At 35.4% G+C, this 144,179-nt stretch overlaps 2 protein-coding genes across 5 annotated transcripts; both read left to right on the forward strand.

The window, feature by feature from the left end:
- The first annotated feature begins 51,199 nt into the window (after positions 1–51,199).
- Positions 51,200–104,395, forward strand: TMEM196 (transmembrane protein 196). Of its 4 annotated transcripts, none has more exons than XM_055272490.2 (5): positions 51,200–51,392; positions 94,366–94,422; positions 98,041–98,295; positions 99,457–99,530; positions 101,671–101,763. In XM_055272490.2, exons 1-5 carry the CDS (start codon positions 51,228–51,230, stop codon positions 101,675–101,677), a joined length of 558 nt encoding a protein of 185 aa, XP_055128465.1. In that variant the 5' UTR covers positions 51,200–51,227; the 3' UTR covers positions 101,678–101,763. The 4 variants fall into 4 exon arrangements, with proteins under 4 accessions (XP_055128465.1, XP_055128466.1, XP_055128467.1 ...); XM_055272491.2 differs by having other exon boundaries at positions 51,200–51,374; XM_055272492.2 differs by lacking the exon at positions 99,457–99,530 and having other exon boundaries at positions 101,671–104,395.
- A 10,418-nt stretch (positions 104,396–114,813) lies between these two features.
- On the forward strand, positions 114,814–128,437 carry POLR1F (RNA polymerase I subunit F). Its single transcript, XM_055272496.2, has 4 exons — positions 114,814–115,135; positions 118,946–119,087; positions 123,639–123,847; positions 125,185–128,437. Exons 1-4 carry the CDS (start codon positions 114,882–114,884, stop codon positions 125,594–125,596), a joined length of 1,017 nt encoding a protein of 338 aa, XP_055128471.1. The 5' UTR covers positions 114,814–114,881; the 3' UTR covers positions 125,597–128,437.
- Positions 128,438–144,179: the final 15,742 nt, after the last annotated feature.

The following is a 144,179-nucleotide window of genomic DNA, read 5'->3' on the forward strand; positions in this document are numbered from 1 at the left end:
TTTATGGACAAAAACTTAGGTTACTTCCGTATCTTGGCTACTGTGGATGATGCTGAAATAAACATGAGAGTTCAGATATTTCTTCAACATACCAATTTGAATTTCTTTGGATATATACCTAGAAATAAAATTTCAAGATTATGTGGTAATTCCATCTTTTTAGTCTTTTGAGGTACCTCTATAGTGTTTTCCATAATGGCTGTATTAACTTCCCGTAAACAGTTTACCAGGGTTCCTTTTTCTTGACATCCTAGCCAATACTTGTCATCTTTCATTTTTTTAATTATAGCCATTCTAACAGACATGAGGGGATATCTCACTTGGATTTTAGTTTGAATTTCCATGATGATTAAAGATTTTGATCATTTTTTCATATATCTGCTGGTCATTCCTATGTCTTCTTTTGAAAAATGTCTGTTCAGGTCTTTTCCCCATTTTTAAATTATATTCAAGAAATCATAATCCTATGACCTATTCAAGAAATCATAATGCAGACCAATGTCACATAGCTTTCTTCTTATATTTTTCCTAATAGTTTTATAGCTTCAGGCCATATGTTTACGTTATTAATTCATTTTGAGTTAATTTTTGCATGTGGTGTGTGAGTTCCAATTTCATTCTTCTGCATGTGAATATCCAGTTTTCCCAACCACATTTATTGAAGAAATTCTCCTTTCATTGTGTTTTCTTGGCTCCTTTTGCTCTTTTTTTTTTTTTTTTTTTGAGACAGAGTTTCCCTCTTGTCATCCAGGCTAGAGTGCAATGGTGCAATCTCGGCTCACCACAACCTCCGCTTCCCGGGTTCAAGCAATTCTCCTCCCTCAGCCTCCCAAGTAGCTGGGATTACAGGCATGTGCTGCCACACCCGGCTGATTTTTTGTATTTTTAGTAGAGACGGGGTTTCTCCATGTTGGTCAGGCTGGTCTCAAACTACCCTTTGCTCTTCTAATAATCTCTGAAAATTATCACATGATCTCACTGAATGCCCACTGTACAGTATTTTTTCAAAGAATATTTTTAGGTATGCATTATAATAATATGAGAACTGCACAATTACATAATCACCAAAAGATCTGACAGAGAAAGAAAACTGAATTTATCACCTCATGTCTACGATTTCATTTTTAAAGTCTTAAAATGTGTATTCCATACGCATGAAAAATAACCTGACACATTTTTATTTATTCAATACAGAATGTTCTATTTTTAAGTCTGTACATTCTGATAAAATTTTTTTTTCCTTTGTGATGATCTTATAATAAGGAGGCTACATAATTGTAGGAATAATAGATTGAAAATAACTGGGAGTCTCTGAAAAGATGTTAAATATCCTGGAACCCTAAATGACTCCAAAAATGATACTTCATATTCCAAATGAAATAAAAACAAGATATGGTGCTCATTTTTTACTCAAAATATTTGAAGCAGTGTCTTTGATAGAAAGAAGAATTGTTGGAAAGCCATTTTTCACACTGTAGAAACAGGAGCAAAAGTCTGTAGTTCAGGTAGAATGAAAATGGATGTCAAAAAGTCATCCATCAGGAGGAAAATTCTGAATACTGATAGTTCTTATTTCCAATTATAGTAACAGATACAGTATTTTAAAAAACGCTGCAGTAAAATCCAAGCTCTGTCCTCATCTGGCAGTTTTTCATCTGCTGCTTTCTTTTTTTATTTAGCAAATTAGTCTTTATAGTATATATATCCACATATATATATGTACATATATACGTATATATGTATATATCCACATATATGTACATATATACGTATATATGTATATATGTGGATATATACATATATATGATATATGTGTATGTGATATATATGTGTATATACACATATATATGGTATAATACATATATGATGTAAAATTCTTGCATTTATGTCAAAGGAGTTTTTCATCTGTGGTATAACATATTTTTATATGTGATCAGCTACTTTCTGCTTGAATCTTTTTCATGTGACAAAGCAGTACATTTAAAATCAAACTTCTCACTGTTACTTTTCAAATGTCAACTTCATAACAAGCCTGAAATATTACTACTATTGGTAAAACTACCTAAAGGGTGATGAATCTTTATTAGATATAAAAATAATGCAGAAATAGGTCAACCAGTCTCATGAATATTGCAAACTAAAGGAACATTCATTAGGATAAAACTCAGCAGAAGATAGGGAGACATTCTGCCTTTAAGCTAAGTATGTGATTATTGTGGCACTATAGATTTATAAAGCATATGCCATCATTTCATTTGCAGGTGTATATGTCAATGTATTCAAACTCAATGACCAAGACATTTTATTGAAATGTTTTCTACCTTTGATTTTAGATCAGATGCACAAATGTAAAAGAAAAAAATTACACAAGAATTTATTTTTTAAAAAACAAGCTTATACAAGTGAAAAGAAAGTTTAATTATGCTTTCCTTGTATCTTTCCTCACCCACAGATATGCAGTGTTGATACAATGAGAGTTACTACATAAAACTATAGCACATTGACACCAGGAAATCATTAATTAGTTAAGTCTTCTAATTAACTAAACATATTATGTTTAATATTTCATTTTTCTCACTATGACAACAAAGCAATAAAATATGTGATATATACAATTTTAATCTCAAGGTTTGAAACCAAAGTATTAGCATGGAATTAACCAACAAAATTAAACTAAGCACTTCACTCAATTGAAGTTTAAAATGGTGTTGGACTTTGAGTTTAATTTATTGTCATTTAGGCTTATTTTGTTAAATTATATGAAGATAACCACGTTAATGCGAATAAATTTCCAACCAAAATTTTGTTTAAAAAAAACATATTGGCTCATAGCTGATGAGCACAATAAAATATTTTTTCTCTTAACCATTTCTATTTTATCTAGCCTGATTATCTATTTGAAGTGCAGCTCTTGAAAAGCTATTCAATAATAAGTAGAATGTCCCTTTTGAAAAGGCACAGTCTTTAGGATTTAGGAATGTGGTCTTGAGGATTAGAGAGAATTTACTTAGAGAGGAAATTACATAGTGATTAAAGCACAGTGCTTTAACAAATTATATCAGGGATTTTACAGAAGGATTCTATTTCATTCCTTAAATACTACATAGTTAAAGCTTAGAGTATGATGTTACCAAAGAGATTATACTATTAAAAATAATGGTGAAACCCAGTTAATAGTATGAGAGGATTACATTGATATTGTCAAGGGTGGCCAGATTGTTCAATATTATTAAAGCCAATGGTAAATGAAATAGAAAAAAAAGCAAAAGGAATAATCTTATCCAGCATAACTGGAAAATGTTGTATTTTCAATACCCAAGTTATGGAATTTAGACACATGCGCATGTGTGCAGACACATGCATAAATATATACTGGTTGAGTATCCGTATCCAAAAGGCTTGGGACCAGAAATGTTTCAGATTTCAGATTTTTTTTTTGTATTTTGGACTATTTACATATAGGTAATGAGACATCTTCAGGATGGGGCCCAAGTCTAAACATAAAATTCAAGTTTCAGATACACATTATACACGTAGCTTCAGGGTAATTCTATAGAATGTTGTTAATAATATTGTGCACCCATCACATGAGGTCAAGTGCAGAACTTTCCACTTGTAATGTCAGCTTGGTGCTCAAAAAGTTTCAGACTTTGGAGCATTTCATATTTTGAGTTTACAAGTTAGGGCTGTGCAACTTTTATGTTATTTTAATAACTCATTCACAGAGACTAGTTATTAATAAATGATGCCTACAAATCGGCACTAGTTCTAGCATTAGTAATCATGGACTTGCGAATTTTTATTTTGATGCAGAGAGGAATATTTCCCAGGAGAAAAACTGTGTAAATTAAAGTTCCTTCCAGTTCAAAAATTTTATAAACCAATAAACTGGAATTTGGATGCATTAGTAATCCACACTGAATATAAACCCAAACCTTCTTAACAAGTAAGTATTTTAATCTAGGAACCAACCTAAACAAATTTTTACTTTTATATCCAAGACCTGACCACAGACTATTTATAGAAAATAAACAATGTACAATGAATGCACTTAAAAATTAGCTTACAAGGACCACAAAATTGTGTTTTGCTTATTGGAGTAGCTTTTTAAAAATTATCGTGTAACACATGAAAGCATTTTTTTTTTTTTTTTTTTTTTTTGAGACAGAGTCTCGCTCTGTCGCCCACGCTAGAGTGCAGTGGCGCGATCTCCGCTCATTGCAAACTCTGCCTCCCGGGTTCACCCCATTCTCCTGCCTCAGCCTCCCAAGCAGCTGGGACTACAGGCGCCCACCAACACGCCGGCTAATTTTTTGTATTTTTAGTAGAGACGGGGTTTCACCGCGTTAGCCAGGATGGTCTCGATCTCCTGACCTCGTGATCCACCCACCTTGGCCTCCCAAAGTGCTGGGATTACAGGCATGAGCCACTGCACCTGGCCGTAAATTTTTTAAATAATAAAAAAGTTTGATATTCTATAGGGAACACGCTCAACTGAACCTGTTCATATCCTCCTCTCTTATTGTCTCCATTGAAAAATCATCTCTATAATTGCAAGGCTACTCATTCATAAGATATAAATATGTGATATATATTTTTGTTTATTACCCATCTGTAACTTAGAAGAGAGATTTTTGACTCTTTGAAGTAGTAGAATATTTTTTAAAATAATGGGAATTTCCATACATGCCAGCAACTTAACTCAGCTTTGTTGTACTTGCCTATAACTGGGAGAGTTTAGGACAAGAATGTGGGTGAGCAGGCCACTTATTTTCATTTCCATGAAGATTGATTAAAGAGCGTGAGTTGAGCCATATTTATAAGTAACTTTTTTTAAATTTTCCATTTCTTCTATTTTCCTTGGTAGTAGGTGCTTAACGATATTTATTTACATTAAAAAATGTAGCTACGATTCTTGTTTCTCATTAACCAAGAGAACCAACACAACTGTTCAAAAATAAGCCGGCCGTTCAAATACAAGGAAGCTTAAACAACATACTTCCGAATGACCAACAGGTCAACTAAGAAATTAAGAAGAAAATTTTAACATTTCTTGAAACAAATGAAAATGGCAACCCAACATAGAGAATATGTGGGATCCAGCAAAAGCTGTACTAAAAGGGAAGTTTTATAGCAATAACTGTCTACATCCAAAAACAGAAAAACTTAAATAACCTAATGATGAACCTCAAGGAACTAGAAAAACAAGAAAAACCCAATTAACTAGAAAGAAATGATAAATATCAAAACAGAAATAACTGGAAATGAGAGGAAAAACTACAAAAGATCAACAAAACAAAACGTTGATTTTTTTGAAAAGGTAAATAGAAATGACAAATCTTTAGCTACACTAAGAAAAAAAACACAAATAAACAAAATCAGAGGTGAAAAAAGAATCATTACAACTGATACCACAGAAATACAAAGAATCATTAGTGACTGCTATGAAAAATTATATGCCAACAAATTGGAAAACACGTAAGAAATGGATAATGATTGGATATATAAAACCTGCCAAAACTGAACCATGAAGAAATTAAAAAACCTGAAGTGACCAATAATAAGTAAAGAAATCAAAGCAGTAAAAATAATAGTAATAATAATATCCTATCAAAGAAAAGCCCAGGACCTGACTGATTGACTGCTGAATTCTACTAAACATTTAAAGAACTAATACCAATTTTACTCAAACTATTTGAAAAAATTGAAGAGAAGGGAATATTTCCAAACAAATTATTTGAAGCCAGCATTACTCCAATACCAAAACCAAATAAGGACGCAACAACGAAAGAAAAATAGCTATAGGCCAATATCTGTGATAAATACAGATGTAAAAATCCTCAACAAAATTCTTGCAAACGGAATTCAGCAACACAATAAACAGATCATTCACCATGATCAAGTGGAATTAATCCCAGAGATGCAAGGATGTTTCCACATATGCAAATCAATAAATATGACATATCACATCAACAGAATCAAGGACAAAAATGTGATCATTTTAATCAATGATGAAACAGTGTGCAATTAAATTCAACATCCCTTCGTAATAAAAACTCTTAACAAATTGGGTACAGAAGGAATATATCTCAACATGATAAAGGCCATATATGACAAACTCACAGCTGTTATACTGAATGATAAAATAATGAAAACTTTTCCACTAAGATCTTGAACAAGACAAGTATGCACACTTTCGGCTGGGTGCGGTGGCTCATGCCTGTAATCCTAGCACTTTGGGAGACCAAGGCAGGTGGATTACTTGAGGTTGGGAGTTCAAGACCACCCTGACCAACATGGAGAAACCCATCTCTACTAAAAATACAAAATTAGCCCAGTGTGGTGGCACATACGCCTGTAATCCTAGCTACTCGGGAGGCTGAGGCAGGAGAATTGCTTGAACCTGGGAAGTGGAGATTGCGGTGAGCCAAGGTGGCACCATTGCACTCCAGCCTGAGCAACAAGAGTGAAACTCCATCTCGGGAAAAAAAAAAAAAAAAAAAGACCAGTATGCACACTTTCACCACTTCTATTCAACATACCACTGGAAGCTCTTTCCATAGCAATCACAAAAGAGAAATAAATGAAGGAGATCAAAATTGGAAAGCATGAGAATAAATGAAACTTGTTTGTAGACAACATGATCTTACATTTAGGAAAACCTAAAGACTGAAGCAAAAAACTCTTAAAACTGATAAAAGAATTCAGTAAAGTTGCAGGATGCAAAATCAACATACAAGAAAAATCAGTAGGATTTTTATATGCTAACAGTGATCAATCTAAAAAAGAAATCAAGAAAGTAATACTGTTTATAATAGCTACAAAAAAACTCCCAGGAATAAATTTAACAAAAGAAGTGAAAGATCTCTACAAGGAGAATTATAAAACACTAACAAAACAAATTGATGAGAACCTCGCCCAAATGGAAAGATATCTCATGCTTATGAATTGAAAAAATTAATATTGTTAAAATGTCTATATTAGGTAAAGAAGCTTCAATGCAATACCCATCAAATACCAGCGTCATTCTTGAAAGAAATAGAAAAAAAAATCCTAAAATTCATATATAAGCAGGAAAGACCCCAAATAGCTAAAACAACCCAAAGCAAAAAGAGCAAAGCTGGAGGCATCACATTACCCGATTTGAAATACTACAAAGCTATAGTAACCAAAACAACATGATACTAGCATAAAAACAGACACACAGAGGAATGGAATGGAGCCCATAACCTAGAAATAAATCCATACACTTACAGCCACCTCATTTTTGACAACGCACCAAGAACTAGAAAGTCTCTTTTTTTTTCTTTGAGACAGTTTCACTCTTGTCACCCAGGCTGGAGTGCAATGGCACGATCTCTGCTAACTGCAACCTCTGCCTCCCAGGTTCAAGTGATTCTCCTGCCTCAGCCTCCTGAGTAGCTGGGATTACTGTCACCATGCCTGACAAATTTTTGTGTTTTTAGTAGAGACGAGATTTCACCATGTTGTCCAGGATGGTCTCGAACTCCTGACCTCAGGTGATCTGCCCGCCTTGGCTTTCCAAAGTGCTGGGATTACAGGCATGAGCCACCATGCCCAGCCAGGAAGTCTCTTTAATAAATACTGCTTGGAAAACTGTATCTCCCTATGCCGAAGAATAAAATTGTATCTCCATCTTTCAACATATATAAAAATCAACACAAAATGGATTAAAGACTTAAATGTAAGACTGGAAACTATAAAACTAGTCAATAAAAACATTGAAGAAATGCTACAGAACATTGATCTGGCCAAAGATTTTTTTGGGTAAGACTTCAAAAGCACAGGCACCCAAAGCAAAAATTTAAAAATGGTATTACCTCAAGCTAAAAAGCTTCTGCTCACAAAGGAAACAATCAACAAAGTGAAGAGAGAACCCACAGAATGGGAAAAAACATTTGCAAAGTATTCATCTAACAAGGTATTAATACCCAGAGAATAAATAAGGAATTCAAACAACCCAATAGCAAAATATTAATAATAATATGATCAAAAAGTGGGGAAAAGATCAGAATTGACATTTCTCAAAAGAAGACATACAAATGTCCAACAAATACAGAAAAAAAAAGACTCAACATCACGAATCATCAGGGAAATGCAAATAAAAACCACAGTGGGATATCATTGTACTTCAGTTAGAATGGCATTATAAAAAGATTCAAAAATAATCAGATGTCTCCTAGTTTCCTTAGTGCCAAGGTCTGGATTTCTGCTGCTTGTTCTCCTTACTGCTTTGGGGTAGATTTGGAGAGAAGCAGCATTATTCTGACATTTTTAAAGGTTCAAGTGATTCTCCTGCCTCAGCCTCCCAAGTAGCTGGGATTACAGGCATGCACCACCACGCCAGGCTAATTTTTGTATTTTTAGTAGAGATGGGGTTTCACCATGTTGGCCAGGCTGGCCTCAAACTCCTAACCTCAGGTGATCCACTTGCCTCTGCCTCCCAAAGTGCTGGAATTACAGGCGTGAGCCCCAATGCCCAGCTTAAAAAGCAGATCTTATAAAGGTAGAGAATAGAACAGGGGTGATATGGTTTGAATTTGTGTCCCCACCCAAATCTCATGTCGAATTGTAATCCCCAATATTGGAGGAGGGGCCTGGTGGGAGGTGATTGGATCATGGGGCTGGATTTCCCCCTTGCTGTTCTTGTGATACTGAGTTCTCAGGATATCTGGTTGTTTTCAAAGTGTGTAGCACTTCCCTCTTTACTCTCTCTTCCTCCTTCTCCAGCCATGTAGGATGTGCCTGCTTCCCCTCTGCCATGATTTTAAGTTTCCTGAGGCCCCCCCAGTCATCTTTCCTGTACAGCCTATGGAACCATGAGCCAGTTAAACCTCTTTTCTTTATAAAATACCGAGTCTCAGGTATTTCTTTATAGCAGTATGAGAACAGACTAACACAGAGGGTAACGAGAGGCTAGGAAGTGGGGACAAAGAGGGGTTTGTTAAGGGGCACAAAAATACAGTTAGATACAAGAAATAAGTTCTAGTAATCAATAGTAAAATATGGATATTGTAGTTATCAGTAACTTATCAAATATCTTAAAATAGCTAGAAGATTTGTAATGTTCCCAACACAAAGGATAAATGAGGTGATGGATATCCCAATTACACTGATTGGATTATTACACATTGTATACATGTGTCAAAATATCACATGTATCTCCAAAATGTGTACAGATTTTATATGTATTATATATAATATATAGTATTTATACATACACATACATATATATGTACATATATATATGCATGTGTAAATATTCTACTCTTCCTGAAAAGAAAGAGCTGGAGGAATCCTGTTTCACCCAAGATCATAGTGATGACAGCTTCCTAAGAGCAGAGGACATTACTGATGTCAGCTTGGTTTGTATTTGAGAATATTCTATGTATTGCTTATAACACTTCAAATCCAATAAAAACAACTCTTCTCGGAGGTGTAAAAATTTAGTTAAACATGGTGAACTACATCTGACTCCGTTATTACAATTCATGCCTGTCTTCAGCTTTAATGCTATCATCAATGAGAACAGGAATATTTGGCTTATCTTCAACATCTTCATACCATCAGTTAACTCCAAAGTTAACACAGGTAACTCTACTTTTCCTCTTAAACCTAACTGAATCATCCATTGGACATTTGTACATTTAACCAATATCAACTGTATATTCCATAAGACCAACACTCTACCAAACTGAAAGACCCAAAAGTAAACACATTAATTGCTACGTACCCCTTTTCTATCTCACACCTAATATTCCGTTAATATACTTTTTCTTATTGTTCATAAAATATCTGTTAAAGTGTTAATTGTCTAATAATCATTTATCCTTCTTGTTTAGTAACCCAATTCCAAATAGTCCATTTAGAGTGGCAAAATATTCAGAAAAAATTAAATATTTCCCAGCCAACATTGCTGCTAGGTGTGACCACATTGCTAAGTTCTGGCAAATAGGTTAGGTGGGAATTCAGTGAACCTTATGAAAAAGAGAGAAAAGACTGGGCCCTTTTACTTCTGGTTCCCTGCCTTGTATATGGAAATAAAAGTTGAGCTGCAGCAACTATCTTGGACAATAAAAATTGTCCAAGAAAAAAAACATATGGTGGAGCAAAGTGATAGAAGGAGCTTTTGTCTCTGTTGACACTGTGTTGCTATTATCTAGGCCTAGAATACTCACCTTCATACGTGGATCATCAGAGAGAGAAATCAACTACTACTTATTTTCGCCACTGTTATTTCTGGTGTCTGTTACTAGCAATAGAAGAGAATTCCTCACATAAACCAAGTCCTTGAGAGTCTAGACCCTCTCTCTCCTATATAACCAACCCCCATAGCCAATTAATCTCTAAGTCTTGTCAGTTTAATTTCTTAAATTGATTTCAAGTTTTATCCTTTCTCTCCACCCCCGCTTTCATTGCTTTAGTTCAAACACTCATCACCTGTCACCATACCATTACAGTGGATCTAATTCTGCTCCCATCTTGCTTCCCTAGGATATGTCATCCACATTGCTGCCAGAGCATTCTCTCTGAAATGATTATCTGATCATCATTCTCTCTTCTTCTCCACAAGCTCAAACACTTTCAGTGACTGATTTCAAACCAGGTATATTTTTTAGCATGGCAAAAATGTGAATCTTGGGTATTAGCCTTCTATCTGGCCTTATGATATAGAAATAACAAAACACTGGTAAGTATCTAAATATACCTTCTATGCCTTGTCAATGCCTCTTATTTTCTGGAATGCCTCATTTCAGATTGTTGGCTGTAAAACTCTTAATCACCATAAAACTCTTAAGTTTCTCTTTGAAGATTTTATGACTGACTTTTGAAACAATCTTCACTCTATAACATTCATTATATGCAATTCTTTGTTGTATATTATACTGTAATATTATTTATATGCATCTCTATTTCCTTTACAAGACTATAGGCAATCTGAAGTTAGACAGAATATATTATTCATTTTTATACCTCAAATTCCTGTCTCAGTGCCTGAGGAATATACAGGGCCCTTGGGAAGTATTTGAGGAATTTGGATTGTAGTGTGGCTTCTTTCTGGGATACTGTTAGTCAACCAACCCTTAAGGGATGGTGATGTCATGGATCATTCTAATTAAAGCCAAAATCATTCAGGATTATAATCATCTATGTTAAATGACCTTTTGAAATTATCTTGTGCTAAGCTACTGCCATGGTTGGGCTGATCAGAGAGGGCAAGGGTCTTGGAAGACTCAAAGATAAGCAAAACAAATTGTGGCAGAATAATGTAAAGACCGCTTTGGTAATATGAGTTATAGCCAGCAACATCAACTCACCTTTGCAAGAAAATAAAACAACACGATAATAAATTAATATTTTGCTAAAATTCTTCTCTTTTTATCAAGTTTTATTACACAGAATTTATATTCAGTCCTGTATTTATAAACTTCATTTCCATGTGCTTCAGTTGTGGTTATCATTTAATTCAGACCCAGGCAATAGATTTTTAGTTCTATTTTTTAAAGTTCAGCAAATATAGCTTCTCAGTACTTAATATGACTAGATGTCTTAGATGTTTAGAAAATATTTCAAATAGGTTTTTCTACTGTTTTGAAATATTTGCAGTCTCCTTTCCAGATACATTTATGATTTTAAGAGAAACAGTTGGTTTAACTACATTAGATAAAATTTTTTGGCATTCATCTTCAGTATGTAGTGGCTAGTAGAGAATCAATCATTTTCTCCTAATACTTTACCCATTAGAATTGAGTATTTTATTTCCCTCATCCTAATCTATGATAATCACTACCAGATGAGCCCAATTTTAAGAACAGCCCATTATTTCCATAGTACTATTTGTATCCTCTATGTATGCTAAATAAGGAGGCCAAAAATCTCAATTTGGAAGCTTATTCAACAAATCAACTTGATGGCTGGTCTATTTATTACTCTGCTTTTGCAGATATACTGCTATGACTAAACTCAGATGCAGGTAAAGTAATCTACAACACTATGTTTTTCAGCTGCAGGGACTCCGGCCTATTCAAATACTTTTTTTATAAATAAAATCGATTTTTAAAAAGTCTTTAGAGATACATCTTTTAAAATTTATGATAGAATTTCTTTCCTATCTGACTTACTGTTGGCCTCATTAAAATTACTGGTACAGAAAAGCAATTCCAGTCTTAGTTCCAAAAGAAAATAACATGTAAAGACAAAGGAGCGAGTGAGAGGATTAAAAGATATTTTGAAACTACTTTTTAAACCATATGCCATTGCATTTTCCCTTGCTGAATTTTAGGTAACTTTCCAAAGATTACAGAACAAGCATGTATTGGAGATAGGTCTCATTCCTGGGTTGGCTGGCTCTGAAGCTGTACATTAAACATATTTTCCTGCAATGTCTACCATGGATATTAGATTAATATTTGACAAAGCATGTTCAACTAGATTCAAAATGATTCAACAAAATTTGAGAACCTACCATGATCCAGTTCCAAGATGCCTGACACTGTAGAGCTCACATTCTGGTAGGGGGAAACAATGAACAATAAACATAATAAATAAGTTATCCATTGTATTGGAAGATTATATATGCTATGGGAGAAAAATTGCAGGTATAGAGGATATTGGAATATTTGTGAATTGTTTTTGAACTGTTTTAGATTTGTTAGCTTGTACCCCCCATGGGAAACAACTTTATAACCTAGAATATGGTGATTTTATCTGGCTTATATTGATAATACAGAGTGAAAACGTACAGTTTTCACTCATTTCCAAAGATACTTAGGTCATTTTGTGTATTTTTCCAAATAGTAATTTTATCAGATTGAACATTAAATTTATCCTGATTGCAATCCAAAATAGTTACCTAAATTTTGCTGTTTTGTGTGTATGTGTGTGTTTACTTTTATTGTATATGTTTTTCCAAACTCTTTGGCACAATTTTCTGGGGGCATTCAGACGGCCTCCATAAGTCGGGAGAGGGTATTTTCTTTGTACTGCCAATTCTGATCATTTAAATTTTGGTTTGTTTGGGTTGTGACTTTTTTGTTTTTGAAGTCTGAGTTCTTTATTTGTAACAATTATACTTTTATTTTTCTATATCCTCTAATGCCAGTTTTCTTTTTCTCCCCCCTCCCCCACCACCACTTCTACATTCACAGTTGAACCATATTATTAGGAAAGGCGCCTTGATGAAAAGATCAGGATAGGAGCTCTGACCATTCGTCAGTGTTTTCCCTAAAGTAATAAAAATAAAATACAATAAAAAACTTAAAAAGCATCTTTCCTCTTTTTTTTTTCTTTTTTTTTACATCTCTTGTGCCGCATCAGTAGACAGAACTTTGGTTAGTTTCATGAAATGCAATATCTAACCCCTTGTTTTCTGGGAAAGGAAAAAGGAACTGCAGTGACATGAAGTTGAGAATGTGGATAACACCTCATTCACCCACACTCATTCTCAGACTGTAAAAAAATTCCTTACCCTCCTTCTAGCTGGCAGGCATACAGTACCATGTGGCAAAGATACAGACAAGGTGGGCTTGAGACTCGGCTCCATCTTTCTCCTCAGTAGCAAAGGTCAGGTTGCCTTTTACAACAAAGCACCACAGCTGACACAACCCCTCCTCCTCTCCCAAACCAGTCATTCCAATTGGCTCCGGCCAGAAGGCAGAAAAGCTACTTCTAGCCTCTCCTGGGAAGAAATAGTTGTGGGGTTTTTTTGTTTTTGTTTGTTTTCTGTTTTTCTTAAATAAGTAACTCCATTGTTTTTCTCTTTTCCAAGATGGCTGATGTTGTGGTTTTCTACGAAGTCGGTGCTTACTTAGGTCACTAACACCGCTGCTGTTGGTAGCTGCAGCTGCTGCCGTGGCAGGATTTTCAATGTGGTGTGTTTTCAAGCATCACTCATTTATCCTCTCATTCCCAAACATTCAGCATCCGTGCACACTTCTCACTTATATTTTAGCTCACCTCTTCAGGGAGATTGTGTTCTTTATTGTGATGTGATTAGATTTTTTATTACAGTCTGCATTCCATCCTGGATCCCATGAATTCCTAAATAATTTTAATTAGAAACAACAAAAATAGATGTATCAGCCTGGCAACATAGAGAGACCTATCTCTACAAAAGAATTTAAAAATTAGCCAGGTGTGGTGGCACATGCCTTAGCTACTCAAGAGGCTGAGGTGAGCAGATTGCTTAAGCCCAGGTGATCAAGGTTACAGTGAACTATGATCGTGCCACTGCACTTTAGCCTAGGTGATAGAGTGAGTGCCCATCTCTAAAATAAATAATTTTAAAGTAATAAAGTAAAATAGAATTATGTACATTAAGGTATGATCTTGGTGCTGTAAAGTTGTATGAGTTTTGAAAAATGCACAGTTTCATATATCAACTGCTATAGTATAATTCCAAATACTTTTACTACCCCCAAATCGCCCATGTTTCACATATTAAACCCCAAACCCCTCCTGCAGAACTCTGACAATCACTGTCCTTTCTACTGTCTGTCTGTATAGTTTTGCTTTTTCCAAAATGTCACAAACTCAGAATCATATAGTATATATTCTTTTCTAACTGGGTTCTTTAAGTTCGAATATACATTTAAGGTTCATCTATATCATTTGTGACTTGATGGGTGTGATGATTAATTTTATGTGTTTACTTGACTGGGCCAGGGGGTATCTAGATATTTGGTCAAACATTATTTTAGATTTTAAGATGATATTAACATTTAAATAGGTAGACTGTAAATCAGGTTTCCCTACCTAATGTGAGTGGCCCTTATGCAATCAGCTGAAGGCCTAAATAGAACTACAAGTCTGACTCTTCTATCAGTAAGAGGGAACTCCTCCTGCCTATAGTTAAAAACAGTCAATGCAAACAGCTGGAATGACAAAAACTGAATTGATAACAAAAACTCTTCATTAATGAAATGAAATTGTGTAAGCCAAATTGTGATGAGGCATATGATACCATGGTCCCCACATTCATGATGTAAGAGTTTGCTGAAGCCTCAAGCCCAAGCATCCAAGTCCAAAACTTGGAGTCTTCAGGAAACCTTCCCTCTGAGGTCTGGCTGCTATCTCATTAAGAAGATTTTAATTTATCTTGCTCATGTGAGTACCATTCACCAGGTCTTCCTAAATTAGATAGTAGCAGTTTCCTTAGCGCAGCAGAACTATTGTGCTGAGCAGAAAGAAGGAAATGCAAATATGTGAAGTTCAGAAACTACTTTTCAGTCTTGCCAATCAGGTCTCCAACTCCCAAGAGAGTAGTAACCATTTCTACACCTGGATGTCATTAAAATCATGTTGTTCTTTATGCCAAAATGAAATCAGAGCTTAACGTGGACGGTCAAGATTTAGCAGCCACCTGGGACAAAATTGCTGAAATTTTTTCACGTAAGAAAAAACAAAAACAATCAAATAAAAACTGCCTATGGCCTTTGCTCTACTGTCAATACTTTTAATTCAGTAGGAAGAGGTAGGTTCTACCACTAAGATACTCTTCATTAAAATGAAAAGAAAATTAAATAACTACCATATGAATTTGATCAATGTAGGCATAGAATATTCTAGCTGAGTAATACCTTCAATGGCAGGGCAGAAACACTGTCCTTAATGTGTGTTTATTACCCACATTTACCTGGAAAAAATAGAATGTATATAAATGAGTATATTTTCCAGTTTTTCTCTCTCATTCTCTAAATGGTGGTGCTCCTAATCAGGGGAAAAACTATGTCTGGGGAAATACAATAATCTTAAAAGTAAGTATAGCCTGTTCTTTATGTTCAATAAAGTACATTCAAATTAAACAATTATAATTTTGAAAAAAAAACAACTATTGCTTTTTTAAATGCAGTAATGCTCAATAAAACATACCCTATCCCCTTTACAGGAGGATACATCAAAATCTCCTGGGGGAAAAGCATAATATTTTTAGATTATAATAATATGCAGACAAGGGTTTAAAAAGATCTAAAATGTTTTACTGTAAAATATGGCTATTTCTAAATGCCACTTCTTTTTGTAATTAGACATTTTACATTTTGTATGTTTTACAAGGACCTTCAAACTTTTCAAAGAACTATGGCCTAAATATTACCATAAACATTGCTCAAACCATTTGAAAATTTTCATCTTCAAAAAGCTAATGTAACTGACAAGCAGGATAAGAAAATACACCACTTTCCTTTACATTCGTATACCTATAGCCTATATTTGTGTAACTGTGCAAAGCCATTGGATCTGGCCCCACAGCATACTATATATTAACCCACTCGTGTTTTAAAGTAGTGGTTTATTAAGAAACTAAAAACCCTATAAAAATGCAAACTCCTGGGCCTTAACCTGAGAAATTCAGATTCATCTAGTTATTTTAGAAAATTCTGAGGTAATTTATGGGAAACCATGCATTTTGATAAATATTACATTAATGAATGGAAATCTGCTTCCATGAAGGAAAGCTAGAAGAGCATGCCAGAGGCTCTGAGGACATTTTGAAACATCTAAAGTAGCTTTGGGCTATGACACCAACAGTTTAATAAGTGCATAGTCTTCCCAGTTAATAAACTTCAAGGCAAAGTTTTCTTGAATGCTTGAATTGTAAGTTCATCTTTCTATGAAACCCACTGTGCCATCACTTATGGTATAGTCTAGGGCATGCTATTTCTGGCCTCGTTCTTCACTGACAGAAACCTTCTGGACCGCGATATATTATCCCATGCATAGACTACTGTCTTCTGTGCATGGGATGATATGCCTGGTCTCCGGTGATTTTTGCTACCTGCCCTCTTCCTGCATTCTTGCATTCTTCCCCAGCTCCACATTATTTGGAGTTTCCCAGCTAGTAGCACATTTTGACTGTTAGGAAGAAAAGCTACCATCCACTGAAAAACAAGCTGGGGAGCTGCTCAATAGCAGTCCCTAAGTGCCTGCCATCTTCCTGAGTAGAACACATTGCCTGGAGGAAAAAGAAAAAAAAGGAAATCGTTCCAATAATTTTGTCGGTTAATCATTTGCATTAGGTGTAGACAAACTTTTGACACTTAAGATTGTAAAATATTAAACATGTTATAGCTTTCTCTGGAAGCCTCTAGGATGATTAACATGAAATTCTACTGGAAGTCCAAGGGAGAAATTTTGAGTTTCTGAGAGTCATGTTGTTTTCTCCTTTGTTTCCTTTTGCCAACTGAGAATGATTATCCCCATCTGGATTATTCTTGTTTCTCCCCAAAGGCCAAATGTCTTTGGGTTCCGTAGTTTGAGAGTAAAGGATGGGGGAGAAGGCAGGGGACAAAGGAATGCAGATTCTTCACTCCATACTGTTATCAGACTTTCTTGTTGATCCTTAAGTCTAAAAACTGTGTAGTGCTCACTCTAAAATATAAACAATCCTGCATTCAAATTGGAAAAAAGTTTATACTTTTTAATATACATTTTTGACAAGTGCAACTTATCACTTAAATTACATTATTACTGAATTCAACAAAGTTGTAATCTGAAATAGATTTTTAATACTTCTCCCAAGAATATTAAGTCAATGGCCTCTAATAATATGCGTGTATTTTGTTTACAAAGAAATGAGCATGGATATTTATTTCCAGATGTGTTTAGAATATCAACTTTTGTATATTAACAAAAGGTTATATCAGCTTATCCCTTTCCTTAGTTTAAAAATAAAGTTTTTATTTTTAAAACATTTTATTTCACAGAGTTCTTCAGTTATCTACACATTTGAATTATTTCTAGCATTCTTTCTTCTAATTAACAAACTCCTGGTAAAAAAAATTTTGATAATATTTATAGTGTTTATGCACTACCTGCAGAGCATTGATTCCTAACTAGGGTAATTCATATGCCAAAAACCACTTGGGTTTAGATTAAAGTAAATCAGATACATACAGCACACTGTTTGTACTGAAACATTTTAAAATAAATCACTACGTGAACAATTTAACACATTCTAAGAATATCAGCTAAATTTAAATTCTAGAACAAGAGCTATTTGAAATTTAAAAAGTTATGTGTCACCACAGGCATCCCACAGCAACTCAAATGCAACATGTCCCAAACCAGCCATTTCTGTGCCCCCATTTTCAGTGAAAAAAACCATGGGCTATAACTGTGCATTATATTTCATTCTTTTTGCTCCTTCACCCATCACAATATCAATTTCCAAAATCCATGAATTCTAACTACTGAACATCATAAGCTTCCATTTCCCTTTTTCATTCTCAAAGACCCACTCCTATTCCAGGCAGTCATTTTTTTCTCCACAGGGTTTCCGTAATATTTTCTTAAATGAGCTCCCTGCATTCAGTTTTCTCTCTCAAAATTATCCTACAATTCCACTAATCTGTCTGAAGCAGTAGTACTATTCTGTCGTTTCTGCTCCTGCGCCACTTTCACCACCTTAGCATAGGGTCTTCAGGAGTAAGGCCCTTCAGAATCTCATCTTGGCTTATTTCTGTACCCTTGAGAGTCATCACTTCCTGTTTCCTTCTCTAGTACCCATCTACACAGCACTTGTCTTACATCTTCAAAATGTCCTATTCTACCTTGCGTCAGGTCTGTGCACATACTATTTTTGCTCCTGAAACAACTCCACCTACCCCCAAGCAACTTCATTCCTTTATTTGACTAGCTTTTCATTTAGGGGTTAGACATTATTTGTTCTAGAAGTTTCCTTTCTCTACATTTTAACAGCATCTGTGTATCTACTGCTGTGACTCTTCTCATACTCTATTTGCCATAGACTATAACCTCCAGGAGGGCAAGAAGCAATATTAATGTTGTTCATTATAATATACCCAGGCACCGTGCCTCACATATAATATATATATTTAAAATATACTTTTTGAGTAGACTAGTTCAAGTATCCATTTTCAGTGTATAAAAGCTGCATCTTCTCGACTGATAAGGTTTATACACAATATATAAAGAGCAATATCAAGATAAATAGCTCCAGACTCAGTACCTTATGTGACGGTCATGATTCCCAGAAGAAATAGTCAAAATACTCAACAACTGGTATGACATGGCAGCAACCAATCAGGACAGACCACCAAGCAATCAGGCTCAGCCATAAACAGATAGAACTGCTGCACTGATGCATACCCGCTAAAATACACCTTTTGTCAATACCTCACTGAAATTGATAAATGACATTGTCATCTAAACAAATTCTCGATTGACTGCATCTCTCATCTTTAATGTACTGAATTGTCATAACAAATCCTGACTCTTGAAGGAGTCATTCAGTGAGTGGTAGAAAGAACTGGGACTTTGGAGAGATCTAGGCTTGACGCTTCTTCCTTAGGGCTGTGGGTCCTCAGGCATCACCTACCTCTCAGAGTCTGGAAACAGGGATCATAACACCTACTTTTCAGGGGCTTATGAGGAGTATATCAGTGTGTGTCTAGGTCCTCACTATGGTTGACACAAAGTAGGAGTGATCTTGGATACTATTCTTCACTCCTCATGGCCCCTGCATGGATTACTTTCTTTGTTTGTCTAACCTTTACTTCTCCAATAGACTGTTCCAAAAAGGAAATAAAGAGATAAGCAATATATTTTTCTTAGTAATTTTTTTATTAACCCTATTCTAATTCTGGTTTTCTTCTCTTCTATAAACTTTGCATTTGTTGCTGATTTTCATCATGCTACTATCTGAAGCCTCAAGAAACAGTCTGGCCAAAAAGTCTTTAGACAGTGGCTCAGGGCCTTTTGTCTTATAAAATTCAACCTGCAGTGGAATTCCATTGAAAGATATTTTCTTTTTGTAGTGCCCAACCCTTAAATGAATATTCCCAAAGGATCTATCTTTGTTTGTTTCATACTCTTACACTCATGACTTCAAGTGATATATCCCAGTCTACATCTATATCATGTGCTCTTCATCTGACATACACACTTGTTTTTCACTTGATTGATTATCTCAGCTCTAATGTTTCAAAATAATTATTTCTCCTCCCATTCTACATTTCCAAAGCTCTACATCATCTCCCTCCACTAAATCCTGCCCTTAACACCTACCTAAGTCAACGAAATCAGAAATCTGGGACCCACCTGAGGTTGCTCTATCTCTCATCACCTCTACCTCAGACAATACCTGTCCTTTTTGCCTTTAATTAATTTATTTACACACTCATCCATTCATTTATTAAATGAGAATTCACTGAATGGCTATTATATTTCAGGTACACTGAGGAAAACAGGAGACAAAGACAGACTTGTCTCCTGCCCTTAACAAGGAAAAGGGAGGAATCAAAACGTGACTGGATTTTTGGATTTTCTTCTTACTTCAAATGATTCAAATGATTTTTGTGAAGCTCAAACTGAACAAATAGGTAAAAATACATTGTAAATTTGCAATACTCTATTCTGTCTTGTACTATAGTTAATTTTATGTATGTCTTTTTTCCCCAGATAAGTGAGGGGGCCACATGCCATTCATCTTGGCAAAGTGTCTTGCACCTAGACTATAATTAATGAATGTTCATTGAGTTAAAAGAGTGAGATGAAGTGAATGCTGAGATGACAAAAGACTGTATATGATAAATAATCTCCATTGAGAAATACAGTCACAACTTTCCATTTCAGGCTTTTAAAAGTAAGTTGTAAGTTATTAATCATTCTTCCAGCTACATTTTTAAGCATCCATGAGTGGAGTGAACCAAGCACTTAATGACACAGTACTTCCCTGAGGAATAGTCAAGGTCACTGAATTGAGATAAGCGTTGAATCACTACCTGGTTTGAGAGATATTTGGGAAAAAAATTAAATGCTTCCTCTCAAAACCTAAGTTCCCTAAGTGCTTCCCCTTTGATTAGATCCTCTCCCCTATGAATTGTCCTAAATTTATTCGTAAAAGACACCTAATTATTAGGTGGCTGCAAGCAAGGCCATGGCTTCTGCAGATACCACAATTTTGACCTCCTAGAAACATGGCTTCCCAGACAGTGGGAAGAAGCTACTCTGTTAATGGTCTCAACACAGCAGGATAGTGATTTGCCCAAGGATAAGTCTTAAATACGCAAGGAAGAATATTTAATGGAATAAAAAATCCCCTTCCCCATATTTGCACCTGACACAATATGTTATTATCTTTATAAATATTAAATATGAGAGTAGACAAAGAGTTAAAAGAAAGCCAAGGGAAAATATAATGTGTGTGCTCCATTTTGAATTCCTATGATTTATAAGCTGTTTTTTAACTTGCTTATTTCTTTCTGGACTGGTATAAAAATAACATGTTCAGTGTGTTCTCCCTCTTAAGAATACTAGAGGAGTTCAATGGGAGGCAAGGGAATAGAATAAGTAATGAAAAGTTTACCATGCAAATTTCAGCTCAACAAATAATGCAATACTTCTTCTTTAGACTAATGTACATTTTATGAGAGCTATTTTAAATGTATGCCTTCTCTGTTGACTTTGTGCTTAAGGGAGTCTACAGAAAACATTTGAATTGATATTTCTAAAATGAACTTACTTATTTGGTAGAGTATTTCTGATTCATCCATCCTACTCTCTTAATATGAAGTAGCACTACTTTGATTAGATATTAGTTGACTACTCTTTCTTCTACTATACTTAGATGACTACTCATTCTTCTACTAAGGATACTCTATTTATAACTGCCAATTAAGGAGAGGTTAAGGCTCATCCACAATTCCTCCAAAGGAAGAACAGCTTATGTAGGACTTGTTTAAAACAGTATGCGTATTTACACTGTGACTAGAAATCAAACTTCTCCACTGAAGCAGACTCTTGCCTGGCCAGCATCAGTAATCTCCTATCCCATTTCTAGTAAGAGAACTTCAGTTTTCAGGCCAGGCGTGGTGGCTCACACCTGTAATCCCGGCACTTTGAGAGGCTGAGATGGGCAGATCACCTGAGGTCAGGAGTTCGAGACAAGCCTGGTCAACATGGCAAAACCCCATCTCTACTAAAAAAAAAAAAAAATACAAAAATGAGCCGGGCATGGTGGCGCACCTTGGGAGGCTGAGGCAGGAGGTTTGCTTGAACCCAGGAGGCAGAAGCTGCAGTGAGCTGAGATCACGCCCCCGCACTCCAGCCTGGGTGACAGAGTGAGACTCTGTCAAAAAAAAAAAAAAAAATAGAACTTCAGTTTTCCTTTAGAGAACTTTCTACTCTCATTCAATCAGAGCAACTGTGATTGGTTCAGAATGGGCACAGGATACAACTTGAGCTCAAGAGTACCACTCTAGAATTTCACTGCTTGAAAAAAGCCTTTCTTTCTTCTGATGTTGCTAAACTTTTAGAAAATAATTCTCAGTTTTTCAGGACCCTTGCATAGAATGAGCCAATCTGAGAAAAGAGCCAATGCAGAAGAATACAGAATCCAAATATAGAGAAACATTTTCCTGAAGTCATTGCTGAGTTCTTAGATCTACCTTTGATTAGAGCTCGCAGCATACCTGCTTCCTTAGTTAAATAAGCCAACATAGATGCTCTGTTTAAGCTAGTTTGACTTTTGAGTTGGGTTTTCGTCACTTACAACTCAAAACAAAAATTCTCACACATTTTCTTTCTGCAGAACTAGCAGGTTTTAAAGGGTTTTCTGTTCAACCATCCTAAAAGATAATAAGAACTTTTTCCATAACTGAGCTGTAGTTGGTTGAGTCCTGACTCATCACTTCATATGCAAGTGAAAATTGAACCACAGTATTAGATGGTTGATACAGCCTTAAATGTCTAGTACAGTTTTCATTAGAGTTTTCTGAGTAGCAGATGTACAAATGCTTACCTTTCCCTTATAGCACACTTTTATAGGTTTTCTAGAAGTCTTGCTGGATATTCTCAACTATAATTCCCATACTGGGACACTGTTCTGGCTCTCCTCTGTCTGCTGGTAGTACACTCCTCTACTGAACATCTCTCTGTGGTCACTTCAATATTCTAGAAACTGTCTTGGGAAGAATCTTTTTTAACAATGCACCTTGAATTGACTTTTGTATATGGTTCAAGATGCATTTAGTTCTCTATGGATATCCAATAGACTAAACACCATTTAGGTAAAATAACTTCCTTTACTCATTGTACTTTGTCATAAATCAAATGATATGTGTTTTCTCTCTTCATGATGTTTTTCCCTCTTTTCTGTAAGGAGACAGAGGGACAAATCATTTCAGTCCTTAGGGATGAGCTGACTCAAAACTGATTTACAATCACTGTAAGTCTTAGTCACCCCTGATTTACTCCACTATTAGAGAGTAATTCCTCAGGATTCCCAGCTGAGAGATTCGGGCATATCCTCAGCACCCTAAAATAAACAAAACTAGCTCTTCTTTCTAGTTTCCCTCTGGTAGGATTCGTAGCTGCTTACCCTGTAGAACTTAGTCAACAGAAGCACCCAGGGTAAAACTGATGTGGCATATTACTGTCATTTGTCTGTGGCTCTCTTTTCTCAGAAATCTTGCAACTTCAAGTTGTGAGTGCTTTTGCAACCTTAAATCCAACTTTTTGGCTCCTCGGTCATGTAAGATTTCTTAAAATGTGTTGGCTTCTCATAACAAGCTTTTCAGCCTCTTTATAAGCCTTGAATTGCAAAATGCCCCAAGAAGAAAAGCAACATACAGAAAAAACTATTAGATCACATGTCAGTGCAATTAAAAATAGGAAAACAATAGAGCCATGAATAAAATAAAAAACTGTTTCTTTGGGGAGATCAGTAAAATTGACAAATCTCTAGGTAAGCTAAATAGGAAATAAGAAGGGAGAAGGTACAATTTACCAATATCAGAAATAAAGTAAGGTCATCACTGTTGATCCCATAATACAAACAACTCTATGCTCACAGATTTTATAACTTAGATAAAAACTAACAAATTTCTTGAAAGACACAAACCACCAAAACTTCAAACAGGGAGTAATAAATCATCTGGATAGGCCTACATCTATTAAATGGATTTAATCAACAATTAATAATGCTCCAAAAAAGAAATAATTAGGCCCAGATGGCTTCTCTGAATTTTATCAAGCATTTACAGAAAAATATGATACTTGTCCTCCACAATTTATGCCAGAAAATAGAAACAGAAGAATGCTTGCTAACTTAATGAGGTCAGCATTACCCTAATACCAAAACTGAAGAAAGAAAGACCAGTATCTCTCATGAACATAGATAACAAAAACCCTCCACAAAATATCAGCAAATTAAATCTAAAAACGTTTTATACCATGACCAAGTAGGATTTATTCTAAGCATACAAAGCTGATTCAACGTTGGAAAATCAGTGATGCATACAAAGCATTTGACAATATCTGATGTCTATTTCATTCAAGAAAAAACTCTGAGCAAACCAACAATATGGTGATGTTTCAACTTGATAAAGAACATATACAAAAAGCTGACAGCTAATATAATATTTAATAGTGAGTAACTGGATACTTTCACCCTAAGATTAGAAACAAGGCGAGTTTGTCTTTACTCACCACTCCTATTCAACATCATATCAGAAGTCCTAGCTAGTGCAATGAGACAAAAATAAATAAATAAAAGGTAAACAGATTGAGATGGAATAAATAAAACTCTTTTTGTTCACAGATCATTTGGTTTTATAGGTAGAAAAATCTCAAGAATCAGTAAAAATCTCCTGGATTAATAAACTATAATAGCAACATTGCAAGATACAAGGTAAAGCTTCAAAAGTATTTTGCTTTACTATAAGCCAACAATGAACAATTAGTATTGGAAATTTTCAAAATATACATCAGTTAAAACAGCACCCTCAGAAATGCAATACCAAAGTATAAATCTAATAACATATATATGATGTATAAAAGTAAAGAGATATTCCATGATCATGGAATGAAAGATCCAACTGATTTGAAATATTATATCCATACAAAAATCTGAACACAAATGTTTATAATAACTATGTTTATAATTAGCAAAAGATAGAAACAACCTTCCAGAGATGAATGAATAAACAAACTGTAGTACACTCATACAATAGAGTATTATTTAGGGATTATCTTAGTTTATTTGGGTGCTATAACAAAATACCTTAAACAGGGTAATTTACAAATAGTAGAAATTTATTCTTCACAGTTTTGGAGGCTGGGAAATCTAAGACCAAGGCACTAGCTGATTCAGTGTCTGGTAAAATCTCACTCTCTACTCCATAGAAAGCACTTCGCTGCCATGTCCTCACATGGCAGAAAGGGCAAGGCATCTCCCTTCGACCTCTTTTATATGGGCACTTATCCCATTTATGAGGGTCACCTCCTTAAGACCCCACCTTTAATATTATTACATTGGGTGTTAGGTTTTATTTGAATTTAGGGAGGACATGAACATTCAGACTAAATAGCAGCTATAAAAACAAGAGAGCTATCAACCTACAAAAAGATATGGATAATTTTTACATGCATATTGCTGAGTGAAAGGACCAAGTCTGAAAGCCTATGTAGTATTTGACTACAATTACACGGCATTCTGGATAAAGTAAAACTATAGATATAGTAAATAGTTCAGTAGAAGATATGGGTTCCACGGAAAGGTTGGATAGGTGAATCATGAGGCTTTTTTGGAAGCAGTGAACCTCTTCTTTATGCTATCTGGTGGTACGTACATGGCCTTATAAACATGTCAAAACCCATAGAATTTTCTAGCATAGAGAGTTAACTTAATGTTTGCAAATGTTATAAAAATAATTTAGGAGGCTGAGAATCCCAGGAAGTAATGTAGATTGTCACAAGATAATTGAACTGTATTACAAGTGTTGGAAACAATCTCACAGAACTGAGTGGAGTAAAAGGTGCTAACCCAAATAACTTTAGAAGTGAGTGGAGTCTGTAAGACTAAAGGCAAAAGGAACTGCACTTAAGCCCTATACCTTAGGTGATAAAGTTCATTCCTACAGGGGTACTGGTTAGCAGTTCCGATACTGCTATGCCTGTATACTGAAACTGAACAATTAAGTAAGTGCATGGTGGATGGTGGGAGTCATGTCCTTTATTGTTATATGGGAATGTACAAAAAGTATAGGGAGGAGGCTAAGATGATCCATGTGGAAATGGATTAGAGTTACATACCAGTATGACTTTAGGTTTAGCTTAACACAGATACTGAAGGTTACATATAGATATATTTATAGATATATGTTTATACACAGGTTGGTATACATGCATATATTATCCTTTCTGTCAGCTGAGAGGGTCCACAAGTAATGATAACCCATAGCAACTAGCATACAGTGCACACAAAATTTGCTTTCTAATACCCTACTCCAAAAAGAAAAAGACAAAAAAACCCAAAGCTTCTTGGATAAATCACGGATTCTAAGACTAAAGACAGAGCTTAATGGCCAAAGCTAGAAGAGGCAAGAAACAAAATATTTTAAGTAGTATTATACCATAACCCAAACTAAAAATAAATATCTATACATTTATGCTGATATAAATGAATGATTAAATAAATAAATATAAATAAGAACAAGTAAATCTCTGTGCAGAAGAATTTTCAAAAATTTGTGTAGACACTCCACTCACAAAGAGGGAGAGTGTAACTATATTATAACTGACATATCTGTGTATCTCTGGCGTATATATAGATCCCCAGAGACACACAGTCCTTGGCTCAGTGCCTGGATCATAATAATTACCAATAAAAAGGAATACTTGTGATGATAGGTGACATAATTGAAATATAATCATTAATATTAATTATATAATAATAATAGATATAGAGGCACTGGTAGAACCACTTGGAAATCTGTTTGATTGTACCTACCAAAGCTAAATATTTGTATAATCTGTACCTCAGCAATCTTATTCCCAGGTAAATTGAAATATAGATGTAAAACCTTCCAAATATGCATATTTTATCAAATAGCATGTATTAGAATGTTTATAATAATATTATTTATGATAGGCCAAAAGTATAACTATCCAAATGCCCATCAACAATAGAATGTATGAGTAAATTGTGGTATATTCACAATCTATGGAATAGCATAAAATGATGAGCCTGACAATCTACAACTACATGGGACAATACAAACAAATTTCACTAACGTAAGTTAAAGAGGCCAAATATAGGGGAAAATATACTATATAATGCCAATGATATAAAATGCAAAAACAGGAAGGAATGCATGTTGTTAGAACTCAGTATTCTAGTTATTATTGAAGGCTGATGGGATTGATAGTGACTAGAAGTAGACATAGGGGAGTTCTGGGTCTCTTGGTCTGGATGCCGATCACATGGATGTGTTCAATTTGTAAAACCCTATCAATCTGCAAACTTAATAGCATTTTTATATACAGCTTTTTTAAAAGATAAAAACATAGAGAGGCACTATGTTGTAATATAAAGGACATTGCATGTATGGAAGATATCAGTAAGTAGCTGCAAGAGCCTAAGCAACTTTAATTCTGAAACTGAGTTTCTATATTTATAATATGTCACAGGGTTATTGTAAGGATTAAATAAAATCAAAGAACAAAAATTAAATCAGTATTAACCATGACTGACTATGTAATGGCTTTCAGACTGCTGAACTGTATCACTGATGTGGAGAAATGAGTGGTATATTATTCATTTTCAACTACATTCCAATTTTTTTATCCAGAGAATGATTATGTCAAGCTAAGTCATCCATGCAGTCCTGTACTTATGAACTCATGCCACATGGTATGACTGCCAAGTGAATGTAAGGTGAAATAAGATAAAAATTGCTTCCTTACAGTGTCAAAGGATTCTGATGCTATTTGGGGCACTGTGTCATAGTGAGAGGATTATTATGACTTTCAAGATGACTGTGTTAAGATTGCACCTGGAGAACTTAAAAAAAAAAAAAAAAAAATTGGCAGCTCAGAAGCCTCCAGCAGTACATCAAGTGGTAGGAGGCTTAGGGTGCAGTACAAAGAAAGATAAGCTATGAAGTTCCATACCTGTAAGAAATAAAGAAGAATGATGGGTTAAAAACGCATATAGTTTTGCTTTGTCAATGAGAATGAGTATAATAGCCCATAAATATCAGAAAAGCGTAAATTTTAAAATAAGAGAAGAATAAATAATTACAATCAATTGAATAAGGTATATCTGAGTAGTAGAATAGCATCTTTAAAAAGATCAATTTAGGTTAAACACCAGAAAGAAAAGCCTGAGACTAACAACTGTTCAACTATGGAATATTCATTTAAGGAAGACAGTGTGAGTTCTATTTCTCAAGATAATGCAGACAAAAGCAGGCTAAGCAGCCGGGGGTGACTTACAGGTAGTAATACTTTGTAAATGAGATGTGGGTTTGGTTTATCATCTAAAATTCTGAAATTTGTCTCGTTTAAACTTATACTAAAAGATACTTAATTTCAGATAAAGATAATTTAAGGGTTGGTTTTGATTTGTGTGTTTGGTTTTAGCCTGTCTTGTTAACAAATGTTGGTATCTGAGTAGGTGGATAAGAAAGATAAAAGATCTGTTTTATGGAAGATGTGAATGTATCCCTGTAGTGTCATTAAAACTAATGCTACTTTAAAGTGTTTTTTTTGTAAAAAGCAGGGTTTTTTTTTTTCTATTTCCAACTTTTAAAACAGTACAGGACACCTCGTATATAGACAATAAATATTTTTGGATAAATGATGAAAAGATTGAACTTAGAGAAAAACACACTCTTAAATTAGGCTCATTATTCAATATAAAATGAACAAATTATTATGCCATGCCAAATCCAATTTTCAGCACCATATTGAATCTTAGCTTTTGTTAGGATATTTAAATGCTGTGGAATAAATCCAATTTTTATATATTTTGAAATCAGTTATTTTGGGTTTTTTTGTTCCTTAAAACTCTTTGAAGTTTTTTTAAATATTAGTACAGTATTAAATATTCTATGTGGAAATTAAATTACAATAATAATTTCAAAGTCTACCAACCTCTACCTACTTAATATTTTGTAAATGTAATTGACAATAAAGAATAATAAATAAAACTATATTAGATAAAATAGACAGGTTGCCATTTTGTTGGAATACCACTTTCCACACAGAGGAAATCTGTTCTGCCAGATTCTTCTTCAACCTCCCTCTATAAGTGAATGTTATACATATAATGCAAAGTATGATGGTAAGGATGAAGCAGATTTCATCAAAGACATATTAAACCTTAGGGGATAATTACATTCTCATAAAAGCAGCATTTGTTTACTCTTTTGCTGTCTTCTGGATTATAAATTATCTATTATATATTATTGATATAAACATTCTCCTTAAAATTTATATATTAAGAAACAACACATTGTTTTTCAATTCAAATGCTTCAACCTAAATCGTTATTTCCAGGATTTCTAAGCAAAGTCATTATAGTGGGAGGCAGAGGGAGACATTTTTTTCTTCCAAAAATTGTTATGGCTAAGACTCCACAAACACAAACACAGGCAACAAAAATTAAAATAGGCAAATGCAACTACATTAAACTAAAAGATCTCTGCATAGCAAAAAAAGAAAAAAGAAAATCAACAGAGTGAAGAGACAACCTGTAGAATGGGAGTAGATATTTGGAAATTATTCAATCCAACAAGGGACTAATATCCAGAATATACAAAGAATTCAAATAACTCAACAACAACAACAAAACCCTCAGTAATCCAATTTAAAACTGGGCAAAAGAATTTCAAAGAAAAAATACAAATGGCCAACAAATATATGAAAAATATACTCAGTATTACTAGTCATCAGGAGATGACAATCAAAGCCCATTAAAAAGAGACATCATTTCACCCCAGCTAGAATGGCTATTAGCAAAAGGGGAAAAAAATAAGAAATGCTGGTGGGCATGTAGAGAAAAGGGAACTCTTATACACTGTTGGTGGGAATGTAAATTATTACAGCCACTATGGACAATAGTATGGAGGTTTCTTGAAAAATTGAACATAGAAGTGCTATATGATCCAGCAATCCCATACTGTATATTTATCCAAAGGAAAGGAAATCAGTGTATCAAAGGGATGCCTGCACCCTCATGCTTATTGCACCACTATTCACAATAGCTGATACGTGGAATCAACATAAATGTTCATCAATAGACAAATGGATAAGGAAATTGTGGCAGCTATACACAATGGAATACTATTCAACCACAAAAGAATAAAATCATGTGGAAGATCACACACCTGGGCCTGTTGTGGGGTGAGGGTAGGGGGGAGGGATAGCATTAGGAGATATACCTAATGTTAAATGATGAGTTAATGGGTGCAGCACACCAACATGGCACATGTATACATATGTAACAGACCTGCACGTTGTGCACATGTACCCTAAAACTTCAAGTCTAATTAAAAAAAAGAATAAAATCATGTCACTTACAGCAACATGGATGAAACTGGAGGAATAAGTCAGGCACAGAAAGACAAATACTACATGCTTTTACTCATACTTGGGAGCTAAAAACAATTTTGAGCACAAGAAAGTAGACAGTAGAATTGTGGGTACTGGTCACTGGAAAAGATGTGGAAATAGGAGAATGGGGAGAGAATGGTTAGTCAATACGAAATTACAGCTAGAGATGAGGAACCCACTTCTGGTGTTCTGCAACACTCTAGGGTGAATCTAGTTAACTATAATTTATCATATATTTTCCAAAAGCTGGAAGAGAGGATTCCGAATAGTCACAATACAAAGAAATTATAAATGTATGAGGTGATGGATATGCTAATTTCTCTGATTTGATCATTGCACATTGTATACACATATTGAAATATTACTATGTATCTCATAAATTTGTACAATTATTATGTGTCAGCTAAAAATAAAATAATTGTATAAGAGTTTAGGAGAGCATTCACAATGCAAAAAGTTGGAAAACGAGGTTTTTCTTGGCTCATCCTGCTCTCATTTGAGAAGGTCATTGTCTTAATAAGCCCTCCTCAACCAAGAGTTCCTTAAAAGTTAAGGAACTAAAGCCCTAAGGAATTCATTGTATATAATGAGTTAACTTTTCTCCTATGTTTCTAAATGGTGTTTTCTATAAACCATCCCTGGGAGAATTGACAAAATACTCATTTCCTATGGGGCTTAATTCTGATGCCAAACAATGGTAGAGAAAGGGTCCTCTAAATCCATGTGGTTCATTTTAAGCCTATTCCCTGATGGCTCACAGCATCAATTCATCTCTCAGCCATTGAAACATTTTGATACTTCCAAGGACCTGTACCAGCAATCACACATAACAGTTCCATCAGGTGTCCTTCCACCTCCCTGGGCCCTGCCTAGTTTGTTCAGAGTTTTAATTATGAATGAATATTGAACTTTGTCAAAGGATTTTTTCTGTAAAGATAAAGATGATTGTGGTTTTTTTCCCCCTTTCATTTTGTTAATGTGGTGTGTAAAGCAAATTAAAATGGAAACCAGACCTTGAAAAATCGCTGATAAGACAAAGCCAGTTAGGCACTGAAATTAACCTTAACCTTGTTTAAATTGCTAACAAAAGTAGAACAATTTGGACCACTGTATTAGTCAGGGTTCCCCAGAAGGACAGAACTAAAAGGGTAAATGTATCTATGAAGGAGAGTTTATTAAGGAGTACTGACTTACAGGATCACAAAGTGAAGTCCCACAAAAGGCCATCTGCAAGCTGAGGAGCAAGGAAGCCAGTTCAAGTCCCAAAATCTCAAAAGCAGGGAAGTGGACGATGAAGCCTTCAGTTTGTGGCTGAAGGCCCGAGAGCCTCTGGAAAACCACTGATGTAAGTCCAAGAGTTCAAAAGCTGAAGAACTTGGAGTTCGAAGTTTGAGGGCAGGAAGCATCTAGCACGAGAGAAAGATGGCGGCCAGAAGACTCAGCAAGTCTCCTCTTTCCGCCTTCTTATGCCTGGTTTATTCTAGCTACCCTGGCAGCTGATTAGGTGATGCCCACTCACATTGAGGGTGGGTCTGCCTCTCCCAGTCCACTAATTCAAATGTTAATCTCCTTTGGCAACACCCTCACAGATACATCCAGGAACAATACTTTGCATCCTTCAGTCCAATAAAATTGACAATATTAACCATAACAACCACTTTTCATAAATGTTTGTATTGGAGAAAAAGAAAACTTTTCTAGCTCAGCCAATCAGAAGCAGCCAACTAAATTTACAGTTATATAACTAGGCACTTTCTAATGGGAAAGACAAAATAGGAAAACTTTATAACTGTAACCAATCAAATATTATCTTTGTTTTACTTCTGCATTCATCCCATAAAAGCCTGACTTCCTTCAGTTTTTTTTCTGATTCAGAAATCATCGTTTGCTCAAATAAACTCTTTAAAATGTTTATTGTGCCTCAATTTTCTTTTAACAAATGTTTTCACATTGATTGATTTGTGTATATTGAACCATTCTTGCATCCCAGAGATAAATCCAACTGGTCATGGTTTATAAATCTTTAAATGTGCTGTAAAATTTGGTTTACTAGTACTTGATTTAGCATTTTTGCATCTATGTTCACCAAGGATATTGGCTTGCAGTTTTCTCTTGTGGTATATTTATCTGGTTTTGATATCAGGGTAATAGTATCAAAGCCAAGGAAATTAGTTTGGAAGTGTTCTCTTCTACTTTTTCAAGAGTTTAGGAAGTACTGGTATAAATTCTTTGACTGTTTGGTAGAATTCACCCGTGTAGCTATCTGGTCCCAGGCTTTTCTTTGTTGGGAGGTTCTTGATTACTGATTCAATCTCCTTTTTACTTGTTGTGCAATTCAGGTTTTCTATTTATCCTTGATTCCCCTTTTATAGGTAATACGTTTATAAGTATTTATCTACTCCTTCTTGATTTCCAATTTGTTGGCATATAATTGAATATAATAGTCCCTTGTGGTCCTTTTTAGTTCTGAGACAGCCATTGTAATATCGCCTCTCATTTCTGATTTTATTTTGAGTTTTCTTTGCCTTTTCCTTTGTCAAGATAACTAGTCTAGTTGATTTTGTTTATTTGTTTCCAAAACTAACTCTTAGTTTTATTGATGTTTTCTAATGTTTTTCTAGTCTCTATAATTTATTACTGCTGAAGTCCATGATTTATTACTGCTAAAGAATAAAGTCTGTATTATTTCCTCTCTTCTGCTACTTTTGGATTAGTTTGTTCTTTTTTTTCTAGTTCTTTGAGGGGTAAAGTTAGGTCATTTTAGATCTTTCTTCTTTTTTAATGTGGATATTTATTGCTCTAAGCTTCCATTTTAGTAGTACTTTTACTGCATCTCATAGGTTTTGGTATGGTGTGTTTTCATTTTTGTTGGTCTCAAGGTATTTTTTAATTTCTCTTTTGATTTTCCGTTTGACCCAATGGTTCTTCAAGAGTGCGTTGTTTCGAGTCCATGTATTTGTGATTTTTCCCACTTTCTTACTGTTACTCATTTCTAATCTCATTCCATTTTGGTCAGAAAAAAATATTTGAATATATAGTGTCATTGTGATACAGAAGTTAAGAAGAAATTACTTAGGCAGATAGTGAGGGTAAGAAGTCCTTGGTAAGGTTTTCCTTTTAGTAAAAAGCAGTCCCAAATTATTTTCCTTTCTAACAAAGAGCAGCCTGTAAAATCGTGCTGCAGACATAGATGCTGGCAGTTGTGCCAATCACGTTCAAGATGGCGACTCTATCTTCCCTTCTCTTTATCAGTCACATGTGCAGTAAGGAGTAGACAAGATGGTGCCAGCCAAGGGGAAAGTTCATTTGCATAATAAGATTAGGGTGATGTGGCCAGCCTTTCCCATGTGCTATGTAAAGAACCAATCTGTGAGCCTTATGTAAATCAGACATCACCTCCTCAAGTCTGACTCTAAAATCTGGCACATTCATCTCTGGCCGGTCTTTTCCTCTCGTAAGTCTCCTCTCTCTCACTAGAGAAAGAGCTGTTTTTCTTTCTTTTTCTTTCTTTTGCCTATTAAACTTCCACTCCTAAACTCCTTGTGTGTCTGTGTCCTAAATTTTCCTGGTGCGAGATGACAAAACCCGGGTATTTATCCCAGACAATGTAGAGGCTTCAGTTGGTTAAGACTTTTTGGAATTAACATGTGACCTATCCTGGATAATGTCCCATGTGCATTTGAGAAAAACGTGTATTATTTGTTATTGGGTGGAAAGTTCTGTATATGTCTGTTAGGTCCATTTGGTGTATAGTGTTGTTCAGGCCTGCTATTTACTTGCTGATTTTGTGTCTGGATTATCTGTTAATTACAGAAAGTTAAGTTACTAAAGTCCCCTATCATTGTTGTATTACTATCTATTTCTCTCTTCAGTTCTGTCAATGTTTTCTTTAGATGTTTAGGTGTTTATATATTGGGTGCAAATATATTTACAATCTTATACCTTCCTATTGAATTGACTTTTGTATCATTATAGAATAAACTACTTTGTTTCTTGTGACCAAAAAGAAAAAAAAAAAAAAAAGAAGCTTTCCTCAGGTTTTGCCTTCACAACCTCCTAGGTTTTGCAGCCTGATACCTGGATCCCAAATCTTCCACAAAGGCACTTTTACCTTTGGATGGCTATCAGATCATACTTTAAAAGGACACATGTGAGATGGGGACCTCTTATTCCACCATCTTGCTGACATCGCTATTCCTACAAATGTAATCTTTAAATTTCTTATGATAATGTGAATGCTCTTCAAATTCAAGCTGATTTTTTGGTATCAAATGTTTCCCAATAATGATCTCTAGTTGAAAAACTGCTTGCAACTGGCTTGCATAACACTAAAAGGGCACAAAGGTCACAGAAATAATTTTCCAGTAAATGGGAAGACAGAGGTTCAGCACTACCCCTAAGATACAACCTCCAGATAATTTTACCTGGCCACCTCCTCCTTTTGTACATTTGACTCTATCACCTTATGGTGCTTCAGCAATTCTTAGTCCCCTTAGCATTCTTCCACAGGCCACTTTTCTCCGTGAAGTACGTTTGTAGCCGGTTACTTAAATAGATTCCCAAAAGACAGAGCACCTTCTTGGCAATGCTCAGTACCACAGAGGATAGCAGTAAATACTGGGTAATACCGAATACTCTGCTGCCTGTGGTGACTGTAGGTTGCAAACCACAGTGGGAAGTATCCATCAGTAGGTATGGGAAAGGTGATAAGGTGATGAAGGAGGGTCTTCATTCACACTACTCTCCACCCCACAAACCACTGTAAAGACTGAGAAGGCAAATTTTGCTGGCACATGTGTAACACATTTACTATGCTGCAAAGGAATCACACATTAGTACAAACATTTGCCTTAGGCTATTACAAGAGCCACTCTTCCTAATTATCTCCTGTTCAGTTCTTTGACATGGTTTCAGTTTTTTCAATCCAACACTCTATAATAAGATTGCAGTTGAATACTATATATTTTTTAAAAATTCAGATTCTTCATTGTATGATATTGTCAAAATGCACTTCTCACCACTTCCAATACTACATTTGTAGTCCAAGACTTGCTTTATAATTGTAGTAGACTCCTATTGCATCTAAACCCCCTCCATCTCGCTACAGTTATATCTACAGCCAGCAGATTAGCAGACTGATCTAATTAAAATGTAAATCAGACAGTACTACTCCTCTTCTCAAAACCCTCTAATCTACCTACTTAGAATTAACTGAAACATTATCATGGTCAAATGGCCTTAAATAATCTAATCTCTGGCTATTTATTCAATCTCATTTTCAACTACTTTCCCCCAAACTCATAAAGTTTTACCCATTTTAGAAATACTCAATACTCCTTTCTGTCCTTTGCCTGCCATCTTTTTTCCTCAATTCTTCCTGTGGTTCACACACTCACTTCACTGAATTATCTCTGATCATGTGTCACCTGCTTGATGTTCTATCTAAAATAATCATCCATCACTTCTTCATTCTCATACTTTGATTTAATTTACTTTGCCATCTGAAATTATATCATAAATTATTTCTTTACTTGTTTGTTTCATGAATCACCCACAGAATGAAAACTACCTAGGAAAGATATTCTATCTTATGTGTTATCCTCCATTGCTAGAATAGTATCTGCTACATAGTAAGCACTCCATAAATACTACATCTTGCTTATATTCAATATTATTTCATGAATCGGTCTTATCCTGTACTTCTCAGAATATGTTTTTAGGGTCTGAGCCCACTATATCACCCCATTAAGATCTGATGTGTAGGTGTACATTTACTAATTAGAATAACTCAAAAGAAAAAAATATTTTAATCAAACTTGTTTTTGCATTATATAGTATCTATCTCCTAACCTAGGCTTCTCCAAACAAATCTGATCTGCTTATTTAAATTTTCTACCATTATAGACAATAAAACTGTCAAGTCCATCAATAAAACTACAGCTTTTAAGCACCATTGGCTATGTACAAAGATCTAGACTAAGAACCATTCCTAAGTTATCAAGGAAATGCAAAAGTTTTATTTTTTGAGATTTTGCTAATTGAATATGTAGAAAAGTTAAATAAAATAATTTTTTTTTTTTTTTTTTTTTTTTGAGACGGAGTCTCACTCTGTCACCCAGGCTGGAGTGCAGTGGCACGATGTCAGCTTACTGCAAGCTCTGCCTCCCGGGTTCACGCCATTCTCCTGCCTCAGCCTCTCCGAGTAGCTGGGACTACAGGCGCCTGCCACCATGCCCAGCTAATTTTTTGTATTTTTAGTAGAGACGGGGTTTCACCGTGGTCTCGATCTCCTGACCTCGTGATCCGCCCACCTTGGCCTCCCAAAGTGCTGGGATTACAAGTGTGAGCCACCGTGCCCGGCCAAAATAATTATTTTTTATCATATATCAATTACCTGAAAAAAACGTCAATAGTACTTCTGTGTTTCTTATTTACTCCCAGTAGTTGGCATATGTGCTACGAGAACATAGTATTGGCTGAGCATAGAAAGCTTTCATTGAAATCTGCAGAAACTTTATGAATATTTAACCCTATGGCATATGATCTATTACAGTTACAGCCTGTCAGTGGAGGAATGAGCTTTAAACATTATTGGATTTTCCATATTCTTTATCCTTCCTTAATGGCAAAAGAATACATAATTTTTAAAGCTTAAAGATTTCTAATAAAGAAACATTTTAAAACTTTTCATTTATTTCCCTGGCTTCTTAAACTAGACAAATTAAATACTATATAACCTTAATTTCCATTCAGCTCTGATTTTTATTTCATGTCTTCTGGTAGCTTTGGGGTTGGTTTGCTCTTTTTTCTCTAGTTCCTTTAGTTGCAACATTAGGTTGTTAATTTGAGATCTTTCTAACTTTTTGATGTGGGCATTTAGCACTGAAAAGTTTCCTGTTAACACTGCTTTAGCTGTGTCCCAAAGATTCTAGTATGTTGTATCCTGTTCTCATTAGTTTCAAACAATTTCTTAATTTCTGTTTCAGTTTCATTGCTTACTCAAAAATCATTCAGGAGCAGGTTGTTTAATTTTGATGTAATTATACAGTTTTGAGCAATTTTCTTAGTATTGATTTCTATTTCTATTGGACTGTGGTCTGCGAGTGTGGTTGGTATGATTTTAGGGTTGTTTAATTTGCCGAGGGTGGTTTTATATTTTATGTGGTAGATCTTAGAGTATGTGTCATGTGCAGTTGAGAGGAATATGTATTCAAAATTTTGGGTAGAGTGTTCTGTAGATGTCTATTAGGTCCATTTAATCAAGTGTCAAGTTCAGGTCCTGAATATCTTTGTCAGTTTTCTGCCTCAATGAAATATGTAATATAGTCATTAGGATGTTGAGGTCTCCCACTACAATTTCATGGTTATCTAAGTCTCTTCATAGGTTTCTAAGAACTTGCTTTATGAATCTGGGTTCTCCTATATTGGGTGTATTATATTTAGGATAGTTAGGTTTTCTTGTTGAATTGAACCATTTGCCATTATGTAATGCCTTTCTTTTGTCTTTTTTGACCATTGCTGGTTTAAAGTCTATTTTGTTTAAAATTAGAGTAGCAACCCCTGAATTTTCTTTTCTTTCTTTTTTTTTTTTTTCTGTTTTTTTTTTTTTGTTGTTGTTTTTTTTTTTTTTTTTTTTTTTTGAGACGGAGTCTCGCTCTGTCGCCCAGGCTGGAGTGCAGTGGCGCAATCTCGGCTCACTGCAAGCTCCGCCTCTGGGGTTCACGCCATTCTCCTGCCTCAGCCTCTCCGAGCAGCTGGGACTACAGGCGCCCGCCACCACGCCCGGCTAATTTTTTGTATTTTTTAGTAGAGACGGGGTTTCACTGTGGTCTCGATCTCCTGACCTCGTGATCCGCCCACCTCGGCCTCCCAAAGTGCTGGGATTACAAGCGTGAGCCACCGCGCCCGGCCTGTTTTTTGTTTTTGAGACGGAGTTTCACTCTTGTTGCCCAGGCTGGAGTGCAATGGCACAAGCTCAGCTCACTGCAACCTCCACCTCCCAGGTTCAAGCAATTCTCCTGCCTCAGCCTCCCGAGTAGCTGGGATTACAGGCATGCACCACCACACCCAGCTAATTTTGTATTTTTAGTAGAGATGGGGTCTGTCCATGTTGAGGCTGGTCTCGAACTCCTAACCTCAGGTGATCCACCTGCCTCGGCCTCCCGAAGTGCTGGGATTACAGGCGAGAGCCACTGCACCTGGCCCGAATTTTCTATTTTTTTATTTGTGTGGTAGATTTTTCTCTATCCTTTCACTTTGAGCTTATGAGTGTAATTGCATGTGAGATGAGTCTCCTGAAGACAGCAAACAGTTGGGTCTTTCTTCTTTTTTCAACTTGCCACTCTGTGCCTTTTAATTGGGGCATTTCATTTAAGGTTAATATTGATGTATGCAGATGTGACCTTGTCATCATGTTGTTAGCCGGTTATTATGCAGACTTGTTTGTGTGATTGCTGCATAGTGTCAAGGGTCTATGTACTTAAGTGTGTTTTTGCTTTTTTTGTAGTGGCCGGTAACAATCTTTCCTTTCCTGGTGGTAAAGAATTCCCTTAGCACTTGCTTTTCTGAAAAGAACCTTATTTCTCCTTCAATTATGAAGCTTAGTTTGGATATGAAATTCTTGGTTGGGATTTATCTTTTTTAAGAATACCCAGCATAGGCCTACAATCTCTTCTGGTTTGTAGGGTTTCTGCTGAAAGATCTACTGTCAGCCTGTTGGGGTTCCCTTTGTAGGTAACCTGTCCCTCCTCTCTAGCTGCCTTTAACATTTTTCTTTCATTTTAAACTTGGAGAATCTGATGGCTATGTGTCTTGGGGATGATTGTCTTGTATAGTATCTCAGAGAGGTTCTCTGCATTCCCTGAATTTGAATGTTGGCCTCTCTGTTGAGGCTAGGGAAATTTTCATGTACGATATCCTGAGATATGTTTTCCAAGTGGCTTGCTTTCTCTCTTTCTCTTTCAGGGATGCCATTGTGTTGTAGATTTGGTCTCTGTACATAATCCCATGTTTTTCAGAGGTTTTGTTCAGTCTTATTTAGTCTTTTTTGTTTTCTGACTGAGTTATTTCAGAGAACTGGTCTTTGAGCTCTGGGATTCTTTCCTCAACTTGGTTAGTTCTCCTGTTAATACTTACAGTTGTATCTGAAACTCGTAAAGTGAGTTTTCCAGCTTTATCAGATCGGTTTGGCTCTTTCTTAAAATGGCCATTTCATCTTTCACCTCCTGTATTATTTTATTTCTTAGAATGTTTGGATTGGGTTTATACTTTCTCCTGAATCTTGAAGATCTCCCTTCCTATCCATATTATTAATCCTATATCATTTTAGCCATTGTAGCCTAGTTAGGAACCACTGCTGGGTAACTAGGGTAGTTGTTTGGAGGTAAGAAGGCACTCTGGCTCTTTGAGTTGCCAGGGTTCTTTTGCTGGTTCTTTCTCATCTGTGTGGGATGATATTCCTTCAATCTTTGAACTGAAGAAAATTCAGAGTCAAAAGATCAATGAAGCTAGGAGTTTGTTCTTTGAAAGAAAAAGTGAGATAGATAGACTGTGAGTTAGACTAATGAAAAAAGAGGGAAGATCCAAATAAACACAATTAGAAATAACAAAGGGATATTACCACTGATGCTACAGAAATATTTAAAAAAAATCAGGGACTACTGTGAACATGTATATGCACACAAGCTATTATAAAACCTAGAAGAAATTGATAAATTCCTAGAAACATGCAACCTCCCAAGATTGAGTCATGAAGAATTTGAATCCCTGAGCAGACCAATAATGAGTTTTGAAACTGAATCAGCAATAAAAAGCCTACCAGCCAGAAAAAGCACTGAACCAGATGGAATGACAGCTGAATTTTACAAAATGCATAAAGAACTGGAAACTACTAAAACTATAACAAAAATCAAGGAGAAGGGACTCCTCCTTAACTCATTCTATGAGGCCTAAATCATTCTGATATCAAAATCTGGCAGAAACACAACAAAAAAAGAAAATTTCAGGGCCAATATCCTTGATGAACATCAATACAAGGATCCTCAACAATATACTAGCAAACCAAATCCAGCAGCACATTAAAAAATAAGTTCACCTTGATCAAGCAGACTTTATCCCTTGGATGTAAAGTTGGGTCAACATATGTAAATCAATAAACATGATTCATCAAATAGAACTAAAAACAAAGAGCACATGATCATCTCAATAGAAGAAGAAAAGGCTTTTATTAGGTCCCTTCGTGTTAAAAATTCATAACAAACTAGGCATTCATGGAATGTACCACAAAATAATAAGAGCCATCTATGAAATACCCATGGCCAACATCATCCTGAGTGGGCAAAAGCTGGAAGCATTCCCCTTGAAAACCAGAGCAAGACAAAAATTTCCTCTTTCACCACTCCCATTCAACATACTGGATGTCCTAGCCAGAGCGATCAGGCCAGAGGAAGAAATAAAGGGCATTTAACAAGGAAGAGAGGATATCAAGCTATCTTTATGCAGATGATATGATTCTACACCTAGAAATCTCCATAGTCTCTGCCCAAAAGTTTCTTGATCGGATAAACAACTTCAGCAAAGCCTCAGGATACAAAATCAATGCACAAAAATCAGTAGCATTCCTAAACAACAAGAATTTCCAAGCTGAGAGTCAAATCAAGAATGCAGTCCCATTCACAATAGCCACAAAAAGAATAAAATACCTAGGAATACAACTAATCAGAGAGGTGAAACATCTTTAAAACAAGAACTACAAAATTCTGCTCAAAGAAATTAGAGATGACACAAACAAATAAAGAAAAACGTTCCATGTTCATAGATAGAAAGAATCAATATTGTTAAAATGGCCATATTGCCCAAAGCAATTTACAGATTCAATGCTATTTCTATTAAACTACCAATGACATCCTTTATAGAATTAGAAAAAAAAATTAGTTCATATGGAACCAAAAAAGAGCCCAAATAGCTAAGGCAATCCTAAGCAAAAATAACAAAGCTAAATGCATCATGTTACCCAACTTCAAACTATAAGTTTTCAGTAACCAAAACAGCATGATACTGGTACTGAAACAGAACACGAACGAATGGAACAGAATAGAGAGTCCAGAAATAATGCCACATACCTACAACCATCTAATGTTTGACAAAGTTAACAAAATCAATCAATGGGGAAAGAACTCTCTATTTAATAAATGATGCTGTGATAACTGGCTAGACATATACAGATTGAAACCAGACCCCCTCCTTACACCATAAAATTAACACAAGATGGTTAGAAACTTAAATATAAAACCTCAAACTATTAAAACCCTGGAAATACTATTCTGGACATAGAACCTAGCAAAAATTTCATGATGAAGACGTCAAAAGCAATTTCAACAAACACAAAAATTGACAAATGAGACCTAATTAACAAAAGAGCTTCTGCACAACAAAAGAAACTATAAACAGAGTAAACAGACAACCTGTAGAATGAGAGAAAACATTTGCAAAGTATGCATCTGACAAAGGTCTTATATCCAGAATCTATAAGGAACATACACAAATGAAGAAGCAAAAAAACAAACAATCACATTAAAAATTGGGCCGAGTATATGAACAGATACTTTTCAAAAGAAGAGACATAAGCAGCCAACAAGCATATGAAAAAAATACACAACATAAAAATCATTAGAGAAATGCATATCAAAACTACAATAAGATACTATCTCACACCAGTCAGAATGGCTATTACTAAAAAGTCAAAAAATAACTGAAGCTGGTAAGGTTGTGGAGAAAAGAGAATGTTTATACACTTCTGGTAGAAATGTAAATAGTTCAGCCATTGCGTAATTCAGTTTGGAGATTTTTCAAAGAACTTAAAACAGACATACTGTTTGATCCAGTAATCCCATTATTGGGTATATGCCCAAAGGAATATAAATTGTTCTACCATGAATACACCTGCATGCATATCTTTATCACAACACTATTAATAATATTAAAAACATGGAATCTACCTATATATGCCTATCAGTGGTGGATTGGATAAAGCAAATGTGGTACATACACACCATGGAACACTACACAGCCATGAAAAACAATGAGATCATATCCTTTGCATCAACATAGATGGAGCTAGGAGCCATTATCCTGAGTGAACTAACACAGGAACACAAAACCAAATATTGTATGTTCTCGCTTATAAATGGAAGACAAAAATTGAGTACACATGGAAACGAAGGGAACAACAGACAACAGCACCTACTTGAGGGTGGATGGTGGAAGGAGGGAAAGGATCAAAAAACTAGCTATTGGGCACTATGCTTATTACCTGGGTGATGAAATGATCTATACACCAAATTCCCATGACATGCAATTTGCCTGTATAACAAACTTGCACATGTACCCCTGAACCTATAATAGAAGTTAATAAATAAATATATAAATAAAAATAAAATTAAAAATTAATAAAAATTTTAAAAATAAAAATAAAAAACTTTAATTTTCAAGCATTATCATTAACTTAAATTTTGAATTACATTTTAATATAATGAAGTTCTCATGAGATATTGAGATTCATAGACATTTTTCCACCAACATTAAACAACTCCAGATTGCTGTGCTTTTTATTTTTTTCAGTTATATGACATTTTTTAATTAAAAATTACAAGTTTTTTGTTCACAAGTTGAAAAGTACAGAATGTATAAAAGAGAAAAGGAAATTATAATCACCATCTAATGCACTAATGAGTGTGTAACTTCTTACAGTGTTCTTTATATTCATACTGTTAAAGAATATGAAGATTATTTTGTTTATATGCATAAATAAAACATGTATGGCTTTAAAAATATTTTTGAATTGTTATAGCTAGATAACATATGATTTTAAAATGTAAATTTTAATGACTAAATTATTATATTTTATAGTTTTACCATTCTTTATCTCAACATTAGGCTTTAATTGGAAAATTAGGCTGATTTTTATTTTTTTAAATAACACTGTTATACACATTTCTATATGTAAACTCTGAATCATAAATGAAAAAGTGTATTAGAATAAAAATGAGAAAAAATTACTGAGTCAAAGTGTATACACATTTTTAATACTCTTGATGAAGATTGCTAAATATATATTTTAAATATTGTTATCATTTACATTTCCAATAGTATTTATGGGAACAACCATTTTACTTTGTCACAACACTAATTATTCTTTTAAAATTCATATTTTTGGTCCAATAAGAGAAGTTGTGACTGATTACACTTTTTGTTTACTACAGAGTCTTATCATTTTCTAACATGTTCATTGGCCATTTTTAATACTCTCTTTGAGTATGAAAATTTCCTGTTCATTACATTTTCCATCAGGTTGTTTTCTTTTGGGTTTGAAATTACTACTTGTGTGTGAAGAATAAGATTTTGTCATAAGTGTTTCAAATTTTTTCAGGTTATAATTTGCCTTTACATTTTGTCTTTAAATGAATAAGTGAAAAAGACAAGGAGGGGAATCATGCTGATTTGAAGTGTTGTAGTTAAATATAAGTAGTTTATAAAATTGAAGTGGATAAAGTATTTTAAAAATAACGTATCTCTTGCTTATTTTTTCATCAATTTCCTTTTTCCTTTTATTTTTCCATATATTTGTACAATAAATGTTTATTATTTGTTCAGTGAGTTCTCAGTGTCATCTTAAAATTCTAAACAACATGGGAAAGGAGTTTTGACGTGATATAGCAAGATATGTATCATCTAAATCTCTGCAATAGCTGAGATGTGTCCCTGGCCAGATACTTTAGTTGTAAGAAAACTGATTGAACAGGAGGAGGACCCTTGAAACCAAAATTCTGATAACTACAAATTCTCTGTGTACCAATGAAATGAATAAAATCTATTAAATCTTCTGCCTGCCCTAAGATAAACATACAGTTTGAAGGAGATATGAAAAGATGAAAGGTCAGGAATACGACCTTTACTCAATGGTAAACCCTAGAGTGGCAGGAATTAGAAGGCAGTGATAGTAAAGGGGGAGCTATACAAGTAACTCCCCAATTCTATTCATTTTTAAAATGTCTTGTTTATTACAGTTGTTAATTTTTACTGATGTATTTTCAGATTAACTTACTCTTTCCTTTCTTTTAAACTTACTTTTTCTTTGCCATGTCCACTTAAGTGTGAAACCCTTCCAGTGTATTTTGTTCTTTGATTTTTTTTAATATCCAAACATATTTTTAACTTCTAGAATCTCCATTTGGCTATTTTTATTGCTTTTATTACCTGCTAACATTTCCCAGTTCTCTGCTGAAATATTAATTGGTTGAAAAAATATTCTGTTTTAATTCATTAAGATAGTTATAATTACTCTCTTAAAATCCTTATTTGTTAGTTCCAACATGTGGTTTATTTTGTGGTCAGAATCAATATTTTCTCTTGAAAATATTTTCTATTTTCTTGGTTCATCATTGAACAATGTTTTATTATGCTAGGATATCATAAACATTAAGTTGTGAAGATTCTTGATTCTGTCATTTTTCTCTAGTAAACATAATTTATTTTGTTTTAGCTACTAACTTTCTTGGTTGTGCTGGAACTGCAAATTCTGTTTCTTACATAGAAATTCTGGTCTCAGTTTACAACTTTGAGCCAGTTACATACATGTGCAGTGCAGGGGTCTACCAAAGATTGGAGATCTATTCTGTGGTTTCTTCCTTTACAAGTGTTCCCTATTCTCAGAGGCATTGATAGTTGTCCAGATTCAATTTCCTGGTTATCCCAGCCAGAAAGACTACAGCCTGCATCTAGGCCTAGACTGAAAACCACAGAGTTGGGGAGTTACTTGTATAGCTCCCCCTTTACTATCACTGCCTTCTAATTAGAATGGTAAAACTGCTTGTTTCATTGTAACTATTGATATGGTCGGGGTTGATCGTATCATCTTGATATTTGTTTTTTATTTGTCTCAACTATTCTTTGTTATTTTTTTCATTCCTTCTTTAAATCAATATAGTAATGTCTAGTATTCATCTCCATTTTTAGCTAATTTTCTGTGTTTCTTTTTATCACCATTGCTTAGTAGTTGCTCCAGCTTAGGGCTGATAATTGCATCTTTAACTTATCACAACTAATTTGAAATAATATTATAATATAATGTAAGAACCTTACAACAGTCTATCTTGTTCTTTCTATTGACTGTGCTATTGCTGTCATAAATTAATTATAAATGTGTTATAAACTCCAAAATATGTCATTATATTCTCTTTTTGCAACCAATTATTTATTAAATAACTAAGGTGAAAATATTGTTCACAATTACCCATATATATACCTTTATGATATTCAGTATTCTTTTGTGTAAGTCTAAGTTTTCTTCTGGTATATTTTAATTCTGTTTGGAAATATTTATTTGAACAACTCTTTTTTTTTTTTTAGAGGGCATCTCGCTCTGTCACCCAGGCTGGAGTACAGTGACATGATCTCAGCTAACTGCAACCTCCGCCTCCCTGCCTCAGCCTGCCGAGTAGCTGGGATTACAGGCGCCCACCAATACGCCCAGCTAACTGTTGTATTTTTAGTAGAGAAGGGGTTTCACCATGTTGGCCAGGCTGGTTTCGAACTCCTGACCTCAAATGATCCACTCGCCTCGGCCTCTCAAAGTGCTGGGATTATAGGAATGAGGCACCACGCCCAGCCTATTTCAACAACTTTTATAGTGAATATCTTATGTTAGAAAATTCTCTCAGCTTTTTTTAGTCTGAAGAAGTCTGTTTCCCTTTTGTTTTTAAGTTATTTTTGCTAGGCATATAATTCTAGATTAATAGGTTTTTGGGTTTCTTTGGTTTTAAAAAAATATTTCATTGCTTTAAAATGTTATTCACTTGTTCTCTGGCTTGAATAATTTCAGATTAGAAGTCTAGAATTGTTGCCTTTGTTCCTATCCACCTAATGTGTCCTTTTTCTTTTGGCTGCTTTTAAGTTTTAATCCTTATCATTGGTTTCCAGCACTTTAATTGTGATATGCTTTGGTGAGTTTATCCTATCTGAAATAATTTGTTTGTATCCTATGGGTTTGTAGTTTTCACCAAATCTGGAAAATAATTGACCATTATTATCACTTCAAATACTTTTATACAGCCCTGTGGAATTGCACCCTACAATTGTGTGGCTTGGAATTTTGCAACAGGCTCTAGGAATCCTTATGGAGATTTACGGATCTCTCTTTCTGTGAAATACCCTCATCTCCCTGAAAATTTTGGCTACCTCAATGTCTTAGTCAGTTGGAGCTGCTATAACAACATACCATGAACTGGATGACTTAACAACAAAAACCTACTTTTCACAGTCCTGGAAGCTGAGAAATTCAAGATCAGGGTGCCAGCAGATTTGGTATCTGGTGAGGGCCCACTTGCTGGTCTGCCATCTTCTCATTGTATCCTCACATGGTAGAGAGTGAACACTAAACTCTTTCTCCTCTTCTAAGAAAACTAATTCCGTCATGGAAACTCCACCCTCATGACCTTATCAAACCTAATTACCTCCCAAAGACCCCACCTCCTAATACCATCACATTGCGGTTTAGGGTTTCAACATCTGAGTGTGGGGAAGGGGGAAACAAACATGCAATCCACAACACTCAGCCCCCAAGAACGCTGCCATTTGTCTCTGACATTTTGTAAGCCCACCATTCTCTGCCTGGCACCCTTCTTCCTGGATCATTATATGTTAAGGGCCTGTAGTAAGAAAACAAGCACAGCAAACCTTGTTACTCTCTTACCAAGGATCACGGTTCTGTGCTGCCTACTGTGCAGTATCTGAACACTATTATATTTTGTATGCAGCAAAATGTTAATCTTCAATTAAGTCCAGTCCAACTTTCTTTATAATGGCCAGGAGTGGAAATACCCATACATTTTATTAAATATTAGAATTTACTATAAACTATCTGTTTACATATTTACAGGTTATAATAATCAGAAACTATTTGGAACATAAATGAGAAAATGTGCTAAATATAGTGTTAAATATGATACTTTATTTGATTAATTTCCACAGCCACTGAAGTTACTATTGGATACTGACTTCTGAGCTACATTATTACTAAAAGCCAAGAAAAGGCAGAAGATAAATTCAGGTTTTATTATCTGTTTCTTGACCGTTAAATAAAAAATAAAAACTCCAAATATGGGCTATTTTTCTTTTTTAGCAAAACTAACTACTCCATCAAATCCTAGGCAGATCCAATATTTTTTACCTACACTGACAAGGGTATTAAATATTAGATGAACTTCTAGCTAAATGATTGAAATCATTTTATGATTTTTCTTTTTCTAATTTTTTGTACTGCACTGGCAATTCAGCCCAGGGCCCACAACCACCATATAAATTTTGCTTATAATAGCTTAGATACATTAAATCAGATCTTAAAATTAATCATTTCACAGTTTAGCTTTTCAATAACTCTATATTAATGTGGCAGCATTGATGATTTTGTCAACTTACTTTATTATATTAAGACAGGAGACATTAGTGTACTGTCTACCCATTCCTGGATTTTCCTTCATCCAGATATTAAAATTTCCATAATCTAATTTGGGTAAATGAGTGAATGAGAGAACCTCAGAATCCTTGAATATTTACTGGAAGTGCTTAGGTCCTTAAAGTTAGCCATGATAAAGATGTTTTCTTTTATTAAGGCATTTAATAAGAATTATTTTGAGGCTACTCACATTCACTTGTATCATGCATAAGCCAGCAGATGGCAAACTTGAGATTTTTTGTGCTATTGCTCTCGTCAAAGTTGTGGAAATATTTAATTATCTATCAATGGATCTCATGAATAGCCCTTTTGGTGTACTCTGGCGTTAGAAAAATTAAATTCAGAAATTGTGGAGCTACTGGTATTTGGATAGTGATGTGCTTCATATGATTTTTTCTTGATTTATATTTTTTATCCTATAATTATTTGTCTAGCAAATAATTTGGAGGGATAATTATAATAAGAATCATAAATAATTTGTCAGTTTGAACTCTTTTTTCTTGATTTCTATATTTAGGGGGAAATTTTAGGCATATTTGGGTTTATCTTAGGAGGATCATTACATGATTTTTAAAAGGCACAAAAAACACCCTTTGTGTCCCAATAAAGATAACGTAATTTTTTTTTGAAAATTTTAACACTGATGCTCATGTTTTAAAACACAAAACAGCAGTTTCCTCTATAAAAAATAATTGTTTTTATTTCTAAAAATATTTGTTTTATTGTGAATTATTGGTAGTTACTTATGTGAAGATGAGTTGAATTTCTTCCATATACAATTTAATTTTCAAAAGTTTTGGATTTCTAACCAATGACCCAGAATCAATCAAGATTGGTTTTAATCAGGCGTATGATAACCAATCTTATATTCCAAGCCATCACATTCAGAGATAAAATGTTAACCACAATATATGTTTTGTTTGTTTCTTTTTCTCTGTGAAATTCAACTATTGTTAATACCATCCCTACGTTCTCTACAAAAGTTTATTTCCCTTCCTATATGTCTCCATTAATCAATTCATTTTAATATTACAACTTGTTGTCTTCCTAACAGAGAAGCATTTTTTTCCTAAAGAAAAGAAGTGACTAAAGACAAAGCAAAACTTCAGCAACATATATGCTGTATTATTTATGCATATGAATTGGATCATTTAGATGACTTCTGTAATATTTAAATTAAATAAACTTTACATCATTAAAGCCATACACTAATAAGGTACTTTAGCATGTCTTTGAGGATTTAAAAGTATAGAAATGAATCCACTAATTATCATTCAGTACCAATGTTTATTTGTACTCCAAATATCACAATAACTGAAGCTCTTTAAGGCCTAATAAATTGTAACTCTTCTTCCTTGCATTTGTTTTAAGAGAAGAGGACTCAAATTTTTAAATTATAGAATATAAACATATGAAAAAAATTATAGTGTAGAATTGAGTTTAAACTCTAAAAGAAGCCCTTAATCAAATTTAAGAAAACTGAAACTAGCATTTATGTTACAGAACTTATGCTATAGGTCACCGAGCTTTTATGTTCTCATCATGGGAGCTTTAAGAAGCCTCTAATCACAGACGCGCCTGCACTGCACTGATCTGCATGTGTATAGAAGTCAAGATGCCCTAGTCTTGTGTTATTGTACCCTAACCTCATCTTCCTTTGTTCTATTTTCCTTCAGTCCGTCTCGAACTGGAGAATCCAGTTTTTGAGAAAGACGACCCATACCCAAAACTCTCTCTTCATCCCACTTCCTAGATCTCCTTGATAGAATACCTTGAGATTTTTCATAAAACTAGAGTAATGAAAATGGGGTCTAAACACAGCGATCCCTAGACATCTAGAGTCTCATAGGCATCAAAAGACAATGCAAAAATATCCCAGGCCAAGCTGGACTGGCCCCTGCCCTAAAGATTCTGATGAAAGTAGACCGTCAAAAATAGTTGTGCATTAAGCCAGACTTTTTTTTAAAAAAAAAATAATGCCTGTTCTAATGCATACACATATCTTGAATTTGGTTGAGAATATATAATCCCAGCTCAGATGGGTCTAGCTATGCGTCCCAGAACGTGTGGTCACACTCCTAGGGGAAAGCAAGGGTCTGCGGCTGGAGAGGAACAAAATCACCGTGGAGGTGTGGCCCCCGTCCACTGTCAACTGCTTCTTCGCCCTCCGACACAGAAGGTGACAGGCTATGATAGCTGGGAGTGGACATTCCTTGTAAGCAGGCTTGAATCTATCTAGCTCTCCTAGACAGGGGAGTTCCTTGGTGAGGGGCCTTGAGAGTCCTAGTGACATTAAGAGTCTGGCTTTTTCCACCCCCCTGGGGTTTCCGTCTTTCTTTGCTCACTGCTCCCCCTACCCCGCGCACAAGCCAAAGAAAGTTTTTCTCAGAATGAGCCCGCGTTGACGTAGGCATCGCCTCCCCTCTCCGCTGGATAGAAGCCCAGAAAGGAGCCACGGGGAGAAGCGGAGATAGGGGTCGCCTGGATTTCTGTTGCTGCGGTCCGGGGGCGGGGCGGATCAAAGGCCAGCCGAGAGTATTGGTCCTGGATCTACAAATACATCAGGCTTTTTCCTCCTCCGTCAACCTCCTAAATCCCAATGAGGTCATAGCAATGAGAGAGAATCAGCTCGAGAGAGAGGGGGAGGAAGAGGACGACGACGAGGGAGAAGAAACCCAGACGGAAAGAGGCCATCAGACAAGGTCGCTTTTTCTGGCGACAAAGCAACTGCAAGGAGCGTGGTGCTGAATATCATCCGCCCGCTCTGCCTGGGGACCCAGAGACTTGCAGAAGCACTTTGCATTGCCACGAAAACAAAGGAGAGGAGACGAAAGGGAGAGGGAGAGAGAAGCTCGGAGCAGTTCTCTTTGGATCTCCTGGAAGCAAAGCTCCTCTCCTCGGCAATAAAACAGAAGGGACCGTGTGAAAGGGTCTAGTAGGCTGGGGAGGGCGCGGGTTTCCCTGCGAAGATTTGGGACGCGGCAGAACTCTGGACAGCGCCTGGGGAGCAAGGCTCGGAGCTCCCTGGGCTCCTCCAGGTTTCCGGCTCCTTAAAAGCCCTGGTACTGGTGTGCAATCTTCGCACCACCGAACCCAGGAAGATCCTTCTACGATCCCTATCTGAACGTGCCAGGGGGTGGAGCAGCTCCTTTGCCTCTGGCCCAGCCAGGGAAGGTCTTCGTTTCTGGAAATCCAGCCCTTGTGGATAATGCCTCGCTCTTGAAGAAAGAAAAGTTTTGGGATCTGGTAGGGGGTGGAAGGGGTAAGGAGGATAGTGGAAGAAAAAAAGGTAGATGGTTGATTTCCCTCTCTGATCTGGAAGGAAGATGACCGAGGAAGGATGTGCACCAGCGGTCAGATTATCGGGAGCCTCTTGGTGCTCTCCGTGCTGGAGATAGGGCTGGGGGTGTCCAGCGTGGCCGTGGGGGCGGTCAGCTTCAGCCTGGCCCTCCGAGAGCACAAGCCGCAGCTCGGAGACTCGTCCCCGGTATGGAGCGGGGTGTGTGTACGTTGAGCCATTTCACTCTCTCTTTACCTCTTTACGGTGATGGTCAGGGTGCGCGCATTAGTCACTCCCTCCCTGGGAAACAAAATCATAAATCTCTGGCTTGCATGTAGGTTCATGCTGAAAAGCTATGCTTCTTTATATTGTCCTTTATTCGTTTTTTGTTTTGTTTTGTTTTGTTTTGTTTCCTTACTTGGGCTTAAGACCAAATTAAATGGCTTTGTTTAAAGGTGGGGGTGGGGGGTTAGTTTCCACTGGCTGATTCTACAAAAGGCTGCTTTGCCCAGTGGTGCTGTTTGGGAGGCGGGGGGAAGGGGGGTGTCACACCTGTCAAGGGCAGGCTCACTTAATCTTTTGTTCCTTCTACAAGGAAAATCAAAATAAGAGTGTTCCATCATTTTTTTTGTATCAGGGAACAAGCAGGGATAGTTATGCATTTATCCCTGGGCAATAATGCCCAAGGTGCACCAGAGGCAACACCAATAACAAAAAGAGAAATGTGGTGTGAGTGTGAAAGGAAGTTTGTGGGTGCATTTCATTCCAGAAAACATTGCTCTTAATTTTCCTTTGCTACATTTCTGATATTTCACCTCTGAAAACGCTTTTGTAAGTTCTAGACAGTAAGTTAGAAAAACATCAAATGGTAAGATGTGTAACAACATTCTAAATGGACAATAATTCTGCTTACAGAGTACCTAACTGCTCAGAGAAACTGTCATAGTTATCTCTAGGTCAGATGTCGGACTCAACAAGCTTCTTTTTTATTAGGATGAATCTCCAAGAAAGCCTTAGAGACCCATTTCTTCCACCAAGATTCAATAAAATAACTCAGCACCATTCCTAATGTGAATCTAATTGTGAAAACCAGTTTTTTCCTTCCTTCAAGCTATATACGTGTCATATACTTCTGGATGTCTAGCTTGATCCTACTTTTCAAGATAATTCAATAGAAAGTATTCTGTCACTGATAATCTGTAGCATGAGGTTTAACCATCATGGCTTAGTCACTTGAGCTTTAAGTCACTAAAAGAAAATGATTATTATGGAGTTCAAGAAAAATTATTCAAAAGTAATTCATTTTTGAAAGACGCTGTAACTTTTTTTTGAAACTGGCAAAATTTTCCTTTGGATAATTAGTTTTTATATATTTTTTCAGGTGAGATAAATGTTTTTAAATTGCAGAACTACAAAAAAGAAAAATAGTGTTCAATTCTAACATTGAATTCATCCAAGAATCCTTAGTTTGAATTCAATAATAAGTTACTATCAGTCCCCAAATAATTATCTTGCTCTTTGTCATGTAATTTTTGTCAATGTATATATTAAATTTGAGTTTGAAAGGATAAAGTCATCTTAAATCTGATAATTGTTCATTTTATATGTGGCAGTAATTATTTGGAGAGTTGTAGTTAATGTTCTTGTTTTTGTTGTTATTATATAAACAGAAATAACACTTTAAAACTTCATTGAACAACTGTCAAAATGAAGTGTAATGTCAACATTTAGGGAAAGAGGGAGAAAAGGTGATCTTATGATATCTTAATGGGGAGAAGCCTTAAATACTCTACAGCTCAATCCCCCCCCCCGAAAATTCAACAAATTGAGTCAATTAAGTTAGGTTTTCCCTAGATAATACTAAAGTATCCAGTTTATCTTTGAGAATTAAAAAATGGTTATGTTAGCTTAGTATCCTGTAAGAAAAAAATGATTAAATGTTTTTTCTTTTTCTCAGACTATTTACTATTATCTAGATGTGTATGTATAGAAAATGAAAATTTTGAATCACCTCATGGAAAAGCAAATAAGTCAGTCATATCTACATAGTCATTATAATAAAGAATTATTCCCTTTTTTAACTGGTTGTTTAGAGTGAGCAAAATTCATTTGGGTTTCTAGAACAACAGTTTTGAATTCTATTGTCTGATTCAGTAAAATCAAACAATACATCTGACTGAATGAATGGGTTTGACACCAGAATGCCCAAACAGTTGCTCACTTTTATAAACCCATTTAAAAAGTGAAATTTGTGAAGAAACAAATACTCAGTTGGGATCACTGTGTTTATTGAGTGACAGACTGGCTAAGTAGTTTCTAAATTATTTTGGGGAAGTCATTTATGGTACAGTCTCAACTACCTCAGTTTCTTCAATGATGAATTTATGTAGCCAATATTTGTAGAAGGCTTAGCATGTGAAAGGCATTTTACCATTTACTACCAATACTATAAAGATGAATCAGAGCACTGTCTTAAAAAAACTACTCCATAGTGGAGGAAACAAAATGGTGCATTACTAACTTTGCCAGCAATGAGAAATTAGAATGCAACTTCAGAGAGATACAAAGGCAAAAAACGGGGAGAAAGATTGGGGTGGTCAATGAAATGTCCGTGAAAGAAGTATTATTTTATTCTTGATCTTGGAAGTTTATCAGGACTTAGAATCAATGTACTGCAGTGTTAACTAATGCTTCACAGTGTGAGATCTGAAACCATACTACCTGGTTGCAAATTCCAGATCTACCACTTACTTAGCTGGGCGACTAGCCCAAGTTTCCTTACCTATAAAATGGGGTTGTTAAAAGGAACAAATTAAATAGAGTTGGCCCTCCCTATTCATAGGGGATTGGTTCCAGGGCGCTCCTGGTTACCAAAATCTGAGGATGCTGATGTCCCTTATGCAAAATAGTGCAGTATTTGCAATAACCTAGGCACATCTTCCAATATACCTTACATCATCTCTAGATTACTTATAATACCTAAAACAATGTAAATGCTATGTAAATAGTTGTTATACTGTATTTCCTTTGTATTATTATTGTTGTTGTATTGTTTTTTTTCCCAAATATTTTCAATCAGAGGTTGGTTTGTATTCATGGATGCAGGACTTGGGAATACAAAGGGCTGATTGTAATGTTCTTAGTAAAGTGAATGGACTGTAGTAAGCACTGAGCAAATATGAGCAGCTGATACTGAGTGCACAGACTGGTAGTGGAGGGCATGAGAAAAGAGAGTCTTTCAGTCAGCATAGATGAAGGCAAAAAACTGGGACAGGTTGGGTTGTGGTCCAGGAAGAGTAGGTTCTTCTATTTTTCTGGGGCTTAGGTGTGTAAGAGGAAGATAAGGATAGAAAAAGTGATTGGGGCCAGACCATAGGAGACTGTGTGCCAGTTTGAGGCGACAGATTTACTTTCTCATATTTCGAATAATAATAATAATACCCATTTTTACTTCCCCTTCCCAAAGTGATACTAAGGAAATGCAGAAGAAAGCTAGATAGAAAATTATTCATCTCTTTGCTAAATTATGAATTAAAAACCTGGATTATTTATAAATGCCAAATAAGATTTTATAATAATTAACCTGTCACAATACACGTAGTCTACAATCAAACTATATTTTGATTAGTGCTGTAAAACTCCTTTCAACACATTAATATCATTACTATAAGATTTCTGAATTAAATTTAAGTCAGTGGAAATAAAAGCTGCACTATAAAAGGATTATTTTTATATAAAGAGACCCTAAAATCATAAGCTTTTTATCTAGGACAAGTGCATTAAGGTTTTAAGCAACTGCTGCATTTTGATTTTTTGGCCCCGAACATGGAAATACAAAAAACTGAAAGATGGCTTAAAAATAAAGATAAGGCTTAAAATGTATGAGATGGATGCTTACACAGATTATTTCCAGGCACTATTTCATCTGATTAATCAGGTAGGGATGCTTCCCGTGATAAATTTTAAATATGGGCAATTAGAAGGAAAAATCAATTAACTATAATTTCATAGAGAAAGAAAGCTATAGGTGTCATAGCATTTTTGTTTCTTCTTGATTCTTTGTTATAGCTGATATGGTCATCTACAATGAAAGCACAAAATCAGAGACATAACTGTTAGATAACAATTAATAAACTATTGAGTAAAATGCCTTGGAAAAGATATAGTCATGTGAATTATAACTGATGTATCAGATTTATAAACAGGAAGTTAAATGGACAGAGCTCTGTTTCCAAGTTGCTGTGTGAAAGTCACTCTTCTCAGCCTCCAGTGCATCATCTATAATGGGAATGGACTGGGTTTAGTAGCACACAGATTTATAAATCCCTGAGAATTTTATTGCTGTAGGTAGAGATTTGGAAATCTAAAGATTCAAATAGTGGTATCCAGAATAAAATATGATGCTGAGTTTTATTTTATATATATTATGCTTAAATTCCATCCATCTATTAACATATCTGACAATATCCTGTAAAACTTAATTTACTAAACAAACTTTTCTAAGCCTAGTTCTCCCACATGTAAACCACGAGGTAGTATTTTTAAATATTTAAAAGTTTTCTTATCTAAATCATTTAATGTTTACAGGTTTTATTGCTTATTTTTCTGGAGCATATTTGATTTATACATTATATCTTTATCTGCTTAATATATCTGATGTTTTGCTTCAGCGAAATTTCCAGCATAGCCAACACACATACCTTTTATGTAGACTTTTGGTTTACCATGGCAACAACTCAGCCAATTGTAGGATTTTGTTGAAATTCACCTCTATACACTCTGATCTATATTATAGCAATCCAAATGAGGTGCTGTATATAAATTATAGCTGCTCCAAAGTATTATTTTTAATATTTAAGCTTTTTAAATATATTTAATAAAAAAGAAACAAAATAAAGTGAAAGAAACCCCTCAGTTACTGCAAATGCACACAATTTGAAACTAGTGTGTCTCTAACCAGGTAATACATCATTTTTTCTCCCAGATCAAGTACTTAACATAAGGGATTCATATCCTTTAGCATAAGATGAAAATGCTGCTCCTCTCCCCCAAAAAAATTACAAACGTGTTTTTATGCCCCATTTTAAAATTAACTGAAATTATACAAGTAATTTATAAATACGTTCAAAATGTTGTTCAAAGTTATAACTAAAGTCCTCTTCCCTACTCCCTCATCAAAATTAGGCACCATTATATTATTATAGTTTCACAGACATTTCTCCATGTAGAAAAAATAGTTTTGTTCTGGGCATATAAACCAATTTTCATCAAATTTTTGCATATAATAAAGCCCATTAAGGGATTCTGTAGAGCTCAGGTAAAGAATCTCTTTCTTATATGATTCATACTCTCATTTTCAAATGCTACTGATTATCCACTGGGCATAAGCAGTTGGATGATTGACAATCAGATAAGTTAGGCAAGCCAAACTTCTGGGAAATATAGTTATTATTCAGGGGGCCATACCATGCGTCAAAAGAGATATAAATATATGTTCATTTCTGGTGTAAATTGATAGTGGTATAATAGAAAATATGGTGAGTTTTGTCACATTTTTATTTATTTCATTAATTTCTTAGTCTAGATTCTGTTCACATGTAAATGGCACATACTGGAATTTCTATCCAAAGTCCATGACAAAATCTGCTTTGAGATTTTTGTTCTTATTCAAGGGTATAACTGGTCTTGAAGTCTTTGTCCTAAAAACATTAAGCGATAACTAATAATATTTGCATCAGTCACCTACTAATTGACAGTTTGCTTGATAGAAACATCTGAATAAAGTCAAACTTTTTAATTTGGACATTTTTGCCTAAAATACATCTTAGTTGTGTCTCTGTATTGCCTTAATTATGAGCCAGATTATCCAATGTGTACTTTGAATAGAACCAAACTATCTAATTTTTTATATATTCATTTGGTTTTCATGCAACAATTAATCATACTGGTAGATTAATCCACCCTGAAATGTCTCTCCTTGGCTTCAACAAAAGCTATAATAGATTTTGATGTGTGTGTGTGTGTGTGTGTGTGTATGAACTTGCACACACACACACGCAAACCAAAGGTGACCAAAGGTGAGAGAAACTGCAACAGTTTTTGGATCTGAACCATCATTTTACTTGTGAAGTGAACCAAATTTCATTTCGCCACTGCATTAAAAAAGTTATATATATATATATGTATGTATATATGATCCTATATTTATCATATATACAATATATATCATCATATATATATTATATATATATGATCCTATTCACACAAATAGAACTTCTGTACCTAAATAACTAGGTCCAGCATTGGTCTAAATATTTAAATTTGTCTTAGTAATCTAGAGAAATTTTCTTGCGGCCACTCTACAGATAGATGTTTCAACATGCAAATGGACAATGCCTTGATAATTAGACTCTCATTGAGCATATTTCTAGAAAAGAGAAAAAGAGAAGAAATTGTGTGACTACTTTCCTCTGTAATGTACAAAGCCATGCAGTCCTTATAACTGCAGATCTAATCTATATATACTTCATTAAAATTAAATGACAATCAGATTAGATTCATACATCTCACTCAATATAACTGTGTCAGTGGAAAAGTTTTATTTCTTCACCAAATCACAGTCTCATTATTCCTAAAAGGAGGAAAATATCAGTACCTATTTCAAGGAGTTCTTGCGAATCTCAGAAAACAGTGTTTCTAAAGCTGCTAGCTCTGGGCCTGGCATAGAGTAAGAGATCAGTGAGCATCAGCTGCTGCTTTCTCTCTGCTGGCCTGTGCTGCTCCTTGCCTGCCTGGGGTCTAGAGTCCACTAGTGATGCTCTGGCTCTCAATATTTCTCCCACACCTTTCATCAGCCCTAGTTTGACCCATTCTTTTTGTTTTCGTTGTTTCTGAGTAGTATGTATCTAGTTAGGTTTTGATTTAATTAGGATATTTACATTAGCAACTATGAAAATGTACCAAAATGTCTATATTAGAAAAGTTTCGTAAATATTTAGTCTAAAACCGAATGAGGAAACATAAAACACCTCTTCTTTTGTTTTTCTTTTGGAGTGAGACAGGGTGGTAGAAACTCTATCATAAAGATATTTGTTAATCAGATTAACAAGATAATTATATAAATTAGGCAAATCGAATAGTGTGAATATGGTGACCATTATTTATGCCATAAAACAAAGTATTCAAAAAGCATTTAGAACTATGTAAATACTTGTTGAAAAGTGAAAGTACAAATTAACACATCTAATAAAGATACTTAATATCTTAGAAACTTGAACTGCCTGAAGAGTAGCTTTACAAGCCATATTTATTACATGATGTATTATTCACAGATACCTCAATTAAATACCTAGATTTCAATAATGACTATTATAACCTTAACTGGTGCCCATGATTTATTAGTACCAATAGTAAAACCCCCAAGAAGCAACTCTAAGTTCCATTAGTTCATAATCTATTGTTAAATATTGAATAAAATCATGTGGTCAAGGCAAAAAGAAAATATTAATGGTTAGATAAATAGATCAACTTGGGAGATAGAGTGCCCTGATCTATTTACCCTATAGAAATAATTCTAGACATGATTTATTAATAGTTAACTGATGTCCAGATGCTTCCATATGTATTATTATTTCTAATTTTAACAACTTTGTGAAAAATGTGGTATTTTATAAAGTTTAAGTAGAAAAAGGAACTTACCTAGGGTCCACTGTTATTCAATCAGCTTAGTCAGTACTTTAAGTCACGGCAATACTGTTTCAAAGTCTGTACTTTTTCTATTGTGTGTTGTGTGGAACTTTGGAAATTTTCATGAAAAAGTCTTTCACTGAGGCCTGACCTCATTATTTGCTCCCCACCCTTGAATACATGGACCTGGCAGGATGTCTTAAAGGCTAAGTCCCAATCATTCTTTTTATCTATTTTCCAGAAGAGACTAGCACAGTCAATCAATCAACAAGCACAACCCCCATGTTACCAAAAGTTTGCATCTAAGATATAGGACCGAAATTGTTCCTGCCATTAAGGCTTAAGCCTTAGTGTTGGATTACGAATCTCAAACTATCCTTCAATATTATGAGGTCTGGTCAGTATAGCACGTGACAACAAATTTAAACAGAGTTCAAAATAAAAGGTATAAGCAAGAGATCACTTTCTCTTCATCTAAGCCTTGGAGACAGAATAGGTTTCCAGTGGGCAGAGGAGGAAAAGTGTGCAAAGCAAAACTATTAACATTTGTAAAGTCATGGAGAAGAGGTAAAGGCAATGAAATGGGGTTTTTGTGGGGCACTGAGGATATCAGCCTTGTTAGGGCGAGACATCTACATGTAAAAACTGCAAAATGAAGATCTGCCTCATCTAAATAAGATGGTACCAGTCTTGCAAAGGTCCTGAAAGAATGCCAAGACTGGTCTGCTCTTGATACCCTACCAGGCTTGGAGAGCTCTACAGGGCAGAACTTGACAATTGTGAGGTCAAGGCAGTTAAGCCCAGGCAATGCTGCTCAATTTCACAGCAAAATGCCAGCTGGGTTCTGAGACGTACATCCTGGATCAAAAGAAAGACTTGAGGAAATTCTTGAAATTGAAGAAAATGTAAATTTACCATTACAAATCTAACCACATTTTCAAGTGTCATTCCTGTTGATGGTAGATTTTTAAACTTGTAAGTTTCTTATGTTCAGTGAATCTCACAGCTGGCTGGCATATAAAAATAGAAATTTGTGCATTTAATTGGAGATATCGGCATAATACAAAGAAGTGAGAATAGGTTTGGGAGCTATTAAGATCTGGGTTCATATCTTACCTCTAGCACTTTTTAATTGTTTAGGCTTGAGTGAGTTACATTGTCTCACTGAACAATCAGTTAATTCATCTGCAAAATAGAAATACTACCACTTATCTCATGGAGTTGTTCTAAAAATTAAATGTGATATTTATATTAAAGTATTCAATATACACATTAGATATTTAAAAACCATGTCTGACCCACAACAATGGGATGCATGTTTGTCATTTTTCTGGAAAATCTATAATCTGTGTGTGGTTTCTATTTGTTGTTTATAGACACATTTATTTTTATACATTTATGAAGAGGATCTTGTTGTAAGACCATTGATGAAATTGACCTTGGACTCTAGGCTTGCTAACATTTAGGTCATATACCCTCTCTTAGAAACTGTTTACTCTACATAACTGATTTTGTTCCTTAGTAATGGTTGTGATTTGGTGTGCATGTTCCAGAATCCCAGGAATAATTGTTTTAGATCAATGTTGGAATACCAAGGTATAATTTTTGTTTGTTCTACCAAACAGAGACATGTTTGATTTTCTTGTTATATTTGGCAGGGTTTTTGGAATTCTTAGTTGCCTTCTTTTTAAATTTGTACCCTGCCAATTATTTTTCCATATGGATTATTCTGAGGAATTAAAATAATATCAATGATGTTAATAATAGCAATGGCAGCTTATGTTTATAATAAATCACATTGCCCAAGAAATCCAACTGCTTTCATTACACCATTTATCCCAGCAGATAAATTTATTCACTTAAGGGATGAGAGACTAAAGGATTTAGGATTTAGTGATTTAAGATCAGAAAGTGAAACCAGTAACAGAAGTAGGATAAAAATCAAAATCACCTAAAGAGAGAAATACATGTACGAGTCTGTGTGTGCACACCCAGGCACAGAGAAGGTAAAAAGATAAGCAATTCCTAAGAAAAAGTTGGTAATTGTCATCAATACACAATTTAAGCTGCATTTAGGCTGCTATTACCCTGACGTGGGGGCAAGTTCCTAATGCCATGACATTCTGTGCAGCTATGTTTGTTTCCATAACTGGCTAGCTTTCAGAAACCACTATGCATGTTGGATGAACATTCATCTGTTGTGTTGGCAATTCTTGGGAAGAACATAACTTCCATTCTTTAATCCCCTAGGGTCACTGGCTATTTTCAAATATGTAAGAACAGGTCACAAATCAGACTCAAAGCTGGCACAACTCAAGGGAGTAATTTTTTTTCTTTCTCCTTCACTAAATTTATCATCTACATTTTAAAGCCTATTATAGTTTCCACATGTTTCAAGTTGTGAGCTTTATATTTGAATGTTGTGCTAAGCTATATCCAAGTACACTGTAGTCATATTTGATATGAAAGAATCTTAAACATAAAATGTAAGCAAAATGATGTAAGTTGGAATAACCTACATTAATATAAAACTACTTAGTTACATAAATATGCTTATTAAATTGTTATTATGAACTACATAATACAGAGATTCTGCACAAGCATATAAAAAGTCTAAGCTACTGCAGTAACAAGAATATTATTGATAACATTATCCATACATTGATGCTTAATATTAATCACAATCCTTTTTACTTCCCTCTAGAAGTAATCACTATTATAATGGTTTATATGAATTTAATTTAAAAATTTATTTATTTATTATATTTGACTAAGATAACACAAATTTGAACTCCAAAGAGAAACTCTTCTGATTTTTTTACTACTATCTATGAGACGGGTTTTCTTTTGTTTTAAGAGCCTATGTGAAAAATGACTATAACTAAGATTTATTTAGAAAAATGACATTTAAATATACTGCAAATTCAAAGTTCCCCTTATATAAAATTCACAAGTTTGGTTATGATTTTTCTGTCACTTTTGAAGCAGAAACAGCTCTAACACCTAAAAGCCTTATTTACTTAGCATGCTCAAAATATTCAAGAGATAATTTTTTAAAAAAGAAAAAACTATCACAAAACAGAATTGGAATAGAACACAATGCATAATGCATTAAAAACAAGAAAGATTCATTACATGAACACTGAGAGGGAGATGTGAAGAAATTGCATTCTGAGAATTAAGGCTGATTTGTTCTGTGCACCGAAAGATTTCGGTCCTAGGCCAGTTTGAAATTTCTGAGATTTTTTTGGACTTGGATTTATTTAGAAGTGTGTGCATGCGTGTTAGCTACATGCTATGTCTGGTGATTTCGTCCGAAATTTATTCTTAAGTTCATCTTTCTTTCAGTTACTTTAGTCTCTGAAAAGGTTTCTGTCACTACCTGATGTGCATCTTCATTTAACACCATGAAACTATTCTTTCCATCTCTCTCAAGTGCTTCTGGTTTAATTTCTGTTTGCTATAGTTGCATCTTATCTCACCTGGTCTGCTAAGCCACCAAGATGGCTGCTGTTAATGGAGGAACACCTTATCACATAAACGTGTCTCTTGTACATTTTATCATCTTGGGATTTTATTTTTCTATGAAGTTGATTACATGTGTGAGAGGTTATGTCTCTTTCGATAAAAGATGTACATTACCCTTTTCCAGTTAAACTGATGGTGAAATTTTCTGTAGTGGAAGAAACACGGTGTATGGAACTATATTCTTTACATTATTTCAGTCCTTCATTATAGTTTAAAAAATAAGAAATTAGTTTGAGCTTAAGGAAAAAAGAACGTTGCATAATTAGCAGGGTTTTCCATTGACTAAGAAAAGAAAGAAATATAAATAGGAAGATGGAAAGTGGCTTCTTTTGAAGATGTACACTATGCTAAAATTGCAGAACTGGGAGAGGGGAAAGCTGAAAGCCAAGACCACTGAGGAGATCTGTAAATCTAATAAAGGCAAGGAGGGCTCAGGGATCTGGATTGTGAGCCCAGGGAGTGGGACCCGCAGGGATTAGGCTTATGAAGATGGGGCCAAGTCAACGTTGAGGTCAATGGCAATAACATTTGATGGGCCTTAACTCCGTAGTCCACACTGGGCTGGGATGAGACAAAAGAGGAAAAGACAGCGTGATGTGGAAGAAAGCTCTGCGGGACTCCGGGAGCACAAGCTTCTGTTGTCACTCTCATGAGCCACCCGCTTACTCTCCTCGGTTCTCTTTCTTGTTAGATTTAGTGAACAAATATTGATTCCATGGCTACTGTGTTTTATGTTGTGATTTTGGTCCTGAGGGTCTAGCAGTAAATAAAATAACCATAATCCCTGATCTTCTGATGCTTAATTCAAAAAGAAATATAGACAATGAGTAAGTAATACACAAATTAAAATTAAAGATTGTGCTATGTTAAACAGGAAAATAGGCCAGGCGCAGTGGCTCACGCCTATAATCCCAGCATTTTAGGAGGCCGAGACAGGCAGATTGCTTGAGGCTGGGAGTTTGAGACCAGCCTGGCCGACATGATGAAACCTCGTCTCTACTAAAAATACAAAAATTAGCCGGGTGTGGTGGCATATGTCTGTAATCCCAGCTACTTGGGAGACTGAGGAAGGAGAATTGCTTGAACCCAGGAGGCAGAGGTTGCATTGAGCCAAGATCATGTCACTGCACTCCAGCCTGGGCAATAGAGTGAGACTTCATCTCAAAAAAAAGGAAAATATATAGGCTTATGAAGAATATAAATAACTTTCTTAACAGTGGGAAAATCAGGAAAGCATCTCTGAGGAAGCAATATTTTCTCAAGAATGATGAGGCATTAGTCAGACATAGAGAGGGAAGAGCATTGTTTCATGCAGAGGAATAGCATGAGTAAAGATGCTGAGATAGGAAAGCTTTGGTGTGTTTCAGAAACTGAATGAAGTCCAGGGTGACTGAAGTATGACCTGAGGGGGAGGAGGTAGAAGGCATTGTGTGAGATACTGAGCCTAATAGGGGTAAAAATTAGACCTTTATATACAAGCCACGACATTTAGATTTTTCCCTAATTATAAAAGGATCTATTGAAAACTTTTGAGCAGGAAATGGACAAGATTATAAAGGTCATTCTTGTTTTCAGTTTTGAAAATATATTGATGTCACACAAGAAGTCACAGGTGTAGTTAGGAGGCTACTAAGATGTATGATACAATGGTTACTGCAATGAAAGCAGAGGTGGTAAAAAATAGAAGCACAGATATTTACTTGATAAGACCTTGTGTTTTGTGTTCAATTTTATGCCATTATAGAGGGGATGTGTTAAGAATAACTAACAGATTTTGAGATCAAGCAAATGATAGAATCGAGTTTCTGTTTAGTCTTTTGAGAAGCAGATAATCAGAAACGAGAAAAACTCTGTGTGCATGTGTGTGTGTGCGTGCATGTGTGTGTGTCTGGTGTAGGATGGGAGATCAAGAATCTGTTTGTGACTTGTGAAAGTAGAGATGCTTGTGAGATATCAATATAGAGAGATGCTGTGGACTGTTAGATAAATAGGTCTAGGGTTCAGAAGAAAGGGCTGTGCTAGAAATATCAGTGTGGGAGTAATTAGTAAATACAAAATATTTTTAAGGTCATATGTTTGGTTGACACCACCCAAATAAAGCTTTTAGTTACTATAATATTTAGAGAATGCATAGAAATGAGGAACCAGAAAAAAGGTACTGAGAAGTTTGGCCAGAGAGATATGCTGAGGACCAGAAGAGTGGTGTAAGAAAAGACGGACGGACAGACTTCCTTGTAAGATGAAGGCTGAAACATGGCGGTCATTGTTTGCTTTTCCAAGAGTAGCTGAAGTAAGGTAATGGGAATACAAGCCAGGCTAATGTGTGCTGAAAACATAATGGGAAATAAGAATCTAGAAATTGTAAACAAGAGGCTTAGTTGTGAAGGGAGATGCGTTCTGTGTAGAGATAGAGCAATAGACTTTGGAGTCAAGGAAGTTTTCTGTTTTTAGGGGAGATTTTGGAACATGTTTACATGCCAATGTGAATAATGGGGTACAAAGGGAAAAAATAAATATGTAAAGAGAAGAAGTATTTGAGTAGGTGAAGGGTAATTGGATTTGGAGCTAAAGGGGGAGTTTTTTTATTAATTCTCATCTTTGTCTATTGTAAAAAAAGAGAGAGCAAGTCAAGTATGAGTGAAGATGCAGGCTAATGTATGACTAAGTCAAGTATGAGTGAAGATGCACATTAAATGGCCAATGCAGAGAGGAGTCTTGGACAGCTTCTGCTTTTTTGTGTAGCCTGAGACTCCAGCAGTCAATAGCCAAGGGTAAAGAAGAGATAGAATTCTGAGTACATGTGCACTGAAAGCATCATTAAAATGTTTTCTCTTCCTATTGGTTGAGAATTATAATTGAGTCATGCAATGAACTAGATAGAGATTTAGAAATAATTTATTCTAAATTCATCATTTCACAAATAAGTAAACTTAAGCCAGAGAATCAGCATAGCTGGCTAGCTGTAGAACTAGGACCAGAGTCCAAATCATCTATTTTTTTATTCAAACATTATTTCTACAGATGACCCAAAATATTAACTATCCTTAAAATAATCTTTCAACCAAAAGGAAAATGCAGTTATCTGGCCACTACCCAAAACTGAACAGGAATGATCCCAAATTATTGGCAGTGCTAAACCATAATGGAAATATAATTAGTACGTTAACAGATTTCAGGGGTTTCTACCTGTTTGGAAGTTTCAAAGAAATGGCTTTCTACACCAATTTTGGCATCTTTTCCATGGTGCTTTTCCAGACCAACTGAGAAATGGAAGCTAATTTTTAGAAGCTAATAGTTTCCAAACCAACAAGAGCTATTGATCAATTTGGATAAGTAAGTGAATTGCCTTCAAGAAGATTTTTTTAAAAAACAGAGTCCAAAGCTCATTTATCAAGCAGTGAACATTCAAAACTTTGGACTGGAAATGTCAAAGTCATTAGGCTATTAACATTTGCTATCTGAGCATTTTCTTTTTAATTCAAGTATATATGAATTAAAATTTATAAATTTACTACACCATTTGCCTGGAGTTCTTAGTAAAAAAAAAAAAATATATATATATATATATATATATATATAAATGCTTCATCCAACACTATTTTAAAAGATAAATGCCTTTTAATCATGCTATATGTTTAAAAAGGTAACCGTTTTAATGCTTTTATTTTTAACCATGGGTAGAGTACAGCATATTTACTAGTGATGGGGTGGGCCGTTTTCTAATATGAAAGTAAGAAACTAAAATATCATTATAAAAGACAAGCAATATTAATTAACTTTATATGCCAATCACTTATAATTAAAATATTTTCTCAAAGGATCAGTTATTTTGGAGAAAAAAAAGGAGTAACTTTAACTCATGATTTTGCTAATGTCTTTTCAGCTCCAGCCAAGCTATCTCACTAAACCTCTTAGACCCTCAGACCTTCAGAATAGTCTCTTAGAGGGGACATGAAGGTTTATAAAATACTAAGATGAAAGCATTGACTGGGCATTGTGGCTCATGCTTGTAATCCCAGCACTTGGGAGGCCAAGGCGGGTGGATCAATTGAGGTTAAGAGTTCGAGACTAGCCCGGTCAATATGGTGAAACCCCATCTCAACTAAAAATACAAACAAACAAACAAAAAAACAGCTGGGTGTGGTGACACGCACCTATAGTCCCAGCTACTTGGGTGGCTAAGATGACAGAATCGCTTGAACCTTGGAGCAGAGTGCAGTGAGCCAAGATTGCGCCACTGCACTCCAGCCTGGGTGACAAAGTGAGACTTCATCTCAAAAAAAAAAAAAAAAGTATCTACTGCAATATAAGATGCAAGTTTTGGAGATATTACACTATAAGTTATCAGAAAACTTATGCAGGTAAAAAGCAAACCGCCTTTAGAGCTAATATAGGAAGACATTGTATTTTCTGAGTGATAAGATATTTGGGAAGAAACTTGTCTTTTCTTGACTTGTAGCCATTACTAGAACTGTGCATCATCTAGCCTTGCGTGGTCAAATGTAGTAGCCAATAGCCACATGTGGCTATTGAGCACTTGAAGTGTGGCCAGTCCGGATTAAGATGTGCTTTACACTATTCACAATAGCAAAGACATGGAATTAACTTAATTGCCCATCAGTGATAGACTGGATAAAGAAAATGTGGTTCATATATACCTGGGATACTATGCAGACATAAAAAGGAATAAGATCAGGTCTTTTGCAGGACATGGATGGAGCTGGAGACCATTATCCTCAGCAAACTAACACAGGAACAGAAAACCAAATACCACATGTTCTCACTTATAAGTGAGCTAATGTCTTTTAATAAGAACTTTTAATAAGAGCTCACTTTTAAAGTGAGTTAATAAGACATTAGCTCACTTATAAGAGAGCTAAATAATAAGAACATATGGATTCATAGAGGGGAACAACACACACTGGGGCCTTTCAGAGGGTGGAGGATGGGAGGAGGGAGAGGATCAGGAAAAATAACTAATGAATCTAGGCTTAATACTTGGTTGAGGAAATAATTTATACCACAAACCACCATGACACAAGTTTACCCATATAACGAACCTGCACATGTACCCCTGCACATGTAACTTTTAAAATAAAAGTTTAAAAAACAAAGATGTGCTGCAGGTAAAAAATACACACTAGATTTCAAAGACTGAGTATGGAGAAAAAGAATGTAAAATGTCTCAAGTCGTTTTATGTTGATTACATGGAAAAACGACAATACTTCTTATATGTTAGGTTAAATAAACTACATTGCTGAAATCCCCCTTTTGATCTTTTAATGTAACTACTAAAAAGAATGGTTATATATGTGGTTTGCATTTGTGGCTTACATTAGATTTCTATTGCATAGCTTTTGTCTGAATACATTTTTTTTTTTTTTGATCAAAAGAAATGAGTAGCTTGTCAGGAAACTTCATGCTTTTTTTTTTCTTTTTTTTTTTTAATACAGTCTCACTCTGTTGTCCAGGCTGGAGGCTGGAGTGCAGTGGCACAATCTTGGCTCACTGCAACCTCTGCCCACCAGGTTCAAGCAATTATTGTGCCTCAGCCTCCTGAGTAGCTGGGATTACAGGCCTATGCCAGCATGCCTGGTTAATTTTTATATTTGTAGTGGAGACAGGGTTTTGCCATGTTGACCAGGCTGGTCTCAAACTACTGGCCGCAAGTGATCTGCCTGCCTCAGCCTCCCAAAGTGCTGGAATATAGGCGTGAGCCACCATGCCTGGCCTCATGTTTTCTTTTGCTAAGACATTAACTACAGATGAGGAAAGTCTTTAAGACAATTTGTGTTATTTTTTGGCATATTCATAAACTGGAAAGGCAGAATTGGCTTATTTGCCTTGTAGTGACACCAGAAACAGGTGTTACAGTACAGCATTTCTCAAAATGAACCCTTAAATTATTTGTACTCATGACACAATACTTTCAACCTTATTTTTTTTTTTTTTTTGCTAGTAAAATCAAAGTCTCTCTGTTACTTTTTGTTAGTGGGATTTCAAGTATAGTATAATCTGGCAAGTACCAACAGTGTTCCAGGCAAGGGAAAACTATTTCCCACTTCTCCCACTGAACGGAAATTCATTCACTCATCGATCTATTCATCACCAAATATTCACTGAAATTTTTGTATGTGCAGGTCTCATGTTAGTGATAAAGGTTTAATATATATTTTAATAGCAGTCAACCAGGAGGAGTTTCAAACCTTTTGCAATGACAGATATATAATTAATGATTACCAAAAAGTATGATCAGGGCATCAGTGTTAAAATATGCATTAAAACAATATTTTGTTAGATTTTGACTAAGAATAAGTAGAAAGGTTAAAGAAAGCATCACAAATAAAGTTAATAACTGCACTGAATCTTGATGTTCAAAAAGAAATTTTTCACATGGAAGGAGGAAAATAAACATTTATTAACAGCTGCCATGTACCATAACCCAAGATTGAGCACTTTCACATGAATTGTCCCTTTAAGACCATAGTTACAGGATATTAATATTAGTCTCCTTATTCTTATAAAAAGAATGGAGAGAATTATTTTATTATAAATAATATGTGCTGTATCAGCTGTGATTTTCATCATGGTAGACACCGAAGAAATGCCTGCTAAAAATGAGTGGGAAAAAATAGGGTTATATACATTCGTGATCAGAAAATGTCAGAGCTGGAAGAGATTCACAATTTCATGTGATCCAACTCCCTCTTTTTGAGGATGAAGCCCAGAGAATTAATTGACTTGCTTAAGGTAAATAAAAAACAAAGGAAGACAGAATCGCCACCTAGGGGTTCTGTTCTGAATTGAAGAACTTTTTTTTTCTTTTTTTTTTTTTTTTCTTCTTATAGTTCATGGCCACAAGTAGTTAGTTGACAAGCTTTTAGCCCATGACTACAGAAAAGAATTTCATCAAAACCTGCACTCTGGCAACAACACAGTTCAAACCATGCTCATGATTTATTGCAAGCTTTCAGATTACTTGTAAAAGATTCCCGTCTGTATTCTACTGATTAGAGTTGTAATTATAATATTAACATTTAATCATATTCTCTTTTTGGAAATTCTGATGATTTTTTTCATCTGCTTTCCTAAATATTGGTTTCTTTAACAGGACTGATATTATCACGGTACTTCTGGTAATACAAAGCTTCGATATATACTGGACCCTAGAGCTCTCCAGTGAATCAATTTGACAAATAATTATTGGGCTAACTTTGAATGAAGCACTTGACTGAGAATTTGAAGATAAATAATACACTGGACTCTGGATCCAAGGGATTTAGAGTTGTTAGAAGAAACATACTCGCAAACAATAATAGCCAGCGAGCACTTGAAGTCTTCCAAGTGACTTATACCTACAATTTTATTTAACATTTCCAGCTATTCTATGAGGTGTACACTGTTATGCATCTCAGTAAAGAGGAAAGTGTGGAAAAATAAGTAACTTTCTCAAAGCCACACAGCCAGAAAATGGCAGAGCCATGATGCAAACCCAGTCAGTATGACTCCAGAGTAGTCATTCTTTATCGCTAAGCTACACTACCTCCTACTCAATCCACATAAATATAGTTCAATACACAATAAAGTGTATGCAGATCCTGTGGATGCACAGGGAAGGTGAAGGTCACAGATGACTTCATGAAAGATGTGCCTTCGGTGGCAAACCTGGAAAAACGAAGTAGGGAGAGCTTGAAAAGAGAGGAGGAGAGATATTCCAAACTCGTGGAGGCAAGGCCTATGAGAGCTTGAGAATGGCAGAGAGTGTTGGTTTCTAAGCACAGAATGAACAGAAAGCAGGGAGCTTGAAGAGGTAGGCTTGGTCCAACTATGACAAACCTGAGTATTAGACTATAGGATTTGAAGCCTGCTTCTTCAGAAATGAACAGGTACAAAAAATGTTGTAAAAGGTTTTGAGGATAAGGGTGACTAGAATCAATTTATTTTAAGAATAATCACCTAGGGAGTGGTGTGAAGAATTAGAGGCAGGGGGATTATGTATGCCTTTAATATTAAAATTAAGAGTCAGAATGAAGGGAACACCAAGAGCAATGGAATTATGTGAAAAACTATGGAGGCACATTCAACAAGACTTCATGGGAGTCAGGCTTTTAAAAACATGGTCTGAAAAGATTGGCAATTAAGTCTGACTTTCTGCCTGGGTTAAAGAGAATAAATGTGTGCCGAGATCAGAAAAACCAAAATGAAGGCAGGTTTGGGAAGGGGTAAGAAAATGAGTTTAGATAAGTTGTACCTCTTTCATTTATTCTGAGTGGGAGTAGGGTGCTGGTGGTGGTTGTAACATAGAATAAAAAATAGACTTCTCTTTAACGTGCTTAAGAGGTAGTAACAGAGATAATAAACATATAAATATTTATGAGTCAAAACGTAATAAGCCCCATAAAAAAGATACTATGAGAATTAAGAAAAAAAGATGGGATTTTATCTGAGCAGAGAATTTCAGATGGACCCCGGAGAATAGTAAGAATAAGAATAAAACTGTCCAAGAAGAGAAGTGGAATATGCAAAAAGGGATAAACTGAGAGTGTACAGAATAATTTAAGTGCACTTTGGCTGTAGAAGATCCACAGTAGACCAGTTGTCAAATTGGCTTGGAACCATCCATTTGGGCCCTGATGCCAGGCCAAGAAATTTGGAGAGACATTGATTTTAAAAATTGAACAAAAAGGCCGGGCGGGTGGCTCATGCTTGTAATCCCAGCACTTTGGGAGGCCGAGGCGGGTGGATCACGAGGTCAGGAGTTCGAGACCAGCCTGACCAACATGGCGAAACCTTGTCTCTACTAAAAATACAAAAATTAGCCAGGCGTAGTGGTGCACGCCTGTACTCCCAGCTACTCGGGAGGCTGAGGCAGGAGAATCGCTTGAATCTGGGAGGTGGAGGTTGCAGTAAGCCAAGATCGGGTCACTGCACTCCAGCCTGGGTGACAGAGCAAGACTCCATCTCAAAAAAAAATAAAGAAAGAAATACATAAAATTAAATTTTAAAAAATTGAACGAAAAAATAAGGCACTAATAAGGCCCCAAAAATCATGCTAGGAATGAACTTAGAGTGAGTGATATGAGAGAAACTAAAGACAGGGAGACTTGCTCAAAAGCCCTTAAATAATCCAGTTAAGGGCTGGTGAGGCCTTGAATAAAAGAATTTCACTGTGGATATAAAAGTAATGGCACACAGTAATTAATGTGATGAAAATGACATAGGAGGAGAGGGGAATCAATAGTGTCTTTGAGTTTTGAGAAAACAGTAATAAGAGTAATAGACACAGGAAAAGTGGTGAGTGGAAACAGGGTTGAGATTCATGTTTTGAGTCTGAAGCTGACAATGTAAGTCTAGATCTGTTTCATTAACTGCTGTGCATCTGGCTACATGCACATTGAATTGCAAAATGATTGTAGGCTGAGTTAAACTAGACATAAGCTTTTATGATGACCAACATCTTATGTTATTCTTTAGTTTCTTGGAGCATCGACCCAATCTGAATATAACATTATGCTTTAAAACATGACATTCAGAGACAAGTATGATTGGTAGCATTTCGAAGACTTCCCTTGGAGTAAACAGAAATTAATACACAATTATTTTCCAGAAGACAGTCCACTTATGATCCTTGAAATCTTGTTAATTGTAGCTTAGTGTATTAGGGACAGAGGTTGCAGAGAACAATGGTACTCAAATCCCTGAGTATATATATATTGGTGTGATGTAGGAAAATCTGCCTCCATGGATGAGGAAACATGAGTATTCTGAAACAAACATACACACAGTCTTGGTACAAGGGAAGATCCTTTAAGAAAAATAAAAGTACAAAATATTCTTTATAATTCTGTTAGGAATTCTGACACTGGTCTGTACCCATCAGATGCTCAAAAGTTATAAAATTTTAATAATTATTATTAACAGCTCCATCTATTTATAGTTTATTGGACATTAGAAATATACCAAAAATATCACAAGCATTATCACATTAATATTTTTAACAGCACTTTTAGATAAGTATCAGCATACTTGCAGGAGTACATCCATTTTACCAATGGGAAAATTGAGAGTCAGAGACTTTCATTAGCTGCTATAAGTCCCACTTGATTGTGACACAGCCAAATTTACAGCACATGTCTGTCTGACTCCAAAGTCTGTACTCTTGACCATTGTGTCATACTTTTAAGCCTTGGTTCTAAAGAGCAGTGCTGGTTTTATATTCCAGACCTTTGTGGACAGCACCTATCAATTAACCTTTTCCCAGAGTGAAAAATGTCTGGAGCATAAATGCGGTTCCACTAGTGCTTCAGAAACTAGCAGCTCAACATGAAAAGCCATTGCAGATACCTCTCTCCCCTGTATAGTTGCATTGTGTTAGCTGATGCAGAATCATCTTGCTATCTATCTTGTCAAGGGAGAGGAATTATTTTCTCTTCCAATATTTATATTTCTTCTTCATATGGTTTAGTGGAAAAATCATGCCATTCTGCATCTTCCTATTTCTGCTCTAACAAGAAATATATAAAATAAAAATAATCATGACATCCTTTATTTCTAATCAGAGAGTCTTTCTAGTCTTTCCTCAGCAATGAGGGAAAAACTTTGAATGCATTACATTTTTAACCATTCCTCTTAACTTGGTCCACATATTACAGTTACTCCTTTACAGATACCTTTGGAAACAAAACACTTTTCAAGGAAATAGCATTGGGGAATTACAAATTTTAAAGCCAATATTTTAAAAGATATAATAATATATGATTGTTCTTTTTCAGATATTCTGAAGGTATATTTTTGGTGTAGATTGTGCAAGATTCACTCTATTTCTGAAGGAATGATGTTATTTTTATTAAGTTCTGTAAAAGGATAGAACTGCCTATAAAGGAAATAAATTGCATAATAAATGGTACTTGTTTATAGACTGCTAAGCATTGTAGACCCCATATATTTTAATCTCTGTTGTCCTATTTGGGAGTAGAAAATGGCCTGGTCTCGGTAAAGACACCAGAGGACCACTGCTCAAAAATATTTACAACCCCAGAGCAACTTTTCACCAGCTTAAGGCTGACATGTGTTAAGGAGTTCTTGTGAGATACAAATATCTGTAAGGACATAATAATGATTAAAGACCTCAACTACTCGGAAATTTGCTAAAAAGAATCTTCTTCTGACTAACAGAAAAAGGTCTTCCAATTTATTCATTTGCATTGTAGCTTCATTTTTAACTGCCAAATAATAATTGTATATATTTATGGCTACAATGTGATGTTTTGATTGTTTTGATGTATGCTTACATTGTGGTATAATTAAATCAAACTAAGTAAGATATCCATCATTTGCATACTTATCTTTTGTGTGTGTGACAAGAACATTTAAAATCTACTCTTTTAGAGCAATGGGAAGTTTTGCTGACTCTTAAAGAGACAGAAAGACAACAGAACGTTTAGGAGAGAGTGATCATGAAAATGGCTGAGAAGCTAGGGCATGTTTTTCCTAGGGGAAGATACAGGGTTAATGGTGCTCTTGTCTTAATATGTAGACAATGGGTAGACATGCTGGGGATAAAATCTTCAGGCTTAATGAGAGAGAGAACTTTCTAACAATCAAAGTCATTTAGGATATAAAAGGCTGCCTTTTTAATGGAAGAGATGGATCCTAAACTGTGAAAACTTGTCAAGCAAGGAATGAGAGTAGTATAGTTATGCCAGACAAGTTATGATTGCGGGCAAGTTAAGATTGCATAACTCACTGACACTCTAATTTCCACTGCAGCAGGCTGAGCTTAGCCTCAATATGCAGGAGAATTGTTTGTGAGTTTTGTGTATTTGGAGGTACGAATTGTGAGTAAGGGAAATAAAGGAGAGAACGAGAATAGATGAGAAAAATCTGGAGGAGTTGTTAATGAATACAAGGCTAACTTACAAAAAGCCTTGTTCTCCTTGCATTGAAAGAGATGATGGATATGTTCATTTGTTCCACTATGGTAAGCATTTTATTATCTATATGTATCCCATAACATTATGTCCTATACATTTAAATATACACAAAAAAAAATTATTTAAAAAAAAACCAGAACGTTCCAGGACATTTAGCATTGCTCTGGGTTATTAGCAAGGGTGTCTGACATGCACACAAAGCAAGATGAAGGTGTTTTCCCACTTGAATACTAATTTTGTGAATGCAAATCCCACCCACTTTATAGGTTACATGCTAAATGGATGCCTTTTGGGGAATCTGTGACTTAATTCAAATGAATCATTCACAGTAGGAACTTAAGCCAAGTGAGGGAAATATTTTGATTGGCTCTCTCCATATCACGTGTTATAAGTAGGTCTTCCTCCACTTCTAAGAAGGGTGGCATCTCTTGGTTTATTTTTATCTTATTCATATATTAACTCCTATAAATGTAAAAGCAATAGACCAATGGCCTAAATAAAGTTATCAGGACAAATTTATGGAAATATTATACTTAGTATCCTATTATTTTTTACAAGTTTACTGTAAAGAATTGGAAAAATACAAAATAGCAAAATGACATTAAAATTGCCAATAATCCTACCACTCAGAGATAATCACTGTTTAGATTGATTCATAATAATTTTCTAGTTTAAGAACAAAATGTGCATAAAATGTTATATTCCGATATTATATTAAATTGAAAATAGTCATATAAACATTTTATTGTGACCTAACATATTCTAAGAAAACATGATTTTTAAGGAACAGTAATTTTTTATTCTAGTCTTCTGCTTTCAGTTTCATATAATTATTTAAGGCAAATATTATCTCTACCTCCTAAAAAAACTTTCTGCCTTATCTCATTCTAGTAGACCACTCCAAATTTCCACTTGCCTTTTAGCTAAGCAAAATGTATCTTGATCACTATGAACTCATTTATTTTACTTGTCTTTACATTGGAGAGTTCAGCATTCTTAGAATTTTGATATTCCCTCCTGAAGTCTTTCTGTACATGTCTTCCTTTAGGCATAGTACTGCCATCATCAGAGGGAGCGTGACACAGAGGAGGGTGCACATGTTTGTGTCAGACGACTCTGGATTTGTGTCCTGCTTCTGCCATTTATGAGCTGTAAACACTGCGTTTAAGTGGACAGAATCACTTAAATTTCTCTGAGCCTGTTTCTTGTTCTATAAAATGGACTGGTTGTGTGTATTGAGACAACATACTTAAAGTTCCTCGATTATTGTAAATGCATAGTAATAAGTTAATGCTCAATGATTATAAGGTCTCTTCTAATTCTGGTTTGATAAGCTCTCATTCTTTCTAAGTTCTGTTATTACCCTTTTTTTTTGGACAGCCACAGTGAACATCTCTAAATCTATAAGGCTGAATGAAGGAAACCTTTATATTGTCATTATGTATAAACTTTGTTATAAAGGAAAATGCAAGGATATTAACTTAGGAGATGCAGGAGAGCATTGTAAGCAATGCCCCAGAAAATCATAATCATAATAAATAATAAATAAATATGCATGGGAGAAACCAGTGGAAATACACGTATTACATGGAAAAAATAATTAATTGAAGGAAGTAATCCTTTTTACAAATCACTCCCAGTTAGAGGTAACGATCAATAGCTTAGTTGTTAATTAATTGGGAGCTACTGCCACCAAGTGGTAGGAAAGTACTTCTTCAGAGACTAGAATCCAATAACCTTTAGGGAGAAAAGCTCCCTCACCATGCTGTGGACTCAAATGTATTCCATCCTATCCCATTGCATCACAATCACCCAAGATCTGATCTTCATTAAATAACCAGCAGCTGTCTTTAGTTTCTGTTACCACACTAACAAAATATTTTTCTGTCAAGAGACAAAATTGAAGTTTAGTTCTAATGGAGGAAAATAAAACAACCAAATACTGACAGAGTTCAGGTAAAATCATAATTGAAAAATTCCAAATTAGGTTAGCCTCTAGAGTTAAAAAGGCTGAAGTTCAAACACCAACTCTGCCACTTGCCTGCTGTATGATATGAAAAAAATGTATCTGAGGATCAGTTTTCTCAGCCGAAATATAGAGGTTCATTTAGATGATGTGTGCAAAATGTTTAGCCTAGAGGCTGTTATCTAGCAAGTGCTTGATAAACATTATTCCATTCCTTTTTATTATTATAACTATAGATTGTATTCCTCTTCCCTAAACCTGAATACATATTTAGTTCATTAAAATTATGACATATAATCAACTCAACTGTAAAGAGGTTTAACCTGAGAGAGTAAAAATCACCACAAACATAATAGGGATTTTCTGATTTACCTAATTCCAAAGAAACAACTACAGTGAGAAGACAGAAATGAAGAAATCTCATACGTTCTAAATCTAGATCAGGCGGTAATAATTCCTTCCTGCTGAGGTTCTGAGCAAGGCAGTTAAGCCCCCTTGAACCTCGTCTAACTCATGCAGTGCTATAAAATATACAAATCAATTAATTATTTTGGAAAGTGGCCCAAAATAGAAAATTTGTATGTGGTGCCAATTATAATTTTATGCAATACAAACCGTAAAGAGTTATCTACTCTTATCTTTAATCAAAAGAAAAGTAAAAATAGTGTGGTTGTTTCTTTGGTTATAGTAAACTGTTATCTGGAATTCTGGATTCAGTAGCCTTAATTAACCAATTCATGCATATATTTATGAGTTGAGTAATTTATATTCACAACAATAAATATCCCAGAACACTGAAATAGCCTAAAATGTCTTGTTTTATCAGAGATAAATTACACAGTGCCACATATATGTCACTGAACTCCAATTCTTCGAAAATTGAGCATCTACATTTCTTTGAAAATTGAGCATCTAGCCACGTGGTAAATTACAATTAAAAAGAGAGTCAGTATATTTCATAGGATTCTACTTCAACTTCTTGCCAGATTTGTACCAACTTATCCTCTGTACTCCCACGTGGTACTCATTTACTGAGTCCCTAAACATTTCCCGTTAAAAAGACCTCATTTATGTTATGAGGAACCTTAAGCTACGTTGTGGACAGATCTATTGATTAGAAATTATTTATTGATAATTCGTTAAAATCTTCCTCTATATAACTCCTCTCCATTGTTCTTGGAGCTAGAATTTAGATTCAGAAATAATAGGTAACATTTTAGACTACCCCAATTTCCCAGGTAGGTCAAAGAACAGAACTTTTAGTAGTATTAGCTTCAACCTATGAATGTGCATATCCTGCAGCACAAAATGTAGTTCTTCTGTGTATCTCACCTTTCAGCAATCATGTATTTTTATGACCTTAGCACTTTAAAATAAATAAAATATAGGTCCTCTGAGTTATTTGATTTTTTAAAATCTGGATATCAATCAGAACAAAATGCAAAAAGACCATCATTTTTATTAAAATAACCCATAGAATACGCCAATGGATAATTTCAATTGGGAGCAGATGACCATGGAAGTGGCCTCTGGCCCTTTGTCTCCTAAGGTTCGATGTCCTCTCAGCATCCCCAGTACTGGGTCACTGGGTGCCTCCAACAAGATGTGGGATGGAACAGGCCTGGCATATTAGATGAATTATGCACCAGGAAGAAGACGCGTGCTTTAATTTTCCTCTTGTACTTCTTTATTTTCTAGCCATGTCTCTTTGAATATATCAACTTATTTTAGCTGTGTTAATAGATAAATGGAAATAAATTTATTCTAGCTGTGTTAGGTTTTATCCCCAGCTGGGCAAGAGATACAGTGGGAAGCATAAGTGTGACAGTGATTGTGAGGGGAAAAAAGAATCTTCAGGGAAAGGTGAAAATTAAGGTGACAGGCATACTCATTAGCAACCCTTCCCTCCAGGGAGATTTTCCTCAAAATCTTTTTACTGGGAACAATTTATAATTGATCTATTAAAGAGAGTATTTTGTGACAAGGTGTTTCCAATATACTTAGTGCTAATGTGAAACCAAGAATAGTTGGCCCTCCCTATGCACAGGTTCTGCATCCACCAATTCAACCAACTGCAGATTTTAAAAAAAATTGGGAAAAATGATAAAAATAAGAGTACAACAATAAAAATAATACACATAGAAAAACAATATAGTATAACAACTATTTACACAGTAGCATTTATATTGTCTTTGCATTGAAAGTAATTTAGAGATCATTTAAAGCATATAGAAGAGGGTAGGAAGATGATATGCAAATAGTGTGCCTTGTTACATAAGCGAATTGTGCATCATCAGGTTTCAGGATCTGTGGTGGTCCCAAAACCAATCTCCTGCACATATGGAGAGATGACTATAATGGGCACAATAAGGAATAATTAGGAAATCCCAAGCTTCAATTATCATTAAAATTCTGCCACTGATTTGCTATGTTTTGTTGGTGTTGGCTTTTTTTGTTTTGCCTCTTTATTTCTCTACACACAAAATAAAAACACTGAAAGAATGTTCTTTTCAGTATTCCCAGAAATATTGGGGGAGAGAACTCAGGTAGTCATTGTTACAAACTTTTGAAAAAAGTAAACTATTGAAATTTGAGAATTTATTCCAAAAGAATACTTCAGAAATGTGTCCATTTGGGGTCATTCTTGATTTAACAGCAAAGTAAAGAAACTGGATGATGAGGGTAAAGTTTCATCGCTAGACATCTTATAAATTTTTTTTAGTAAGGCTAAGAATTGTACCTCTAAGGGATATTGATAGAGAGTGCAGTGTTTAATATTTTCTGCAAAACCCAAAACCCACATGTGTTTTATGCTCCCAAATTATGTCTTCTTGCTACACTATTATTTCTTACTGCAACCTTTGTGGGTATTTCAGTAAAAGCACACTGTTACTCCAGGAAATAGAAAATCTGTCAGGCTTAATCTTTTTGCTTCTTTAAGAGCCAGCATCTATTGTCTGGCTCTGTTGAGAGTGTAAGTTATTTTTTATTTTCTGTAGCATCATCTTATAATACCACAAAGACATACAAGTGTTAAATCTTGTATGCAACTGCACAGGCCTAAGAAAATTGCTGAGTAATGAATAAATGAATCAGTGAAAGGCTAGAAAAAGAGTTAAAATTATTTTATGATAGTCCTATTTATCCAGAGAAAGCTGAAAGCTGTTACATTAATAACACAAATCAACGAGGCTCAGAAACCACCATTCATAACTATTCTTAAATAATTCAGAAACTCAGCACCTTCCCTGGGTCTTTTATTAGCTTAAGTTTATAAATCACCTAGACCATTACTGTACTTCAATTATAATGATTTCTTCCACAGTCTAGTCCTTAAAAACCTCACCCTCCAGATTCATTTACCAGAATCTTCTATCTGATTTGGATTAGACAAGATTCTGGTTCATGTTCTTGTAAGATCTTATTTTAGATTTTTTGAGACAATGAGAATTGTATAATTACTTTTCAGTTATATAATTCTCCAATATTTCCTTTTGAGATTTGATTTAAAAGTCTCCCTATTTGCCTTGTCAAGATTTTAAGACTCTGTGGCAAATCAAATTGAACCAGGTACTGGAAAGATGTAATTCATGTTTGCTGTCCTTTAAAACCAGTTTGAAGTTAACAAACTAGGTATGTGGAGAGATGAGATACTTCTCCCTCAGGAAATTTCAAGTGAGTTATAAATAGTGCTCTTTAACTCATTGATTTCCCATAAGTTTGGAAACAGCTCATTCTAGTTTACTATTTCCAGCCCCTTCATTTTCATAGTCCAATTATGTATACTGATGACCTCTGGCATAAATGTATTAGGGAAGAAAATCATACTTTTATACCTGATCCAAAATATTTATTATAAAATTGATACAAACAGAGAGAGCATGGCTAAGTAATATAAACTATAATACTGACTCACAGAGTGAGAGTAAAATTCTTCCCTGTGTTTATTTCAAAGGCCTCAAATCAACTGCTCTAGAATCTCTGGAAAGAGAGAGCGGAACAAACAGAGAAAGACAGAAAAAGTTGGGTGAGACAACTACTTTTGTTAATAGCTCTTGAACAGGCCATTCTCTCATTGGTTAGGGGCTCTATCTGGGATGATAGCTCCACCTTCCCTTCAATCCAAGTAGTCTGATCCCCAGAAATAATCCCTCATCATGAGAAACAGAAAAACAAAGTTTAAAAGAACTTAAAAGTCCAGATACACCACCAGTTCTTTGATGGGGGAAATGAGCCTCTCAAAGACGAACTACACAAAACTTCCCATGCAAAGGCATAAAAGGTCAACAGGATCTAGAGAAAGCAACAGTAACCTCTCCCCCTACCTAATGGAGATAAATATGAACAAGACACTGACTCCTGACAAAGTGCTTCTGACAACTGTCTTAACACCTGGGAATGGAGAGACAAGTGTTCTGTATGAGAGTCCATACCTTTCAGGAAAGAGAAGAACCTTGTCCATCACAAAAGCTTAGGGAGTCCTTAGAGTATATGAGACATCAATTGCTGCTCCCTTCAGGACTCTTACATGAGTCTGCATTTCTAAAAAGTATCCCCTTGTCATTCCAATATAATGGTCTATGGAAGTCATTATTTGAAAAATTATTGTGGATGCTTTGTAACTCAGATTATTCGGACTAAAGTGGGTCCAGTTGTTAAGACAGCCAAAACTGAGTCCTCACAAACTACCTGTGGAGAAGAAATAGGCAAATAGCATCAGCAGCTTTTATACACTGCCTCATTCCCAAGAGTGCTGACACCGGATAGATGCGCATTCAGATAGGATTATTGAATAAAACATATGTTGTCAAATGGAGCGATGTCTCTTTACTTTCAGTGATATCTTATAAAGGATTTCAAGCGAGTCATAAAGTCAGGATTATTATTAATATGACGTAAGCCCTGAGGTTTAAGGAAGTTCCTCTAAGGGCACCCCACTCTCCCTGTGAGAGCATACTCTTTTTCCTCAGAAAGGACAAACAAAAAAGATGGCAACAGCTTTGGTTATAGTCCTTCGAAGACCAGTCATTGTTTTCAATCAGAAAGTGAGATGCCTCTCTCCTTTAGGAATTGTGTTTTAGATAGGCATGGAATGAAAAGTATAGTACCTGATGGGTTAAAATAACCACAAAATAACAAAGAAATTGACCCGATTTAAAAATGTATTCTGATATTTAAATGTCCTGAGACATTTTCTAATGTATTTTGACTGTTCATACGTTATCTGATCTTGACTGAATTAAAAGTATCTGGATTTCTTCCAGATGTAAGATTCTAGATGATATTAGGATAGTGTGTGTATGAAGGCTAAAGAGGGGTCTAAAGAGGAGATTGAACTACAATTACTCAGAACAGTGAACCAGTCAATAGCAGGTAACAGCATCTCAGCATTCAGATGAAAGTGCTAAGACGTTGTCCAACTTCCAGTTCCACCAAAAGGGAAAAGCTATTCTGTGTATATTCTGAAGCCAAACCTGGTGTTTGAGAGAAAGTGAATCAACTACTGGAATATATTCTCTTAGGTAAATTTCACAAATCATTTTCTGTCTTAACAATTAAGTACAGAGTCTTTTCTGGTTTGGGAAATTACTTCTCATCTCTAAAAAATATTTTTGCAATCATCACTCAGTGCAAAAGTACTGTCTTTTTCAGTGACCTTTATGTAGAAAAGTCTATTTGTATTGACATCTCAACAGCATCTGAGGACTGAGAAAGAATTTTCTGAAACACACAGTGTTATGACTGTGACGTGGAAGGTCAACACCGTCCAAGTTATTTTCAAATGCTACCATTTAGAAAAGAATTAATCTATCATGACTAACCATAACTGTTTTCAAATGTTTAAATTAACTGGATTTGATTCAGTGACGATTAATTGCACCCAGTTATGTGCCTTAAAATTGGCTGAAATTGATTAATTTTTGTACCTCCCCATGGATACTGTAAATACACTCATCAATGCATTTACTGATTCATTCATTTAATCTGAAGTTTCATTATGTCATCTAGAAATATTATTTCAACAGCACAGCTTTGTCAGAGAGGCTACGGCAAAGCTGGATATAACGAGTAGATGATCTGTTGCTCTAAAAATGCCAGTAATTGCAAATGAAATAACACATTGAATTCCATTGTTTATATGGAGATTCATATGAGGTTTGAAACGGTTTCTTAGATCCATAATTTATTTTCTTCATAAACTTGCCCATCACAGAGCAAAATTCCTTTTTCAATCCATCTGTTTTTTCTAGAGGGTCAAGAGACTATCAAAATGCTTTACAAAATAAAGATTTTATTTCAGCAACTATTATGAATGTGTAGGAACTACAAGATCCTTTCTAAATAAAGATGAAATATGTTAGTTTTTGAAGGTGGAGCCTGCATCTACTTCAACATGTAGTGGTTTATGCTTCATTATATTTAAGAAGAAAACTGCGCTCAGCCTTCAACCTCAATCTTCCATGATAGGCTTAATTTATTTCTGTATTCAATTCTTATAAACTACTCTATGGAACTTTTGAGTTTGTTCCTGAAATGCCTGACCCTCCAGATTCTGAATTCATTTCAATTCCACATACACAACCAGCCTTGGATATAGGCAGGCAAAACAATGACCTCAGTGGTTGTGGTTGGAAAAATGCTAGCAGAGCTCCTTGGCTCACCCCAAAGAGGGGTGCCACCCTCTCATTCCAAATACACATTCTGAGTATGTACAGATTGGGGAGTTTTTGTTAGTATTTTTTAAATACCCATGGAGAACACAAAACTGAATAACAATGAATCTTGATGGGCTATTTTTTCTTAATATTTACACCATAATTTTGCCTTGAGCAAATAGGAGTCAACTTATTTAACTTTTTGAATAAATAACTCCTGCAAATGGTTCAAATGTAAATAAAACCAAAAGTATTCAATGAAAATTCAGTCCCCTTGATCAGGCTGCCATCACTCCTCTAACCCAAATAATCACAGCCATTTGTTTCTTATTGGTTTTTCCAGAGTTACTTTACACATGTATGAGCAAACTTGTATATAGATAATTATATATTTCTTGCCTTTCTACACAAAAGGTAGTATATCACATACACAATTTTACACCTTGCTTTTTTCCCTTGACTATATGTGTTGGAGAACTCTCTATATCAGTGAATAGTAATCTTTCTCATATATTTTTAATAGATGCAGAGAATTCCATTAAGTTTAACCAGTTCTCTACTGACTGACATTTGGGACTGCTCTTCTTGTGTTATTACTAATAGTGCTAAAATAAATAATATGGCACATGGATCAGTTTGTACACTTGCAGCTAAATCTGTTGGATAACTTCTCAATTGTGGGACTGCTGAGGCAAAGGAGATATATGTGTGCGCACACACACACACAAAACACACCTGTATAATTTTAATAATTGTTGCTGAATTCCTTTCAGTAATCAATTTATCTATAAGCAATGTATGACTGTTTGGTTCTTTACATCTTTGCCAAGATTATCGAACAGTACAGAATAGAATATAAGGATTTCTGCCAATCTGATAAGTGAAAAAACATATTTGAGTTAGTTTGAAATTGCATTTATCTTATTACCGATGAGGTTGAGCATAATTATATTTAGAAGTCATTTGTATTTCAGGGAAGTATCTGTTCATATCTTTTGTGTATGTCTCCATTGAATCGTTTATCTTTTCCTTATTAGTTTTTAGGAGTTCATTTACATTAGGGAAATTAGTCTTTTGCTTATTGTTGCAAATATTTTCCCCAGGCTGCTGAGAGATTCAGTGTCTGTTGAGGGTTCACTCTTTGCTTCAAAGATGGCACCTTCTAGCTGTGTCTTCAGGTAACTGAAGAGATGGACAAGCTCTCTGAGGCTTCCTTTATAAGGTCATTAATCCCATTCACAAATATTCAGACTATAGCAATTATGTTCTATGTATTTTCATTTTTACAAATCTATAATATTCTTTGTTAATATTTTTTAAGTTTTCTCATTATTTATACTTAAACAATTCATTTTTAGGAATTTTATCACTTGCATATATGAATATTACTACTTTCTAATATTAATTTGTGCCTTGCTACCTTTCTATATTACCATGTAGAGTTGATTCTCTTCGGAATTTCATATATCAATTATATTGTCTGCAAATAATGATAGTTTCACTTCCACCTTTGCAATTTTAATATGTTTAATTTCTTTCTATTGCCTATGTGAATTGTCTACTGGCTCTGCTCCAATGTATAACACAAGTGGTAACAGTGGGCATCCTTGCCATTTTCATCACATTGTATGAAGGATATATACTATCAACATGATTTATCACTGTTGGCATTGACCTTGGTCACCTGATTGAGGTGGTGTTTGTTCAGTCCCTCCACCCTAAAGTTACTCTTTTTTTTCCTTTCCCATATGATACTTTTTGGAAGAAAATCATTACGTGTGGCTGACACTTAGATAGTGGGAAGTTATGCTCCACTTCTTTGAGAGCAAAATATCTACAGAAGTTATTGGAAATTTTTCTGTACAGTAGATTTTTCTATTCTCTGCATTTACTGATTTAGTCTATCATTCATTTTTATGGCCTCAAGGATATTTGTTGTACACATTGGGTCATAATCCCACCCTATTTTATTTTGGTGCTTGAATTGCTCCAGCTTTAGTCATTGGAAGCTATTTCAGTTGGCTCCTTTGTCCCTTTGACAAATCTCAATGTGGGTTTTGTTTGTTTGTATGCTCCATGTTCATCTTATATATTTCCTGCCCCAGTCCAAAAATCAGCCATTTCTCCAAGGATTCATGGTTCTTTTTATAGGAGAAGGTATTAGAAACCAAGATCTGGGTGATAGGTGTGCTCATTGATACTGGGATGTTGCTCCTTCTGTCAGGTAACAGAGCAAAGAAATATATGTATGAGTATATGCCAATGTGCGTATAGACATCTATATAAATAGTTCTATATGTAACCTTCTGTATCTATATTAAACTAAAAATTGCTTAATACTGATACCTACAACTCCAATCCCTTACCATGTGGATCATCCTAGACTCTTCCCCTGACTTATCTCTGAACTCTCACTCCAACAGTAAGAAATCTGGCTTTTACCATCTATGCATTTACTTAAGTGCTCAATTTCAGTATACATGTATAGTGGTGTCAAAATTGTTAACCAGTAACCCTGTAGGAAACAACTTTGTGAAACAGAGTATAATGGTTATATACCATTGCCTTTTTGTCTTTTCTTCAGTTTTACAGATTCCACTTATTTCTAAAATTACATCTCAGGTCAGCATTTTCTCCCTGACCCCTATCATTGAAATTGTCTTATACATTTTATTATAGTTATATAGTTTGGTTACATTCTACGTTCTATTCTGGGATTCCCTAACCCCCTAATTTTTTAATTTTTAACAAAATTAATTTAAAAAATTGTTTAGACATTAAGATTTTTTGTGTTATAAAGTTCTATGTGTTTTGACAAAAGGATAGTATCATGTGTCCACAATTGCAATATCATACAGAATAGTTTTATTTCCTTAAATATATACCCCATGCTTTGCCTTTTCAACCCCCTTTACCTCCCTCAAACCCTAGCATTTACTTTTTTTTACTGTCTCTATTATTTATTTTTTCCAAAAGTTTACAGAATTGGAATCATACGGTGAACAGCCTTCTCAGACAGGCTTTTTTATATAGAAGTACGCATTTACATTCTACCCATGTCTTTGAGTGTCTTGGTATCTCGGTTTTTTTTTATATCAGTGAATGGTATTGCATTGTATGAATATACCACAGTTTATCCATCTTTCTATGAAAAAGCATCTTTATTGTTCCTAGGTTTACAAATCATTTCAAATTAGTTAGGTAAATACCTAAAAGCACAATTTTTGGGCCACATGGGAAGACTATGTTTAGCTTTGTAAGAAACTGCCATCTTGTTTTACATAGTGGCTACACCATTTTCTATTCCTATATGTAGCAAATGAAAATTCCTGCTGCTTCACATCACAAGCAATTGATATCATCAATTGTTTGTTTGTTTAATTTTAGCCATTCTAACAGATTCGTCTTGGTATTTCACTGTTGTTTAAATTTATAATTTTTAATGACAAACAATGTTGACTATCTTTTTTTATGTTTATTTGCCATCTGTGTATCTTCTTTGTTCAGTTGTCTGTTCAGATCTGTCACCCATATTTCAATTCAGTCGTTTGTTTTCTTATTCTTGATCTTGTTTAATTTCAGTTTATTTCCCTTCAATATTTTTCTACAGTGGTGTTTGTATAGGTGTCTTTCTTTTGCCTATTTCTCAATTCTCAATAAAAAACTGGCCTGATTTACCCAGATAATTGTGTACCATGCCAAATTCTAGGTCTAGTTAACTAAAACAAAACAGAAAGTTTGAAAAAAGTTTAGAAAAGATTAGAGGCTTGGGGAAAAAATATGTATTAGCAAAGATGAAAGGCCCTGAGTGAAATAAAGGATGATAAAATAATGATCTCTATATCTAAGACCTATTACAAACCAAACAACTCTCACTCTTTGACCTTATGTTTTGAACGTTGACTCCATGTCTCTCCCTTGAAGAGCGGTTTATCTGGTCTTCATGTTTGTTGATATCTCACTGACAGTAGTTAAGGAGAATTTCAGTGCTGAAGTGGAGAGCCCTAAAATGAATATGTCTATTGGTAAAGCACTGCTGAAAACACTGCATGTGATTCCCAGGGAAATGGATTCTGTACCTTGACTGTACACTAGAATCACCTGGGAAGATTTAAAAATAATGATGCCTGAGTCCTACCCCAGATACTCTAATTTGTAATTGGTTAAAATATCAGGAATTATGAAAGCTAACGTGCAGCCAAATTTGAAAACCAGTGCTTTCAGGCAGGCTTTCCAACTTGATAAGCTTTCTCCATTTTACAGAGATAATTTACATATTTTTATATATATACAATAGGAACCACTAGAAAAGTGGGATCTCAAATGAAACGAAGCCCGTAACAGAGGAGGCATCCCTATGAGTTGAGCCAGGATATGACGTAAGAAAAACACAATCATCAGCACAATATCAAGAAAACTATGAAATGCTTTTTATGTGCATTTTGTGTGTTGAACCACGAAATAACCTTTCTAAGAGCTTCCAGAGTTATTCTTTAATTATAAGGTGAGTGAAGTAGAGTAAAACTATTCAAGAACTAGTGGTCTCAAAATAAGTCTTTCAACTTTTAATCCAGGTACAGGATAAATACATCTTTTAGCCAGAACTAGATTCTTTCTAAACAATTTTTAAACATTTAACATTTGTCTGTGTGTTTTCCTGATGATTTTTCTATGCATTTTAAAGAAACGAACTAATGTTATGAAATTAAAGGTTATCAAAGTATTAAATTCAATTTGTGGTTCAGCTCATTATCTTGTGGGTAAAAAAAGCAGTGTTGTTTCTGTTTTCTAATGAGTATATCTCCTCTAATAACTAGAGAATTTCAGTGAAAATTATTTCATCTGAAGTAGTTAAATATAATGGGGGGAAATTTTTAATAAGCTATGTTAAAATAGGATTGGCCTGTCATCTTTTATAATCTTATCATCAGTTCAACCTTGCCTGCTCTCCTTCAACCTTGTTTGCTCTCCCTGCCAGCTAATAGAACCATTGCTTATATCTGCTTCCACAGTAATCATGGTTCCAAAATTTTCCATTATATAATTCAAACTGGTGAATTCTACCATTGCCTTTTTTACTCTTAGTCGCTCTTTCCCAAAATAAACTTTCTTGTACAGAAAAGAATAGTAATAAGGAACTCATTAACTAGCACGTAGGCCAGTACAAGAGAAAGAGAGAGAGAAAAAGAAAGAGAGGGAGACAGAGAAGAGAGACAAACTAGCAGGGAAAGAAAAGGGTTTTACTCATTTGAGAGAAATTCTAACAGAGTAGTTTTCTGGTTTCTATTTTTCCTCTTGCTAAGAAAGTTGAAAACATTCACATTTAGTCTTATTGCTTAGTTTATTAGAATTATTTACACCAATTTATTGCATAGTTTCACTTTTTAAATTTTTTTCTAACTTTCCTAATACCTGTTGGTTTAATCTTTGTTTTCATTGTATCTTTTTTAAAAAAATTTCTCTTTTAGTTTTCTGATCTATAATTTAATGCACAAATTTAAAGTTTGACTGTTTAATCAATATATAAATCTAGTTAGGATCTCTTTATTCAGTTAAGTAATATAAGAATGTTACAAATTTTACTTACATCTTCTTTACTCCCACTCAACACATCATAGCTTGTGCCAAAATCGCCTGGGGTATTGGCAGATATTAATTTTTTCAATAATGTATTTTCCATATATTTACTGTTTCTTATTTTGTGCTTTTGTTATTTCATTCCTTTCCTGTCTCATATCTTTCCCTATTTATTCTCCTGAATACAACTTCTGGTAATTCTTTTAGAGTTTTATGTGGAATAATGTTTTCGAGCCTGTATTAGTTTCCTGTTGCTTCTGTAACAACTTTCTGCAAATTTTGTGGCTTAAAACAATGGAAATTTGTTTTCTCACAGCTCTGAGGGGCAGAAGTCTAAAATTAGTCTTTAGGGCTACATTCTTTCTGGAGGCTCCAGGAAGAATCAAATTCCTTGTCCTCTCCGGTGCCCAGAGGTCACCTACATCCTTTGCCTCATAGCCCCCTTGCCTCTCTTCAAAGCAAACAATGTAGCATCTTCAAATTTCTTCTCCCTGTCTCTTTGTTTCCTTCAACACATAGGCTTCTGCTTCTTTTGACCTTGCCTACCTCTTAAATGACCCTTGTGATTACATTTAAGGCATCTGTGGATAATCTGCAATAATCTCCCCATCTCAAGAAACTTAATTTAATCACGTTGGCAAAGCCTTTTTTACCCCATAATATTCATGGATTATGGGGGTTAGAAGATGGATATATTTGGAGGGCCATAATTCAGTCTACCACCATGCCCTTGGCCAAGTGAACATGTCGTTCTTATAATCTCTTGCTTAAGTAAGAGTTTGGCTAGATATACATTGCAAAGTTTGAAAGTCATTTTTTTTCAGAATTTTGTATTTTATCTTAATATCTACTTTCAGGCTGTTGGTGTGAGAATTGGAGTCAGTCTGGTGTAAGGGACTAAACGTTGTTTGGCTGTGATTATCTGTGGTGCAAAATAGTCTTCACATTCCTCTAGTGCTGGGCTACAGTCGCCATGAGTGCCCCACCTTCAGCTTGAGCCCCTGTTCATCTTCATCACAGGGTTGGGGTGGAGGGTCTCCTCTCATGCTGTTGTCTCCCCCTCATTGGTAGACTGCTGTCAGTTGTTACTCCCAACTGCTAACTCATGGTGAAGTGAAGGTGGGGCTGAAGGAGAAAGTGTTTTGTTGTTGTCAATCAGTTTCAGTTTAGGAAGTCCCTGTGCAACTGATCTCAGGTGTGGGGCTTTCTCAGTATTCTGTACCCTCCTCCCTGAGACAATTAAATTTAGCCTTATATCTGGGGTTGATCTTGGGCAAGATGCTCTTGCCTCTTCTCCAATGGTCAATGTCCTCTACTTAGTATAGGCATAGGATGCCAGGCCCAAGATGAATTCCTGCCTCTCCCACTGTATTTAAAAAAAAAAAAAAAAAAAAAAGAATCTTCTACTTTTCCTCCAGTTAGAGTGGCAATCTATATTTGAATAGGCCTTGGAAATGAGAAGTTTTGCTACCCTTCTGCCAGAAGCCTAAGTCTTTTGCTTCATAAAAAAGAAGGTCTAGGCCGGGCGCGGTGGCTCACGCTTGTAATCCCAGCACTTTGGGAGGCCGAGGCGGGCGGATCACGAGGTCAGGAGATCGAGACCATGGTGAAACCCTGTCTCTACTAAATGTATAAAAAAAAAAATAAGCCGGGCGCGGTGGCGGGCGCCTGTAGTCCCAGCTACTCGGAGAGGCTGAGGCAGGAGAATGGCGTGAACCCGGGAGGCGGAGCTTGCAGTGAGCCGAGACTGCGCCACTGCACTCCAGCCTGGGCGACAGAGCAAGACTCCGTCCCAAAAAAAAAAAAAAAAAAAAAAAGAAGGTCTAGGGAAGGAACAGGGCTTTATACCTCCCTCAGCACACACAAATGTGTGATGACCAGTGTCTCTTCCTCCCTTACTCTGCAACAGGTGACATAGTGTCAGACTTTTCTTGGAGCAGATTGTCCCTCTTTGAATTGAAGTTATCTCATTGTCTTGGAATCTCAACCAGCTCTCTGATGGGCTCTAAAATATCATTTCCTTACTGTAAGAGTGGAAATGACATCTTTGCATCTTTCTCTGTCCTAAACAAAAGCAGAAACCTCCAAGGACTTTACATAAAGAAAATCCACTCAAAGTGTAAAATACTGTCTTCATAATCATGTCACTTAATCAAACAAGTCACAATCTTAGTTTTCTATTGAATATAATCTAAATTGGAATCAAATGAAGTTCGCCTGGAGGATGAACTAATTTTATTTTATAGTGTAGCACTTGATGCCTTATCATTAGATTGCTACCTTTATATTATTTCACAGTAAGATCAACGCAAATAACCCTCCCTGGATTTAAACATCCCATCTTCTCAGAAATAAAATCATATTTTCTCATGGTTTAGGCTTTACACATATACACATACATACAGCTATCAGCTTTACTTTTTAAGCTAATTTGTTTTTTACTTGCTTAATAATTGCCATGATGTGGGTAAGTGCTTTGCATCCTGGATAAAGTTATGTTGAACAAAAAAATATGTATTTTGAAATATTATAACAAATTCCTTTATAAAATAAGATGCATTTAATTTTAGAATGTAACACAATTGACTGATGTTCTTATTATTTTTATTACATCAGAAGTTATATCATAAATTAACAATGGTCTTGCAGTTGTAGGTGAGTAGGTATTCATTGAACACTTGTAGTTGGATTTGCTAGTATAATCTACACTGAACTAACACCAAAAAAAAAAAAAAACTCTTTAAAAATCCGGGCACGGTGGCTCACGCTTGTAATCCCAGCACTTTGGGAGGCCGAGGCAGGCGGATCACGAGGTCAGGAGATCGAGACCACGGTGAAACCCCGTCTCTACTAAAAATACAAAAAAAAAAAAAAAAATTAGCCGGGTGTGGTGGCGGGCGCCTGTAGTCCCAGCTACTCGGAGAGGCTCAGGCAGGAGAATGGTGTGAACCCGAAAGGCAGAGCTTGCAGTGAGCCGAGATCGCGCCACTGCACTCCCGCCTGGGCGACAGAGCGAGACTCCGTTTCAAAAAAAAAAAAAAAAAATCACTTCCATTACTTTTTTTTTTTTTTTTTCTGACCTTGATGTGTTACCTTGAGCAAGTCACTAACTCTCTGGACCTCTGGTTCCCCATGTCCCCACATGTAAACTTCGAGGGATGAATTAACTCATCTTTTAAGATCTCTTCCAGTATTACGACTTGAGGTAAATAAAGATAGCCAATGAAATAAAATATCAATTTACTACTTTGGGGCCCTCTTTTTCTCTTTTCTGTAAACTGTGATGGCTAAATTTCAACCAAGATCTTTTAGATCCTCCTCATAAATCCCATGATTTCATATACTTCCTGTTACATGTGTCCACTTTTTCTCAGGTTACAGCTTTTCTCTAGGAAATGTGATTTTGGATACTCTAACAGAAGTAACAGTTAGAGAGTATTTACATTCTTCTGCTGAAAGTAGAAAAAATATTGATTGATTCCTCCCCTACTCTCCCTTCCCTCTCCCAATCCTTGAATTCACATTTCTTAGCTCCATCCAATTGAAGTGAGACAATACAAAATAGCAAATTTATTGCCACCTAGATGTTCCAACCAAATGGTTGGATGGAGAACTCTGCTTATGCTCCTGACCACCCCTTGGGCTTTACTGTAAATGAATAATGGCAGTGTTTACAGATTTCAAAACAGATGCAAGGAACACAAAACTACACTGCTTTCAAATTATTTTCGAATGAGTTCTGGATAAATGGACTTTCAGGATGAAAATGGGGTAGTCAGGGAAACTTAAGGAGAAGAGTATGCTTGAGCTTTGATCTGAAGCTTGAAGCACTGAAAGGTACAAAATTGGTCCAAACTGGCATTTCTTCAGCACAGCCTTGAAAAATGTGAGATGAAATTAGTAACAAAAAGAGTCCGTAAGAGGACATGATCATCTACACTTAGGACACAGTGGGTGGTGAGAAATGGTCACTCTGAAATAGCTTTTTAAGGCTACTGAAAATTATGCAAGTATTCAGGTTTTATAAAGTTCTGAGTTTCTATCTTCTCATGGTTTTATAATACTAAAAATATTTTGTTAGATCTATTTCTAAAGTATGTTAACTATTTGGCTATCATATACTTTCCGAATATAATCCCAACATTTTTTGCCTTTGAGTGTTATGTTTTTGACTATCAAAATTAAATTTTTTTCTATTAATAAGTACTTTCTCCTTTGGTTTATTACTTTGGTGCTACATTTAGAAAATCCTTCCCAGTCCTCTAAAATTATATAAATATTTAACTTTGTTGTCTCCCAATGCATTTAAGCATTTTTGTATAAATACTCAATTTTATATTAATTTTGGCGTATGTTAGGGAATGTTAACACATCATTCTAGTTCTGTTTATTGGGCAAATAATCCTTTCCATTAATATGAAAGGTCAACTAAATTATATACCAAATTCTTATATATTCTGTGTTCCCTATTCCTTCTTGCTGCACCACTGCCTGCATAATAATCATTCTGCTCCCTTATAGGAAAACTTTCCTTGCAACAACTTCCCTTACTTATTGCTTTTTAACAAATTTTCTTGGTACTTCTCACATGCATATTATCTCAGATAATCCTTAGTATATTTTGATAAGTATTTGGAAATAAATCTATCCAGGTGTCAAATATTTAGTGAAATAAGCTATATTGTTAGTTCTGACTTCAGATAATTAAGCAACAACAACAACAATGAAAACTAGTTCTCTTTGCAAATAAAAATTTTCTTTACAAATCTGAAGTCCTTTAGTGGACTTCTTATTAATGAATATTTTATATAGTTATTTCAAGTTAGAAGTATGTGACAACTTGCATTCAAATGAAACTGTTTCTATTCAAATTAAACTATTTATCATTTTATGATTACCAAAATATCTAATAGTCTCTCCTTGGTAGATAATGTGACGTGACTGCCTTTGCAAAGCAATTATATCAACAATGTTTTATTTACAAGAAATAATATGCTATCAATTGTTTTATCCCTTTGTGTTCTTTTTTTTTGAGATGGAGTCTTGCTCTGTCGCCCAGGCTGGAGTGCAGTGGCGCGATCTTGGCTCACTGCAAGCTTCGCCTCCCAGGTTCACGCCATTCTCCTGCCTCAGCTTCCGGAATAGCTGGGACCATAGGTGCCCGCCACCACGCCTGGCTAATTTTTTGTATTTTTAGTAGAGACGGGGTTTCACCCTGTTAGCCAGGATGGTCTCAATCTCCTGACCTTGTGATCTGCCCACAACAACCTCCCAAAGTGCTGGGATTACAGGCATGAGCCACCACGCCCGGCCTATCCCTTTGTGTTCTTCTGACATATCCATAAGGCCAGTCTTTCTTGTAGAATAAGGAGGTTGTCACTGTACCAATTGGAGAGGTACAAAGAGTATCTCTATAGAGAATCATCGCCTTGTCTGATGCATTATGTTTCGATTTGTGCAGATTCTTTCCTGTAGTATAACTTACTGATTTCTAGTTGTTAAGTGTGAATGAATGTATCACACCACTTTTCTCCCTGAGAAAGTAGAAAGGAATCAGACAGTGAAAAGAAGTGGGAGAAACAAAGCTCTAAATTCATTTATTTAACAATTTTACCTGATGCTAAAACTGATTCAATTACCTCTAACAATCTGGCAAAAACTAAATTTTTATTAGGCTTTATACTTTTATCCTTTATAATTCTAGAATGAGATCTTATCTTCTCCAGGTTTTGAAGGAAATTTAAAATGTTCTATCTTCCCTGGAGAAAGTGTCATGAGTGAACTATAAGCTAAAATCTAGGGGTACTCGTGTCTTTGGATAAGGAGTAATTGTTCTTCTTTTCCTTTTCAGTTTCTTCTTTGTGGCATTTGTGGAATATTGTGCGCCAAAAAAAAATCAGGACTTGTCGTAAGTGTTTGATTTGTTTGTATTGTGCATTGAGGTGTATGAAATATAAAATTTTAAAATAGAAATGATGACTAGCCAGCTTTCATATGCTGAATATTGCTAGTTTGAAGCAAAAAAAAAAAAAAAAAAAAAAAACTGGCAAATAAATCCTGCCGTTTCTGTTTTCAAAGAAAACCATCAAAATTATTAGAAACTATGACAAAAGCCCACTGATGTAAAAAAAACTTTAATAAACTCTTTAAATACCTGAATATGTAACCTTTAATGACTACTATGGATGACAGTCTCTAGTTTTCCAATTTGGAGACTGCCAGACAATCGCCTGAGTCCTTCAGTAAGCTCAAGTAGATAAAGCTTCAGCCCATGAGAAATGTAACCGTTTAAATATGGAACTGGGCCTAAGGATTATTGGCTTTCGTTGACTGTGAAGCAAGTTTTGCGAAGCAGCGAGACAGCTGTGTTGCTATGGTTACAGTTAATTCTCAGAGATTTATTTTATTTTCTTTTATTACTGTGAATGCACACATAAGTGTTTTCAGATGTTTTGTGGTACTATAGTAGGTTTCTGGGGTATGGAACACACTCCCAGTTAACTCTGATATTGGCTGGATGAGACACACTGCATGCTGAAGTGTGGATTCCCCATCACCTTTCATGATTTTTTATAAGGGTTTGGAAATAAGGAAAAAGTGTGGTTTATTTTACCAAGTATTATGGAAAAGAACATAGACACTTACAAATTGGCAAAATTAATACTACACAGGGACCCTAGGAAGTGGCCTTTGAGCATAAGAAGAATTTTCCAAGGTGAGGCCAGTTATCTGAGCAGATCAGGGAATGGGAAGCATTGCAGTTATTTTTATTTGACCCCTTTTTCTAATCACATCTTTCTTTGTGAGAACATCTATTATGACAAAAAGGCTCACTGCTTTAGACAGCAATTTTAGATGTAATTTTTAAAAATTACATAAAGGGAAAAATGAAACCTTTAGGAAAAAAATGTATTTTTTCAGGCTTGTAACTTGCATTTATGATTCTCCCATCATTCTTTAGACATGGTCTTCATTCTTCTTATGCTCTTCCTCTACCAAGACTCTTTATGACTATGTAGGAACAACTCCTTGGGAGAAAGCAAGTAAACAAGCAAGGAAGCATGACAAAAAGAAAGAGAAAGAGAGAAAAGAAAGAGAGAAAGAAAGAGGAGGGAGGGAAGGAAAAAATAAAAAAGGAAGGAAGAGGCTTTTTGTTGTTGTTGTTGTTTTATACAAAGGCAATAGTGGCACTTCTCTTTCTCTTATAAATTACAAGGAAAATAATGACGAAATCTGATTTTTTTTAAGAAACTACCACCCAGGTGGTAGCTGTACCTACTATTAGAAGGCACATTACCCTCTGTACTTTCTAAGGTCCCTATTGATGGCATTTAACTACCAAGATTTTCTACATTTTAATGAAATTTTTTTTAAAAATTTCACTCCAAATATATCTGGAGTCTAGAGTCTCCAACCTGGTGAAATTTGAAAATAGTATATGGTTACAGATTTAAACATTTTAATTCCTGGATAAGATTGTTTTATTAACACATGTTAATGAGGTGTCATACCTTTAAAGAATTAATCAGAATGACATCAGGAAAGACGTGGGCTTTCCTGTGATAGAAAACTAAAGGTATTGTCTACTTTCTCTATAACAATAATTAATTATTTGAAGCTAGATTGTAATATCTTTCCATATTTTCCGAGAATGAGTAAACACCAAAATATATCCCCAAAGAACAGCATGACATCCAAACCTACTTTAAAATAAAATATAATTGGTTAATTCTACTAGGCATCTTGAGCTACAAGTTTACACTTAGTAGGATGATTTAATTATTTGGTAACTGATCTCCAGTATTATATTTAATCAAGTATAAAAAGATTTTACCCATTCATTATTGGATTTTTAGCTCTGATGATATTTACAGATGCAATAAGGAATGCTGAATTAAGTTGAGGAAATGAAATTAACTACTTGTAGTTACTGACATGACATATTCTCAAGAAAGCCTTCTCCAAAAATCTTGGCTGGGCTAAATTCTTCTCCTCCCTACTCCTAGGGCAACCCATATATCCGTTTCTTAATATTTATCATGCCATGTTAAAATTCTGGATCTTCTCTTTCACAAGATTTAACTAGTCTCAAGAGGAATTATTATGAATGATTGATTGTAATGCCAGCAGCTGCTGCACTCAGGGGCTAACAAATGCTAGGTGCTCAATAAGTGCAGGCTAAACTCAACTGTCAATGAAAAATAATATCTGATAAAATAAAATTAAATGTTAAAGTGAGTTACAAAGCTGTTTGACCTGGGGAATTATAGCAAAGGAGGAGATCAATAAAGTCCAAGTTAGGACTTAATTTGTGCCTTTCATCCAGGAGTCTAAGGAAGAAGCAAAATTATTTCCAGGAAATGAAAAATATCACTGATGTGGGAATGAGTAACCCATATTGAAGGACAAGAGAGGTGACTGGAATAAGACTGTGTTCCAGAGAAGAATGGAAATTAGATTGCATAATTCAATTAGTATCATAGTATAAAGTATCATGAAAGCCCATAGAAGAATTTAGACCAGATGCAAAAAGAAAATACAATTATTAAAGTTATTTGACTAGTTAATTAAATTTATTAAATATTCACAAAATATTTACTTCTCAGAAAGCATTATTCTTGGTTCTGCCAGGGATCTTATGATAGTTGTTGATTAAACCCCCCTAGCTCTATTAATAGACACCTAGATCCAACCAATAGTAGGACCAAAAGCAAAGCCACATCATCTGTTTCCCTAAAACAAACAAACAAACAGTATTTTTGGAACTCCTATTGTATATTCTTCAATGATAGTGCCACAAGTAATAAAATATTTGTAATATATAGGGGTCAGTTCATAGGAGTCCCTAAAGTACTTGTTTAGGAAATACATGCACAATGAAATATGAGTGAACTTTTTTTTAAAAAAAAAGAGATTTAACTAAATTTCCTAAGCTCACATAGGTAGGAAGATATAAAGATTTGAAGTTAGGTCCAACTAATGACAATCCAAAGAGAAGCTATTGAGATATTTTTGAAGGACTGACACAGTGAAAGTAGATTTGGAATCAGAAAAATCTGGGTTTGGTGCCTAAATTTAGTGTTAGCTATTTACCATTCATTTTTCTAAAACGTATGTTACTATCTCAGAGGCTTGCTGGGAGTGTCAATTGAGATGATGTCTGTTAAAGTTCCTAGCGTAGTAGCACACGGCAGATGTTAAATAAATATTTAAATCTAAATCTACCTAGAAGATAAATTTTGTTTGCTTCAGAGTTTTCATAAGCTATATCCTTGGCTTTAATATAGTCAGCTATCAATTTCTGAAACACTGTGGTATACTCCCTCTGTCTACAGTGAGTCACAGTGAATAGAAACTTGGCTAAAAAAAAAAAAAAAAAAAATCTCCTGTCCTCTGTGAAGCACCAAAACCACTTTTTCTTCTTTATTGTAGGTTAGTCATCGTTGACGTGCAGCCCGACAGGGCAACTGTGTTCTGGTCAGGTTTGCCTTTTCAACTTTAACGCTGCCTTTCTTTTTCTTATCAGATGATCCTCTTTTCAGCCTGCTGTATCTGTGGACTCATTGGGGGCATCCTGAATTTTCAGTTCCTCCGGGCGGTCACAAAGAAAACTTCCTCCCTATACCCTCTGCACCTTGCCTCCATGTCTCTCGCGTGCATTGGGATCGGGGGCTGCACTCTCTCTTCCTGGCTCACTTGTCGACTAGCCAGTTACGAACAGAGGAGGATGTTCTCAGAAAGGGAGCATTCCCTGCATCACTCTCATGAAATGGCTGAGAAAGTGAGTTTTGTACCTTATCCTCTCACTGCTAGCACATGATGAAGACTGAAGTCCACTCTGGGTGAATCAACTTGAAACTTTAGATCATAATTTGAGGAATCAGATTTTATATATTTGGCTCGATTGGGTTAAGAATAGAGATTTTATTTTTTTCTCTGCAATTCATGGGCACACCTATTTTCAACAAAATTTTGTAGTCTCTCTGTCTATTCAAAAACACAGTGCCTAAAATAGTATTTCATAAAATATTGAATACCTTATAAATATGGATTTTTATGTATTATACTGAGGAAAAACACAGATACTAAATACACTCTCCACTCAATAATGCCAGTTTTAGAAATTGCATGAATTGCCTTTTCTAGCTCTTCCCTTGTTCTTTTAAGGAGATGCATCTGATTATGTAAATTTGATCTTCAAGTATAAAGGGGCTTTTTAATAAGGTGACAAAAAGCCTTGTCTATCAGTGCAGATATTACAGTCCGTATAAAGCTTCATTTAATTCTCATGTAAACTTATGCACATTTGGATAGCTTTGCCTGTATTTTAAACAGTTGTCCTTGCATAATTGTTTCATGAAACCCATATAAATAGGAAGTTAAATTAATTGTATAAAAGGATAAATGGTATAGTATGATGTCTGTGTTTCTATTACATTTTGCACGTATTCCTTAATTCAGTTTCTGCTACTGGATCTAGTAGAGAAAAGAGGAAACATTTGTAAAATAAACTCACCAAGGTAATGGCCACATTATATTTTGCTTCATATCATGGAAATAAAATTGCATAAGCACAAAGAAGAAGTAATAATAGCAAGACTTACTGCACATTTCTTTATAATGTTATTTTGAAGGAAAAATATGTATTCTGTAGTGTTTCCATTTTGTGTATCATCTATACATTCAAATAAGGAGAGCAAGTGTTCTCAAATTGACTCAAGAAAGCAATTTTAAACAGAGCTATGCATGTCCTTCATTAAAGAATTAATAATATACATAGCAAGACTCCAGTAATTTAAAGAAATGATTGTTAAAAATAGATGATCATTTTATATGTATATATGAATAGTGGCTCTTTTGTGCTTTATTTTATACTAGTCTGATTTAGTTTTCTGTATATATTTGTGCAATATTTATTGTATGATTGTTATATTTATATTAGAGATTGAGGGCTATTGAAATAACCGACTTGCCCAGCTGCCCGGTGGTGCCCCCGACACCAGAGTTACCTACAAGGTACGCTGATTTCTAGGGAGTTACCGTGTTGTAATGTCGCTGCAGAAAGCACTACCCCTTCCAGAAAGCCATGATGTCAACAGTTCAGTCTGAACTGATGTTGTTTAATGTTTCTCAAAGTATCGCTTTCATAAGCGCTTACTTTGCAGAGCTGACATAAACCTACATGGCCGAGTCTTGCAGCTTGAAAGTTGGTTGAGTATTTAAAATACTCAGCCTGCCTATAAGCATCCAAACACATTTCTGCTTGGATGATTCATGACTCCTTTTATTGTCTACTACTTCATGATTCTGACTCAGTATAATCATTCATGGGCCAGAGTTCTGTTTTTAATAATAGATATGTCTGGATAAAGACAAACTGTGTATTTCCCTCATGCTAAAATTGCATGAGAAGATGGCCAAAGTTGGACACTCATACAGTAAAATTTTGGTATGAAAAGATTCTTCTTGTAAAATTATCTTATGTGATACATTTTAAATTTAGTTCCCATGTTTCAAATTGCTAAAAATAAATAGTAATGGTTCTTGGTTTGCTCAAACAAAGTAATTGGACATACAGAAAGTCACATGGATACTATGGCCCATTTGCAGAAAGCCCATTTGCAAATAGTCACATTGGTCCAGCCCAAATTTAAACCACAATCTTCCTATTAAATTAAGGATGCCTATTTGCAATTTTTTTTGCAAACTGGAGACTCACTCATTTTAAAACTAATTTTCACTCTTCTTTCCTATCAGTGATTTTACTGTGTTTATGGTAGAGTGAATTCAGTTAAGAAAATTCTTTTTTTGTAAAATTTTAAAAAATTGTTTTACTAAATTCTGCAATAAAAGGTTAATATAACAGATTAACTTTTTATCATTTCTAAGCAGTTTTTGAGTGGAAAGTCATTGTAGAAGGAGAAAAGGCTCCTAACGGGTTTATGTAAATTTATTAGAAATTTGATTTTTCTCCTAGTAGGTAAAATAGGAAAAGTAAATTTTGTTGAAGATCATTGGGGGTGGGGGGTGATTCTACCTATTTTGCCATCAATGGTGAGTTCCTCAGTGAAGCCTCAAATCAGATTTCTGAGCTATACGCTTAATTCCAGCACATAACCGTAATATATTTTCAGATTTTTCATCACATACATCTCTAGGAGAATTTCACCATGTACATCTCTAGCAGATTCTCCAAACAGAGCTAGATAGAAATAGATAGAAATAAAATAATTGAGAAAATAATTTCCACTTGTAATTTTTTTTTTTCTGCTCTGTTGCAAATAGGCTTGTTCAAGCATGGAAAGATGCTGCCAATTTATTTTTAGATAATTTTATCAACATATTTTTAGTATGGTGCTCTAACCATTACAATATGAATGGGCTTCATATCCCATTACTTTTTATTGTGTTGGGAAGGATTTAATATTTAATAAAACATATGAATTAAAAGCATCAGAATTTTTCATAATGTATTTCATATAATCGAAAATGAAACTTTTAATGCTAGTTTGTCCTTTGTATCTATATTTTCGTGCTTTTCTATACAGTTTTACTTATTAACTTTTTAGTAATTGATCCATTAAAAACATGTTAAGAGACTTCACTGTTTTTGCTTCTTACTGGAAGAGTGATAGTGTCATGAAAAACAATCTTTCCCACTATGATTTTTTAGTGATCCATAGTTACAAATGAGCAATAATGCCCTTGTAGGCCTTTTTCTGTTCTTAGCAAAAAGGCCACACATTTTCCTATAGAATAAAGGTCACCTCTAGAATGCATTGGCACTTTGTTGACATGCTCAGCAGAGTCTGTGCATTAGAAAAACTTGCGCATTTAACCATCTTCTTCCTTCTAGGCGAGGTCTTTCCAAAACTGAGTTGAAGAAAGAAAGAGGAAACTCAGGAAAGTGGGGAGAGAATGGACTGTTGTTGTGGATAGAATATTTTGGTCTAACTGATTCTTACTTCAGCATTCTCATGTGCTCCAAGATGCCATGAAATTTTAGGTCCTCAAATATAACAGCAATATCCTTGTCTTTCCCCAAAACTTAGCAAGTTTTTCAATGGATTGAAATTTCTGTTTTGCAAACTCATTAACGAAAACAATGTCTTACTCTGAAAGCGAATTTTAATTAATCATGTCATTTTTCTAACAGGAAATGACAGACAACATGAGCAATGGAGGACCACAGCTGATATTTAATGGAAGAGTATAATCAATGTTTTAAAGAATTGAACACTTTTTAGGATTTTCATGAGGCAATGAGACACCAAAGGACTAGAAAATAAAACAGTTTTTGCATTTGCATTTATCTCTCCTGAGCATCCACTAAAATTATTCTTCCTAAAAAATATATTGCCTCACTGGTTTCTCCACCCTTTTTTATGGGGTAAAAAACTTTCCAGAAACATTCTAGTACAATAATTTCAAGATGCTTTCCAGATTGTTCTAAAGAAGACTTTTCAGGAAAAAGAAATAATAAAACAGAAATAAAATGCATATTCTATACAAACACTATTTGACTAGCATGATTATTATATTTGTAATGACATATTTCATATGAGTAATTGAAAAGTGCAAATGTCAAGAAATAAAAATAACTTATTGATGTCTTTGTTTTGAAAGACAGATGGCTTCAAGGATGCTACAATTCAAAACCTCAGTAATGCCTTGTTATAAAAACGTTGTAATTATTTTCAACTTATGAATGAAATATATTTCATAATTTATTTGTAAATGACAAAAAACCTCAAGCATAAAAAAGAGACTTTTTAGAGAGAGAGAATACTAATCTATATGGTATTTTTGCATTTTTGCACAAAGAGTGAGAAGTTATATGTGAATATCATTTAAGAAAATAAACATGTTTTGATCATACTGTGCAGATTGATCTGCATGTTCATGAATGAGCCTAAGAATAAAGTATGTGTGTGAATGTGTGTATATATACTGTAAATATAGAACATGTATACAGCATATATTATAGCATACATGAATGTAAATAGGTATTAGAAAAGAAATTGTGATGCTGTCGGGGTAATATTAAGATTCTACTCCAATAGAAATGGGAAGGCAATTGCTCAAGGCTCTTCTATGCCCACAAAACCACATGTTTAATTTCTACTAAAATTGCCCATTTTTCTTCTTTTAATTAGGTTTTGTGTAAATATCATTGTGGCTGATATTTATGAAGATGAGTGGTCTGAATAGTGTAGTGTACAGATAGACTACTTATTTGACTATTTCACTATGATTATAGTATTTATGTATAGCAATTAAAATTAATTTATAAACGAACATGACTTTAATGACATACTTCCATATTTATAAAGACATCATGACTTAAAATTATTGATGATATTGATATTTCAAACACCTTGCAGTCCAATTAAATGATACAAAAGGGCAGATGATGTAACCCCCCAACAATGAAGTTATAATTACCTTTGCTATAATCTAATTTAGATGTTTTGTTTTACAATTCTCATGAAATAATATAGGGAGTCCATATATAAGAAAGCCTATATCCAAAGATCCTGAAAGAATTCTTTCAGGAAAAAGTGAAAAGATAGGCTAACCTTTATATAGCTAGATTCAATCCTTTCCTCTAATAATGGAATGTTAAAATATCAAACAAGAACAACACATATAAGTGAAAAAACAACATATATCTGAATATATTTATGAGAATATAACCTCTGGCAACAGACAAAGAAATCTATTATTTTTAAATACATAAATCTCACTATATTGTATACTTTTCTTTTTCCCCAAATCTAATCAATTTTCAAGTCATTTTTATGAGTTACTTATTGAACCAAAGGTAAATTAAAATATTTAGTATCCAGTATGAGAATATAATTTATAAACAAAACATGAGTTTTAATTGTGCTAACACAGTAATAATAATTCAAGTTAATGAAAATTTGTAGGTCTTTTGTTTTTATAGCAACATGATCATCATTTAACCTATTTAAATCAGCTCACTTAAAATTCTGGCTGTCATCTATTCAAGAGAAATAACTGGACTCTTCTTGTTTGGTGCAGTTTTTGAAGTCTCCCAATTCCTCTGGATAACTTCATTGCCTAGTAGATTACAGAAGTTGTCCATAAATGCAACCTCATATAGTGAATCAACATCATAACTATTCATTCAATGCCACAAACAGGCATGACCTTTGCCAGTGAAAATCTAAATTACATCATGAAGATATCTGTGTGTGTATGATCTTACTGAATTCATGCAAGGATGTAGTTTTGTACTGAAAGAATAAACACTGACTCTAATTTTCAGTAGCATTTCTCTATAAACATGTTTGTTCAATACAAAATTATAATACATCAGAAAAATGTTGTATGCCTTTTGAACTGATCTATAACATAACACATTAAAGGACAAAAGGAGGCATATCACTTTGATGTATAGTTAAAAAGAGACGGCATCATCACAATTATTCAAATAGTTTACAGTATATATTTAACCAAGTATAGATATATTTTTAAATATGATTATTTCTACCTAGTGTTTTCAGAATTGAGTTTAGAATGATTTACTTGGGATGTGCAGCGATTCTTTTTTAGATAAGTGGGGGATGTTAGGAAGATATTGTTCAAGTGCTTGAAACTTTAATTTGGACAATACATTGAACCATATGCTGGAATGTTTTAAGTGACTACCTTATAGTTTTAGTATGAGCCTATCCTTGGGAGAAAGTAAGGTGATATTAAATTAGAAAAACTATGTGAAACTGGAGTGGTGGTATACTTTGGACCATATCAAATAAGTAGAGGTATTATAAGCATAAAAGAATAAAACTGGGCTCTCTTTGGAAATTTTAAACATATATGTGTATGTGTGTATATATATACACATATGTGTATGTGTGTATATATATACACATATGTGTATGTATGTGTGTATATATATACACATATGTGTATGTGTGTATATATATACACATATGTGTATGTATGTGTGTGTATATACACATATGTGTATGTATATGTGTATATATACGTATGTGTATGTATATGTATATACATACATGTGTATGTATATATATATACATACATGTGTATGTATATATACACACACAATGGTTTGGAAGTGGAACATGAAATGATAACTCTACTGACATGTCTATAATAAAATGATGTGCTTTGAAACTACATATGGTATTGGCTTTCTTTTCATTATAATACAGAAATGGCTTCCCCAATAGCTACATGAATAAATGTACTATTCTGAGAGAGGCAAGGGATGGCCTGCTGTGAATGAGGGAAAAGAGACAGTCACAGATGAAGGATATAGACTTAAATAAGAATATTATTTGAGATACAAAAGCTAGAATATGTTCAAGTATAGACAGAGACTGGTTGAAGACATCAAACAAAATGATTATAATAAGAATGTGAAGTCCCTGAGGGCATGAGAAAATAAGACACAGATCATATGAGACAGAATTTACTACGGTAGGACAGAGACTGCAGGTGATGTCACAAATTAAACCACAATATTTAGACAACTCTGAAGGCCTACTTGAGTTTGTCAAATTGGTTGTTACTGGCATTTGGGCTGGATAATAACTCATTATGCAGACTGTCCCACACATTTCAGGCCATTTAGCATCTCTCATCTCTACCCACTAAATCCCAGGAGGACACTCTTATCATTTTAATAACCAAAAATGTCCTAACAAATGTTTACCTGTTCCTTTGGTAGGGAGATATTAGCCACTTAAGAACCACTGAGGAAATCCTTTGAACATAATCCAGAGCAGCCAATTTTAATGCTACCTATAAGTGAAGACTTGAATGGCTCAAGGTCATAAACTCACTGTTCTAAGGTCTACCTACAAGGTCTAATATGGTAGCCACTATCCACATGTGACTATTTAAATCTAAATATAAATTAATTAAAACAAAAGAATATTTTTGTTTTTCAGTTTCTCCATCAAACTAGCCATATTCCAAGTGTCAAATAGACATATATGGGCAACAGTTACAGAATATCCCCATCATTTCAGAAAGATCCATTAGATAATGCTAGTCAAAAGCACATAGAGAGGAACTTCCAATTTCCTTCAGTCCTTGTACAAATTCTTGCACAATTAACCAATTATCATTCCAATTGAAAATATGAAAAGAGTCAGTAAATACTCCATGGAATTTGAAAGGTGATGTACCAATTACAAATCCATGAACTGGGCAGGGCGTGGTGGCTTATGCCTGTAATCTCAGCACTTTGGGAGGCTGAGGTGAGTGGATCACAAGGTCAAGAAATCGAGACCATCCTGGCCAACATGGTGAAATAATTTTATTAAAGCTATAGCTTGGTTTTTAAGCAGTATATTACTTGTGAAATGCATTTGCATTCCTAGCAAAGAACTCTTGTATTCAATAAATTGTTTTCCTGGCAAAGGGAGTAAAAAGAATGGTGAAACCCCATCTCTACTAAAAATACAAAAATTAGCTAGGCGTGGTGGCATGTGCCTGTAGTCCCCCCTACTCAGGAGGCTGAGGCAGGAGAATCACTTGAACCCAGGAGGTGGAGGTTGCAGTGAGCCAAGACGGCACCACTGCACTCCAGCCTTGTGACAGAGCGAGTCTCTGTCTCAAAAAAAAAAAGAAAAATCCATAAACTGAGCAAAACTTGTAAAAACTAGCAAATGTGGTAGAACAACCCATAATAAATTAGAAATTTTTTTTGAGATTTCACATTTAAAAAGTTCTGCTCAGAAAAATTCCACTAAATTATTAAATATTATATGCTTGACAAGCAAAATGAGATGTTGGGTAACCCCTATTTTTCAATATTTTTACTCTACCTATTACATGTGTCAAAGGATACCCTGCATTTCGTGTGCTTAGGGATGTGACAATAATAAATACATGGTTCTCCACTTTATTCTTTGACTTAGTTCAAAAATGGTGTATTTAAAAACCTTATGTCCCAAACTATTTTCAAAGATTATTTAGCAAACATATTTCAGAAACTTAGAGGAGCATCTTAAGTATCATTTAGTCAGAGCACTGTTTGCAAATAAAATGTCAGAAGTTGGCATCACTTCACTCTTTTCTTCTTTTAGTCATTTTTTTCTGGAAACATATATAATACTTCTTACTCAAAGTGTATGACAGCCAAGAAATTCAATTATTCCAAATCCATAAATCACAGGTTGTCAGTTACTCATAGCATGGGAAACCAATTCAGAAATTGCTGGAAATATGGATGCCTAGCAAAATTATACAGAGGAATTTCTTTTTTACTCCCTTTGCCAGGAAAACAATTTATTGAATACAAGAGTCCTTTACTAGGAATGCAAATGCATTTCACAAGTAATATCTTGCTTAAAAACCAAGCTATAGATTTAATAAAATTATTTCAATATTTTAACACTTCAATATTACTTACATCAACAAATTATAGTGAAAAGAGACTCCTTCATTTTAGGCAGAAGGCCTTCATTTAGTTGGAAATCTTGCCATCTTTGCCTTTCTCCACATCAACTAGGGACTATTGTTTTCACAAGATTTTCTTCACTGAAAGTCTCCACCTTCTTCAGCCACACAATACATTGCAAGCCTTTCTCCAAAGCTAAAAGTTATTATGCCAAGAAGACTCTAGAACTTGCCTGAAACTTCACAGGAAAAACTAAAATGTTGTTAAAATTTCACCAAGTGTTGTATTAGCCGCAAGTAATCTCATGACTGCTCCTTAGTATCCAATCAGGGTATTGATCTCCATCTAATCATTCTATAGCATCCATCCCGGGAGTTGGGGTTGGGGGGTGTGGTGCACTAACAGATATCTCTTGAAATAGCTAGGGTCATTGCCCAGGAAAGAAAAGCTACTGACACCTTTGGGGGTGGCTCTATTAGCCAACACTACCCCTCACTCTGAACTATAAGTCAGCCCAAGGATGAGATAACACTCAACTGTGTAATATAGAAGTACTCTAAGGGCTTGTTTAGATAGTGGTCTAAATGTCCACTCCTTTCCTTACTATCCAGAAAGGCTTTTGAAAGCCAGACTTCTCTTTCTATCTTCTAGGTATATTAATATTTTTCTATCAATCTCTAGGAAAACAAAATAAAAGCTTCAATGTTCTCTGTAATAAAATGAATTGCTGGAGAGAAGGTCAAGTTTCCAAGTCTCAATATACTTAGTAGTGGTAATATTAGCCTATTGCCATTTACCAGCAAAAAGGATGGTGGCACAGCAGGTGAAAATAAGCATTTGTCAAGCTCTACTTAGCAAATGCTATTATAATATACATTATCTATAAAGTTGAATATCCCTCTATGATATTAACATCACTTATTTAACATGAAATAAGAAATAGAATAAATAAGAAAACGGTGGGTAGACATCATTTTACCTGAAAAGTGAGATCATTTCCGATGGTACTCCTGAACCTTACAGCCATTCAGCCAAATCATATAACATGTATGTGTATATACACACACACACACACTCTCATACTTAGGTCCATAAAACAAGCCAATTCTATCCCATATGAACCATTCTCCTTTATTTAATCTGCTTGTTTTGATATTAGATTCAAATTTCTGGTTCTGTGATGCTGCCTTGATTTCAGTTTCCGGTCCCTGCACTTGAACCTGAGACTTCATCTCTCCAGTTGTCAAGCTTTGACAGCTACCTTCAGTCATTTCACTCTAGGCACTTGGGTTTGTTTAACAAAACTCCCTACTCCTGAATCAGCCAATTGAAATCCAGCTTTAGTCACTGAGGCAGCAGCAGCTAGTGAGAGAAGTGACCGTTTTAGTCACCTGGCCAACAAGTATGTACTCAGATTGAAAATAGGAATTCAGAGAAAGGATCTCAGCCAACTGAAAGAAAACTTGAGCTCCATAAACCTTGAATATGAAGAGGCTTGAAAATCTAGGAAGTCATTGGAGACAGGCAGAAAGCTGTAACTGAGAAACGGAAACAAGATCACTTTTCCCCTAGGCTTTATTGATAAGGTGCTTGGACCTATAGGCTACAGAGAAAACTAATTTGGTCATGAACAAAATTATTCCGCTATATTAAAGACATGTTCATTTCTGGTAGGGTCTGTTTTTTTTTCTACTTTTAAACATCCAGTTTAGTCTATTCAACTGTGCCAAAGATTTCAAGAGAAATGGGTTTATTCAAGCTGGAGTTAATACTGTCAGTATCACCCTAAAGCCAATATGGTACAAGACAACAGGAATCACAACAAAAAATGTCAAGGCAAATGAGACAGACACAAAGAAATCGAGTAGCTTTCTTTTATTCATTAGTCTATCCTACTCAGTGCAAATTTTGGACTTTCAGATATTTTACTAACGAATGTGGCCTTAAAATAATGACTTATTTTGTAAATTCCTGCAGGGCATTTTTTCACAACTGGGCAAGTTGACTTTGCCATTGGACAACGATAAATTCATAACTATAATAATCTCTAAAGCATTGATGTATTAAGCACCCTGCAGCTGTAACGGGAAGTCTAGAATATGATACATTAATATAAATTGTGTTTGGTTACTTCAGAGTAAATTGTATATCAAAAGGCACTGCATCTAAATTTCATTTTTTTAATTACCACCCTCAAACTTTCCATACCACATTCTTTGGAACTATTTAATGTCAAGAATCTTGGAGTTCACATCTACACAGATTCTGCAGTCAGCAAGTGGTTTATGAAACTACAGCATTAAAGTAATCTCCAAAATATAAAAAAGAAAACTGTTTTCTATTTTTGTTCTGCACTGAGCCAAAGACAGGTGGAAGTAAATAAGAATTTCCACAAGCACCCTTGCAAGCATCATAGCCAATTGTATTAGCCTAATTCATTGGATTTGAAAACCTTGAAAAAGGATGTTGAAATTCGATTTCAGAAAGGTCTGATTAGAGAGGAAACAGGGCTTAGAAGAAATACTGACACTAGTTTTTTTAAGAGGACAATAAATACAGATGGCATCTTGTCCTCCTAAAGTAGATTCACCCTCTTGAGATACCTTGTTTACCTCTTCCCAACCTCAAGAAGCAGTCATCAGTGCTCACATCTACATGTATGCAGATTCGTGCATACCCACACACCTCAGATTTATTTTATTATTTAAGCCAATCCTTTTTAGCTGACATCTTTCATCCAAAGTGCTCGGCAGTTGCTTTCTTGGCTTTTACCTAGATAGATAATTGTAACATCAGGAGCTAAAAAATTGGCATTTTTTTATTTAGGTCCATATTTTAAAGCTCAGGTTTAAATCGTGTGTGTGTGTGTGTGTGTGTGTGTGTATGTAATATAATGTGCTCTGTTAATATATTTCCTCATTCTCTGCAGGCACATGTGTGTCATTTAGTGTCAACAATCTAACAATCAAGTAGAAGGCGACTTCAGAGTCAAAAATTCATCCTAAGTTCTTTTTTGAAGAAGGATTGTAGATAAAAAAAAAAAAGCCATCAATAAATAGTTTCCTTTCACTTTTGTCATTTCTATAGTCTTTAGGCTAAAGCAAAACTTTACAAATTTAAGCTCATTTTTTGCCATCTGCTGGCAAATTTGTGAAATACAAGTGGTCTGCATCAACAAACATTTGGTTGATATATCCTGTATTATATATATTTGGCTAAAACTGGTGCTTGTTGACACCTTTCCAATCCTACTAAAATGTTAATATTTACCAATTTGGTTAAATATCTTACTTTAGCATTTTTTAGGCAAAGACTAAATAAAATAAACCATCAATTTTTACAATTTCCTTCTTCATCAGCTTTTCTTACAGACATAGAAAAAGTGAGGATTTTTAGTGATTGAAAGCATAAGTTATGGGATAACTCATGCCTGGGTTAGATTCCTTATTGATAAATAGCTGGGTATTCCTGGGAAAGTCATTAGTTCATTCACCCAAGGAGTATGCATTAGGCCCTGGCCATATGACTGTTAGCAATACAGAGAGGACAGCTACCATCATGAGGCTGACTTTTATTTTTAGAATACAGGCTCCTCACTTGCAAATATATGTAATTATTGTAACAAATTCGTAAAGATTATCTGTCAGTGATTTACCTAGGGCACTTGGCATAGCATCTGGCAGGTTTGTAATAAAGTTTACCCATGATAATGTTTGTCATTGTGATGTTGACACTCATCACTCATTCCACCAATTTGATATAAACAGTCATATAAGCGTGATTAAATCCTTCCTGTCAGTACTAGTATTTCTCTTTATCCAGGGTGGGCATTCCTAGGGACTTATATACCCCGATACATGACAGAAGAAGCTTCTGAGCCTCTCTGAGGCAAAGAACAAAGTACCTGAGATCAGATGTACCCCATACATTGGATTGACATGTGGAAGTTCCAGAGTCTAGACAGGAGGTCTTGTGTGCTTCCTGCTCTACCTTGGAAACCTGCATAGCTGCCAGGAAAGCAAGCTCACTCCAGCCTGCTGGAACACCAGACACATGAGGCCACGTATGAGGACAGATACACAAGTGAACCCAACTGAGTGCTGCCTAAATTTGTCCCCATAGAATTATGAGTTAAATTAATAGTTTTATTTAAAGCCACTAAATTTGAGGATAGTTTGTTATGCAGCAAAAGCTAACTGATACAATGACATTTTTCATGGAATGCTCTTTATAGGAATTTTTTTATGCAAACGATTACATATAGCCAAAAATTCCTGTCTGATTCCATCTTCATATAATCCTACTGTAATAATTTTAGCTTTTTGAAAAGCGAAAGAAATTTGCCTAACATCACACATCTAGTAAGTGACAGAGCCAGGATCTGAACTCAAGCAATGTGACTTTAGCATCTAGGTAGGCTCTTCTGTTTGTATTAAGCCTGGTGCAAAAGTAAGTGTCATTTTTCCCACTAAGAGTAATGGCAAAACCCACATTACTTTTTCACCAACCAACACTATTAAATCATCTAAAACTAGAGTATTTCCTGTAACAACTTAAATCTTCTGATTAAGTTTCTGATTTGTTTCTGTATAAAACATTAAAATAATATATAAAAATTCACAAAAATAAAAGTATAAATTCACACTCAAGAGATGACTAACATTAACATATGGTACAGACATGTGTCGCTTAATGACAAGGATACATTCTGAGAAATGCATAATAAGGCAATTTCATCATCACATGAACATCATAGAGCGTACTTACATAAATCCAGATGACATACCTTACTACACACTTACGCTATATGATGTGCTATGCTAATCTCCTCCTTTATCAGCTTTGCTCATGTACATAGAAAAACTGAAGATCTTTAGTAATTGAAAGGGTAAGTTACAGCATAAGTCATGCCTGGGTTAGATTCCTTGATTGATAGATAGCCTATTGCTATTTAGCTGGTTGATAAATAGCCTGTAGCCTATTGCTCCTGGTCTACAAACCTGGACAGCCTGTTACTGTACTGAATACTGTAGGAAACAGTAACACAGTGGCAAGTATTTGTGCAACTAAGTATATCTAAATATACAAAAGATACAGTAAAAAGACATGGCATTATAAACTTACAGGGCCACCATCATATAGGTCAGCTGTTGTTGACCTAGATGCATGAATACAATCATGTTCCCCATGACTTTTTTCTAAGCATATAAGTGTGCATGTGTTCTACAAAAATCAGAGCATATGGCACATATTACTTTGTAACCACCATTATTTATTTCAGCAAACCACCAATTTTTGCTCATTTATGTTGCTCCAGGGATTATCTGATTGTGAGGAATAGAAACACAGTAATATAATAAGGTATATGTGCGTGCATGCCGGAGGTGGCAAGGTCAGTGATAAAATAATACAGACAGTTGCACGGGAAATTTTCTCTCTCTTCCTCTGAGGCCATTGGTCATGGGGTCAAAATTATTTCTAATTTTCTTTCTCCTCCTTGTAGAATGAAGATCTTCTAAGCACATTGCCTTTGACTTGACAGAGCTTTTCATGAGACAGGGACCACCATTGCCTTACTTTCTGTGGAACTTGGACAAATTTCAGAGAAAAATAAAATGGTTCAGTTCAACTACAGGTCTTTGAACAAATAAACTTTGTACATGTCTGCGGGGTAGGGTAGGTAGGAGGAACTCATGGTATTTCTGTTTTCTTCCCTGTGTCGAAGGTGGAACAGGTTAATTTGCAAAGTAACCCCATAATGGTGAACACTGGCATGCAGGCAGAATCACCTTGTTCGCTCCCAAATCCTGCAGAGCGTGGATAGCAGCTAACGATCAAGTCAGAATTTTTAAAACTGAAAATGAGAAAATCAGTTTCAAAATTAAACAAGCAAACTTCTAACTGCAACTGGACACACCTAGGGTTACAAAACTGCTGCATGGGTGCACTATATTTAGTAGTTGTGAAAGATTATTACTGGAATATTTGATTTCAGGTAACGTTTTGTTTTGGTCAAATTGTCATGATGTCCAGCTTGTTTTTTACTAAATTCTTTTTTGACCAAATTGTTTTCATTCAAATAACTTATAGCCAGTCTAGATCCATCTTGACTGTAAGGTGTAGTCACCTGGAGAGGTTTTGATTGAATTGGTCTGAGATGTCATCCGGGCATCAGGAGTTCTTAAAGCTCCTCACCTTAGGTGACTTCATTGTTTAGCCAAGTTTGAGCACATTGAACAAAAGCGTCCCGCACAGGGGTATCACAGGACTTTGCAACAAAATGAAGGTAAAGGCCATTATGTTTCCCATTTATGGACTTAAAGTGTCTACTATTAGGTTTTGGGGGCAGTTTCATCCCACTATCATCTCATGCTGAGTTTGCAGTTATTTAAGGAATATTAAAGAAAATGCTTTTTATTTATCTCGTTTGACCCTCCTATCATCTCTCTAAGGTAGCAGGGCAAGTATTATTTTTCCTATTTTACAAGTCAGAAATCAGGTTTAGAGAGGCCAAGAGGCTTTTTGCAGTATCTAGGAGATGAGGGAGTATGTTAATACATTACTGCTATACATTTCTCTTGGCACTTATCCAGCATAACCTGTCATATGTTTATGTTTAGATCCCGCTTCCACTTAGGCTGTGAGCTCTTTATCACTTATTATTTATTAACTCACTATCAGGTTATTCATTCAGGATGTATTGGTTGGGCTTTTCCTGGTTTCGTTTCTTTGGAGGAGGGATAAGATGTGGGGGGCTACTGTAGTGAACAATACAGACATTATGGTCCCCACTTTAGTGAGTGTAGGAATCTATTGATGGAACAGGCAAGCAAATGGGCAGTTAATAAAAAATTAACATAAAAACCAACATAGATGGGTAACTAGCTAATCCTTATAGAAAAAGAGGAGTGGGGTGCTTGAAAACTCTTTGCAAAGGTATAGAATGTAAAATCTAAGCTAAAAATTCATACATGAGTAGAATTTACCCTTGTGAAAAATGCTATTATATTCCCTGGTGGAAGGAACAGCGTTAAGACTGCAGAGAGATCTGAAAGTGGATCAAGGAGCATGATAATATTAGGCTGGGGAGTGTGACAAATGAGAGAGGCTGGGTGGCCACGCAGATCACAAAATGGCCTTGTAACTTTTAAGCCATTTTCAGGAGTTTGTGTTGTCCTAGAGAAAATGGGGTGCCTATGTAGGGCTTAAACAGGGCACAATACGATCATATGTATTTCAGGGAAGATCTGGCTGCCCCAGAGTGTCCTCCTGACCATTGAACTAGGCTTCCACAGGCAGGGAGTCCTGCGTTTTGGCGGCAGGGAAAGAGAATAGTGTCCAAATAGAATGGTATTTCCACTCTGGGCAATACAGGCCTTCAGGCTGATTTGATATTTGGGGACACAAAAGAGGATCCGAGGCTGACAGCTTGGCTGTATGATTCCCTGATTTAGCAGTTGCATAATGAGAAGAGAAGCGGGACAGGAGAGAACTAGTGGGTTCGTTTTCAGATGTGTTGCATTAGAGTTATCAGGCCTGCTTCTTAGGATTCCGTGTACTGCATAAAATATACTCCATAAATATTTTGATTTTTTATTGTACAGTCCAAGCTTGTAAAATTCTACCAAACCCACCTTACTACTGGAAATGATCAAAGTGAGAATCCCCCTTTTTGAGCTACCTACTTAATTCAATAAGCTTCTGTGCGAAAACACACATTTGCCTGCCCTTAAAAGAGCAGTCGGTTGGCTTTCCTGCGTGCTCAATGCATTTCCGAGGCTCTAAGCTCCCGCCCTCGAAGCGCGAAAATACGGTTCCCCCTGCTGGTCAGGGCTGCGTAATGCAGCGTAAGGAGGGGAAATTCCTAGGGGCGTGGTAGTTGGTGGATGACGTAAAACGAGCGTCGGGAACAGGCGATTGTGCTTGCGTCAACGGCGCGCGCCGTGGGAACCTTGACAAGCAGCATGGCTGCGGGTTGCTCAGAGGCGCCGCGGCCAGCGGCGGCTTCTGATGGGTCTCTGGTAGGGCAGGCTGGCGTCCTACCTTGCCTAGAGTTGCCGACTTATGCCGCTGCTTGTGCTCTGGTGAACAGTCGCTACTCATGCCTGGTGGCCGGGCCGCACCAGAGGCACATCGCGCTGTCGCCCCGCTACCTTAACAGGAAACGCACTGGCATTCGAGAACAGCTCGATGCGGAGCTCCTTCGCTATTCTGAGAGGTACCGATCTCTTTGCCTGTTCCTTCTTTTGTGCACGGGAAGTAGCAGGTGGATGTGCTGACGACGCAGCAGAAAGGGGCAAATGGCAAAGGTCGCATTGCCCCCCGGAGCTTAGCCCCGTGGAATTCTAGAGTCGCGATCCGTCCCTCAAGGCCAGTACCGCTCTGGTAAAGATCTATACAGGGTCCCTTTCATAGACAGAGAAGAAAACTTAAAGATGAAGTTCAGGTGTGGGCGGAGGGAGTGGAGATTCTCGCTCCAGAACCCTCGTGTAGGGGTAGGAACAGACCAGGGATCTGGAGACCTAGTAGGCCTAGTTCTGTTTGGCATTCAACCTTTCACGGATGATGTTTTCTCATTTGACAATAAAAATTTGGTTTGCAGTGCTTGAGTAGATTCTCATTCCATAGAAGATAGCACATGAAGCATTAGTACAACCGTTCTACTTGTAAAACATGAAACACGTATTTTGTTGTTGGATTTCGCTCTGGTAATTTCCCCATTTTCTCTTCTCTTGGACCCGATCTGGGGATTATGAACATGCCGTTAGTTTAGCGGGATTTTGTTGTTTTTAAGACGATTTATTCAGTCGAACTAGTGAGCCTGTTGCTTTTGGGAGAGAAAAAAACCAAAACGTATGCATTTATGTTACGGTATTCAAAAGTGACTTGAAAACTTAGAATTACAGAGGTGGGGGGGCGGGGGACGCGGGCATGTGCTTTAGTATTCCTCTGGACTATACTTTGGTTCAAAAGCGGGGTTCTAAAACTAGAGTGAATGGATTCCCTAGGGATTCATGATTGCCCTTCAGGAATTCCTATGTGAAGTTCCTTGGGCACTGCATCGGAAGCTTTTATCACTTTCTTAAGGGATCCTGGACCTCCACGCATGTCTAGAATATACAGATTCTTCCAAGCACCAATATACACTTCTTGTATGTTTATATTATATACCGACCACTTGAGATACAAAAACAAAAAATAAAATCCCTGTTTCAAGGAGCTTTAAGCTGTAGTAGAGATACAAATACAAGCCAATAAATAGTAAAGTGTTAAAATTTGACAGAAATCTAATAAGATAAGGAGTGTAGAATTTGGATCTTGGGACCTTTGAGAACAACTTGATTGAAGAGGGTGCTGTAACATGGTAACATTCCAGGCAAAGAGAGTGGCATAAACAGATACTGGATGTGAACTGGTATACTTTGCCCAGAGAACTGTATCTATTATATAAGTAGAATAAGGTTTATGTCAGGGGAAAGGCATTGGATGCCATTGGAGAGGAGGGCAGGGGGTCAAAGATGACTCAGAGAGGATGGCCATTTTGCTTTTCCCTTCCTGCCATTGCCAGTTTTTGTTATTTTGGGGGTAAGGTGGGGTTGTTGTTTTTCCTCTTTGTGTTTGTTTTCTTAGGCAGGGTTAGTGCTCCATCCTCTCAGTCCCTTTAACTCTGAGACTTGGCACACTTTTGAGAAAGTAGTACTTATCTGCAGTCCCTGGCATATCAGATTGCAGTTTAAGAAACCACACTTACTTAATGGTTAGCTACCAAATAGGATGAGAAAGTGGACAAGGAGAGCAATTAAGATAATGTTATAATTGTCCAAGAGAAAATGATTAGAGAGGATGGATTTGAGAGATTAAAGGATATACAAAGTAGTCATAACATCTGGAAACACAAGCAACTATCTTGTTTTCTGTAACCAGTACTGCCTGCACTTGACAGGCTAGTGGGGGAAATCACGCAGAGTGGCTCTGAACAGATCTGGACACCACTCCTTCCATATTACTTGGGTATGCTGTTTATTCAGGTGCAAATCAGGCACCACACTTTGAACTATGCATTACTAATAAGGGACAAAACATTGAGCATATAGTATTAAAGAACTAAAGTGAGGCTACCACCTTGCCCTGATACCTATTTAGGATGGTATCTGAAAAACAAAAGTGAAGGAGGAAAAGGTATATAGTGTTGGCTGCCTGTGTTCACATATCTGATGACTTTTAACAAAATCCCCCTTGAATTTATATATTGCTAAATTCATGAAAATTTTAATATATATTAAAACTGTGCAAAGATGACTTTGTGTCGATGTGTTTTAAGAGTTAAATTAGGTGCCTAGCTATTTGTAAATAGATTTGCCCTTTTATTCAAAAGTCAGAGCGAAGGATATTTCCTCATTGTATCAGACTGTGCTGTACATGACAGACTGTTTTCTTCCCTGACTTCTGCAAAGTTTATGATAACCATGATTAGTATCACAAATTTCCAAATGTCCCTCCTCCCACCAGGGGACCACAGCCCTCCTTCCACTTGAGAATCACTCTCTGATACTTGAGAGACAAGGCTTTGATTAGGGGAAATAAAGTCTTGATATTTGTTTTTCTGTTTAGTATGGCAGTTAATTTTTCTTCCTATTCTCTGTTTTCTGTGTCCCTAACATTGTCTTAGTGATAGGATGATTCCAGCTTAGGAATGCCACATGCAGAAATTAAAACCTCAGAAGATTGCTTTCCCGAGTAAGTCTCTCAGTTAGGATTTTGCTAATTTGGTAGTTTTTAAAGTTTATTTTCTGTGGCTTCTGGCTGTTTTACTAAACAACATCTATTAGGGATAAATTCTTTCCCTTATTTTATGTGAATTGTTCGAAGTTTGAGTTCAACAAAAAATATTCTTTGCTATCAAAGGCCTTAGAGTCATGTGTGAAATTCAAACATATATACAGATAGGTTCAATACAATTAGATTAAGAACAGTGAGAAAGTTGGCCTATAGGAGTAGAGGAACGATTTCAGCTTTGCCTAGGGGAGTCAGGGAAGTTTTCTCCAACAAGTAGTGGGTGTGGTAATGAAGCCACCAGGTTTTGTTTGTTTTGTTGTTTTTTGTTCCTTTGTTTGAGCTGGAGTCTCCCTCTGTTGCTCAGGCTGGAGTGCAATGGTGAGATCTCCACCACCCACCACTAGGTCTTTCTCCTTAATAGTTATAATTCCTTAAAAACTAAGAAATAACAGTTTGAAAAATAGTTGTCCCTTAATCCTGACTGTTAACATTTGTAGACTAAAGTGTCAGAGTCAGTTCCTAAATAATGTAGTTGTATTAACATTTGCATTTACTAGCAACAGTTGAAGTTTGGGATTTTCTCTATTAAGTCATTGACTTTAAAATTCAGGGGCTTCAGCTTTAACTGTAATGCTTCCCTTGCTATACGCTGTCAAGTACTGAAATTCAGTAATGGTGAATAATACCAGAATTGCCTCTTATTCAGTCATGTCCACAGAGATACACATTTTCTTTGCTAAGTCCCTTTCTTTCTATCATAGTATAACTTGAAGAATTCAAATAGTCATGCTAGGATAGAAAGAATGGGACTTGGCCAGGGAAGAAGAGTTGATTTACTGCTCATGCATTAATTGGGCATTTTGTTTCTGTGTATCTTGAGTCATCATTTTAACTTAGCCAACACATCAGAATCCATTGGTGAAATAGGACTACTAAAGTTGTTACAGACTAATCATATACTATTGTTTTTGACATGGATGGTATATTTAGGAGATGTGTAAGTTTTGGATAGAATATCTAATCAGTATGAAAATGGCCTGGTTTGAAAGAGTGCAGTGGTGCACACCTATAATCTCAGCACTTTGGGAGGCTGAGGCAGAAGGATCAATTGAGACCAGGAGGTCGAGGCTGCAGTGAGCCCTGTTCATGTCACTGCACCCTATCCTGGGTGACAGAGCAAGACCCTGTCTCCAAAAAAATAAATAAATAAAAGAGGATAAAAGATATCATTTTCAACTTTTTCTTTTTACAGCCTTTTAGGTGTCCCTATTGCATATGATAACATCAAAGTTGTGGGAGAGCTTGGAGATATTTATGATGATCAAGGACACATTCATCTTAACATTGAAGCCGATTTTGTTATTTTCTGCCCTGAACCGGGGCAAAAGCTTATGGTATGTGTATCACTTTTTTCTAGCTCCCTTTGTGTAATTCCATAATTATGTAACTTGGAATATTTTAAGAGATAATATATACCTTGGGACTCAAATAAATTGCTACCGTGAGTAAATAAATATTATTTTTAAGGAAAAATTAATTTGTATCATTCAAACGTAGGTAAGTTTTTGAATATCCTCCTAAAATACATACATGCACAGAATATATGTCCCATCCACTTTATTTTCATAGTAGCAGGACGATTTTAAGGGAAAAAAAAATCAATTATCATTATTATTTCAGAAGTTCTCAATTCTACACAAATACTATTTCTTTATAAAGGATTCAAAGAATATAGCAGTATATAAAACAGGAATTCAAATGAGCCAGGCAGTAATGAAAATACATCAATAACAGAGGACAGGGCAGCCAGTCTGTGCCTTGGAAATGGAAGCTCTGTGGGAAAGGTCTTCCGGTTTTTCATAAGCTGGAAATGCAGATATTGATACGAAATCTACTGAAATAGATCCTTTTTTACTCTTTACTTTCTCCTCTCTTCCTCCAGCAGTTCTCTGTGTGTATACACATGTTCGTATGTATACTTGTATGTGTGTGTATATGTTCTTTTCCTTAGCTAATAAATATTTTAATAGATCAGAACTGTTAACCCTTGATATTGTTCATAAAAAATATAGATCAATTTAACCATGACAAAACCCACAAGGCACTTCCAATTTTTCATTTTTCAGTATCAAATTAATACAAATAGTATCCTTTGCCTGTTAAACTGGAATCTTATAACTGGACTACTAAAGTTGGCAGTAGATTTGTATTTGGAAATTAACAAACTTAACTTTCGTCTACTTTGTGTAAATTATTATTTTAAATATAAACATGTAGGCCAGGCACAGTGGCTCACACCTACAATCACAGCATTTTGGGAAGCTGAGGCAGGAGGATCACTTGAGGCCAGGAGTTCAAGACCAACCTGGGCAACATAGTGAGACCTCATCTCTACACAAAATAATAAATTAGTCAGGCATGGTGGCATGCACCTGTAGTCCCAGTTACTCAGGAGGCTGGGGTAGGAGGATCACTTGAGCCCAGGGGTTCAAGGCTGCAGTGAGCTATGATTGTGCCAATGCATTCCAGCCTAGGCAACAGTGAGACCCTGTCTCTAAAAATACACACACACATACACACACACACACACGTACACGGAAATAACATATATACATGTACATGGAAATAAAGATTGTACAAAAAGTATGAAATGAAAAATGTCCCTTTTATTCTACCTACAAGATCCAGTCCTCAAATATTTTTGACCACCCACTTTTTCTTCAATTATTATTATTAATATTTGGTGAGATAAAATTTACCTATAATAAAATGCACAGATCATATCGTTCAGTTCAGTGAATTTTGTCAGGTCTGTATACCATTTCATCTCCTTAGAAAGGACCTTCATGCCCTTTCCTGGCCCAGTTCCCTCTCTTTAGTGCAGATAAAATTACTCTTCTGATTTTGTTTATCATAAGTTAGTTTTGCTGATTCTATAATTCCATATTAATGGAATTATTCATTATACATTCTTAAAATCTGCCTTCTTTTGATCAGCATGTTTTTGAGTTTCATCCATGCTGTTGTGTGTATTGGTAGTTTGTTCCTTTTTATTGCTCATGGTATTCAGTTATATGACTATATCACAATATAATTATCTGTCTTCATTGATGGATTGATTCCAGGCTGGGGCTTTTATGAATAAAGCTATTGAAAACATATATTTTCAGACGTATGAATGAAAACACATTTTCAGACATATGAATGAAAACATACATTTTCATTTCTCTTAATAACTAGAAGTAGAAGAGCTAGTTCACAGGGTATTTATATAAAACCACTGTCAGACTGATTTCCCATTCAACACTTCCATTTACTCTGTATCGTTATTAACATTTGCTGTTGTCCTTTAATTGTACTGATGGGCATATAGTAGTATCTCATTATGGTTTTAATTTGCATTTCCATTTCCCTCATAAGCAGTTTTTCATATATTTCAGTAAGAAGGGCCTGTTCAAGTATTTTGCCCAATTTTAATTGGGTTTTTGTATTTTTGTTATTGACTTGTAGCAGTTCTTTTTAGTCTTAAAACGAATTCTTTTCAGATAAGTATTTTGAATATTTTCTTCCAGTCTGTGACTTGTCTGTTAACTTGCAATGGTATTATTTGATGAACAGGTACTTTTAATTTTGATGAGGTCCAATTTATCATTTTATATTTTTATGACTATTGCTTTCTGGACCCTATCAAAGAAATTTGTCTACCTAAAAGTTGTGCAGATACTGTTCTGTCGACTTCTACAAGCTTTTAGTTTTAGCTTTTCCATTTAGGTCTGTGATCATTCTCAAATAATTTTTGTGTGTAGTGTGAGGTAGGCCTTGAGATCCACTCTCTCCTTCATGTAGCTTTCCCGTTGTTCTGGATTCATATATTAAAAAGCCTTTTCTTTCATTGATTTTCTAAAATTGATATATTTTTAACAGCAGTTTTAGGTTTACAGAAAAATTGGAGAGTATAGAGTTCCCATATAACCACCCCCTTTCCCCTATTATCAACATTAACTTGCATTAGTATTGTGCATTTGTTACAATTTTTGTGCCAATATTGATACTTTATTATCAAGTAAAGTCTGTAGTTTACATTAGAGTTCAGTCTTTGTGTTGTACATTCTATGAGTTTCCACAAATGTGTCATGGCATTTATTGAGGTATTGCTCCTCACAAGAGGGCATTAGCTGTGGGGGTCCGCCCGCAGACCTTGACCTAAAAGATGGATGAATGAAACGTACAGTGACACACAGATATTCTGTTTTGCCAGTACTGCTGAGTGTCCGACTGCCTACACACCAAGAGAGGTTTGTCACTGCCTCTGGCCCCGAGCAGTTCACACTCCAGGTGTTTATTTAGTATACAATTAGCAACAGAAGCTCTGAGTCCACACACTTGTGGATAATTAACATGGTTAAGAGAGTAGTTCTATGAATGATTAAAGCTCAGGTACCAAGGTTTAAAGTAAATATCATTGGGGGCAATATCCCTGGTCGACCTCCCCCCACCCCGCCCAGAGGGCCATCTGACTTAAAGGTTAGTTAATGGAGGTGTAGGGTAAACAGACTTAACTGGGGAAGCCTCTATTGTCCCTAGTATTTACCCTATAACTTAATGCTCTAAGGTAAGAACCGGCTGTCTTCGGCCTGTTCAGCTATTACAAGCTATGTAACCTTTTGGCCTTCCAAAAAGGTTTGTGACTATTCCCTATAACTTTCCCTAATATTTCCCTTTAATATTTCTGCCACTATCCTGAGTGAATCCCAACAACTTATTTTCCATTACAGTATGATACAGAATAGTTTTCCTCTCCTAAAAACCCCTTGTGCTCCACCTATTCATTTCTCCCTTCTTCCCTCCATTCCCTGTAATCCCTGGCAACCACTGATCTTTTTACTGTTTCCATAGTTTTGCCTTTTTAAAGAAGAAGAATAGAGTATGTATCCTTTTCAAATTGACTTCTTTCACTTAGCAATATGCATTTAAGGTTTCGCTATGTCTTTTTATGGTGAGAACTTATTTATCTTTATTACTGAATAATCTTTTATTTTATAGATGTACCAGTTTGTTTATCTAGACCATCTGGAAACTACCAGTGGGAACACTAGACTTCTGATCATACCAGATAGGGAAGTTTTATTCTGTCACATGTGTAAAGGGTTGCTGATGTTAAACAGCATTGTATACACGTCAGTATTATTTGCAGTTTTATAATTCAGAAAATGTGAATTTTTAATATTTCTGAGTCTCATTTATATGCTTTGTATATATTGACCCTGAGAAGAAAAATAAGTTTTATGCAAAGTCTCATCTTAAAATCATATAGCACATACTTTTGTTTTAGTTTTAAAGCTTCTAATAATACTTTTGTGATTTAGCCAAAAGATAGTCATGGTCAATATTTACATATAAAGGGTAAGCTGTCTTCTAATGGAATGCTTGCATCATGCTAAATTAAATAATTAAAGAATGCATTTTTAAGCTTTGAAATTTGGTCTATTTACAGAAACGTAACATGGATCCCAGTCATAAAACGCATATGAGGTCTTTTTAGAGGTTATATGGGGTTTGCTTGGTTTCACTATAGCTAAAGAGTAATAATCTCCTCCCTAAGGAATCCTGCAGTGGGGAGTTTAGGTGGTTTTTTTCTTGGACAGGGTGGCGGGGGCAGGTTAGTTTATCCAGTCAGAAAGTTAATGTGCCCAGTTAGACAGTTAATGTGCAATTACTTATATAATAAAGTTTGAGCTTTCTCAAAACCCAATGGTATTTTAAAGTGATGTTTTGGCATGACATGTGGTAAGTTATAATTGAAGTAAACTTTTTCCATATTAAATTAGACCATTAATTTGATATTTGCTCTTTGAAGATTATTTGAAGCTTGTAAAGTTTGGTTCACCTTTTAACTTCGTGGATGTGTTCTTTATGTTATGCTCTTTATTCCTTCTTCTTCCCAGGGTGTAGTTAATAAAGTGTCTTCTAGCCACATTGGCTGTTTAGTACATGGGTGTTTCAATGCCTCCATTCCTAAACCTGAGCAGTTGTCAGCTGAGCAGTGGCAAACCATGGAGATAAACATGGGTGATGAACTAGAATTTGAAGTATTTCGTTTAGACTCAGATGCTGCTGGAGTATTCTGCATTCGGGGAAAACTAAATATCACAAGGTTAGTTTATCATTACATAATTATCATTAGGTACTTAATTTCTATTTAATTCTGAATTTTAAAGAGAATTTTAATTTTAAAGAGAATAAGCCTCTCTAAAAATACCTGTTCATAGGAATATTCATGCTTTCAAACCGTAAAGTCAATATAAACAATACTCTTAAGTAATCTGTAACAGTGCATCAAATAAATATTCTGAAACACAGACTAGCTAATTGGTCTGTATTTTAATATTTAATAGCTCAATTTTGCTGACTATTTTCTATTTTGTTAACTTTTTTTTTAAAGTTGCCCTCTAAACTTGAAACTACTGAAAGTACAATTACCTTCCTAACTATTGGCCTGCTTTGTTTTTACACACAAAAAATTGTGTGGATTATTGTCATCTGTGCCAGATATTTTAATTTCTGTATTATTCTGTATTGAAATTATTATAAGAATTAACTCTGATCTTGAGCTTGATTCCATGGAAGCCAAGTTTAAAGGAAGAAGGAGAGAGACAACTCTTAGAATGCTGCTATTGCTAATAATTTTTTCTATATTTTGCCTTAAAGTTACAAGAGTATGGGTTGAAGTTCTGGAACAGCCGTTCAATTTCTGTAATGACAAAAATACAGTTTATATACATAATACAGCAGCCTCACTATTGAGCATTGAAATGTGACTAAGTCTGACTGAGGAACTGAATTTCTAAAGTTATGTTTTTGGTATTGATTAGGTACATGTGCCCAGTGCTACTGTATAAGACTGAAGTTCTGGAGAGAGAGCTACTTCATCAATCCTTGTTTTATTTTAGTGGTATAAAATAATTCACAATGTTAAACTAACACTATCTTAGTATCAGCTAAGTAGAACAATGGACTATTATTTGAAACAAGATTAAAATAGTAGACTGGAAACTCCATTACTTTGATAAATACCAGATCATATTTTCTATTAGATGTCAGTGGTTTGGTTAATAAGCCTAGGTATTGTGGTGTTTAATGTTCAGTGACCAAATTTTTCTGAAACAACCCAAAACTTGGAAGACGTGTTTTGACAAGATTTTTATGTCATTTTTATGTGTGGAAACAGTCTGGGAGAAGTTCTTCGTAAAGAAAGAATTTCACATTTTAATGTTAAATTTAACATTTTCCAATTTAACATTCAGCAGCCCATACATATTTTAGTGGGTTGAGGGATAACAGGATAGAATATTTGGAATTTATGCCATGGTTATGTGTCTTGTACTGGTGTCATTATTTAGAAAATCTTAGCCTGTTAGGATATCTTGATCTCAATTTGTTCTTTGTTTTTTGCTTATTGCTCTGTTAATTTTTTTAACTGTTAATTTATAGTTTACAGTTCAAGCGCTCTGAAGTTTCTGAAGAAGTTACAGAAAATGGCACTGAGGAAGCTGCTAAAAAACCTAGTAAGAAGAAAAAGAAGAAAGACCCAGAGACATACGAAGTGGACAGTGGTACCACAAAGCTAGCAGATGATGCAGATGACACTCCAATGGAAGAGTCAGCCCTGCAGAATACTAATAATGTGAATGGCATCTGGGAGGAGGAGCCAAAGAAAAAGAAGAAGAAGAAAAAGCACCAGGATGTTCAGGACCAGGACCCTGTTTTCCAAGGCAGTGACTCCAGTGGTTACCAAAGTGACCATAAAAAGAAAAAAAAGAAAAGAAAACACAGTGAAGAGGCCGAATTTACCCCACCTTTGAAATGCTCACCAAAAAGAAAAAAGAAAAGTAATTTTCTTTAGTGTATTTTAAATATGATTCAGTTTTTAAAAGATCGATCTACATACAATTGATGAATAAATGTTTTCAGTGATATGAAATGGTTAAGTATACCAGTAGTTTAACAAAACAGAAAATACTTAACTAGGAGTAGGAGGCTAAAAATGATAAAACTGACTGTAAATTAATTTGGGGAAAACCAGTATTGTTAAAGTACCATTTTATACAAAGTAAAAAGCTGCTCTGTCAGCTCTCACTGTCGGCTCTCATATTCTTCCAGGTTTTGCACTCTACCTAAAATTATTATTTCTACAATGTCAAGACTAGCCAAAGGACTTTGTAATACAATATTATATTACTAAAGAATGAGTTAAGTTTGAGATTTTGATGATTTGATTTTGTGTGTGTTTAATAGGCTTCACCTTATTACATGCTATTTTATTTTGCTTTTTTAAAAACTCAGGACATTAACTAATTTTAGGTTTTCCTTTATCATGGCTTCTACAGTATTTCTGTTGTTTAACATAAAATGGTTTGCCAAAGAAGTTTCTGAAGTCTTCACAGCTCTTAAAAGCCAGGCTAGTACTGACTGTGTGGTGGTAAATGCTATTCATTATTCTTTTCTTCCAGGTGCATGTGTGTCCTTGTCTTCTTAAGTCTGAGTGGTTGATGGAAAGGACTGTTTTCTTGTACTTGTTCATTTGTGCCTCAGCCATTCTAATTTTGTTGTGTGTTGGAGGACGGTCTAATGAAGACAGGATAAATGTGATTCTGACTAGTGGGAAATTTTAGATTACTTTTTAATGATTGGAATGGGCTATAAGATATTGTGCTGGAGAGAAAACAGTTGCTCTGTTCACTGCTTTCATTGAGAAAATGTGGAATGTCTCTTGACTAATTGACAAAGTGTAATGAAAATGACAAGCTGGTTGAAGCTGATAATCAATGCATGGCCATATTTATTCATTTTCCACACACTTGACCATCTACTTTGTATAACACATTCTGCTAAGGCCCAGGGATATAATGGCAAACAAGATAGATGTAGTTCCTTCCCTTGTGGCATGTCATAAGAGAAACAGATGTGCATATACACACAATAACTAAGAAAATTAATAATTGTGTTAAGTGGTATGAAAAAAAGGGGGAGGATTGTTCACTCACTGTTACCTGTGTTAGTATCTGCAAATGGTTGAATGGTTGAACTCCCATGTCAGCATTTTTGTTGCCATTTATTTAGTACCAGACATAGTGCTGGTCTCACAGCTTAATATTTGGTAATGAATAAATTCTGCTAGTGGTATATGTTGATCTGAACTTATGATGGGATATAGAATTGGCAGAGTGGCAGATGTTCACAATTGTCTACAAGTAGATGTGCTAGACAATGGAAGGATGCAGGCCAACCTCTTTGATTACAATTGAGATTCATGTGAGTATTGAGCCCTGGAAATGTAGCTTGTCCAAATTGAGATGTGCTGTCAGTATAAAATACATACCAGATTTTGAAGATGTACCAAAAAATGTAAACTATCTCAATTTTTATATTGGTGAAATCAATATGTTTTGGTATAGTGGGTTAAATAAAACAATTTTAGCCTCTCAGTTTATTTTTCTACAAAAAGATTAAAAATTATACATGAAGCTAATGTTAACTTTCTTTTGGTCAGTGCTATTTTAAACGAAGTATGAGTTGAAAAAAATTTGAAATAAATCATATTACCAGGACTTAATGTAGTGGCATACCCAGGAAATGCTTAATAAGTATTCCCTTCACATTTTAAAATTTGAGTATACAATCATGTTTGACAATATAGAAATTTAATTTTTAGTGAAACAATTCTAAACCCCTTTTCTATAGACACCAAGAAAGATGTCACATTTATGCTACTCCTGGAAAAATACATTGTGGCTTAGCAAATAAGCAAGTTCCCACGTTAGTTTTGTTTTGCTTCAAGTAATACTTCTGCCAGTTGTGTTTTATGAATTAAACAGGGAGCGGCATGCTGAACTTGAAACTAGATTTGTTCCTGCTTTTTACACAATGTGAGTAGTTTTGAAAAGTCGGATCTGGCCATTTGTCTTTCCTAGAATAGAATAACTTTGTTCATTGTTTTTTTGTTTGTCTTTCTGACACAGACTGATGATGGTGTCCACCATGTATTCTTCAAAACATTTGTCACATGCTACACTAATCTAGTCTATCTATCTTTTCTATCTTGGAATTTGCTCATACAAACCCTCTAGCCTAGACTAGATCCCTTACCCTCTCTCCAGTTCCTATCATTCACCCATTTCACTGTGCAAGACGCCTCACTAGTCACCAGTGATACAGAAATGACTTAAGCAGTTTCTGCTCTTAAGGGCTTACCGTTTTGTCTATAAGATACACAAGTATAAATGATAAGTACAAATAACAATGAATGTTTAATGCTTTATGTTTAGTGTTTAAGATGGTTGTTGGATGAGCAGCATTTTGACCCTTGGAGAAGAAAAACTAGCTGTGGCATTCCAGGTGGAGAACCTGACAGAGGACTAAGAAGTTATCTAATGTAAAAAACCTCAGGCACCACCTTCGCATAAACTTCTTCCAGACGAGGCTAAATGTGCATGCTTCATAACCATAATTCTTATTTTTCTTTAATAAATATTTTTCTACTTGTAACACTGTGCATTATTTCAAACTGTTTACCTGTTTGTAAAGCTTGTCTCTTAATCAAATTTGTCTTGACCAAATAAGTTTCCTGAGGGCTGGAATTATGCCTTAACTGTATCTATAGTATTTAACAGTGAATCCTTTGTATAATGAAAGCATCAACAGATAATTTTAAATTGATAAATAAAAAGCACAGTTTCAAATGGTATCACTTTGCCTCTGATGTGATATTATTATTTTCACTTGTTTCAATAAATGCATTCCTTTTTTTTTTTTTTTTTGTGCCTATATGTAATGTGGTTTTTAAGCACTTTTATCACTTTAGTGTGTCCGGGATAGAATACTTACAAATGACAGAAATTTGATCTCTTTTGTTTTATACATTCACCACATGGGTCATCTTTGCCTTTTTTTCCCAAAAAGTAGATATTTTATGTTACAAAATCAATATATATTCGTTTAAAAATTCAAATAGTAAAAGTATATACATCTTCCCACTCTACCATTGATCTCCCTCCCTATTCCTCCCCACACCACACACACCCACTTTGCAATTCTGCTTCCAAAAATAACCACTATTGTCAATTCCATGTGTAGTTTTAGAGATTTTTTAAGTAGTGAATCTTAAAATGTTTTAAGATATATATGGAATCAAACTACCTGCACTTTTTGGGTCTACCCTATTTTATAGTAAATATCTTCCCATATGAATATGTAGAGGTCTTCCTATTTTTAATGTTTGCAGAATTTCAGTGTATAATTTATTTCATTTCCTAAGGATGGATATTTAGGTTGTTTGTATTTTCCCTCTTAAAAGGGTATTCTTAACATTTCTAAAAGCTTTCACTGTTAGCTTAATTGCTCATTTCCAGCTGTATTGTACATTGTGACTTCCAAAGGTAATCTCTGATTTCTACCTTTAGAAATGGAGGTATTTCAGGGGGCCAGTACATAGTTCAGTTTTAAAAAATATTCTTAAAAAGTATTCTTTAGGCACTTGAAATGAATAGTTATTTTTTAAGTAGAAAAAGCACTCTTAAAATAGATTTTATATATCATACAGTGAGAACAAAATTGAAAAATAATGGATAATTCTGCACATTATGTGACTTTTTGTGGTATTTTTCCTGGACAATTCATGGAAAAGTTCAACACATCTTCAACTCAGAATATCACTGGCTGTCCCTACTAAACATAAAGATGTTCAGATGTTTGGTCTAAACTTTCTCATCCAAATCTCCGCTTTGGCAATAGGAAATAACTTCATGGCATCATTTTGTCTTCTACTTCTTTGAAATAAATATTTGGTACACTGAATCATCTTAAAGTCCAGTTGTTTTATCTCAGACATTTGAATGCTAGACTTGTTCCTACTTATTCACATTGATTTGATAACTCGAATATGTTTGAAAATTTTTAGTAAGACAAAATTTAGTAAGTTATGAAATTGGAGTAATTAAGGGGGAAAGGCAGAATCAACAAACCCAAGTCTACAACCAGGATTTCAATAGCAAATAAGTTGCAGTCTGTATAGTCGTAGGTAGTTAGTTCCACATTCATTAGCTATAATTAGAAAATGCTCTGGCACTTACTGAGTCACAGAAAAACAAGGACACATGAAATACCTCGTCCATTCTTAGTAAACAGCTGGACGTAGAAGCTAAAAGAGCCGTCAAAGAGGGCCATAATTTAGCATTTAACAGTAGAATGCATTAGTAATTAAAATGACCTACAAATTTATGAGATTATGGACAAGAAGGAGCTAAATACAATGTATCTAATACAGGAGAGAAGTTCCTGCTAATTCTGCATCCCACCATAACTTGTTACAGTCTAATGTCTCAAATTTGGTTGCCTATAGACAAGATCACCAGTTACAGAAGATTCTCATAGGCATCAAATATACCATATTTTGTGTGTAATTATGCCTATGTGCAAGGGAGCCTGAAAGAATACCAAATCTCTGAAATGAACGATTAAACAAAAATATTTAAGTGCCTAGTGTTCTAAGATATTCATGCCCAATTTTTATTTCTTACTTTTAAAATTTACATGGTAAATGACAGTGATTTAACCCCATTGGGTGGAGTTTTTTTAAACAATTTTATTGACCTCTCTAAGCTGTTTCTTTACCTATAAAATGAGAACATTGAACTGGAAACCAGGTTATCTAGAAGTTCCTTTCACTTAGAGAATCCTGAGTATCATTGATACTGCTGTCTATTGAAAGAAAGAACTGTGAAGAGTCTAACATTTCATCCAACTTGCAAACTAATAAGTTACTCTGCCACAGCTTCATGGATGCTAGCTTAAGACAAGACTCCTAAATCAGAGACAAAAGGAGTTTAATTATTACCCACTGCACCTCAATAAGCTCCATGTTTGTACCAGCCAGTTCCCATTGCACCCCAAGTCCTATAGGAACAATGCAGAGTCCTAGGGAGCTACTGTGCATGAAGGGAGTTTGTGTCACAGCTGAGAAACTCCATGCTTAGGGAACCCCAGTGATTTATATAAAACGGACTGCAATCATTTTATATAAAACGCCCAATCTTTGCCCCAGAGGAAGATATCTTTATTACACTGGAAAGTAAACAAATCTTTTTGTTTACTTCTGTTTATTGTCTTCTGCTCTAGAGGGGGCACTGTTTTTATTTCCCAAGGCTTTAACTATCTAAACATTCTTGAAAAGTTAGTCTGGGACAAAATCTGTGAGTACCTCTGTTCACAAGGTTTGCAGAAATTCAAGAGACTTGTGCAATATTGTCTCAGCATCACTTCACCCAAAGGATAAAGTCAGTTAACATCATTTAAGTAATGCATACGTATACTAAGTATCACTACAGATTGTTATAATTTATGCAAATGTACATAATGATATTTTCATATTGAGAGGTGACAATATGCTAGCAGCCCTCGCTCGCTCTCAGCCTCGGTGTCCACTCTGGCTGCGTTTGAGGAGCCCTTCAACCCACTGCTGCACTGTGGAAGCCCCTCTCTGGGCTGGCCAAGGCCGGAGCCAGCTCCTTCTCCTTGCGGGGAAGTGTGGAGGGAGAGGCGCTGGAGGAAATGGGGGCTGTGCTAGCATGAGTTCTGGGTGGGCATGGGCTCGGCGGTCTCCGCACTCAGAGCGGCCGGCCGGTGCCCCTGGCCCCAGGCAGTGAGGGGCTTAGCACCTGAGCCAGCAGCTGTGGAGGGTGCACCAGGTCCCCCAACACTGCCAGCCCGCCCACGCCGTGCTCGATTTCTCGCCAGACCTCCGCTGCCTACCCACGGGGCAGGGCTCAGGACCTGCAGCCCGCCATGCCCAAGCCTCCCCCACACTGTGGGCTCCCGTGCAGCCCAAGCCTCCCCGACCGGCGCCACCCCCTGCTCCCCGGCGCCCCATCCCATTGACCTCTCAAGGGCTGAGGATTGCGGGCACGTGGTGTGGGACTGGCAGGCAGCTCTGCCCGCGGCCCCTGTGCCAGATCCACTAGGTGAAGCCAGCTGAGCTCCTGAGTCGGGTGGGTGGGGACTTGGAGAACTTTTATGTCTAGCTGGAGGATTGTAAATGCACCAATCAGCACTCTGTGTCTAGCTCAGGGTTCGTGGATGCACCAATCAGCACTCTGTATCTAGCTAATCTGGTAGGGACTTGGAGAACTTTTATGTCTGGATAGAAGATTGTAAATGCACCAATCAGCACTCTGTGTCTAGCTCAGGGATTGTAAACGCACCAATCAGCACCTTGTCAAAATGGACCAATCAGCTCTCTGTAAAATGGACCAATCAGCAGGATGTGGGTGGGGCCAGATAAGGGAATAAAAGCAGGCTGCCTGAGCCAGCAGCGGCAACCCGTTGGGGTCCCCTTCCATGCAGTGGAAGTTTTGTTCTTTCGCACTTCGCAGTACTGTTGCTGCTGCTCACTCTGGGTCTGCACCAGCTTTATGAGCTGTAACATTCACCATGAAGGTCTGCAGCTTCACTCCTGAAGCCAGCGAGACCACAAACCCACCAGGAGAAATGGACATGAGGAACAAACGACTCCAGACTGTAACACTCACCACAAAGGTCTGCAGCTTCACTCCTGAAGCCAGTGAGACCACGAACCCACTAGAAGGAAGAAACTCCAGACACATCTGAACATCTGAAGGAACAAACTCCGGACACACCATCTTTAAGAACTGTAACACCATGAGGGTCCACGGCTTCATTCTTGAAGTCAGCAAGACCAAGAACCCACCAATTCCAGACAATATATAATTATGAAATCCATTATTTCAACTTTAATATCAAACCATTAATGCTTTTTTAGTTTGAGTTTCTCATTAGAAAACTATATTCAAGTTACTTGTTTATGTATTTTTTCTTTTAAAACATGTTCATTGTAAAATACACTATTAATATCTTGTTATACTACACGCACATATACATAAAATTTGTATGTATACACACTCACACATACTAGTGGATATCTGCTAATTTTTCTGTCTAAAAAATTGGGTATGAATATCTTAGAACACTAGGTACTGAAATATTTTTGTTTAATCGTTCATTTCAGAGAGTATTCTTTCAGGATCTCTCACACATGTGCATAAATACACACAAAATATGGTGTATTTGATGCCTATAAGAATCTCTCTTAGAATCCGTCTCTCCTCTACTACATGGATTCACATGGGAAAGTACAATTATGGGATCCAGTCTTGGGTCCCCTTGTGACCTCAATTCATGAGTCATATGTCCTAAAATAACCAAGTGATTAAATAAATGTCAGGGTGAGTTTTCAGAATAATTTTGATCCTGCAGGAAAGAAGGTTTTATTGTCTCTTGGACCATGTGACAGCCATGAGAATGCACCTCACAGACCTTCAAAATGGAGCTTAATTGGCTATGAGCTCTAGCTGCTGTGCTCTGAAATCCATCACCACATCTGCATCAAAGCCATGCTTCCTACTGCCACTCCCAGCCAATGCTGGCTTGCAGCACAGATATGAAGGCAGACCCATTTCTGGGACACACAGGACTCTTACAGTAACTAACTTTGACTTGACTCCCTGATGGTCCTGCCTGGAATCTTTGGTAGATTACACAGCAGACTATAATGCTTCCACCTTTCTTTTCCTTTCTATTTCCTTCTGGGTCAAACTTATACTGTGTTCTGACAGTTTACCCTGTCTATCCCAGTGCCTTTCCCATTTTCTCCCACAAGCATTTTCTCTAATAAAATCCTTGCATGTTTAGTCACGTTTAGGTGTCTGCTTTTCAGAGGACCTAACATAGATCACTGGCTCTTAGTAGGATCTAGAAGTTCTGGTGACTATTTTGGCTGTCAGGTTTTCCCAACATGGAAACACAGAGGACAATAGAGGCAGACAGATGAAGTCAATGGATAATATTTGTTGAATTCCTACAGTCAGAGAACCTGAAGCCAGAACCACCATCTTGGACTTCTATAGTACAAAAACCATGAAATCCCCTTCCTCTTCTTTTTCCTCTCTCTTCTCCTCCATGAGAGCAGGAACTCTGCCCATCTGCCTTCATGACAGTAGGATCAGAATTGGTCCAGATTGCCTCTGAATAATACCAGTGCTGGTACAGTGCTGGTAATATAGTAGATACTCCATACATATTTGTTGAATAAATAAAATTTAAAAACATTCCAATTCTCCTTGTAACTTCTAACCACTTTAAGGCTGAATTATTACAGAAGTACAAAGGATATCCATGGAACCAAGTATACTTCCTTAGTCCCGGGAATCCAGTGGGCAGAACCTTTGTTATGTTCCCTTTCAAATGCAGGGAAAAGGTCTGCACAATCCACCCTTGGAAGAGAGAACTTCTCAAATCTATTTTAAATAAGAAAAGCTAATTTTGCTCACTTTCAAGCTACATGTCAATTATATACAACTCTATTTTTTGTTGTTTTGTTTGGCTTTTTTTTTTTTAGAGCCACATTCTCTTCTTGTTCCATTCAATTAGCATTTCCAACTGGATAGGCACTGTTGGAGAAAACAAGAATCTCTCACAAAAAAATTTATCTTCTCATAATACCACATTTTAATTTAGAATTATTTGTTCCCAAACAAATAAAACCTACCAGAATTTACTAAAGCTAAAAACTGAACTAATGAACTAACAAAAAACAGCATGAGAGTTACTATGAAAATGCAGGGTGCCATAGGAATTCTGGGACCAGCATGCAGCTAGACCTCAAGAAAAGATTGAGAGTTATTGGAAAGCATCAACAGTTTCCCTCAGTCTTTCATATGTATTCCACACAATCACTTTGCAGTTCCAATCACATGGAGATTAATTCTTTGGCTCTCAGTACCAATTGCAAATCCCCAGGAGGGAGAATCCAGGCCAATTTGGGGATGGATTCACTACTCGTATTACTAACATGACTGCCTGATATCCAGATTTATGAAAGAGGAGTTAAAAGGTGAGAACAATTCCCCCCAAAAAGAGGAATTATTACTACCTGAAACACATTCCAAAACATGACTTGTATCCCAGGTACCAAATATACATATTATTTTCATCCTAGTAATCATTTTGAAATGATGAAATTTTCTTTTTGTGTGTTTTCTTTCTTCATAGGGTTCTTGACTGAGTTACATCTTCTATTGAGTGAGAAAAGGCACAAGATAGTAGTAGGAACATAATAGAGTAATGGAGAGTCATCCTACTCCATGTAAATGTAGCACTAGAATCTACCAGCAAATTGCAAGCTGAGGCTGTTGCTCAATGTATCAGTCAAGCTGGGAACATCAACTTTTAGATGTATGTTCTGTTTTCGTAACCTAAAGGTAATATGTACAAGGGGTCGGGGTCGTAACTGGTGGGAGGACTGGGAGAGGCATTTATAAACTTATTTAGCTATAGTGATAGAAGTTTGTATTTTATAATGTGAAATACATGGTCATCCATTTCCTCCTTTTAAAAATCATAAATTAAAAAACATGGGAAGGAAGCTGTATTCGTTTGTTTTCATGCCACAGATAAAAACAAACTGAGACCATGCAATTACAAAAGAAAGCTGTTTTTTGGACTTACAGTTCCATATAGATGGGGAGGCCTCACGATCATGGTGGAAGGCAAGGAGGAGCAAGCGACATCTTACATAGACAGCAGCAGGCAAAGAGAGAGAGAGCTTGTGCAGGGAAACTCCCATTTTTATATAACCATCAAATTTCATGAGACTTATTCACTATCATGAGAACAGCATGGGAAAGACCTGCTCCTATGATTCAATTACCTCCCACCAGGTCCCTCCCACAACAAGTGGGAATTCAGGATGAGATCTGAGTGGGGATTCAGCCAAACCATATCAGAAGCCATTTATTTATTTATTTATTTGTTTATTTATTTATTTGAGACAGAGTCTCGCACTGTTGCTTAGGCTGGAGTGCAGTGGCACCATCTCAGCTCACTGCAATCTCTCCGCCTCCTGGGTTCAAGCGATTCTCCTGCCTCAGCCTCCTGAGTAGCTGGGATTACAGGCGCCCACCACCACGCTCAGCTAATTTTTGTATTTTTAGTAGAGATGGGGTTTCACCATGTCGGCCAGGCTGGTCTTGAACTCCTGACCTCACAATGCGCCTGCCTCAGCCTCCCAAAGTGCTGGGATTACAGACTTGCACCACCCTGCCTGGCCAGAAGCCATTTATTTTTTAAATCACTGATTGATTATTGCCAGCCCTGAGGCAGCAAAGTTTATTCCAGTCTCCGATCCAATTGTTTAAATTCCCATAGATGCTATAGCTTGGGGTACTGACACACTGTTTATTGCTCCATACAATACAAACAAATGAAAACAAAGGGTGCTGCCAAAGTGCCTGAGTTGTCCGTGCAGTCAGATCTTTAAAAAAGCTGAGATATTTTTTCCTCCAGCCAAGCATTAGAGATTGTGTACATTTTACCAATCCATGTGACAGCAAAAAAGAAATAATATGTGCTCATAGCCTAAATTTGGGTTTCTTTGTTAACTGTCTCTACATTTTAGTTTATTTCAAAATTTAAAAAACCTGCACTGCCAACACATTTAAAAAAACGTATGGTGAAAACTTCTTAGTTTCCAAAACGTCCAAAATTATTAACACTTCAAAGGCAGGCAGACTTGAACTAGAGGGGATCTAAGCACAAATTTAAAAAAAGAAGAAGAAAAAGAAAAGACTAAGACCAACTTTATTTCTGACATGTTTTTTAATGTCTTGAAAGTGATTATGTAGTAAAACTTACATTTTAAAATGTATTTTCTATGTATTTTTTTTCCTCCTCAATCTATTAATTGTAAGAACACCTATGACTTGAGAAGAGAAGAGAGAAGATTGGAGAAGTAAGTAAAATCTCTTCACGTGCATTCCAAAGCGAGCTTTGGATTATTCCCAAATAGTTTATAGACAGAAACAACTAAAGTCCTAAAACTGACTGCTGTCACCTCAAACAGAGAACATTATGGTTCTACAAATCATAACTGAAGAGTTTCTATCCATTTTTCTTTGAGACATCTTTATAATTCTGATAAAATGAAAGAGCTTTGCTTATAATTTATCATGTTCATACGTATAGCTTTTAAAACCTAAAAATTTATTTTCTGTTAATTTTGGTTTCAGGCTACACAACCTATTTGATGTCACATGATAATGTACATTAAGGCCCAGACTTAATAGTCTCTGGTGGCCCCAAGTTATTTGGTGAGGTAAATGTGAATGTACCCTCACATTAAAGAGCCATTTGCTTTGTGATTGTTGGAGATTTTCATTTTTTGGTTTGTTTTTTCTTTTTCTTCTGAGCCATTCAGTTATGCAATCAATATTTATTGGATGTCAACTATGTGATAAATTCTGATTTGAGAACTTATTAGGGAAACAAAACAGACAACATTGCCTGTCCATGCAGCATATATTTTAGAAGCAGGAGGAGAACAAAAAAGAACTAAATAGGTAGTATGCCAGACGATGATAAATGTTGTGGAAGCAAAAAAAAAAAAAAAAAAAAAAAAAAAGTGTCAAAAGATATGTCAGTGTGGTGAGGGTAACAATTGCACTTGTAAAAATGGTAGTGAGTAAAGGCCTCACTAGAAGGTGAAATCAGAGCAAATACTTGAAAGAAATAGATTCTAGAGGAACAGAATTTCAAAGTGAGAACACAGTCAATGAAGAGGCTCAAAGACATGAGGAGTGGCCTGGGTTTCATATTTCTGAAAGATAACCAGAGCAACAATAATTTTTGTGTCACTATAGCAGAGAGAGCAAGACAGAGAATGAGATGTGATGAGTTCAGAGCAAGTTGATTTCATTGTATGTCTTTGCATCTTTGACATTATTTAACCATGTCCAATAATCTACAGAAACTACTTTGAAAGAATTATTGTTGTTTGCTTAATAATTATTTGATGATGAATTATATCAAGGATAACTGAAGACTTAATTGGAAAACGGTATTTTAAATGTTTGTGTATTAAGTGGCACATGTAATATGCCTTATCTATTTTGGTTTCAAATTACAAAAAAAGAATATATTCATAGGTTTTCAACTCATATGCCATAATGAGATCAAATAACATTATTCCTGTTTGACAGATGATGTAGTAGTTTCCAGATGTTAATTTTTGGTTATTTTATCTTCCAGTAAGTTTAAATTATTGATTCCAGGTGTGCTTTCTTTTTAGTCTCAGACATATATAATACTAAAAAATCTCTAAAAATACCTAGCCTGGAAGTCCAGGATTGCAATAAAAGCACATGAGTTAGTAGCATAAGGTAATGAGTGTGTGTGTAGTTTAAAATCCTCATTACTGGTAAGTGGCAAGAGAAATGCACTTTAGATGTAACTAGAAATGAAATTCCTCTCTTAGCATTTACATCCTTTTTAACCCAGTTCTGGCCCATAGTCCTAAGAAGGGCAACCTTTGTATCATACAACTACAGTTTTCTAGTCATATTGATTTGATCATGGATGAACAATGACCCAAGCTGGAATAACCATGTTCTCTTTCCAAAAATGTTGGGATATAAAAACATAGACTGAAACACCATGTTATATTGCTGTTGGAAATTGGAACTGTAAATTCATGGAGAGAAGAGAGAATGTCAGAAAAAGAGCCAACCAGATTCTTCTGGTGCAAGTTACAATCACTAAAAAGTAAAATCTAGAACTTTGCAAGAGAGCATCTTCTATGAGAAAATGATACGTTGTATCTTTTCACAAGGATAGAGTGTGAGAGGCTAACTGCCAGGCAAACATCTACTTCATTGAAGGCCTAGCAATATTGCTTGCTGTTGTGTTACACAAGCTCATTTTTCTCTTTGTGATAAACATCCTATTACCTTGGGCCTTTTTGAAGGGGTTCCATTTCTTTCAACCAAAGAGCTCTTTACTATTGCTAATGACTGGATATAGTAAAGACTTGACATGTTGATGAAGTAAGCTTGTTGAATTGTTTAAGCGGGCTTTCAAAATATTGTTTTAAGTATAATAGAAAGTTGCTCAGATTTCTGATAGATATGCACAGCTAGAATAAGTAAGATACCACTCTTCTCCATCATTTGAACAAGGCTGAATTTAGTGATTACTCAGCTGCATATGGGCACTGTGAAGATACACTTGGGAGTATGTAGCATGTTCACTATTTGAGGAGAATATTTATACTTATACCTACCTTGTTCTAGATGTGAATGGATCTTATTTATTCAGTAATTTGAAAATATAATATCTTTCCTACCTCTTGTTTTTTCTTTTCCCTATTTTATAACACAGTGGCCAAGTTAAATGGATGATTTTGATGAGAGAAAAAGGTTTGTATTACATTTTATTTTTAAACTTTATAAACTGTGCATTGGCCAGGTGCGGTGGCGCACGCATGTAATCCCAGCACTTTGGGAGGCCGAGGCAGGTGGATCACCTGCGGTCAGGAGTTCGAGACCAGCCTGGCCAACATGGTGAAACCCCATCTCTACTAAAAATACAAAAATTAGCCAGGCATGGTGGTGGGCGCCTCTAACCCCAGCTACGCAGGAGACTTAGGCAGGAGAATCACTTGAACCTGGGAGGCGGAGGTTGCAGTGAGCCAAGATTGCACTATTGCACTCCAGCCTGGGCAACAAGAGCAAAATCCCGTCTCAAACAAACTAACTAAAAACAAAAAAACTGTGCATTAAATGCTTACTATTTGCAGGTTTCTGTTGAGTGCCAAGAAGGCTATAAGTTTGATTACGGATGGTCCTTACATTGTCTCCTCCTCTATAAAGAAACTCTTGAACTAAAGAAAATCTTTTGAGCAATAGTCCATTTTGCTCACCACAATGGCCAAATTATGCAGATTGGTTCACTTTCCCTCATAGTAGAGACCCATCTTTGGACAGCTGATTATGTCACCTTTCTCACAAAATGGGCAAAATTTTTTAGAGTAAATCTGGAAGTCACCATGACGTTACTTTCACAAAATATTTAATACATTTCTCAAAGAGCCTAAGGAACTCTACCTTAGTAAGATTTAGGTTAGTCTTTTAAACACCAAACCCAAAAAACACATAAAACAGGTATGTATATGGGACGGGGAGTGGATGAACAATGGTTTTTATTATGAATTAGTCAGCAATTGAGTCAGTAAATATCATAAAAATACAGTAGTCCCCCCCATTTCCATGAGGGATATATTCCAAAGCTCCCAGTGAATGCCTAAAATTGTGGATACTGCCAAACCCTATATATATATATATATATATATACACACACACATATATATACATATATATACTATGTATTTTCCTATACATACATGCCTATGATAAAGTTCAATTTGTAATAAGATACTGTAATAAGAGTTATATAAATATGGTGTCTCCCTCAAAATATCTTATTATACTACACTTCCTTCTAGTCTTTTGTTTATTTTTGTTTGTTTCCTTGTTTAAGAGAGAGGGTCTTGCTCTATTACCCAGGCTGGAGTGCAGGGATGTGATCATGGCTCAATGCAGCCTTGAGCTCCTGGGCTCAAGCGATCCTCCAGCATTGGCTTTCTAAATTGCTGGAATTAGAAGCATGAGCCACTGCACATGGCCTACCCTTCTTGGGATTAAGAAAAGACAGAAAAGAACAGTGTGAGATTTCATCAAGCTACTCAAAATGGTGCACAATTTAAAACTTATGAAGTATTTATTACTGAAATTTTCCATACAACGTTTTCAGACTGGTTGACCACAAGTAACTGAAATCAGATAAAGCAAAACCACAGATAAAAGGGGACTACTATATTTTATGCTTTCTAAAGTGAAGGATAAATGAGTTATTTTGAAAGAGGAAACAGTGTTTATAGTTGTATTCTTCCTCACCCTATTTTAAGATTGTAGGACAGCTGGTCTGTTACATTATTATATTTCAGTCCCAATTATTTGTCATTCAAATTCTATATGTATGATATAATGAATGTGGAAGAGAGAGGTATTATGGCCAATGTTTTTTGGCAATTGTATCTCTGTTCACGGTTTTTTCTAATGCAAACTATGTCCAACCCTAAAAGTCAATAAGAAAAATACCTTTAAAACTTTCAAATACTTATTATAGTTAAAAGTAAAAGCCATGCTATTATGGTAAAAAGTATAATAGTATATATAAACATATGGGCCTAGCTGACAAATTGAAGGTTATTTTGAGAAGACAAATAATTAAGGACCAGAGAGATTTAAGCAAGATTAAAGTAATGTAATAACTCAATAATAGGACTTCATGACTGTTAAGTGGATGGCAAAGTAACCTCAGAATAACTTGAAGATGTAAAAATTAAGGCAGAGTAAAACTGATTATAATAGGATAAAATTGAGCAAAAAATGTACATGGATCATCACATAAAAACACAAGGATAAATGTAATTGGATTAAAGTTATCTCACAGAAGAAGTGATTTTATTTATAATAAGTCAACTGCATTTTTATCCTTTTTAAAATCTGAAATAAACTTAATAAGACATCATATAATTTTTTCTAGAGGTAACCAGGTAACAAGTTCTAATAGCTCATGTTTTCTATGAATAGAATGAGACTAAAGAAAGGAAAGTATCCTGGGCCCTCTTAATGTTACTAATGAGTGGAAATAAGAGAAAATTAATGAGGGACTTTAATTTCTCATATCCCCATTTAGAAAAATGCATTCATTATTTTTTATTTTAATTTTTTGCTCTTGTAGAGAATTAAACATTCCAATTTTACAATCCACACAGGGAGTAATAACATCTTTCTCATGATTCTTGTCTCCTAACTCCTCTTACTTTTTCATATCTTCTTTTTTAAGTTCAGGGGTGTGAGTGCAGGTGTTACATGGGTAAACTTGTGTCTTAGAGGTTTGTTGTACAGATTATTTTGCCACCCAGGTATTAAGCCTAGTACCCATTAGTTATTTTTCCTGATCCTCCCCCTCTTTCCACCCTTCACCCACTGACAGGCCCCTGTGTGTGTTGTTCCCTTCTATGTGTCTATGTGTTGTCATCATTTAGCTCACACTTATAAGTGAGAGCGTGTGGTGTTTGGTTTTCTGTTCCTGCATTAGTTTGCTAAGGATAATGGTCTGTAGCTCCATCCATGTCACTGCAAAGGCCATGATGTCATTCTTTTTTATGGCTGCATAGTAGTCCATGGTGTATATGTATAACATTTTATTTATTCTATCATTGATGGGCATTTAGGTTGATTCCATGTCTTTGCTATTATGAATAGTGCTGCAATGAACATGCACGTCTGTGTGTCTTTATAATAGAATTATTTATATTCCTTTAGGTATATATCCATTAATGGGATTGCTAGGTCGAATGGTGTTTCTGTAGGTCTTTAAGGAATAGCCACACTGTCTTCCACAATAGTTGAAATAATTTATTATACTGTCTTTTTTTAATCAAATTAACTTTCCCCCATCATTCCCATGTACATGCACCATTTTACCTTCTCTTCTTCTTGCTTGCATCTTTTGTATATTATGTAATATAAACGGTCATTCCTATAGCAGAATAATCAAAAGAACTTTAAAAATCAACAAATATAAATGCTAATATGTTTGATGAGAGCTTCCTACCCTTTCTGAGTTTTATTTGGAAACTCAGTTCTTCATTTGTTTGATGCTATTCTGTTTCAATTAGTGTTTCTACCTATAAATCATAGATGAATTGATTTATTAATATTTCATTGCTAAGTTCTTAATATATTTGGAAATTCAGTGCAATTTTTTTTCAGAAAATAATTATCACTTCCACCTTACGTCTAATTCCATTTCAGCCCTAGAGTTATCACACAGATAAAGGAGCTCTTGAGGTACACTCCAAAGTCTTTCACAATATATATTAGCTAAAATGCTATCACATGAAACATAATTACATTTAATAATTTTTAGAGGTGCTTCTGGTTATTGTCATCCAGTGAACTGGGGAAGGAAACTAGCCTAAAACTTAGAGAGTGGCGTTTTATCGTTGACCAGAGAATCTGATCTCAAGAGAGGAGAATGTCCAATAATTTATTTTTCTCTCTCTACCCTCTCACCACTTGGGTCTGGATGCAGACACATTTTCAGGAATGCATGACACAGTAGGAAACTAAAGCCACAGCTTTTTATGAAGAGGATCGGTGAGAGGGGCCTCTGGGAGTTAGAAACCACTGGGAGAGTATAGAGAGGAGAGAGCTCAAGAAAGAATACTCTAAGGTTTTGTATTTGCTTTTGTCCTTGCCCTGTAACTATTTTCAAATTTGACTCTAATCAGTGTGTAAATGGATTCAAGAACTGAACTATGAGTTTAGACTGCCATCCAGGTCTCATAGTAGCTACTGTGTTGCATTTGAAATTGAACTAACATTGAAACTACAGCCCACAGAAAGCAGGTATAAACTTGCTGCTTTAATCTCACCAGCCAATTTCACGCCCAAACAAACAAGCAAGTAAATAAATAAATGAATATTTTTCTATAGGATTAAAATAAAACCCAGAGTCATATAATATTCAAAAGACCCAAGATATAATCCAAAATTGTTTGATATATAAGAACCAGGAAAATCTCAGCATGTTGCTAGGTAAAATACAATAAATACCAACACATAGCAATTGAAATTATTAGACTAGGATTGTAAAATAGCTATTATAGCCATGCTGCAAAAAGTAAGTACATTGAACACACCTGAAATGAATGGAAAGCTGGAAAGTCTCAGCAGAGAAAGATATAGAAAGAAACCAAATGGACATTTTGGAACTGAGAATTACAAGTGAAAACAATTTCACTGTATGCTTGATAGCAGAATGAAGATGACAGAGGAAATCAGTACACTTAAAGACAGATTAATATAAATGGTCTAATCTGAACAAGAGGAAAAAGATTTTAAAATATTGAAAGATAAATAAATACCTTCTCAGACTGAGAAAAGCTGAGGGAATTTGTTAATAGCAGACTTACTCTTAAAGAAATACTAAAAGGTCTTTAGATGAAAGGGAATTGCTACTAGAGAGAAACACAGAATTTTAAGAATAAAGGAAAAAATGAAAATGGGAAAAGGGTAAATATGATAGATAATATTTCTCCTCTAAAGTTCTATAAAATATATATGATGGTGTTTCAGTGTATATATGTGCAACACTTATGATACCTGCAAGACAAATGAGGCAGAGTAAAGGGACCTATCTATATGATAAGGTTTCTACATTCCCTTTAAATTAAAATATTAATTCAGAGTAGATGATGAAAAGTTAACCATGTCTATTTTAATTCCTAGAGCAACCACTATGAAAAACTATTCGAAGAGATATAGCTTAAGTGGAATATTAAAAATTATTCAAATAATCCAAAATAAGACAGAAGCTAGGAAACAGAGAAACAAAGAATAAAGAGAACAAATGGTAAAGAAATAATAAAATGACAGAGCTACTGTTACATTCTAAATTTCATCCTAGGAGTCCTATGACCTCTTAAATAATTTTTTTTTTTTTTTTTTTTT

The sequence above is a fragment of the Symphalangus syndactylus genome, chromosome 3 (assembly GCF_028878055.3).
Source record: "Symphalangus syndactylus isolate Jambi chromosome 3, NHGRI_mSymSyn1-v2.1_pri, whole genome shotgun sequence".
Lineage (NCBI taxonomy): Eukaryota > Metazoa > Chordata > Mammalia > Primates > Hylobatidae > Symphalangus > Symphalangus syndactylus.

Excerpts from the sequence above, each read along its gene's own strand:
- TMEM196 (XM_055272490.2), top strand. The coding sequence starts at position 51,228 with ATGTGCACCAGCGGTCAGATTATCGGGAGCCTCTTGGTGCTCTCCGTG. Across the intron at positions 94,423-98,040 it reads AAAAAAAATCAGGACTTGTC|ATGATCCTCTTTTCAGCCTG; the intron begins GTAAGTGTTTGA and ends TTTTCTTATCAG. Across the intron at positions 98,296-99,456 it reads CTCATGAAATGGCTGAGAAA|AGATTGAGGGCTATTGAAAT; the intron begins GTGAGTTTTGTA and ends TATTTATATTAG.
- POLR1F (XM_055272496.2), top strand. The coding sequence starts at position 114,882 with ATGGCTGCGGGTTGCTCAGAGGCGCCGCGGCCAGCGGCGGCTTCTGAT. Across the intron at positions 115,136-118,945 it reads CTCCTTCGCTATTCTGAGAG|CCTTTTAGGTGTCCCTATTG; the intron begins GTACCGATCTCT and ends TTCTTTTTACAG. Across the intron at positions 119,088-123,638 it reads AACCGGGGCAAAAGCTTATG|GGTGTAGTTAATAAAGTGTC; the intron begins GTATGTGTATCA and ends TCTTCTTCCCAG.